Source organism: Plectropomus leopardus, chromosome 10, assembly GCF_008729295.1.
Source record: "Plectropomus leopardus isolate mb chromosome 10, YSFRI_Pleo_2.0, whole genome shotgun sequence".
Lineage (NCBI taxonomy): Eukaryota > Metazoa > Chordata > Actinopteri > Perciformes > Serranidae > Plectropomus > Plectropomus leopardus.
In genome coordinates this window covers 12,898,942-13,016,991 of record NC_056472.1, presented here as the reverse complement: position 1 = coordinate 13,016,991, position 118,050 = coordinate 12,898,942, and the positions used below count along the sequence as shown (strand labels likewise).

At 38.7% G+C, this 118,050-nt stretch overlaps 3 protein-coding genes across 3 annotated transcripts; 1 reads left to right on the top strand and 2 right to left on the bottom strand.

The window, feature by feature from the left end:
• Nucleotides 1-20,747: 20,747 nt before the first annotated feature.
• edar (ectodysplasin A receptor) lies at nt 20,748-46,220 on the top strand. The gene is given in 12 exon segments (XM_042495136.1): nt 20,748-20,799; nt 23,552-23,671; nt 27,401-27,582; nt 30,647-30,732; nt 36,067-36,105; nt 36,108-36,146; nt 36,761-36,886; nt 36,994-37,068; nt 40,428-40,500; nt 44,038-44,362; nt 44,471-44,534; nt 45,624-46,220. Coding segments are annotated over 12 exon segments (1,566 nt in total). The 5' UTR covers nt 20,748; the 3' UTR covers nt 46,010-46,220.
• An 11,616-nt stretch (nt 46,221-57,836) lies between these two features.
• LOC121949334 (coiled-coil domain-containing protein 138-like) lies at nt 57,837-78,418 on the bottom strand. Its single transcript, XM_042494996.1, has 15 exons — nt 78,300-78,418; nt 76,817-76,856; nt 76,469-76,583; nt 76,289-76,389; nt 75,413-75,576; nt 74,970-75,107; nt 74,028-74,147; nt 72,915-72,992; nt 72,595-72,714; nt 71,742-71,897; nt 71,469-71,585; nt 68,651-68,864; nt 65,363-65,536; nt 61,219-61,357; nt 57,837-59,117 (listed from the first exon to the last, which is right to left on the bottom strand). Exons 1-15 carry the CDS (start codon nt 78,381-78,383, stop codon nt 58,991-58,993), a joined length of 1,887 nt encoding a protein of 628 aa, XP_042350930.1. The 5' UTR covers nt 78,384-78,418; the 3' UTR covers nt 57,837-58,990.
• A 28,554-nt stretch (nt 78,419-106,972) lies between these two features.
• On the bottom strand, nt 106,973-110,409 carry vgll3 (vestigial-like family member 3). Its single transcript, XM_042495114.1, has 4 exons — nt 109,983-110,409; nt 108,323-108,677; nt 107,661-108,200; nt 106,973-107,561 (listed from the first exon to the last, which is right to left on the bottom strand). The coding sequence occupies exons 1-4, from the start codon at nt 110,085-110,087 to the stop codon at nt 107,521-107,523; spliced, it is 1,041 nt and encodes a 346-aa protein (XP_042351048.1). The 5' UTR covers nt 110,088-110,409; the 3' UTR covers nt 106,973-107,520.
• Between the last annotated feature and the right edge of the window lie 7,641 nt (nt 110,410-118,050).

Here is a 118,050-nt window from a genome sequence, read left to right as displayed (position 1 = left end):
TTTGCTATTACATTACATTTTTCCTTCTTCCTAAGATCAGAGGGTCAGAGAGCGGTGCCCAGTTTGCTTAAGGCTTGGTAAGGTATGTTAGTTAGGCCTCTTATGTGTTTCCAATGTGCTTTCGCTGCTTTCTGCTCTGCTATTTTATTCTGCTGCACACTGTACTGCAACATTTGCAATAAACAACGCAATTATTTTGTAATTGAATGTTGCCCCTTGGGAAATTCTTGTGATGATGAGCTAGGAAAACAAACCTGAGTCGACCTGACACTGCATACATATTCTATTTTTTTACGTCTATTTTCTCCTTCATCACTCAGCATTCGCCCAAGTTTCATATACTCCTATATTATTCTCATTTTTATCAATATTATCAATAATAATTCTCAGTCTTTGCATCATTCTCTGCAAACACAAGCTTTCTCTCATTGACTGCTCTGGAGAAAGATTAAATCTTGTTTGCCCAAAACGATCAAATATAATGAATATGTAGTGTGTGTGTGTGTGTGTGTGTGTGTGTGTGTGTGTGCATATTCTCCATGTACCTATATACCACGCACCTCTCCCTCCCATCGACCAATGTCCTTCGTTCATGCAAAAGTAGGTTAGCTGACACGGCAGTTACCATGGCAACGAGCTCTTTGCTTCCTTGTTGAGGAGTAGTTAGGGAATGTGAGTGTGTTCTCACAGACAATGTGCGGGGGGGGGGGGGGGGGGGGGGGGGGGGGGGGGGGGGTGCTAACAAGGTCAGAGAGTCTGTGGTAGGTCCATTTTGTACAACATGTGTGTGTTCTTCCAGACAAAAAAAAAGTACTACTAAGTTCAGGAGCGAGATATTTCAGCTTTGGTTACACCAAAAAATTTGCTTAACATGACATTATTTATGTTGTTTTGTCAGTACAGGTAATATGATGCATGACCTTTGGTTTTTTATAGGTGCTGTTTGTGTTTGTTCAGTGAGAATGTAACACTGAAGCAGAGTAAGTCCTATGTCCAGTAAGTTATGTACTGTGTTTGTATTCTCATCATAATCTTTAAGTTTTATTAGAATGTATTGAAACTTTTCTGCTAAAGGATACAAATCCTCCACACCAGACTTTCCAACCACACCTAACAATCTATACAACAAAAGATTACCACAATATATATGTTTAAGATAATAATAATTACACAAGTTATCACAACTAAACTTTAAAATTACAAAAATATTGTTTTTAAACAGAATTTAGCCAATCATATTTGTCAAGTGTAAAGAGCTGTAAAGAAGGTTGGGGTTTTTTTTTTCTCTCTTTGCAGAGAAACACCTTAGTGGGAATAATTTTAAGTTGTCCATCTTACATCGTTAACTATTTCAGATAACAGGCTCAACTGTTATATAATATTTTCTGTGAACAAGCTTGTGGATGTCAATCATGTCATTTTTCATTTTATGCTCTATGGTTTAAATTAACACTTTTCCGGGAAAGATAATTTGGTAAATATAAAATATTGCCAGCGAAAATATAAGCTATTGCATTTTTTTCTATAAAGCATTCATTTCATCCTTATAAATTCCGAAACAGTTAGCGTATATTTTCGATTTCTTCTCTCAGAGTTCGAGCCTCCTTGGGGCACATGAAAAAACTGTGAGGAAGTTTGCTTTTAATGATTTTGCTGCAAATTGAAGTTACCCAACTTCATTATACCAAGCACCAAATTAGGCCTCCCACTGACTGCTATCTTCTCTGAGCTACGCTACTTTGATGTGGTTGCTGGGGGGGGGGGGGGGGGGGGTTTTTAAAACAGGGTATCCAGTCTGTGACAGCTGCTACTGAATCTTTCAAACTCTGATCTTCAGCAAGAATGCAAGTTGACCTTAAGACTTTGTAGAGACCTAAAATACAGCCTGTTGATGATTTAATGTCTTCATGGACCAAGTACTCCTAACTTCAAACCTCCTTTTTTTAGCATAAAAGAAGAACCATAAATAAATGAGTAAAAAAAAAAAGAAGGCAGTACATGACATAAAAAAAGGAGGAATGTACATGTGGACAAGTGTGGTGCATGAGAATCAAAACAACATTTAAATAATCTTCAAATTACCATTTTTTTGTTGCATTTTTCTACCAAAAATGCTGTTTTTCATACTTTTTTCTTTTGTTTTTGTTATCAGATGTATTACACTGTAATTGAGCAAAAGGTTAAACTCGGCACTTTTGTTTTTGCTCCCTCTTTTTACAGGTATAAAGTAAAGAAAAAATACTTTTTTATGCACTCAAAAGATACATTTCTCTCAAATTCTGGTTGCAAATTTGTTAAAATCTGTGTCAGTGAGCACTTCTCCTTTTCCAAGAAAATCTATCCACCTGACAGGTGTGGCATAAAGAAAGACTACATTTAAGTCCCCCTCCCTCTCAGTTTCTATTAATTTGGCAGTTATTTGGCATTTGACCAAACTCAAAACCACACAAGTCAGTTACAATGACAAACTGCTGTCAGGTTAAGACCCTATTGAGGAAGACAAGCATGCATATGAGCTTTCCTGAGGTGTTTTTGTCGATTTGTACAGACATTCTTTGGTTTTGCAAACCAATTGTTGCATCATCTGTTCGAGTGGCTGCACTCAGGCAATCTTGCACGAGAAGAGACGCTGGATGTGGAGGTCCTGAGCCTGTGTGGCTACAAGTGGTCTATGGTTGTGAGGTTGGTTGGATGTACTGCCAAATTCACAGAAACAACATTAGAGACAGCTTAGCGAAATGAACATTCAGTTCACAGGCAGCAGCTCTGGTGGAGATTCCTGCAGTTAGCATGCCAATAAGTGGGTTTCCATTACAGATTTGTGCAAAATTTAAGCAACATTTTCTAAATGTCGATAAAACACAATTGCAAGATGACTGCATTTCAATTAATGTTTTGCAACTTCTATTGCAATGTTATGCACTTCCACACTCGTGATAACATTCTAAGATGCATGTCAACAGATGTTCAAAAACATTAGCAAGTTTGTTTATATTGCAGCCACCGCACTAGCCGCCATTATTTCCAATCGGTGGTGGCATAGGCATGTTATGCAAGTGATGATAGGGAAGCCAAGCCCCTTTTACGCAGGAGTGGCCATGTGTGAGGGATTTCTGGAAGGTGATAGTCCACAATTTCACAGAGGAATTGTGGATTCAAAATTGCTGAATGATCCATTCAACTTCTGAAGAGTTACGCCATGCAATAACACCTCTTGTAGCATCTGCTGCATCACGCCTGAAGGAGCCAGTTCCTACCGACAAGCACATAACCATAGCATCATGTGAGCTATAAAGTGAAAAAAAAGTGTCTCCACTGCAATTTTGCTAGACATGTTTTTTTGGAATTGCCTGACATACCACCTCATGCTGCAAGCAAAAAAAAAAAAAAATTAAAATTTTTTTTGTGATTAATGCAAGTTTTTTTTTCTGAAATTGACCTGTTGCCAAAAGTGTTGCCTTTAATCTCTTTTTTAGTATATATCATTTGTTTCTTTGCTGCATTTTACTATTTAATGCTACAAGAACATTTCCCCAAATGGATCATGCAATATGTAAAACATATGTAATACTTTACCAGTTTGTTATTTTGCCTTATCAAATAATTCCTCATCTCATCACATCTGATCTTGTCTAAACTTTTTTTGTCATATTATGCTTCATGTATCTCAGCTTATGTCATTGTATTGCCTCATATATTGTATATGTCCCATTATCTCAACATATCCTACCTTGTTATACCCCATTTCACCTTATGCAGAGTCAGTTGCATGTGTTTTTCTGTAACACTATCCATCATAGTAAATACAGGTTTTGCTTAATATGTGTTTTTTGTCCGGTCTGTGACAGAGCAGCCATCATTCTCTCAGCAGAACTCATCAGTCTTCTTGTTATCCTCTCTTCATCCTTTCCCTTATCCTCTCTTCTCATCTAATCTCGTCTCCTCTCATCCTCCTTTTCAGTCAGGAAGCCCTTGGATCGACATCAATGAGCCTCTCAAAGAAGGACGGGGACAGGAAGAAGAAAGACAAGAGAGCAGAGGATGGAGACAGAGAGATGGAAACAGACGGAGAGAGGGACAGAGAAAGAGAAAGTGGCAGAAACAAGAGCGGGTTTTCAAAGACGGAGAAAGTCGATGCACATACAGAGAAAAAGAAAAATAGGGACAGAATCGAAAGACGGAGACAGTGAGGGAGAGTGAGTAATTACAGGACTCCCAGTGTTTTCAAAGCCCCTCTTTTATCTCACCCTTCCTGTGGCTGAGAAAAGGAGAGGCGTCGGAACGGGGGAGGAGGAGGAGGAGAGGAAGACTAAAGTCCAAGCTTTAGTCCAACTCAGACAACAGGCACCAGTCATCCACATCACACGAACACAGACACACGCACTTAAACTAATTTATAGCTTCTGTTTCAAAGGCGTTTTATCATCTGAAACAAGGTTTTGTGTGTGTGCAGGAAGGACTTCAGTTAAAATACTCTAATAGTGAAAGTGACAATTTTTTAACTTTTCTCTGTCTATGTATGAATATTGTGGTTATTATCTATTTAAATGTCTGCCTATATGCTGACACTTTTTTACAGTGCTGTACCAACAACAAAAGGCAGCAAATCTGGTTGTGTGGCCAAGTGAACTGAAACATATTAACAGTTGTAGTTGAAATTGTAGTAATAATGGTAGTAGATAGTTGTAATGGCAACGTAAATAGCACTGATGTACTGTAATGGTGTTGCAACATACGGTATCTACGATAACAGGGACATTTAAAAATCAAATAATGATATCAACAAGACACAAGACACATAAGATAACATATTGTTTTAATTATACAGCACCTCTGAAATAATTTGTTTCTTTCCGTTCTGGGTTTGTCTCCCTCCCCCAATCTGATTGCCTTTTCACTATCCATTAAGTGTAATTGCTCTTTTTGTACGATTTTGTAGAGTTTATGTTACAGACTTTGTCTCTGCCACCCTACTTGTATTTTGAGTGTAATTCATTTACCAAAAAAGGAGACAATATACACAATAAACAAAATCAAAGATGAATTTGACTAAAAGCGTCATTAACTTTTTTTTTTTTTTAAATTTTCTGTTGATATCATAATCATATTGGTAAGGTGAAGTCTTGTTCATGATCATGAAGTGAAAATCTAACATCATGCTACAGCCCTATCCATCCATCCATCCATCCCATCCATCCATCCATCCATCCATCCATATGTATAACTGTTATATATGGAATGAAAAAAAGCATCAACAATCACACCAAAATTGACTACTACAACAGCATCCTCTATGGTACATCACCCACCCTGCTCACATGAACACATCACCCCTGCCCTCCACAATCTCCACTGGCTCCCTGTCCCACAACAAATACAATTCAAAGTTCTCCTCCTCACTTACAAAGTTCTCCATAACCAGCCACCCCACCTCCTATACCTCACCGACCCGCTGCACCAGCACACTCCTTCCCTCAGCCTCTGCTCCTCTGATGCCAACCTCCTGTCTCCACCACTCAAGACCAACTACCATACCTGGGGCAACAGAGTCTTCTCCATAGCCACCCCCTCCCTCTGGCACTGTCTCCCAAAACACACCCGGTACCAAACCAAATTCTCCCAGGACAAAACATTTATCAAAACCCACTTTCTTTGGAACTACTTATAATTTGTGAGTAACATTGTGTCTATTTTAATTATTATTAATTGAATTAATTAAGTATTATTATTGATTAAATTACATCAAATTAAATTATTATTATTATTATTATTATTATTATATTATTATTATTATTATTATTATTGTATTTATTATCACCATCATCATCAATTTGGACCTTTGCCATGAACATTTGTCACTATTGTCCAAATAATAGTTAGCTGCAGGCTTAATATTATGGCTGTATATATGTAAACACACATACTCAGAGAGAGGATGGGACAAGCTGCACACACAATATAAAAATAACGTTAGTTTTAGTGAATACGTGTATAAATAAGGAATCTCTTCATTGCTGGTGATATAGAGTAATGTCCATATGTTCAATGATGATACTTTGCTCATTATTCAGCAGTTAATCTTGTGTTTTCTTCATGATGATGATCAAATGGTTTGAGTTCAGTTTCGCATCTTATGTGGTGCTGCCACCACAGGCCTGTGAACACTAGATGGCGGAGTTGAGTCGTAGCCCGCAGCGCGTTAATTGTCCCCGCCGAGACTCTACCTGGGACACGTTAATCTGTCTCTCATTCAAGGGCGGAGAAAACTTCTCACTTTTTTCTCATCAAGGAGGAGCTTGCGGACACACCGACATGCACCAAAGTGGAGGCTGAGACACAACTTGGACTTAGTGGAGTTTAAACTCGCAGACAGCCGGTCCCTCGGCGATGCTGATCTTACACCAGGCTACAGATTGATCACCGATCAACAGGACTGATCGCCCCGCAGAGCAGCGGAGAAAGCAGAGCAGCGTGCCCCCTCTGTGAGCTCCAGGTAAGATGTCTGAGCAGCTCCGCTCTCAGGAATGCAAGGACGGATTGCTGCAAGACTTCGGGGAAATTCCTGAGCAACACTTATTATGCCAAACAAACATGTGCTTTATTGTAATGCTACCTAAAAAAATAAGTATGCATTGTTATTCTTTTTGCAAGAGGAAATGTAGGCAATAGAACAGAAACACTGCTGATGCATGCCAAAAGAGAAAACAATACAATTACTTGACTTGATAAGTTTTGTTTTGTGTCAAAATATGCAAAAGTGACCCCACATACTGATTTTCTACTTTAAGATTTGTTTGACAGGCTGATTGCAACCAGCCAATGTGTCTATCTGCGGTTTGTTGTCAAGTGCATGAGACTGGAGGGATATATTTTCAGTTTGATTATTTGCTTGAATGCATCTTCTGTATGTGAAATACATTTGTCTATTTGTAACAGCCGTATTTCAAATACACTGTGAAGTTTGTAAAAAGTAGGTCTGTGAGTGTTGCTGCAAAGGTTTTAGCCCAAGGTGGACGACAAATGAGATTTTCTCACATCACCAGCTTCATAGTTTGGGCCTAAATTGCTTTTTGACAAGACTGTGGGTTTTGAATCCCAAACATGCTGCAGACTTGAGCACTGACTCTGTGATGAATTGGCTCAGTGTAATGAGTGTAGAAGAAAGTGTTTGGGTTATGAGAAATCATCTCAATGCCGCTAAATAAGCCAGTGTGTGTGACCTTGCACACCTTTCTGCTCTGTCTGCATAATTGTTTTCTTGGTGCCGCCTGACTGTCCCGGGCCCCGGGGCCCCCGGGGGAAGTCCTGCCCGCAGACAGGCAGCTCGGCCCGGCTGGGGACATGCCGGGTCCTGCCGAGTCTCTGAAGTCTGCTGGCTGGCTTTGAACTATAGCTGCTGGAGGTGGAAATCAATCCGTCTCTACCCCCCTCCTCTCTCTCTCTTTCTATCTCTCTATCTGTGTCTCTCTCTCCCCCTGCAGCCCCCAGCACAGCGTCTCAGCTGCCATTGAATCTTTCATGTTCGCAGGTAGAAAGGCAAAGGAGACACAGAGAAGAAACAGGAGGGAGTGTAATTCATCTTCAAAAGAAGTTAATATGGTTTCTGAGGATTAAAGGGATGAAGGCAGGAGAAGTAAGAAAGCCGTCGCCTGTAGTCATGATCATTCTGAAGTGAATGGATAATTTGTTGACTTACTCGCTGCTCTGTCGCTTAATGCTGCTCGGCACTAGTGTTCACACAGTGACCCTATTGATTTTAGAATGATGTCATATAAAAAGGGAAGGGATTTCTTATGTTTTTCTTGTGAAAGTTATTGTTGAGATTTATGTCACAGCTGATTTCAATCCATGCAGCATAGGCCATTTCCCCCCGTCGAGAAATTTATAGAGCTCAGGAGGCCTGTTAGGGCAGAATGTTTCATAACGCCTCACACATCTAAAATGAACTTCTACTAAACACGTCAGAGAGTTTTTGTATAAAAGCTAAATTATTTCAGTTCATTATGTGACCTTAAATTTATGGCACAACTGTTTGGTGGAGGCTTTTATTCAAACTGCCTTCCCACCAGGACCATGTGAAAGAATCCTTCACATTGTGTATCATCTGGAGAATTGTAAAAATTATCAAAGTGAATGCAAGACTTACAGAGTAATGGGGATAATCTAGTGATCCATCCACTGGAAGAGAAATCTAAATAACATGAATTTTAGTGTTAATTGCACCATGTCAATTTAGTTTTAGAGGTGTTATGCCATCTAGAAAAAGTACAAAGACACTCAATCAAAGACATCTTCCTCAGTTTTAGTACTGAAGTCAGATTTAACAAAAAAATATATATATATATTATTAAACCACAGGCAGTATAGTGGGGGGAAAGTGGGACTGATTACCTAGAGCCCCAATTGTAGGGAGGCCGTCAAAAAGTCATGAATGAAACATTTGGTTTTTTAATTTAAAAAAAAAAAAAAGTAATCACTGGCAAAAAATAAAAGTGGCTCAATAATATTATATTATTGAATATTGGCTGAAAGACAGAAGTTATAAAAAAAAAAAAAAGTGGAAGGCCCATCTCAGAAAATATTAGTCCGCCCCTGCTGTCTTTAAACGCAGCTAAAACCAAGTTAGTGAGTGCTTGTGGAAATGGGGAAAATTACGGGAAATTAGGGTTCCAGAAAAGAAAATAAAGAATGAAAGGAAAGGGAAAGAAAGCAACCTGACTTTATAAAAAAGGAAAAAAAAAAGTTGAGTGAGAGACATGGATCCAGAGAGGAAGAACATGGGCCCCACAGAGACTGGGCTCAGAATTCGGTGCTACAACTCTGAGTAAAACTAAAAGACTTTAAAAATGTGCGTTATTATTTTCAATAGAGAAAATAAAAAGAAGTCTTGAAGTGTGAGGTATTCTGACATGAACAAAGAAATAATTCACTGAAGAAATACAGGCTATGAATTGAATTCAAGTCCAGTATCAGTATGCTGACGTGCTCAGTACTGATCTTGTGTACATCTAAAACTGATGCACACTAATCCTAGTTGAGCAAACAAAAAGCTTCATCTGACAACACACAACATTTACTGCTGCGTAACTCACAGTCACCAGGACAGAGTGTTACTCAGTATAAAGCAGAGGATCTTCAAGTCTCCCTCTGGGGGCTTCCAGGAGGTCTCCAGCTACATGTGGAGGTAGCTGCATTTCATTATATTTTAATTTACAAGTAATATTCCCAGCAAAGGAACATAAAAGCATTAGAGAAACTTTTCTAATCACGGGTTTTACTCTCACCGTTATTATATTCCCATGCAGGGTGCAGACAGTCCAACAAACCAATAATAAATCAACAGTTAAAACCTCTCTGTGCAGGCCCCAGGGAGCAAGTTTAATCACATTGGGGTTTGTGGTCTAATTTCTGTCTACTTAACAGTCCTCTGTATAGGGAACCTACTTGAGTTAGTCATCAATTTCTTCCATAGTCTGTGGTGGGATATCTGGCACTTTTTGTCTTTCATTGTGGAAAAGCAGAAATACTGAGCGGTCTTCAAAATGATATGATGCACAGAAATGTGTGCCTTGAGATGAAGCCAGAAAAGATTGTTGTGAGCTGGATGGTGCTTAAAGTTAAGTCCCGCACACCAAACTGTGTTTGTGGCGTGGTTGGTGAGAATTAATTGGCAGGTGGGAAGCTGGTTAGGGATCATGTTGTTGTTTTGGGCACCTGTACAGATGGCTGTAGGATCTGAGGGGTGATCCGTACTACACCCTCCTCATGGCAGGTTGAAAAGGCGTGGATTCTTGTGCTGTTCTGTAACTTTCATCCTTCTAAGTAACTGCTTATATTCTTAAGTCTTTACTTTTTCAATGGCTTGATGAGGATTTGCGCTTTGAAGATTCCTTCATCCATCATGGCCTGCTGATATTCAGACAACTAGAATTATCCACCCGCAAGAAACAGCTCCAGGAGCCCTCAGATTTGTTTTAAGAACCCTCCACAGGGGGTGAAAACACACACCTACGGTTTATTATTGCAATGCTGACAACTGGAAACAAACAGAAAAGAACTATTTGGATTCATGCTCATTTATTTTACTGAAAACCTGTGTTTCAACAGTAACTTTAGAGCTGAAATTACTCATTGTAGTTCCCAAAAGATTTGCTGATTTTGTAAATTTTTAAACGTCGAGAGATGTCAAGAGAATCATCCGACAGAGGAAACACCATAAGAACATCATTTCCTAGGAAACATTCATTCTAAAATGTAGAACTTTTTAGCCAAGTGGACTGCATTGTTTTTCCATCATTTTACTGTAAGTTAGTTTGAGGGCAGCATTAAGACATACAGACGGAGTCCTAGTTGCAGATTAGGCTTCCCACCTACAGCCGCTGCAAAATAAACAGAGACAGAGACAGAGATGTTCTGCCCCAGCAGAGCTAAAGAGGGGAACAAGGGATCAGGGAGAGGAGACGATGAAAGACGGATCACCGGCAGGCAGAGAATCAAAGAGCCTACTGACTGACTGGAGCGGGGATAGGTGTGTGTTATGAAAGTGTGTGTGTGCACGCGCGACTTCTTTTCATGTGCCTTAAGAGTTTGTTTTTCCTGCACACAGAGTGGGAAGCTGACAGTAAGTCTGTAATTAAAGCAATCAAAAGATGAAGAGAGATGAAGAAACATCACACACAGATGTGCACATACAGAGACACTCATTTCAGAAGTGCACTGGATATGTATCTAACTTTTTTTTATTGGAGGTTTTCTGCTGCTTGAAACAATCTGCACATTATGTATAAGTATTTCAATAAAGTCTTTCGACAAGTGTATCTACTGCAGGTGACATCTGAGCCATCAACTCTTTGTGTGCCCCGGTTGCAGAACTATTCCAGTCTGATTTGTTATTGGAAATTCAAGTTGCTACAAAGCATGTTTTGGCACTCCTGTGAAAATACAGTTCACACTGATAAACCTCGACGCCGCACTTGGACAGGGTCGTTGTAAATGGATATTTAGTTAGTAGACGAGGGCCAGCTGTTGCCTGAGGTTTGCGTCTGTCTCCAAAGTCGGAAATCACTTTAATCATGGGTTTATTTTCACATCAAACTTAGACAGTCATCATGTTGCAAATTAGACTTATCTATTTCTGGCTCATTTAGTTCCTGATAGCTGAGACTTGATGGCTACTTTGTTCAGTGAGTTTGACTCCCTTAGCGCTAATAAAGACATGCAAGGAGGAATGAGCATTTGTGAGCTAAAGTTGCAAAAATGTAATAATAATGATTAATGTAGATTTTAACAGTAGTGCTGTCTCTTTGTTTTAAGATCTTTTTCCATTTACAGAGTTGTGTTTAGAAGTTTGGAGAGACACTCTCAGTCTGATTCAGCGAAAGGTAAAAGCGGTTGGTCTAATTTGACTGACAGCACTGCCACCACCCCTCGATTTACTCCCCAGCTGCCTCCAAATCATAGAAAGAAGACAAAATGCCAGAAGCACATTCCTTCTTCATAATTCACCTCTGAAAAAAAACAGTAGGGGCACTACACTTTAGGGGCACTTATAATTACTTAAAAGTGGATTGGCTAAATTTTTGAACACACACTTGGAACGATAACTGAAAGTCAGAGCAGAACATTTATTGAACTGAGGTGCGTTTTCACGCTTTTCTGAAAGATTATTAGAAGCCACAAAGATAGAAGAAGGTAGATGATTATGGCCGCTGTACAGTTAATGACATGGTATTATACAGAATTAAATTGTTCAATTTTATTTCCTGATGATTATAGACCACTGTAAGAAAAGGTTCTCTTATTCCAGTATCCTCACAATTCACAATTGCATTTATGTTATGGTGGGTTTTTTTGTTTAAATCCTTTTTCCTGGACCTACTTCAGTGGAAAACCGGACATGAACGTAACAAAACAGATGAAAATCCAAGGCGCAATCATCGAGTATCAAGATAAAAATATATGTTTAATAAGTGTTGTTAGAGTGAGTTGTTTACCAAAGCTGGTGGAGGTTTGTACTAAATAACAGACTGCAGGCACTTGATAGAGGGAAAGTCCACCGTGTTAGTGGTTTTCTGCTCATGTTTTATCTACAAACCAGCATAGTTAACGTTTTATTACCTGAGAGATTTAAGATGATTAATCTCAGACATAATAATAATATTCCAGAATTTATTTCCTTATAATTGTGTATTGTGTCTAGATAGCGAGCTGGATTTATTTTTGCTTCTGTTAAAGCTTGCTTTTGTTTGATTTAGTTAGCGTAAAGTTGTACACTTAGTAGGACATGTGCAGGCCTGATGAAGTGGGAAGTTGTGAAAATGCACGGTGCTTAAGTTTACAGAGAATGATCTGGATTCTGTAAAGTTGGCGAATTGTCTTTAGACAGACATCTGCATCATGTAAAGTGGAGCTAATGATGACCATCTCCTCTCCTGTCAGAGGCTCAAAGATGGTGAGTGTCATACACTCACTGCTTGGTTGGCTGGAAAACAGCAGGATTTGGGATGCTATGCACATGCACACAAACAGGCAGGCGGTCAGAGTAAGTAACATGTGTTTGAGATCTTGCTTGGCTTTAGCAAATTGAGCCCTGGTCTGTAAAAGGATAAAATAATTGGATATTTTAGGGATAAAGCAGAGCATTGATTAACTTTAGAACTTGTTTATGGCATAAAAGCAGAGGGATTGTGTATGAGTGTATGTTTAAAGCAGGGTTAAAGCAATCGCTTGGTTAGCTGTTGTGTGGGGCCAATTTTATTTAGAGTAAGACATTGAGGCTGACAGTATGCATGGCCAAAGCTATCAAATATTGGCAAAAATCACAAGCTACCGGCAGCTCTAGTCAAACAATATCAGCATTAAAGGAATACTTCACCCCCCAAAATTGCATTTGTATATCAACTACTCGCCCCTTGTTACATTGTATTTGTGGAAAAAAAATATTGTTTTTCCTGCATGCCTCCACAGTGTGGAATCTAAAAAAAGAGAAGATTCTTGATGAGTTGAAGAAATAGGTGACTGCCTTCAACAACAGCAAAACTATATCTGAACATCTGTTAACAAACTTTCACACAATTTGTGCAGTATAGTTAAAGTCTCATTTATCCAGTTGTGTGCTCAATACTTCCTAAACAAAAAGTCATTTTCAACGGGGAATAGAACTGTAAGTGAAACTAAATAATGCTCTACTCAAAGCCAGTCTCCATTGACAAAAACAGTAACTTTACCTTGCTGAACACGGGAGTTGTCGGTCTTACTGCTTGAACTCGCTATATGTTTTTGTTACCGTTTGACTTTGGTGAACTAACCATATAAAATAGATATCAAAGTTACAACACAACTTACAACTAACACAAACAAACTACAGATCAAGGCAGTGGTAGACCAGCAACTCCGGAGTTTGGTAAGGTAAAATTACTGTTTCTGTTTAAGGAGTTTGGCATTAAAGAGAGCAAAGATAAGTTTCACTTTAAGTTCAGTTTGGCATTAGAAGGAGCTCTGTTTGAAAAGAATGATTGGATAAATTAGACTCGGATTATACCACACGAGTTATGCGAGAGTTTGTAAACATATGTTTTGAGTACATGGGATGAATAAATCATATACAAATGGTCATATGGGGGTGAAATATTCCTTAAACACTCCAGTCCTAACAATCTCATATGTAAAACAAGAATTCCAAGCATATTTTGTGATTTATCATTAGATTTAAAATATATCCGATAAAAAGCCAGGCAATGACGTAACTTAAAAGAAAAAATTAGTAAAAGAAGAAAAAGAAAGACTTCAATGGAAAACAGATTTCCTTTTAGAAATACCAAAACCAGATAGACAGAGACCCCTGAATCCACATGCTGTTGATTTAATTGTCATCAGACATTAAGTGCCATGGAAGAGCCCACAAACCACCCCCTAACCTTGTTCTTCATCTTCATCATTTGTTTGCTTCCTGGCCAAGTTCCCTTGCCACTGATTGGCTTATTACTAAATCCGGCAGGAAGTCATTGTCAACCGGCGTAATGAATATCCTTTACAGGGTTAAACACTGATGTTATAAAAGCTGTTTCCCACACGATCCACTGGGTACAGTACTGATTGACAGAAAGTTAGACAGATATAAACAATGCAGAGAAAGAGACTTTTTGGCACTATGTTGGTCAATAAAATTAATGAATGGAATTAAACTAATGACACGTGCAGTGTTTAACGCTGGTTAACGCCGAGGTATCCATTAAATAGTCCAGTAAAACTAAACCACAACAACAAAAGTTGGCACTGGTTGAGTATCTTTAGTGCACTAAACTGGTTTATTGTAGCCCCTGTTTGTTGCCTTGCATGTGTTACCAATGCTTTTGAGTCACAGAGCTGAGGATCTGATTTTCTAAAATACAAACAAAGATTTAGCAAGGTTTAGCGCACATGTACAGAAAAAATATCTGAAGTAGGCAAAAATCTATTTTGGGATTTGACACCTAAGTAGTGGTTCATTCACATGGTAAATAAAATCTCAATCCCCCTCTCTAGCCCTGTTATCCCCATCACTTGCAGTTGCCATCTTTCTCAGCTTAGCAGCTTTTTTCACCAGTAGAGACAGACCTCTGGTCGTGCATGCTGCTTCACTTCAATACAGCATATCTGTATCGATTTATAGAAAGAGGTGTGCCAATAGTTTTGATGGTATTAAAAAGCATACCTTCAGGATTTCTAATTATGGTGGTATATTGTAATACCATGATACAGCCCAGTCCTAGTTTTTAATCTTGGAGCTAACTGTGTATACAGTAACTGCATGAGTTGTTGGGTTTGTCTCCTAGTAGCTGTCCCCTTGGCTCGGTCTCTTAAACGTGTTGCTATTTTAGCGTGTCTTGGTCCTGGACTCTACATGGAGCTGAGTAGGATCCTCGAGATATTATGAATTTTCCAAATGTTACACCACAGCCCTCCTGAGGCCAACAACAGAGTTAGCAATGTGAAAGACTGCAGCGCGTAGGGAACTGGGAAAACCACTCTGAGTGGAAAAAGGGGGAAAACTGACCTACCACAGACTAATCATGCAATAAAAATCTAGTGCTTGTGAAAGACCAAAGTATATTTGTCAGTATGATTGTGCTGCCAGAGACATGACTACTATTTTCAAGTAATGACCAGTGAGTAATTTCCATTTCCCAAAAGAAACAACTAATCACCTGAAATGCTCTTGGTCGAGCAAGCCATTATCAGATTATTGGTGAACAGTCAGTCTCACTAGTTTTAATGCTCTGTTAACATACAATGATGGTCTAAGGCATTACCACAAAGCATACAAAGACAAGGATGAACATCAAGGGACTGATTGGCAGGTATGGGTGGATGCCTGCTGCGAGTGCCAAAACATGAGTAAAAGCGTAGAAAATTAAAATGAACTGTCTGCTCAATGTATGTGTGCTTGTATGAGTTGATTTATGGGAATTTCCATATGGCAAACCCTCTTTTCACCTACAGGGTCTAAATATCCCAATAATTACTTTTAACTAAGTCTATTACATTTGGCCATCATATTTAGCTACAGTCCATATCAATACAGACTTAATTCAGCTTTGAAGTTCACAATATGAAGGTATTATACTTGTCACTGTAGGCCAGGGAGCTCTGATGAAAGATGTCTTCTTTTAGTTCTCATTGGATTTCACTGTATGAATTTTTGAGGTCAATGGGTTTGTTATTGTGCATTTTTTTAATGAAGCAAAGCAAATTGTCTCCCCATAGTTATGCGGAATTTCATATTTGGTTTCCTCTGCTGACAAAAAGAGCAATCAAACGCAACCAAATGAGAAACAGAGATGAAGCTAATGACGGGAGGGGGAGAAGGGGGTTGCAAAAAATGTCGACAAATCAACGCAAATGTTGCAAAATAAGGCTTTTCAAAAATATTTGTCCAGAAAGAAAGTCAGATGCTTTTCATCAGTGCATGACATGCACATGCACACTGTGAGCTGCCCAGTGTCATCTGTGTTATGTCAGTGCCACAAAGAACTGCAAAGACTCTACCTGCTAATGACACAACGCTGAAGACAGAAGGGTCATTTATCAGAGATTATGTGGTCGTTAGAAGATTAATACCCTCAGGGGAGAGACAAGTTGAGCTGACTTTCATCTCAGACCTGCCCCAACAGAAAGAGCGAGTGTTAGCGAGACAGAAAGAGGGTAGAAAGAGGTAGAGCAGAGTGTCAGAAGACACAAAAAGTCTTCAAACACAGCGGTGTGTGTGTGTGCATCACTTTAACTCTATAATGAGTAGCCTTGAGGGGGTCCACAGTCATTTGGCAGTTCTTCATTTCCTGATTTAAAAAAAAAAAACTGCTGTCTACTCTTTTATCTCTACGGCAGCAACACACAACACCACACACACACACACACACACACACACACACACACACACACACAAACACACAGGCGCACGGGTGCACGCGCAAACACACACACACACACACACACACACAAGCATAAGCATAAACATACACATACAGTACAGTACCGGTTGTGGTCTTACCACAAGGACTTGTGCAATTAAGCCTATTTTGCCCTCAGAAGCCAACTCTCTGCGTATTTATAGGCAATATATCTGTGTTAATGTGTGTGTTTTGTGTGCATGTGTGTGTGTGTGTGTGAAGCTGTAATTAAGCAAGATCAAACCCTCAGGGTCGGGGAATTAGCCGTCATTGAAGATCAAAAGGTTTCTCACTCAAGTCTGCGACATGAAAGAGTGAAGACAGAGGTTTGGAGCCAGACAGACAGATTTTGACCTTAGATAGCTGATAATGGCAGCTTCTTCCTCTCTCACTCCGTCTCTCTCAAACACACACACACACAAACACACATGCTCTTAACGGCTTAAGTTGGATTTGAAGTTCAGCTGTTAATGTGTTGAATTGAACCGATCTGACCTTGGGGCACATCAGTCAGAACAATCACATGCTTTAATGACAAACCTACAGTCTCAGTGCATTTGTTTTCTTGTCTGCCGCCCCACATGGCAAGGTATTTAGATTAAGGCAGCTAAATCTAGACATAATGAAAGAAAACAGTGAAGTCTATTGTTACAAAGCCGCTTCTACACAAAGATTGTGCTATTGGGCTGCCACTAAGTCCCTGATTTCCTCCATCCTTGCATTTTTACACAAAACCAAACTATTTTAGATAGCATGCTGGCATCCCAGAGGCAAAGAGGCGGGACAGGTAACACAACAGGATCGGCTCCAGTGTGAATTAAAACATCCATGTCAGCAGCACTTTATGGCAATAACAATGGCATAACGTGCCAATAACTTCATTTTGAGTCCCTTTTTAAAGGTTAGGAGCTCTAAAATCTTGTTTTCCCAATTTGCAGACATTTATGCTCTGCTCTTCTTATTTGAGTTGGTAGCTAGCTGCCACTAGCTGCTATTTTAATCTCCTGCTGTGGGGACTGTGCCATTACTTCCTCTTGTGGCTGCTTAAACGCGAGACAACTCTGTCTCCACGGTATTCTCGCCTTGAACAGGCAGTGTAAAAAGAAATTAAAGTTGACAAATGCAAGGGCATCGATCCGCCACTCTGACATCCACAGCCATACTTTTTACTGTGCTGTCACACCACCCACCCCACAAAACATAAACAATTGATTACCAGCCTACTTGTGTGCTTCCCCGAAAGATTTATCTTAATTTCATTCAGATTTGTGAAAAAAAAAGACATCTACGGAAATCGAAAGTATAAATAAAAAAATCAGGTAACACCATGGTCCATGTGAGTTAAAAGCAATCCCAGTAAAATGATGTCAGTTGGAGCACAATGTGCTCCTGTGTTTCATTCAGCACTGTTTGTGTGAGCGGATGTGATGCGGGTGTGTTATCAGCACGGTTTAGGGTGTCACAGGGTCCCCTATGAAAGCAGGATATCAGACGAAAGCCTTAGATCCAAGAAAAGTATCTATATAAACATTTATACATCTACCTGGATCTTTCTTTCTGTCTTTCATATAATTAAAGAGACTCCATAACAAATGCACTTAATAACAGTAATTAAAGGTGCAAATATGTGTGTGTGTGTGTTAACTTCACTGCTGATGACTTTTTTTTTCAAAGCCAGTGCACATAAATATGATATGTGATAAGATATGATAAAATCTTATTTAGCTGTAAAAATAAATGTTACCTTGGAAAATGGAATGATTTGAAATGTAATGAATACTTTTCGAATAGCATATTCTCTTTTATGATTTTAGCTGTTAGTATCCAATTCTCATTTCCATGTGTTTTATGCATCATCAGAAAACTCTCTGGAACAGTGACTCACAGTTTTCCATTTCATCTTAATGGCCAGAAAATTAATTTACCCACTCGCTGAGTCGATCAAAGGATTGTGCATTTGATTCCCCATAGGCCTTATTGACACTGATATGGCACAGTTTGTTAGTTCAGAATATTGAATGTAACCTTGTAATTACTTGCAGATTAGAAGCAAATTATAATTGGAGAGAGTAATTTAACATCCAGCAGCTCCACAGTGTTTGTGGAAGCCACCGTGTTTCAGGAGGCTGATAAAAGCAGCGTTCAGTCAGCATGCTCTTATCTGCACTGCCACCCTGTCAGAGACCACACACACACACACACACACATACATACACTGTTTTCCATTCTGCAAGATAGAGAAAACATATAAAAAGATAAAAACCTAGGCATGCTTGGGAAAATGTTATGTTTAGTTTAAAATAAAAGTAGTTATAATGTGGCCCTTTAAATGAACATGCTGCTATTTAATCAAGCATGCAAGTTGCCCGTGCTGTGTTGATTTGTTATTTCTCACTATTAAACACTACAAATTAGTCAGTCTGTTCCATTTTTTTCCCTCCAAGGAAGTGATTTACTCCAGAGGATCCTCTGTTTTCTGATTACATTCTTCTTCTGTTTGCAAGTCTTTGTGACTTTCTTTGTACGAGTGATTTTGGGCTCATCATTTCTATTTAAATGCAGCTTAAGGGGTGATTCTTTACCAAAGCACCCCAGCCAACACATATCCTTTCAATTACAGTGACGACATTATTTAAACACTTACACACACACACACACACACACACACACACACAATGCGACCAAGGCAGGACCAACACACAGTAAATACAATCACAGGCACAATCTTGCAGATGTACAAAGAAATAAACAAGCAATTACACATTACCACACGCAGGCACATGGACTCACACGAACACACAAATATATGTTATTTTTTGCCTCATCGAAAGACATGCACAGACTTTATGAAGTGTTTTTAGCATTAAAACATCCAGTAAGAAAAACACACAATCTAATAATAACTGTTTACCCACCTCAGTATCACAGCCACATTGTGTTTGGAGGACCTGACACAGCATCTTTATGCATTATATTTTTGAGTTGTCCGTCCGTCCATCTGTCTGTCCCAATCTTGTGAAAGTGATATCTCAAGAAATCCTTGAGGGATTTTTTAATTTTTTCAAATTTTGGCACAAATGTCCACTTGGACTCAAGAATGATTTGATAAGATTTGGTGGTCAAAGGACAAAGGTCAAGGTCCCTCTGACCTTGCATCCGACTCATTCTCGTGAATTGGATATCTCAAGAACACGCTTCACAGAATTTGTTCATATTTGGGACAAATGTCCACTTGGAGTCAATGATGAACTATAAGAATTTGGTGTTCAAAGGTCAAGGTCACTGATACCTTGCCTCGGTCTTATTCTCATGAATTGGATATTTCAAAAAGGCCTTGAGGGAATTTCCTCAAATTTGATACAAACATCCACTTGGACCCAAGAATGGACTGATTAGAATTTGGTGGTCGAAGGTCAAAGGTCAAAGTCACTGCGATCTCAATCAGGAATTCATATGCTAATTACAGCAAGATTTCACAAAAAAATATCTAAAAAGGTAAATGATGAAGTGAACGCATTTTAAATCCAAAAGGTCAACTTTACACTGACATAATATTCTGCAAAAGACTTGTCTGGCCATTAGTCCTCATCATGTCTCAGGGACAGAAGTGGGGACATTTGGTCATATACTGAACTGCTCGGGTGCCCACTTTGAAGCTGTGCTGATTATATAGATCTTCTGTTCTGCTGGGGGCGCTTGTGTATGAAACATCCATGTTTTTACAGACATGGATGTAAACTGTAACTGCAGCTTGATGGGTTAGGAAGCATAGGGAAGCATAAAACTGCGAGGTGGTAATTCTAGTTTTACTTTAATTAACTTAATTTTTGTTGAGCTGTGTGCTGAAATAGAGTTGCTAGGTGGTGTGAAACCAGACTTCAAAGCTGTTTTTACTGGCGTTTCATCTACATTTAGGGTTTTGACAAAAAATTCAGCCTAGTGGGAGAGAGATATAAAGAAATAGGCAGATAATTAAATGGTATTAAGTGACACCATCCTTTACTGAAGGAGAGGTTAGCCAACGGTGATGTGTGCTTAGAGTTATGAGCCAGAGGAATGCCATGGGCTGTTCTGCTGCTAATACATGTTTATGGGCGATGACGTGATGGTAACGGGACAGTGAACTCATCTGGGCCACACACATATACACACACAACGTGCCTACTGACAGTACTACAGTTAGCAGAAATGCTTTGGTTCATGACTTTGCTGTTTTGTAAATGAAGTTTGGTGCAGAAGATTGATTGCAGAAAATATTTGCATTACAATAAATGAACATTTCTCTGTCTGTCTCTCTGGTATGCAGGAAGAAGACGCAAAGATGTCAGAGAGGAGAGGTCAGAAGAAGTCCATCTTTCTGTCCTCATTATTGGTAAGTTTTTTATTCTTTGCTTTTGTTTCTTGTCTCTTCCTCTTTAATTTCCCCAGTCCGCTTACTTTAATTATCTTCTTAATTCCTTAGCCAACATTTATTTTCTTTATTAAGTTCCAATCCCAGAGTAATTGTTTCTTTTGACTTTATTTCCATTAATTCCCCTCTGTGGTCCTCCCTTTTTTCTTCTCCACTTTCACCACACTCCTCTGTTTATTTATTTTTTCCTTGTTTTCCTCTGATTCACCTCCTTCCTTTTTTCTTCTCTTTGCCGTCTTTGACATACTGTGCAGCAGTAGCACAACTCCAGAATCATCACCATATTTCTAGTATTCTCAAAAACTCTTGTTAGTTGATCTGTATGGAATGCAGCTCAATTAACTCCACATTTGGCACTGCGTCATTCAAACTTTCACTGTCATGTGCCAGCAGTTTGCACAACTTTGCAGCACTTGTACCAATTAGTCAACCTTTGAGTTTTTCAGAGAGCAGATATCTTTATAATCTGATCAGGAATCTAGAGATTCTGTGCTTGTTTTGATGTTGAAACCCATTGGCACAGTTCCCGACAGGCTTCTCCACCTTACCTTCCCTCTCTCCTGTATTCTCCTCATCACTCTCCATGTGAACATGCAGGCTGACACTAGAGCACTTAGTCAAGAAGGAAGAGATATTTGGATTCAGTCAGTCATGTCAGTTTACTACACCACGAAATAGCAGCATTAGAAATGTCGTGCTACCAATTCTAAAAGCACTTTCAGACTACATCTCTGGGGAAAGCATAGGATAATGACAAATAACTGACAGAGAAGTGTGCTGTTAGTGTCATATTGTACAGTATTACACGTAGAGAAAACGCTGAAATGCAGGTATCGATGTGTGACAAGACATTTTTCTGACAACAGTGTGCTTCAGTCAGTGGGTGAAAGTCAGTACATATACTCAAGTACTGTGCTTACGTAAGCACAGCACAATATAAAATAGTTTAATATTAGCACCACCTCCAACCAATAGCAGCAGTACTTTATGATAGTATAACACTCACAGGGGCCTTTTTCTGCTTTTAGCATTTTTTACTTTTGATACTTACATTTTCCTGATTATACACATGTTTATTTTTTTTAAAAAAATGCAGGACAATAATTTTACTTGTAATGGAGCATGTTCACAGTAGTAGTAGTACTTTCACTTAAACGCTTCAGTGTTCTATAGAAGGGCAAAAGCTTTTTTTGTCTCTGCTTACTTATTGTCAGCCACCAAGTGTTTTATGTTGTCTTATCCTTCCAAAGCATTATGGGATAGCTTGTTGTGTAAAATTTCCCTGAGGATTGGTGTGACAGGAAGTTTATTTTTCCAGCTGTGGAAAATCTGGAGAAGAACATGATCATTGCAATCGTCTCAGTGCCAGACAAAGTGCTGCTCAGTGCATAGTTACACACATTGTCAGGAGTGCGTATGCACACAATGCTCGCTAATTATCTACAGTGACCCATAAGTGTGTGGCACACTAACAAAGAAGAGTGGCAGAGAATGTCAATTGTTTTTCTTCCAGCATGTCACTTTGCACTGACTGTACATCAGGTTTGTGAGGTAAAAGGCCAGTTCATTTTGAGTCTGGTATAAATTACAAACAGATTACTTGGCCTGAGATGGTTGGGCTCCATACACACAGGCAGTGTGCATTTGTATATTTACTCAAACAGTGTCTTGTGTCTGCTGTCATGAGCTGGTTACGGGGAAGAGAAAATAGAAGGAGATGTTATTAAAACAACAGAGAGAAGATGGAGAGAGTTAGTCATGCACTCTTTTTTTGCCTCCATCATTTTCTGGACTGCAGATGATTTTTTAAAGTCAGTTAGTTTGTTTGGAAAAGAACAAAGTGTGCTGGTAAACCTATAAATACCAGCTGCTACTTATTATAGTGAGCCACAATGCCATAATGCCACACACACACAAACACAAACACACATACAGTACATAGACACACAAGCAAATACTGATATTGTGCTAACTCTCTAACACGCTACATACACAGCCAACAATGATCTCTACTAATCCAAGTAACACAGATGAAGAGGTTGGGATTTGGTGTTTGTTTACTTTACTTTTTGATTTTTGGCAATTGAAATGATGATGCTGAGTGATTTTACTCAATAAATCAGTCATCATCCAATGCAGTCATTATCGCTGCAGCAGATGTTGAGTGTGAATCACTTTGATCCAACGTCTGACATGTAAGAATTAATGTGAAGTTCAAGGTTTAGTGTCCTATATACAGTATTTAAATAACTTTTAGAGGTAAGCCCAATTACAACTTGGAGGTACAAGTATTGTTCACGGAATATATATACAGAAAAGATTAATGTAAAATCTTTTAATACGAAAAACTTGCGTTCATTTTTTCTTCCCAGAGAAGTTATTAGCCCAAATGAATTGTCGATGTCAGCACTGTTGATCTGTTGGTCTGACAAAAAAGCATTATTGCAGCATCACTGAGAACTTGTGAATAAAATAATGCATTCATTTAATATTTATGAAGATTCAACACTTATTTATTATTCTGTTCATATTTTTCAGTATGTCCAGTACTGAAATGAGTCTCACCCTTCATCACTAAAGTTAAAGTGCCTTTTACCGGTCCATTCAACAATTCCATTATGCCATTGAGCTAGTGGCATGTTTGTTTGCACATACAAAATGTTTTTGATATGTTAAGCATATTTTACGCCTCTCCTTCTTTCCCTATCTCCAGGTGTGCTGTATGTTTGCTAGTGCAGAGTATTCCAATTGCGGAGAATACGAATTCTTCAATCAAACCAGTAACAGTTGCCAAGCCTGCCCTCAGTGCCAGCCAGGACAAGAGCCGCGTATGGTGAGACACAGACACAAACACACACACAAACACTAACACCCATATGAAAATTATGACTTTAGGTCATAATATTGTACATCTATACAATTAAGAAGCTTTTTCAATAATTATAATCTATAATATCTGCCGTTGCAATGAATTAGGTAAGAGGAGTGAATGAAGCTGCCAATCCAATGTCAAAACTTAATTATCTCCTATTGATAAATAACATGAAAGCTGACTTTATGAACCTGTGTGTCATTTTCGTTCAGACCACCCACAGCACACACACACACACACACACACTCACACACATACCCAGAAGTACAAATATAGCTGCACAGTGAAGAGTGCCTAAATTCAAATGAACAATTTCTTCTGGTTTATCACTCTCATTGACTTCGGTGTGAAGGCATGCATTACAGTGACTGACTTGCAGTAGTCATATCGTGCTTTACCCTCCGTCAGTCAGTCAGCCGACAGCCAAAAATAACAGCGAAGGTAAACGCTTCAGTTGGCAACCCTGGGTGCCACACCCTTTTAAAAGAGACAGCTGCATTCAGGGGTGAACGGGATGAATTAAAGGTGCTGCAATTTACTCGAATGCCACAGTATTCTCTAGATTTCAGTAGTTTTGCTTTTTTGCAGAGTGCAGATATTCCTCCCTACATTAGAGCAGGATCAACCGGTGCAAACTTGGAAAACTTATTACAGAAAATACCTCTGTACATCTCACAAGTTTTCTAGAGAAACGGTTCTTGAAAGTTTAAAATGATAAGTTAAATTAAGTTGAATGGTTCAAACAATGCTGGTTTTTAGCTAAATGCTAAATGGCTCACATTGACAACGTTAACATGTTGATGTTTGGAGGTATAATGATTACTATTGTCACCATCTTTAGCATGTTAGCATGCTAACATTTGCTAATTAGCACAAAACACACAGTACAGCTGAGCCTACTGGTAATGTCATGAGTTTCGCAGGTATTTGGTCAGCAAGCAAAGCAAAACATAAAACTGCTTAGGGCCATATCCACCAAACTGACATCGACAAACTAGCGGCACCTCCTGTCGCCCTTGTCTTGACCAGAAAGTTGCACATGAGCACATCCCAAAGACTGCTACATTCTGTGCCTCAGTGAGAGACAACAACTCTCCATACCATGTGATGGCAGTCGCCATTCAACCGAAAACCAGAGGGAAACCAGAAGACCGTCATGACTCTAGCTAGGCCATTAGCACATTAACAACACAATCCAATGTTGAAAGAACAATATTTATATTTGCCTTGTGCCAGAGAGCAAAAACACAAACTGTCAGGAAGTGTTTCTGGTGAAGAGCGCAATGGCAGAGGAAAAACAATCTTACCATATGTAACAGGCTTGTTTTGACCTCACTCCCTCCTTACTTTAGCGCTTTGTTTGCCTTCCTCATTTCCATTTCTCATCTTGTGCACCGAGTTGAATTGACGATCAGTCATTTCATATACCGTCGAGCTGAAACGTCTCAGGTGCATGATAATGAAAAAAAGCTGACAAAGGCCAAAGGCCAACAGTTTGGGACACACCACAGCGACTAGGGCGACAGACGCTCACCGATGGCCTGACACTGACCAACGGCCAACTGTTGGCTTGATGTGTCAGGACCTTTACTTGATGATGGCACTACAATGAACAGATCATCAAGGTAATTACTGTTTGTTCAGACAAGGACATGACCAGCAATCCTGATTTAGACATCTCACCCACAACAAATGCCAACCTTATTATGGCACTAGAGAAATAAGTTGCGGGATACCTAAAGTCATTATATCTTTCAGATAACATGAATATCTGTACAGAATTTCACTGCAATCCATGTGGTGGAATCTGAGGTATTTTAGTCTGGGCTGAAATGGTGGACCAACCAACCAACTGACCAACATTGTTATTCTAAGAGTCACGCTGCTAATATGGCTTAAAACAAAGCAACTAACATTAAATTGGGAATAATCACAACAATTTAAAGCCTTCCTTCCTTTCTTTAATTTTTTCCTTTATATTCTTTATTCTGTCATTAAACTGTGTTTATTTGTTTTTCCTTTCTTTTTCCTACTTCCTGCCCTGTGTTCACTAAGCTACCTTGTGCCTCTGGTAAGCATCCCCAATGATGTGTTGTGTTAGAATCGCTGTAAAATCGCTACCTAAGACAGAAGCAGCAATGAGAAGCTCAGTGTGATAAGCACAGAGCTTTGTCATAAGGAGTAATTTGGCCATTTGTGAGCAATAGAAACATGAGAGAAGGAAGAAGTTAAATCAACGAGATGAGAGCCCTCTTTGCACTTTCTCCTGCCCGTCTGATCCTCTGGGTGCCACAGTCTGTAATTCATGTGTTATTTTATTCCCCTCAGACTTCCCTGCATGTGTGTATGTGTGTGTGTGTGTGTTTCTTGACACTCTTTTAATCAATGGATAACCATAGGGTTCCTCCTCACAACAGAGACTTCAGAAAGTATGTGCTCACACATACACAGACATCACACAAGACATCCAAGGACGCTTTCAAAGTGCATCTTGTATCCAGATTGTGTGTGATGTAGTTGGGTTATATTTCCATGCTAATTTACATGAAAATAAACACTGAGGGGAGACTTATAGTTCAGATTTCTTGACTTTTAATGAGTGATGAAAGAGATGGTCGAGGTGAGGACACATTATAGAATAGGGGATTGAAGTTTCAAGTCAGATCGTATGATATGACAAAGCTGCTCAACATTGAGGCTATGCTCCCAGGGGAGACCTTGTGGTCTGGTGGTTTAAGATGTTTAACATGTACCACGTCTTCCCTGGCTGGATTTTGCCAGGGACTTCTATTGCATGTCATCACCCCCATTTCCTTTTCTTTCCCTTCACTGTCAACTTTCAAAATAAAGGCAACAAAAATGCCAGAAAATCCCCCTCTAGTCCTTTTCCAAGTCCCCACCTCCAAGATTTATGATATGCTAGATTCAAAGAGGCGACAACTTTGCTTTGAAAGGAAAGACGCTTTCAATCGGAGCAGCTTTTAGTGAACAAACAGAAGCAGAGCTATGGCCATCCTGAGTGCAAAAGATCCAAAGGGAGCTTTAACCCAAAGCGACAAGATCCTGCCGATAGCTCAGCAAAGTTTTATATCAAACAATCACACAGAGACTTACGGACGTCACCCAGAAGGGAAGGAATATTAGATTTCTGTAAGTCTACTGTAGCCCAAAGCTAAGAGGCATAGGCTTGTTTTAATAGATAGATGAAAGTAAGAGGGAAATGAAAGATGAAAAGAGAAATAGCAAAAAAGAAAGTTTGTTTTTGTATGTGTGTGTTTTTGTACGTGTGTGTGTGTGTATGTGTGTGGCCTGTTGCTCGGCCTCCTCACTGTGAGGAATTAAACACGCTGAGATGGGAGGAGATTGATGTTAGAAGACAGAATGATGAGTTGGTCATCTTAAACACTAACAGGCATGCTGCGCACACACACATAAACAAAAACACACATAGGGACCTCTGTGACCAATCAGATCTCTCCTTTGTCATCTCAAAACAGTAATGCCAGATTTGTTAAGGACATGGATAGAAACAGATGCGTGAGTATGGGGGGGTGCTTTTGTTGAATGTGCAGCACAGTGAATCATTCTATTAATCTGAAGGGCGTTGAGTTCATTTAAAATTGAATTATATCCCATGTACTGTAGGAGCGAAGTGTTAACCAAATATATGAATGCGTGTGTGTTCTGCAGACCTGTGGCTATGGTGTGAAGGATGAGGACTTTGCCTGTGTGCCGTGCCCACAAGGGAAATATTCCAAAGGGAAGTACGAGATCTGCAGACGGCATAAAGACTGTGACGCCCTCTACAAAGCCACTGTTCGTGTGGCAGGCACTCCGGACAGCGACGCTGAGTGTGGACCGTGTTTACCAGGGTAACTGACAATAACCCTCATACATCACTTGAAACCCCTTTGCTACGATGCAGCTTAAAACAAAAAGCTAACTGGCATTTCCTACACAATAATGAACTGAAAAAACACTGCCACTGAACCAGCTTGCAGGTTCAATGCCTAAACATTCAGTTAACATAAACATTAACATTCAGTGTCAAATTTACTGATTTACCAAATGGCATTAAATGCATGTCCTTCCTCACAAAACAACTGCAAAGCCATTCTTTTTTTTTGTATTTAAAACCAGCATTGTGTACATTTAGCTTGTTCTGACCAATAGGGTAGCTCCAAACTTGAGGCATCATAATGAAAGTCCACATGAAGGGGGCTATGTTCATTATTTTATACAAACTATGCAAAAAAAGCTCCTCTGCATTGCTAATAGTGGTCAAAAATTCCACAGGGTACCTTTAATGGCACCCTGATTTATCTCAGAAATTAATTAGATTGTTGATTTCTACAAAGATATTGTATGAACGTTACCTAAAATAACCAAAAGTGTCCTGATTACATATTTCACAGAAAGACACCAGCAAAATATGTTCTGACATGCACACAAACAAGACTGTACACCATGAGCAAATTCAGAAAAAGTTGGCACCAGACTTGATTCAAAATTTTTTGGAAACTTTCTTCCACAGAAACACGGGTAAAAAGTGGTAGAGGATGCTTCTAAATGACAAATAATGAAAGATATAATATTGTCTTTGACTTCAGAGCATGCAAAGAGAGTGATAATTTAGACAGATACTTTCAAATCCATTTAATTTTTCTACTATATCAGTGTTATTAACAAATTATGTCAAAAGATGCTACCTCTTGTTTTATCTGTAGTTTGTTTTGTAATATTTTTCATATAATAAAAGAAAGATTCAGTAACATTCACCTGTATGCATACATACACAGTGGACTTTATACTGAACATATATATATATATTGTACATGTAGAAACAGACATGTATTGTATAGCATAGTATACTTACGAGTTGACATGGATGGACCACCCTGTGTGCAAACATGCTCTAAATCCTAAAATTCTTAATTTGCACATGACAGCTGTGGATGCAACCCCCTGTCACTTAAAAATATTAAGTCAATCAGAAATGTTAAACTGTTACCAGACCCTTCTCTCATCCTTTTAGTTGCTTTTCTGTCCCATAATCCATCACTCCCCCTCTTGCCTCTCTGTTGGCACCAACTCGCTTTGTCAACACTGAACATCTTTCTTACAGCATTTAACATGCTAAATGGCAGTTTCAGATCTCCTGCTGCGTAATATATTTCACAAATAAATGTTTGCTCAATAAAATGATGATTGAATGTGAGCAGTATATAATTAAGTCTAGGAATTTGGCATAAAGATGAGATTCATGATTCTCCTCCTCCTGTCATCAGTCAGGATGCTGTCCTGCTGCGCTCTACTTTTCTTGGCTCTCAGTCTCCTTTTACAGGATGTTTTTGCTTTTGCTCAGGAGTTTGGTCATGTGTGTGTCTGTGTCTGCACTGTATACACTGTACTCTATGTATGGGTGTTGTTTGCTGCACTTAGCAGAGTCCATACCTGTTCAATGCAGAACAGAGCAGGCCTGAACAGCAGCGTTTAAGTTCAGTAAGAGTCTGTATCTGTAAAAGACCTGGAGGAAAATGAGAAGAGTCTATCGTGACAGACATGTTTTTCTGCTTTTTTCCCTGGAAGCACCTTCAGTAGCACTTTAAGATAATAAATGTTCATAAGCCATTATTAAGCAATGAGTTTCAATGAACGTATTTAATACTTTATTAGTATCTATGATATATGTATTATTAATACATTATTAATACATATATACAAAATACATAAGAAAATTTCTGTTATACAAAAATTGTTAAATATTTGCGACAGTATTGCTCATGTAATATTTTTAGGGGCTCATGAAGTTGAGAAAACATCATCTATATGATTTGTTATTGATTAATTTACCCTCTACAACCCGGTGGGCCGATGATACTCTTAGTTGACATTACTATTGTCAAGTAGCTGTAGCAGACCGAGTTTTAAAGCTACAGTGATAATGCTTGTTTCATAGGAAACAAGATGACCTTGAGAACTTTTGAGAAGACCATTTATTTATTTGTGGCGGCACACCATAATTAAAACATCTGCAGCCACATACTGATTTCATATTTTTGGAGCTTGACCGTTCATTAGAAGTAATATTGAAATATATAAATACCATTCATTTAAAAAAAATAAAAATACTCCGCCTGCTTCACAGACCTGAAATAAACGCCCAGATTCAACATGGGGATACAGAATGTCATCAGCTAGTGCCACAAATCTTGTGGGAACACTGAAATAATATATTCAACATAAATGATCAGATAGTTTGCTCATATTCATCAACAATTGAAATCTGTTAAACATTTGTAGTTGTGTAGCTATCAGTATTTTAAATGCAGTGACTAATGTCTAATGGTAGAAATCCAAAATCAATAACCAGCAAACAAATCAGGCGTTTTGTCAACTAATGAACTCTTATGTTCTTGTAAAACTGAATTGTCCATGAGCACAAGACTGAACCAGTTTCTCCGACCACATCAGATATATGAAGGCATCAGTTAATTACCTGCACGCTGCATACATTATGTACATACTCACATAAAAATTCTGCTCAAATGATTTAGTACCACCACCAGTCATTCACAGACTCTCTCTTGGCTTTACTCTAATAGGTGCTTCATGACTCAGGGCGATAATGCGTACCAAGCCATCTTTGGTGCCTTAAGGGCATCAATTATGCACATTTCTTCACGGAGGCAAACTTTTCACCTCCGCTGCTTGCCCATACTTATGCACCGTGTAGGTAGAATATGTCAAAAAGGTACAGGGAAGCCACATACCGTATACACACCTGCCAGGCTCGCTGATAGTGCTTGAAGACAGATTTTATTTAAAAATGGTCACCTCTCCTTTATCTCCACTAAGTCTAACCAGCTCTAACATAGCCGGATTATATAGACGAACAAGTTACTGGTTTATACTCATGTAATTTATGTCTCCTAGGTATTACATGCTGGAAACCAGACCCAGGAACCTCTATGGGATGGTCTGCCACTCCTGCCAGAACGCACCACGAAACACCAAAGAATGTGAGACCAACCCCTTCACTGTTAAATTTCTCCCTCCCCCTTCCTTCCGCTCCCTTCCAACCTCTGTCCCAAAAACCTTTCTTTCTCTTTTGAACTATGAATTCCCCCTCTATTTATTTTTTAAACATTTATCTTCACAGCTTTCTCTGTCCAAACACAGACATGGTTTCCACTGGATTCAAAGCTACCAAACACTAAAAGTTTTCTCTCTGAATGAAAGGAAATAAAAGGGGAAAGGCTGTGTAAAAGCAGATGTTGGAGCATAGACTTTATTTGAGAGAACAATTGAAGGTCAGAAGTTGTGATGAGTTCTTTCAGACCCTCTGGTCACTGTCCTCCCTGAACACAAAGGAGACACAAAGGAGTCCAACAACCCTCTCTTCACCTTCCCCTTCCTGCATCTCTGCTTTTCTGGCTCCTGAGGGGTGTTTGGCAGCTTATCCATAACCTCACTGCCTCACTGATTACTCTGCATACCTGACACTGTGTGTACATGCATTTGTGTGCACATGCATGGCGCCAACTGTTGCTGCGACCACATCTCTGGACGATAATATTTACCAGAGGTTGTCTCCATTTTTCCATTTTGCATTCACCATCAGCCTCCACAATTCACAAACATTTCCTTACACTTGCAACACAAAGCATGAATGTTGTCATGTGGCAGTCAAGCAAAAAAAAAAAGTTTCCGATATTTTGCATATTTTATGTAATTTGAAATTTAATTTTCATTAAATTAATTCATTTAAAATTGAAATCAGTATGTAAGCAAGTTTGATGCTGAACTTCATGAGGCTGCAGAGAGCAAAAAGGGTTACAACACAGTCTTTGTGAGTTGTCAGAATTTAAATAATGGGTCCCAATATAAGTTACAATACATTTTCAATCATCACAGTGTGTCCTTTGGCCTGTCTTGTTAGCTTGTGTAAAACTAATAACAAATAGTCAATTTTTTAAATGTAAATTGCATTAATAACGTTTATATCACATCCATTAGTTTTAAATGATCACCTCTTTCTCTTAGTACTTATCATGCAAAACAAAAATTTTATATAAATGCATCTCTCTTAGCATCTTTCTTAGCCTCCTGTCATCTACTTTTCAGGTATTTGCACTACAACTACATCTTTGTGCGTTAGTTTGACACTTCCTGTAAATTGTATAGCGAAAAGAGAGGAAAATACATTATAAAATTAAATTAACTGTCCTCTTGTGTCCTCTTTTCGAAATGAAAAAGCCTCATATAGGCTTAAAACAAACTAAAAAACAGCATGAATGTAAGATATTAGAGCTTAGTCCATTTGAATAGAATTCATACTGTAGATAAGGGATTTCATGGCCAAAAAATGTCCATTTTATCAAACCATTTAGTTTGAAAGTCAGGCTCTGAATTTAATCATTGTCAAAATAATTGAAAATTATCTTTCAGTGAGATTAACAGACTTCCAATGTCATTTCACATTTTAAGTAATTTTCAGTACTTGTCAAGATGAGTACTTATTGCAGAGCTGGGGGTGGATATTCTCAGCATCCTGCTGTGCCCTCAGTGTGTTTGTCCACATGAGACAAATAAATCACATTGATCAAAAAATGAAAAAAATACATACTGTTATGGGAATTATATTTATGGGCCCATAATTGCTCAAATCCCCCTTTGACGGTAATTGGAGAGGCCGGAAATAAATGGTACTGTTATTGTGTCATATTTAATGAGTGTGTTTTGAAAGACGAAAACCCCAAAAAGCAGCCTGGGCCTGCAAATGGGAGGGTGTGTAGTAGGAGCAAGATTTTATGTGTGTGTATGTGTAAGAACAAACAGTTGCTTTTCAACAGCGCCCTAATTGTTTCTCCCTTCCATGGAAATGAGTGATTGAACGATGCTGTAAAGAAGTGCAAATAAGAGATACAGAATGATGTAACACAACTAGTGTGGCGAGTAATTTCATCTTGTATTCAGACTTATTTGAAGACTTCAACTTTTCTTTGTGCATAAAGCAGTTGGATGTCTGGAGAAATGCACGTTTTCCCTACAGAGAGCTGGATGAGAGGACTGATACCACTTTCATATCTTTCTGTGCAATATAAGGTCAAAACAGCAGCTGAGTGAGCTTAGTTTACTATAAAGACCGAAAAGCATAGGACAGAGACTAACTGTGTCCTCCTGTTAACCTCCTGCTGACTTTAGTTTGATGTTCAGAGCGGCATCACTTATCTGATCTAATACTCCAGCCAGTTTAACTGTTGTAATAAGCATCATAGATATGGGTTTGAAGGGGCATACCAGACTTACGGTTAGGTTGAGAAGGACATTATCATGCCATTAAATGGCCGTTTACTTTTATCATTAGGCAGCAACCTCTTGGGGCTGTAACATTATGACAGGAGCAAAAGAGGAAGTCAGGTGAGGTATTATAAACAGCAAGAAAGTCTGCATTGGGTGGTAGGCAGGGATGCTGTATGAGTTAAACAAACACAGAACTTTCACCCAGGAAAGTGCGTTTTATGTTTGATGTGAAACCAAAAGTCAGCATTGATAAATTTAAACCACATAGTTGTTTTAACTAACATACCATGATATTTTTGACTAATCCTACCCACAGTTTAACGTAACCCAACAAAAACGAAACTGCAACAGTTTCACAATGTAGGATATGCAGACACCCATTAAATGGGCTGATAATGGCCGTTGAACCTAATAGTAGGTGTGGCGGGTCCTGCCTAACCATCCAAAAGGGGGAAAAAAACAAAAAACAAAAAAACACAGAAAACAGCCATTTAATTGCCTGATTACATCTAAATTAGATGCATTCTGGACAAGTAAAGAATTAGGCATATTTCTCAAGAGGTCCAACTATTCATTTTAAGACTTAACCATTTTTTGAGATCTTTGACTGTTAGTGCTTGCCTTTAAACCCATTTACGTAAAAAATGACAGACAGTAAAAGTGCACACCTTCTCGTGTTTAAAAAGAATTCTCATGAGAATAACCTGTCAATCTATAGTCTTTAAAAAACTGTAAAAAATGTGTAATTGCAGTTGTGTGTGTTATAACAATAAATAATGAGGAGATGCACAACAGACAATGAAAAATATGAAAGGATTTGTACTGTAAAATTCTTCAGCACAAGCTGTAAATGCAGTATAGTTTTCTAAAATAAGTTTTATTAGTCTGAATAAAAGATAAAATCAGTCTTCTCCACCCATCCCTGTGTGTTTTGTCAGGCTGTGGTACATTTTAATTAAGTCCTCTTTAGATGAGAACATAAAAATAATGCACCCCACCGACAGTAAATAAAGAAGGAGCTGAAAGCTGGGAGTTCTACTTGCTCAGGGTGAAGGCAGGCTGACACTCGCCATGTAATCTGTAAATTACCCTGGCTCCTGCCTAGCTCTGTGTGTGTGTGTGATAATTAAAACTTCAGTGGGTATGAGAAAGAGGGATGATTAGCATGTTAGTGCTTGTGCCGATGCTACTCTTTGGCAGGCAGACGTTTCGAGACTGTCGCTCAATCTCTACTGTCACCTTTTGATTTTTATTAACTTCTATTGCCATTGTTTTCAGTGGGCACCAACACCCATAAATGCTTAACTCACTATTAACAGAAATCATAAACTGTACCAAGTGTAAAAACACTTTTTGAGTCTTATTTTTCCTCCATGTGTGGCTTGATATCACATTTTCACACAGAAGTATTTATCATACGCTAACCTTTGCTTCATCCCGGCTCACAATTCTTACCTCAAACAAAAATGCTTTGATTGTTTTTTTATCTCTCCCATGCGCTGTAATTCTGCTCCTTTCAGTTTGTTTGGATGTCAGTTCCCAGATTGCCCTGCAGAATTATCATTTTGCAGTGTGAGTTCAGCCTGCGAGACATGATTAAGAGATGAAACCGCAAGACGCTAAACAGAATTCCAGTTCAGGCTCATATCCTTATCCAGAGTGTAAACACATACCCCAAGTTAATGTCTGCAGCCACAGGGCACTGATGTGTGTGTGTGTGTGTGTGTGTGTGTGTGTGTGTGTGTGTGTGTGTGAGAGTGTGTTTGTGTGTGTGTGAGATGACATTAGGCTCTGAGACCACGGGAAGCAGCAGGGCACATGCCAAAGAGGTCTACAGTGTATCAACTCTGTGAAATAAAAGACTGATTAAAAGAGGTGATTTATGAGCTGCCAGGAGTTTACAGCTCCATTAGGAGAGAGGAAACACAGTCGATGAATAATCCAGAGAAAGAGACAGATGGGAGGGGGGGGGGTGGGTGGGGGGGGGGGTTGGGGGGTGGGGGGGGGGGGGGGGGGGGGGGTGAGAGGTGATGGAAAGTGAACAGAGAGAGAAAAAGTGATGTGGACAGAGAGCGTTCCTCCCTGCATCCACACTTCTCAGTACAACAGTTTGTTTACTGTGGCGAGAGAAGGCCTGTCAGTGGTAAATTTTAGGATTCAAGATTATTTGCTTTTGTGAAAGCTTGCAAAATGATGTCATGGAACACTGTTGGGGGGGGGGTGGGGGGGGTGTCAATAAAACGCAAGGCCAATGCTAACATGCCATAACCAGTGACAGATGTCATGTTGCCTCTGCCAGTGACAAATATTTATGGCGGATGTTATTTCTGGTGCTTTTTCCCTCAACCAATCTGTAAAGCTGCATCATCTCTGAAGCAAATTGGTGCATCATTAATCCAACTATAAAGGGATAATTTTTTTTTGTCTTTCCTTTTTTTTTTTAAATATGCTGATTTACCTTAAAATTAGAAAGAAAAAATCAATAGAATTGTCGTGTGTACGATTATAAAGCCAGCAGCTGGTTTAGCAAAAGTAACAAAATCCACCACAAGCATCTCTTAAGCTCAGTAATTTACATCTAACATCTTTTCTGTCTATACTTCATAGAGTGGTGAAGAAATTAGTACTAAACCTGCAAAATTAGTTTGTAATTTTGCACATCTGGTTCCTTCATTTTGAAGTTAATTGGGGTTTTTTTGTTTTGTTTTTATTAAAATACTTTTTTGTGTGATGCCTTAAAGAAGGTCTGTGGTTAACACAAGCTTTAGAGATGTTCAAGTTTTGTTCTATAACATATTCTAGGTCAGTAAATACCCCACTCTTGAATGTTGAAGCCTTTAGGTGTCTTAAAAAGGGCAGGTGCTGACAAATGTTTAACTATTCCCTTCATCAAACTATGTGTGTTAGCCCTCTGATAGTAGCTAACGTCTTGCTTGTAATAGATATATTGGCAAACAATAGGTCAAAAAATATTTTCACTTATCTACAATCAATGAACTATGATTGAAAGTACATTTCTGTGTGTGTGTGTGTGTGTGTGTGTTTCACAGGTCAAATGTCAACCATCGGGCCAAGAGAAAAACCTATAATTGACCCGGTAGCACCACTGTGTTCCCTCATCCACATAAAGGTACACACAAATACACACACAGACAGACACCTACATACAAGCTTCATCTCACTAGGGATGCATCCATCTGACTTTTCCACTTCTGATACAATAACTGGGCTTAGGGTATTTGCCAATAACAAGTACCGATCTGATACCAGTGTTTAACTGATAAGCTCTATGCCTCACTGTGTGGAAGTGACGGGCATCATTCTTATGTGTGTAAGGCAATATCAGGCTTGACTAAAACACGCCTTTCCAAATGTGTAAAAGCAAAAACATTTAAAAAAATACATAAATGTAAATTTGAAATACCTTCAAACAGTCAACATTGTTTGTTGTTAGCATCCTCGGCTATGCGGTCTACCCGTGTGCTGCTGAAACATGACCTAGTATGCGCATGTGTAATCAGATGTAAACAATGAATTGATAAGACTGGCTGCACTGATATCCCCTCAAGCTATTATTGTCAGTATCTGCCCAGATATCTGATATCAGTATCAGACAGATTTATCCCTATCTAATACTATCGATTGCCTAAGCTATATTTTTCTCTTTAAAACACATATAAATATTAAAATAATAAAAACATACACAAAACATTGATATTACTTTACTTCACTGCAATGTTTCAGATTCCACTGGACAAGGTCACCTAGCAACGGCTCTTATTATCGCCATGTCAACCATTTTCATCATGGCCATCGCCATCGTCCTCATCATCATGTTTTATATCCTGAAGGCCAAACCGAGTGGCCAGGGTGAGACGGACAGACTAACATTGACACACACAATATCATCTTAAAGGCTGATATATTTGTGTTGCATGACGCTCCTTGTGTGTGTGTTTGTTTGTGTGTGTCTGCAGCCTGTTGTTCCGGACAAGTTGTGAAGGCAGTGGAAGCTCAGACCAGCAAACAGGAAGACAAGAAAGATGTCCCTGGTGAGACATGACACACACACACACACACACACACACACACACACACACACACACACACACACACACACACACACACACACACACACACACACACACACACTTAATAAAGAATGAGCTCAAGCACATAAGCTTCTTAATGACTTCCTGTTTAATGTCTCTCACGAACTGACTTATCTCCCATCTGTATTCTATAATTAGGAGTCTTGTTTACATGCACGCTAGTATCCTTATTTTAATTGTATACCTAATATGATGTTTACACGAAACATGATTAATTTTGTTACTTATATCCTTGTATGCATGATTCTAACATTATCCACATTTTTGGCCATATGCATGGCCACCGGAATAAGGACTTTGATCCAAGTTTATGCAAAAAAGTTATTATTAAAATGCACATAAATGTAATGCAACAAAAATCTATTTAATAACTAACATAGTTAGTAGGTGAGGGGCTCATTGAATACACATTAAAATTTACCATACAAATAATTTATTTTTTTGCATTCTCAAATCAAGGGTGGGCAGTAAAAGCCAACACGACTTGACAATAAAAGTAGCTGTTGTTACTGTGTAATTTACTCATTGAGAGCATATGGACTACAAACTGTCAGATATTTCCTTTGTTATTCAAAAAGTTAAAAGATAAAATGCAGAAACAAAGTAAAGCATGGACATACAATAATGATGTGACTGTTTATGAGCAGACCATCTGTCCTTTCCTCCCTAACATTCTCAGTGCCTTCATATCTGTAAAAAAAACAACAAACAACAACAGGCCAACGGTCACAAAATGATCATTTCCATGTTTCCACAAACGTCTCCTGCATGTTGCTCACAGTTCCAAAAGAGAGCCCTGAACTTCAACTACTTGAAAATACACTCCAAACTGTACAAAGACACACAAAGCACCATAATTATAGTAAGAAAACAAACTACATATACATATATAAATTACTCGAAAATGTTCACTCTGACACAGCACACGACTGACTTAAGATCTACTTTAAGATCAGATACCACCCAGCGGTGATTACAGTATTAGAGTATTTATTTATAATATTTATTCAGGTAACTGTATGTCTGGCTTATTCTATTAGCTTTAACACTATTATCTAAAGTACTGTTTCTCTTTAACTACCCCTGGGGGTACATGAGATTTTTTAAAAAATGTATTTTAAAAAACTGCAGACATGAATAACTTCTAAAAAAATAAATATATCATAAAAAGTTAAGTAAAAATATAAATCTAAGTTCACATACAGAATTTTATACTTAATATTCAATTTCAATATCCTTAAAAAACCCAGACTCTCCGCACACTAGGATCGTTTGACCCACCCTGTCAAATGCCATCACCCGTCAATCAATTACTTGCCGCCATCAAGACAGACCAATGTAGTCGTGGCTGATGCGTTGCAGAAATGCTGCTGAAAACACATAAACACAAGTGACAAAGAAGGCGAAACCATAATCGACGAAATATTGTCAGTATGCAGAAGATTAATTATGTTTTAATGGGATTTACATCCACGAGTTGCAGCCCACCCAGGGCATTGTGGTTTTTTTTTTTGTGGGGAGAAATTAGCTAACAGTAGCATGAAGCCAGCACATCTGCAGCAGCATCTCACCAGAAAACATGGATGTCATTTTGGAAAGCCACTGGAGCTTTTTTTTTTTTAAGAGGAAACTTTCTGACTTCAAACCATCACATGACACGATGCGAAAGGTCTCCACAACACCAGCCAAAGCCCTGGAGGCCTCTTATGCAGTGTCTTTGGTAGTAGCTAAAGCCAAAAAAACAATCACCATAGTTGAAGACCTGCTACTTCCAGCCGCTGTTGTATTGGCTGAGAATATGCTGGACAGGGGGTACTTGGCTGAAAAAATATTTCAGAGGGGGTACATCACAGAAAAAAGATTGAGACCCACTAATCTTAAGGACAATTTTATATTCACAAATGTATTCTCCTACACTTTCCTGTAGTGTTCTGGGTTCAGAAAATATATTGTTTTGAAGCTGTAAATTGCGACAATGTCAAACGGAAAAAAAGGGTTTCCTTTAGAATTGTACTTTGGGGAGAAGAGTCTCTGTAGTCGCATGTATGTATGTATTATGGGACGCTTCAAGTTAAGATATGTCCCACAACAACCAATGCGAGAATGATTAAGTCGAAATTAAATATGTAATCAAACAAACCAAATCCTATCTAAATGTTAATACTGTTGGTTCTGCATGGCAGTCCCATACGTATGAGCATATTTATGAAGCATGGAGGATAATATATGCAAATACAAGTGTGTACTTGTGTGTGTGTCTGTGTGTGTGCACTGTCAGACCTGCAGTATGATGAGTGCATCACGGTGGAATGTGACGCTTCCAAAGCTAAAGCCATACGTTGCTTTAGGCGCCATTTCTCCTGACAATGATGCTCTGTTCAATTTCACTCGCAGACTGACTGACTAACCACTTACATGTGGTGTGGATGCGAACTCACACACACACACACACACACACACACACACACTTGCTGTACCTGCGGCCACAAAAACATTATGTTGTACAACGAGGTAGTGGACTCAATAATGTAATCGCTAAAAAAAACATCATTAAGTAGTTAAAGTATGATTAAAAAATAAATGTCTGCTTTGTTACTCACTGTTTGGCTACAATGAGCGTGTGTGTGAGTGTGTGAGTGTGTGGTGTGTGTGTGTGTGTGTGTGTGTGTGTGTGTGTGTGTGTGGGAGAGAAGCCCATTGCTCGGAGCTCAACCGGAGCTAGCTGTCACTCATGTAGACACTGAGTTAATAAGGCTGTGAGATGAAAGACACAGACGCTAAAATTCACACACACACACTTTCTAACATACACACACGCAGCATTTGTTCCACTTAGGTATTCACTCATTACGCTGTCTATCCCCATCAGTATCCAAGATGTTAGTGCAATTTAACATAATAGTCACTGTAATCATTTTATACATCACTTCAGCTGCAGTTCCTGTTTGAGCTATACATCTTTTTCGCCCTCAGGATCCTTTTGTCTTTAGGGTACTTTAGCTCATGCCAACATCTGTTAACAAAAGTAGGTTTGATCTTTAGTTTGTATTAGTTTTAGAGCTTTAATTTTGCATTCATGCACAATATCCAAAAGGCAACCTCTGGGGTGGAAAAATAAACCAATGTGGAAGTGCCAAAAACTGCAGTTCCTTTAATGGCCACTTGAGGCTGGCCGAACTCCTTTAAGATTTATTCGTATTTGTACTGTTTTGACAACTGACTTCTCTCTACATTATCTGTATTTGTGAAAGGAACTTAAAGGGAAAAAAACCCTCTATATCCTCTTTTTTCTCTTTTAGACAATGTGGTGATCTACTCAGAGAAAGACGAGTTTGACAAACTAAAAGCTGCTCCTCAGAAGACGGTAAAAAGGTGAGAGACACATCCGATTCACAAACAACTTTACCTCATCGCTACTCTCTGGTTGAATGAACTAAGATCTGACAAACTGACATCAAGCATGTTATGAGATCAGCAATGCAGAGTTTACAAAACATGAAGGGCTGAGTTGTAGTAAAGGTTAACAAATCAAAAAAATGTCTCTTCTTTAGCTTGACCACTACTCATTTTTAATACATCCACTAAGGCCCCAAATTTTAGGCCCTATGCATAAGCAGTCTCTGTGGGCACTCTGCAGATTCTCTCTTGATCCATGCCTCTCTCCTGCACCATTCGAGATTTTCTTTGTTAAGTCAGTTTGCATTATTTCCCTTTAATTTCTTTCTTTCTTGGAACTGTGATTTTCCCTTTTTGTGGAAAGCTCTAGCTGCATTTCGTTCAGGGATGGACTAAACCAATTTGCATGATACAGGGGTGAGAGGGGCCTCAGGAAGGTTCCTTTTTTTTCCATCAGTTCAATAGTCCAACTGAATTTTTTTTCAGCCAATTTAATTTACTACTTAGTAATGGCACAAATTATTTCAAAATAAAACTGCAAACTTTTGATCCCAGGCTTTTCAAGGGCCCACCTCCCATTGGGGCCCTGCTTAATAAGTCACACTTTTCTCCCCACTACGACAGTGGTTGAGTTGTTTCTTATCACTAATACTCCAGATTGCTACATTATTTAGTGCTCTTAAAACCATCATAAGTGTATTTTTATTCACCAGCATTTTAATTTACAATAGAAAATGGTAAACTGGCTGTGTATGTATTTTTGTTATACTAACCTTAGGGTATGTGTGTCTATCCATAATAACTATATTTATGCTTATATATACTTACATAAACCAGTGTGTTCTTATCTGTGAGTGTGCATTGTGTGTGTGCGTGTGTGTGTGTGTGTGTGTGTGTGTGTGTGTGTTTGCATTTGAATGTGGCGTCACAGAGGCTTCGCACAACAGAGAGGAGCTTTTATCATTTTTTCAGCATCTGCCGATAATTAGGCCACCACAGAACAAGTCACTGCAGTAGTAGTATCATTGCTGCTGGCCTGCTTTTTGCTGTGTCTACGTAAATGTGTGTATGCATGTGTGTGTGTGTGTGTGTGTGTATAAGGCATGTAAAAAGCAAGTTGAGGTTTTTTTGTTTTATAATGAAGCAGAGTCATTATGTGGCTTTGGAGCAGGCAGAGAGGTGGGTTTGGGGGGCGGTGAGGTACTTTAGATGAGCCCTGAAGCCTAGCAAGCACTGAGAAGGGCAGAGGGGGTAGGTGTCAACACGGATAGGGGTATTTATTCGAGGCTTTGCCAAAAACCACCACCAGGTGAGAGCACGTTCTGGCAGACAACAAAAGAACATCAGTTTTCTCACCTTGGTCTTTCTGCATACATCTCACCATTCACGCGCAGACAAAGCTGCTTTATAGAAGCTAGGAGCAGAGGGAAATGTGTGAATACATGATAACAGACAGTATTGCACATGAACCTACAGTGAGCCATTGTGCTCCAATACTACTGTTGTTACTGCTATAGTGAACATGCTTAGATTAATACGCTGATCCAATAAATGGGAGGGGGTTACAAACACACACAGGCTCTCTCTCTCTCTCTCAAGCATCAATAGCAGTAAACAGTGTGGTATAGCAGCATGCCAGAGGATGTGCTAACTCACGGCTTTAGCTGCCAGAGTGGGTGTTAGATGTCCGGGAAACAATGCCATCTTGTGTGTGTGCGTTCAGGAGAAGAGCGTGGGACTGGGAAACAATGGCATTCTGTGAGCATCTCTGTCAACAAGGTGCTTTCGGGAGAAAATCCAGAGCAGACGTAGGGAGGAAGAGGACGGGTAATCAAATGATATTACATGGTATCATATTGTAAAATGCTGGGCTATTTCAGTCAATCACAGGAGCAGCTTAGAAACACCAGCAGCTATGGCAACAACAACAGCATTCTTCTACAAGTTCATTTTCAATTGTCCGTTCAGTTCCTTTCAGTTTGCAAAGACACAAAGTCATCCTGTGTGCATTAAATGTCACTCACACCTTTTAATCATGTGATGCGACATAAAAAGTGCGCATATTGCAGAATTATTCTGAGAGCGCATATGTGCATATGCATGGATATATCGAAGTGCAAAGCTGCAGAGTGTGAGTGGAGTGACAGTATAAGCGATTACTCTCAGATAGCTGAAACTAATGTAGTCTAATACAAAAAACCTGCAAGGAACCTCACCTTTATAAAGGTTTATTGCTTTATAGAGGTGTTTATCCAACTTTTATCGAGGTTGCTTACTGCTGAATTGTACTGTGTGAGACTCAAAGATGGTTCTAATTTGTAGCCTACTCTTGGTTATACAAATAGGGGGGACACAAAACAACTTTTTTAACCGTCGTAGGACTTCTTAAGACTTAATAGAGTTTTGTGATTGTGACATAGTTTTAAAATGCTCATTTAGTTTATTATTACATCTGTATGGCAAATATGAAGCTATAGCTAACACCCATGTTGGTTTAACATAAATTGTTGAAACAGGTGGAGAGCTTGGCTCTGTCGAAAGGTAATAAAATCTGACAACCAGCACCTCTAGAGTTCACCAAAGTCAAAGCGCGCGTTCAAAATAAAGTCCAGCACTCAAGAACCGTAAAACTACAATTTATTGTTTTAAGCCATTACGCTGACGATAGCCACAGCCAAAGGCATTGTTTTTTTGCTTTTTTGGGGTTTCCATATAGCCGTCCATTCCATTCTTATGAACATGATATCTAAAGAACGCTTTAAGGAACATTCTGTAAATCTGGCACAAATGTCCAATTGGACTCAACGATGAACCGATTTGAATTTGGTGGTCATAGGTAAAAGGTAAAGGTCATTGTGATTATTGTCTCATTCTCATAAATGCAGTATCTCAAGAAAGCCTTTGGGGAAATTTCCTTAAATTCGGCACAAACATTCCCTCAAACTCAAGAATGAGCTGGTTAGAATTGGGCGTTTGAAGATCAAAGGTCAAGGTCACTGTCACCTCACAATTCATATGTGAATTATGTAAAAATTCCACACAAATGTCTAATAGTATAAAATGATGGAGTGAGGACATTTTACATCCAAAAGGTCAAAGGTCAGTTTCACTGTGGCAACATAATGTTTTGCAAAAACACTTTTCTGGCCAAAACGTCAAAACTCAAGAACAAAAAGGGAACATTTAAATACTAAATTGGTGGCAATAATCTTGGGTGCCAACCTTGACACCTGTGCTGATTGTAAAAATCTTCTGTGCTGCCAGGGAAATGTGTATGAAGCATTCACGTTTTCACAGACAAGGATGTAAACTGCAGCTTGACAGAGGCATACAACTGTGAGGCGGTTATTCTAATTCAACCTAAATTTTTGTTCAGACTAAGCAAACAAGATGCTACGAGCTAATGTCTAGGAGCTCTACCTTATCCTGGGAGACCATAGTGTTTCATGGGAAACCGATGAGTATGTGCACATGTAAACATATTCATATTCGTGTGTGTGTTTGTCTATGCAGTGAAAATGATGCGTCATCAGAGAATGAGCAGCTGTTAAGCCGTAGCATGGACAGCGATGAGGAGGCTGGGTCTGATAAGCAAGGATCAGCCGAAACCAACAACCCCAACCCGTGCCTTGTCAACCTGGGGAACAAGCCTGACCTCTGCCTGCTCTCACTGGGCCTCTTAGAGCGCGAACGTGCCTGCAACGCATCCCCCACCACTGCAGCCGGACAGGCCAACAACTTCCAGAGTCCCAACCACATCGCCAATGTTAACCACTTCGCCAACTCTAACCACATCAGCAGTGTAAATGCAGTCAACAACAACAATAAGACCCCGGGGGTAGGAAGCCGAGGCTTTTAATACATTAGTAGAGTAAAAAAGATTTGATTGTGAACAGATCCACAGATCAGTTTCATCTGGAAATCACATTCTGTTTTTTTCACACAGATTCTACAAAGTCGAAGGAAAAAGATCCTGGATCTGTATGCTAGAGCCTGCAATGTAACAGAGGGTAAGTCTCTGTTATACACATGCACATATGCATCTCACCAAGCCTAGATAATGAAGCATTCATTTCTGCCAATACTATGGGTGCCTAATACTTCTTTCCGCTTAAAAAAAATGACTTATTTGTATAAACTGAGATGTGTCATTTTTAAGAAAATTGCTTTAGGAATTGAAACTGCTGCCAGAATAATCATAATAATCATAATCATTACCTCACTTTGCAGGTACATTGATCCACAAGTTAACAAAATGCAGAATTGTTCACCATCTTAGTTTAGCATATTAGCATGCTAAAATTTGAAATTCAGCACTAAACAAAAGTGGCAGCTGAGTTTTGCAAGTATTTAGTCATTAATTAAGTATTGGACAAAAACACAGGAGGAATCATTGTTGGGATATCCTCTGGAAACCCTGAATATTGGTGACAAATTTCACTGCAATCCATCCAATACTAATCATGATTTTTCAGTCTGGACCAAAGTGGTGAACCTAACAACCGACAGACACTACCATCCTCTAGCCGTGCCACTAGCATAGCTAAAAACGCAATTAATGTAATGGTGTATGTTTGTGTAAGGGCTTATTTGTGCTCAACGTTAGACATGTATATTGGCATAGATGGAGCATTCTGTATGTACTCTGTGTTCATTTGATTCATATCTGTGCACTTTTTCTGAAGCTTTTGGATAGGGACAAAACAGAGTACTACCACCAGAAATCGCAAGGAGCAGTGTAGTGTAGTTCAAGTACGATACGTCCATAAGAGACAACAAAGACATTTAAAAAGCAGCCGAATGGAATGAATTGACAATTTTGTGAAAAAGAATTCTCTTTCCAAATGTTGCAATGTGTTTAACAGCCTCACAGATCACCACCATCTACAATACTGGCTTCTTTAATAGGTACATTATGATAATCTCCTCCATCGTTGCCTCATTTGTCTGTATCTACGCTATCATAAAGGATGCATTGAAGTATGAGGGCAGTGACGATTACAATGTTCGAAACATATGAATGTATCTATTCTGGTATGTAGGGGAGTATAGAGGACCCTTAATACTCAGTCACTTCTAACACTCCTGTCACTCTCCAGGCCTGAGCCCCACAGAGCTTCCCTTCGACTGTCTGGAGAAGACCAGCCGCATGCTGAGCTCCTCCTACAGCAGCGAGGCGGCCGTGGTGAAGACGTGGAGGCACCTGGCTGAGAGCTTTGGGCTAAAGCGCGACGAGATCGGTGGCATGAGTGATGGCCTGCAGCTCTTTGAGAGAGTGAGCACGGCGGGCTACAGCATCCCTGACCTCCTGACAAGGCTGGTACAAATCGAGAGGCTGGACGCCGTTGAGTCGCTCTGCTCGGATGTGCTGGGCAGTGGTGAGATGGCGGCGGCTGCCGGTCGACAAGGCAACAGCAGTTTTCACAGCCAATTGGTCTGTTCATCCCCATGCCCATCTCCATCTCAGCGCTGTGCCAGCGTCTAAATATGTGGTGGAACAGAGACTTGAAAGACTTGGATGCCTTACAGTATACACGATGTAAGGACAGATACTGCCAAGGAGGACAGCCAATATATACAGTACACACCTTACCCCCATCACATGAAGAATGTCAGCTAGAGCTCCCCATGTACAATCCTTTCTTTACTATCATGGGTTTTCTCTGTCAGGAAGCTAGTAATTTAAAATACTTCATACGGCCTTAATGCTCTTTCTAAAGTGCTTTAGAATTTGAGGAAGACAAAACTCAAACACCAAAGATTATTCTCTGGTTTGTTACTTCAGATTTTGTTCTCCTCTGAAAGGATAAAATAATCAATATTAGTTATTTACATTAGATTTTTGTCTTCCTGAAATGCATTTTGCCTTTTTGGCAAAAAATGCTAGATTAATTTGCGCTGGACGCATTTTTGAGAAAAATGTTCAGTTCAAAAACATAATATGTGTTGTGTGCTGATCTGAATGGGCACTGAGCAGCTCCACTGCAGCAGTACTAGTTAAGTGCCTGTCTTGTAGGCACACCGGCACAACATTAAGTGAGATGAAGAAGGGTTCTTAGTTGTCCTCTCACTGATGCCTCTGATCAGGGCCAAATTCTTACGTTTAATCCCAGAGCTGATGCAACTGGATGTTTGTGTCCGTACTGAGAAAGCGACCTTATTTAACTGCAGTATCACTTAACATTCATAACTGTAACTGCGCCCTTTGGCTGTGCTGTCATCATGCAGGAAAGACAGCAGATATGAGCTCCCTACTTAAAATGCAATCATTATGCCCAGCTGGAAATACTAAAACATCAAACAGATCAGCTTTCATCTGGTAAACTTTGCTGAAGAACTTTGGGCTTTTGGGGACAATCTGTGTCTCTTACTGATTCGCCACCAGTCAGAAGCGTACACACAACATTACAGAACAGTATTTTCTAAAGACACTATGTCACTATTTTTAACTGAACGTTTTTTTAATGTCAATTTCAGCTTGATTCTGTGATGTTTCCTTGAAAACACCAACTCAGCTCTGTTGATTTGAATATTGTGTGTGTTTAAAGTATGGAAACACTGATCACAAGCAAATAACATTACAGGAAATTCAATCAAATATTTATATAAAAACACAGCAAATGGAAAAATTTACTTTTTAGAACTATTTTAGTGTTAATTCCATACAGTGCATGGATACAGCATTACTCTGCTGCTAATTTTCTGCCGAAATCCACATCCACGTTCTGCAACTTTAACACACAGACCTGCATACTCTCTTACTGCAACTACTTCCTCAGCGGTGACCCAGTCTGTGACCCCCCTCATAATTCCTCCCCCCCCCCTTATTACCCTTTTACCCCAATGCTGCGGTCTAGTGCTGCCGCCAGCCCTAATTATTTGGCGTGTGGCTCCCCGGGCCTCTAATAGGCTGAAGTGTTGTGGTTTACAGAGCGGGTGCAAAGTGCCTGTGATTTCCAGCACCCAATTAAGCATTTAGGGCCACTTAACGACTGAAAGCCCAGTGGAAATCTGTAAAAAACCCTGCATTAAAAAGAGGGATGCCACGGCAGAGGTATGACTAAATGCCCCCGAGGTTGCTGCACTGTGAACAGTGCAAGAATGCAGCCGGTCGTGGTGGAAGCAGCTCTACGGTCGTCCCTTAATGTCTGACCTTACTCAGCTTTTGTGGTCGGCTCAGTCATGCTCAGACAGGATTTAAGCTCCCCTCTCCCCTATGGGACCAATATGGCAAATGAGAACAATATGCAGCTGTGTGGGTCGTCCATCTCTGAAAAGCAGCTGAAGTCAGTTACGTGCTATATCTAGCAAGGCTTAGGGTGGCTCTGAGAAGCATCACCTTAAACTCTGTGATGGCGGGGCATTAATGCTTATTTTAGCTCAACTAAAAGTGATGATGTAAACAGGTGAGATGCTATAGGTCACCGTCCTGCTTTTCTCTAGCAGTTTAAGCTTGAAAACTCAGCAGTGAGCCCTAAATTTACCAATATTCTATGCCAAGACTTACTTTGATCTCACTTCTCAGGAATAGGACTGATCTTTATCTGAAGTCTGATGCTGTCAGCGTAATGCCCCATGACAGCTCTGCACAAAATCAAACACATCACCCACTGCCAAGTTCTTTCTCTATTGCTTTTTTGTTCATATTTTTCATTGCAAACTCTGGGGCTGGACTCCAGTACTTAAATTAATTAATGTGCATGTTTATCAAGCATGTATTTAGATCTTTTATGCTGAAATATCTCCTGTCAATGCAAACAAAAAAGCTCACATTTCAATATACTGCCTTCTAAGAGCAGGGCTGTCTTCGTGAAATCCAATTCAAAACAGGTTTGACTAGTTGTTTTTATGATGTTTTGTATTTCTGTAAATAATGTAATTGGTGGATTGAACTGAAATGAAATGGACCCAAGCCCTGATTTCAAAACAGGCAAAATCTTGTCTGATATGTATTATGCTGATGCCAAACATGGATTACTTACCTCAGTAGCACATACAGTATAGTAGAACATATAGAAACACACACAAATTCATCACAGAACCAAAGTATAACTGTATATATAACTTATTATTGTACATAATGTATACATCAATAAAAATGTATGGCAAAATGGCTTTGTATCTGGATTTTATTATGTAATAACTGATTTATAGTATAAAATTTTAGTATAGAATCTTTTTCATGACAGTTAATCGTGGTCGATATCTGATGAAATTAATTGTTTGAAACAAGCGACTTTGCTGCTTTACAGGCGTTTTGTACATTTTGTGCTAGTATGCAATATCCTAACAAGACCAAGTGTTTACATCCATGTGTCAGTGTTTCCAGGTCTTCCACATCTGTGCTCTTAGGGTCTCTACACTGTCACTGCAGTCAGGGAATGACTGTAACGGCAGTTCCTACCTTTATATAGTGTAGTTGTAATAGCACAACTTCATGGAAGTCCTGACTTCTCATTTAAAGGAACATTTTTTGAATATGGACTGTGTGCCTTTCTTTGTGCATTGAGCATTTTGATACCACTGTATTTATATATCAACTATACCTGTATTATAATTATAACAAAAAGTATGGAAATCTGGCTTTTTACAATATGGGACCTTTAAGTTTTTCACGTTCACCATCTTAGTTCATCCTGGTAACAAGCTAACCTTTACTATTTAGGACAAAACACAAAGGAGCATGTCATTAATTTTGCAGGTTTTTGGTCATAAACTACAGTTCTGGACAAATAAATTACTCTGTCTGTGTTTAACCTTTTTTTATTTATTTAATTTTTTTAAATATAATTTTAAGAACTTTTTGCTTTCATTGTAGTACAGCTGGAGAGAGACAGGAATGAGGGAAGAGAGAGCGGTAATGACATGTAGCAAAGAGCTGCAGGTAGGAATAGAAACCAGGCTGCTGCAAAGGCCACTGCTTATATGGGGCGCACTCTCTACCAAGTGAGCTAGAGGTCACCCTGCCTGTGCCAAACTTAATGGCACTCCAGCCAATAGTTGCTGATACATTTCAGTCAAAGCCACAGATGTCAACCTCATGTTGGCACTAGAGGAAAAATCAGGGAGTCGACGAAGTCTGTAAGATTCCCACTCTGGGGATGATTAATACGTATCTGTTAAAAGTTTCATGGCAATCCATCCAAAAGTTGTTTTCATATTTAAGTCTGGACCAAAGTATTGGACCAACCAAGTGTGTCATCCGCAGAGCCACAACTGGTGTACAAATATGTGTGAACTGATGAGTAAATGAGAGGCAAATGGTGAAACGCTTTGTCGGGTAAGCAGATTTGCATTTAGCAAAGCTATGACCTGCCCTTCTCTCCCTCTGATTGGCTAGTGCAAAATGTTAATTATGCCAGTACAAAAAATACATTTTCACATGATAACTCAAAAAATATTTTTGCAATGTATATGCAAAGTATAAAATGATATAACGGAACAAATAAAAAGGTAGACATGATTACATATTTCACATTTTGAAATGAGCCACATATGTCCGGTCAGAAGTGAATAACACTGACATACAGTGTAATAAATTATCCTACGTGGTCTATCCCAGATTGTTGTTTGGCGGCGATCACAGCAGATGCCACAGGGTCTGTTAATGGCTTCGAGACACCAAATGGAAAATCGCTAATCACAACATTTTCCAGTTCATTCAACACTCCCAACAGTTAATTACAGATCATTAAATCTGACATATTAACTAGATGGTTCATCAAACAAGAGATGATTTCATTGGAAAAAGACTGTGGGACAAGATTAGTATACTATAACTTCACTTGGGTATGAGTTCTCACCCTACCTTTATCTCTGCAAGTGGCTTTGCTACTGCGAAGCGACAAAGGGCTTGGGAAGCCAAACTACACCTCTCTTTTAAATTACAGACAATAATTTATTTATTTTATGGCATTTTTTTTTATTTGGTAGGTTCTACATGAGATTTCTTTATTCTGATTTACTGTTACCAAATTATGAAGACTAATACAAAACTTTGGCAAACTATTTTCTAGATACTTCTGGTTCAAATATCAGAGGGTTATTAAATGATGCAACCTGGCCTGCACCAAGACAAAACAGTTCTCTCAACCTGGTGGAATTTAGTTTTAGACAGCACTGAAGTAAAACCTTCTGCTGCAACCACTATCTTTTTAAAGACTTTTCCTCCACCAACAAGTAATAAGCTGCTCCAGCGGCAGCTGTCACCTCTGCACATTTCTCTGTCATGGGGCTCTCATTGTGTAGATGTGTATTTTTGCCAGGATTCCCATGGACTTAGCTAAACGTGTGTATGTGCTGGCTGTAGATCTTAAGTCTGGTTCATAGCAGGTCTGTCTGGCAGTGGAAATGCCAGCGATGCTGCTCTGGGGCATCAGGGCAGCACTGAGGTCTTTCTCTCATCGTGTTTCAAAATTGCCTACAAATAATCCATCTCCACTGAAGAGCCTTTTAGTCTGATAACAAAAACACATTGAGCGAGTACACATGTGTGCAGAAATGTGTGTTTTTGTGTCTCCAGGGTCTGTTTTTGTGTCTAAAGCACTTGGCTTGACTTTAAATGAAGAGGATGATCCACTTCAGGGCAGGGAGTGCCAACCATGAGATGAATTAAACCTCTGCCAGTCAGTAACACCTTCACCCTCAACACAACACAACTGCATGCCCACACTCATCCCCATCAGTCACCTGCACACACTTCAAACAGCAGGAGGACAAGTACTCTCCAGACCTCAGTCAGGTGTTTGGATCGGAACATGTGTCTGTCTGGAGTACAGGATGATCTGTCTTTGCACTCTTGATAATTAAATTGCTTTCAACAGCAGCACAGTTTGCAACCAATATTTTCTTCTTTATCTATAAAAAATAATGTCAACGTGTTTTAACATACAGCATCTGTCAGCACTACACCGTGCGTTTATATGAAATATGAAGACAACCAGTCAGCTGTGAGCGGTCATTTTTTTTCAACAACTAAAAAAAACCATCTGGGAAACATTCTGAGGACTGGCACAGACACTGACAGTGTGTTTAGCTGCATTTTGCTGTGAATAAAAGTTAAGTTAAATTTATTTGTATAGCGCCTTTAAAATCAACCCATGTTAAAGTGTTTGAAAGTTTTAAGCCCCCCCCCCCCAAAAACCGCCATATCAGAACGATTCAAATGCTATTCAAATGCGTAAAATTATGTTGTTAGCTTTAAGACTCAAAAGAAGCGACAGATTTAACAGGGTGGGGGGACTGGGGGTGCTGTTCCACAGTCTAGGTACTGCAACAGCAGAAGCGCGGTCACTCCTGAGCTGAAATTTAGATCCCCGGATAGCCAGGTGCCCAAAGTCAGCTGGGTGACCTGGAAGGTAGAATGAGGGGTTGGAAGGACAGCAATATAGGATGGGGGCGGCTCATTTAGGTCTATATAGACAAACAGGACAACCTTAAAATGAAATGACAGGCATACTGACAGACAGCAAACATTAACAATATAAAAGTAACGCACACCAAGGGTTATAGCGAGGTGCTGATCACTGTTTGTAAACTTGATTATAGAAAATCAGCGTTGCACACTGTGGCTCCAAATTTTATTTTGCAGTCCTCAGGACTTCTTTAAGATCAGCAATTAAATTTTCTATAATAAAGACAAAAAAAACAGACATAAGTGGTATCAATCCTCTACTCGAACCATCAGCAAGAAAGCAAAAAAGCGTATGTCCTAAAATGTCAACCTCTCTTGCAGAGGTTCAAACAGAAGGGAATTCTCCCAAAATGCTGAACAATTCCTTTAACAGTAATACTTGACGATGCAATTATCCAGAGAAAGGAATCACTTATTGTTTTAGTGCCAATTCAAGTCCCAGTCCTAAATAATGGGTAATAATGTATTACATTTGCAAAAATCATGAATGCTTTTCAGTTAGTTTTTTTTTTTTTTTTTTTTAATGAGTTTGTTGGAAGTTGTTGAGCCACTGTCTTTTTCGACCTGCACACTTTGTATACTGTAATTTGTTTTTGCTTTGACTAGCGCATAGGTTTAGTATGCTAATTAAATTATCTTTGGTATAATTTTGACTTGCTGGGAATCAATTGAGTAATTGTTAGTTGATTCAGGAAATTAAAAAGAATTCATTAATTTGTGGCACACCTTTGAAGCAGCATTATCTTTCTTATCTTTGGGCTTTGAGGAAGGTAACAAGTGTTCACAGCTATAGTCCAATTGAAGTCATGGGTCACTGGTGTTGAAGTCCAAGTCGATTCACAAGTCTTTTTGTCAAGTCCAGTTGAAAACTATTAAAACTGCGAATTGGGTTTTACGTGAGTCCCAGTCATGTGACTAGAGTCCACATCTCTGCAATTATTAAAAAGTCGGAAAAGGGTTGGCCTTCTGTTAAGTGAAAAAGTTGCATACATTGACTGTAAAAAAAATCTGTTAAACAAGCATTATGAAATATGGTTCAAGTTGTACGAGCAAGTCTTTTTATAGACCAACACATGTTATGTTGAATCAGTTAACACTATTCACTAAAACAATAGTATTTTTATGATAAAATAGGTGGTTAGAATGAAACAATTTATCAACTGCAGACATTAACAGCACACATTGAAAAAAGTTTAGGAAAAGTAGGAAAAACAAACAGAAATTTTGAGACACAGACACACTAAGTTTGGAAAAAAAATACTGCAGGCAGAAATTAAAGAGCAATATGCATGAAAATCCGGATTGACACTTCATTTTAACAGATAGAATCATTATCAGATGCAAGCCTCTCGGTCCATGTTAATGATAAGCAGAACAAAAGAAGTTAAAATAAACTGGAATCTGGAAACCAGTGTGATCTCAGCCTGTCTACCATAAATAACCCCTGACAGCTGCTTCCACTCATAACTCCTTCACACACTCGCTCATTTACAGTCAGGTATATTACCACAACTTCATGTGCTTATTGCATTACTCAAGCAGCATATTTATGCATATTGTGGCTGGTGGAAATAATATACATTTGGTGGTCCGCCATGTCAAATCGCTGATTGACTTGACTTTATGGTTGTGCTGAAGTGGAACCGCTAATGTTTCACCCTGCCAGCCTCCCCCCACCGACCAAATAACATTTTAATGAGGTTTACCAGCCAGACCAGAGCAGGGAGACTCTTTAGGGTAATTTTCCGAATTTTTGGTCCACTGAAAAAACCCAAACATAAATCAAGATCAGTGTTTAAAGTCGTGTGGGTGATGCTGTGCAGGGTAGACTGGCAAAGTTAAGCGTGTTAGGGAACACGGACCAGACACTGCTACACCGGCTGTGGCGCAGACCAGACGTAACTGTCATGAAAGTAAATAAATCAGCCGCTGACAGTTCCTGGAGTCGGCATATAGACAATAATTCCCTGTTAAAGTGATACTCCACCCAAAATCTATGTGTGTATCAAACACTCACAACCTTTAGGCTTGAAAAGCAGCTGGAAGAAGTTTGTAGATTCCTTCAGCTTGAATTCATGTCACTTACAATAAATGTGAAAAGTAAAAAGAAATTTCAAGTTGGACGTAAACTGAGGTGAAGAATTGTCCAGTATGAATGTTATTTGAAAAGGTACTTGGCTGGAGTCTCGACCTCGAGATTCCAAATGTATAATTAAATATCCAAGTTCCCTAACTAGCTCTTTACAGAGCTTTCAATGATATCCTACAGTCTTCTGCGAAAAACTGCATTTGATAAAGAAGGCCATGGGATACGTAAACCAGGGAAAATTGAGTTTTCAATATCTAATTACAAAAATATGTTTATTCAAGAGGTTTTTGTAATGTTTTGTCCATGACGCTACTGCAGAGAAGTTGTATCAGATTGCATTAGATTGTACACATGTACCTAATAAAGTGGCCACTGAATGGCTGAATAAACAAGAGCATATATTAATCATATGCATCAGATTGATAAAAGTGAAGTAGACTGTTTTGATTGGAAAAATTGTTGAAATCTTTCTAACTGACACACACACACTTAAACTGACGTCAGATTTCCCTCGATGATTAAAACTACAAACCTTTAACAACCATTCTAGGTCGTAAGGCAGAGTGTGACTTTAAGGTCTTCTTGACTGAGCGTATGACATGAATCAGTGAACAGTGGAACATTTGATTTATGAGGTAAGGAACAGACAAAAATCAAAGGGATGTGCCCCCTTGGATTCATTTAACTGTATTGCCGAGTGTGAAAACAGCCTTACACCTTCTTTATATCCTTACAACATGGCATGATTGGTAATCAGATATCATTATGTTTATTTGTTAAGCCAGTAAACACCACAACTCTAACCAGCTGTCATGTGTTACCACTCTGCTCAATAGCTCCAAATTGCAGATTCGCCAAAGCATAAGACAAGTTGATGGAGAAAGTGATGAGTGGCTTCAAAGTGAGCTCCAGTTTTCAATCAATTTGTGGTTAATCTAGAAAGCTGAGCAAGGGAGACGGATGCCGAAGAAACAATTGATAATAATATGATGATCTCGACAGAGTGTTTTAATTAACCACACTACATCTGCCTGTGACAGAAGAAAAACTGATTTGGGGATTTTTGAGGGTTCAGGTTAGGATCTAGGACAGTGTACACGGTGGCTCGGTGAAAAATGGTTTTCACAGTATGAGTGTTTACGTGGCTGCTGTGTACAGAATGTGATCCATTGTTGATCATAAAGCCTGATGTTTCCATTTAATATCATCCAGATGCAACCAAATTCACAGCAAACACAATGGGACAGCAATGTAAATATTCTCCTCATCTGCCAGCAAATTGTGACCTCCTGTTTTTTCCATAATATAATCTCCTCTGCTTACGGCTGTTGACAGTTGGTGAAGTCATAAAAATGTAAGCAAGAAAGGAATTTAAGGTAGGCTTAGAGTAACATCCGGGTGATTTGCTCAATGGGATGGGGGGTGGGGGGCCTTCTTGTTTCCACAACTATGTTCTGGCAATTTAGTTTCACCCCCAGTGGAGATTACAATTTACTACTTATTTACAACAGCGCAGTAATCTTTAAAAGGGTACTAAAAAGAAATCGTTTTCCAGTCATTTTGTATAAACCAAAGTTTTAACATTGTTCTTGCATGTGCTATAGTGCCTGCCACGCAATAACAGAAGTGGTTAGAAACCAAAGTAATTTGGGGCAACAACATTCCATATCATTAAATGGGCTAAACTATAAGCTACAGCTCGCTGCTGAACCTTTACCACAGCTGTATGTAGAGAGTATGCTCCAGAAGCTTCCCAACAGACTGGAAAAAAAAAAAAAAACTGTTTTATAAAAGTTTCAGAAGTAAATACAGTAAATATGCTCCGGTGGTTCAGTTTGTTTGGATTTTTTCAAACTGTTATTTTCCATTTGACGTTTGACTATGCATCATAGTATATATATTTTACATTTCATTACAAACCGCCCCTGTCTCCTTTCCAACCATGAAACTACTTAAACAGTAATGGCTTAGTGCAAATGCAGTTTACAAGTGTCTGCAGTCCCTCCAGGAATTACCTAAACTCAATTATATAAAGCAGGTCTCGTTTATTTAGCCAGAACATTTCATTTCAAACATTTCTTTAGTGTTTTCTTGAGCAGCTGGTTTAACGTTGGTTTACTGCCACACTGTTGGCTCAAGTAAAAAAAATAAAACATTTTGACTGGACTGATTTAATTTAATACCAGATACCACTGGTTTAGATTGACAACTTAAAAATATAACCGACATATGATGTGATCAAGAAAACTGTTGACTGCAGCCCTAAATCAAACATAGTTATGAAATCTAAATATAATAATAAAGCTGAATTCATACTTATGTGAAACCTGAGCAAAACATTACAAACTGGAATAATGATCTGGTGGTGCCTTTCCGGCAAAATGGATTGCACAGAGTATTTAGATTTTGGATTCACACACGATTATCATGGACAAAATTTGAAAGCTTTTCTTTGACTTATCAAGCACCCATGATATTCTATTTTTTTACCCCACTTGGCATTTTCAAACATCAGATTGACACTAATTTCAAACATAGTTTCGGCTAACTGTCATACATGAAGGGAGAGATGGAATGTGAGGAGAAATTGAAGAAACATACACGATGGTAAATAGAAAAAGCTAGATTACGTTGACAGTAACAGAAAAATTTGAGGTCTTGACTCTTCCAGGTTTTCCATTCTGTGGGAACTATGAGCCATGTTAAGTAACATCCCAAACTGCAGGGAGAAAAAACTTTAAAGGGTGCTGTAAACTGTGTAGGAGCAAACTGAACAACAGTTCAACTGTCTGAAGTTGACAAGTAAGATTACTAATCTGTCATTGGCCTAGCAAGTCAAACCAACACAAGTTTGGCTTGTAAGGGCAGCGATAGCATATTTCTCTTTAAATATGGTATTTGATTAACAGAAAATTTGAGTTTTGAGTTGAGTTGCTTTTTTTCAGTTAACACTTAGACATTTAAACTCTTTTGTACATCTTGTAAATTAATCAAATGACATTAACTGCAAGTTATATACATTAGAATAGAATAAGGTATCATTGTTTGTTTCTATATATATTCAATATTTTATTTAAGTAGTGTACAATTTCCACAGCAGCAGCAAGCGGCATCCAAAGTTCACTTAAAATCAAATTGTTCTTGCCTCTGACATTCACAGGTGATGCATTCTAAGAGGGTTAACCTGTTACCAGTAAACTTGTCCAAATCATGTTCAGACTCATCAGTTCAATTCAGGGGCCTTGACTCAACAACCAGTGCACAAGTATGATGTATCTGATAATCTACAATAAATATGTGATCCAAAGACACAACATCTGGCTAAACTTTCATCAAATTCTCTTTCTTGAAACTCTGATCTGAGCACAGTTTCACACAACTAAGTTAATCTAGGAATTCAGAGGCTGTAAGGGCCTTAAAAAAACTAGTTGCACAACTTTCAAATTCAGAACAGCACTTTCGACTACGTTTCGAATATTAGCTGTAATTGTTCCAATCCGTACAATCTCTTCCATCAACCAACACCACCAGTGTGTCCCATACTGAGACCATTACTCCCATCAACCCACCCATGCTCTGGAACAAACAAATAAGACAAGTTTATATAAAACATATGGATTTCAGCATTTCATATGCAGTCCAACCTTAACGTCCTTCAGTTCTTTTTGTTTATTGTCATTAAAAAGCTTCACAGTCACAGCCTCTCTTCCTCTGAGCACATCAGACACCCATTAAGGTCACTGGCAAGCATGATTCTCGTTTTCATCGCAGAGAGAACAGAAGACAAGACATCAGATTAGCATGGTGGAACACAAAAACAGATGGGTCACAAAGAGCAAAACATACACAACACTAAAAAAGTACTTCTGACAGATAAAAGAAATTCCAAAACACATTGCTACATAAATAAAGAATGTGCGTCTGCATATGTTAGTTTGAGGTAGAGCCGGATGGAGCCTTGAAGTACTGGACAGTTAGAAAAGTGGTTATTAAAGTTTAAACGCGCATGAAAGTCAAAGCAGCATGCTGAAGTACTGAAGCACACGTAGGGCTGGATATCGTTTAAAAACTTACAATACCAGTACCGATATAGTACCTTTAAAACAATACCAACATCAACAGAGTGGTAAATAAAGTGGTGTATATTCTGTAAAACTTCAATTAATTGCATAGACTTTAATTTTCTCTCATCACTAGAGAGAGAGAGAGAGAGAGAGAGAGAGAGAGAGAGAGAGAGAGAGAGAGAGAGATGGATAGAGAGAGAGAAGTGGAAAAAGAGAGTCACGACACTCGTTCTATAGAACGGGAGGATTATGGCACCCAGTATACTGACACAACACCTCTTTCATCCTCTTAAAACAACCCAGCTGGCCACCAAAGTTGTTAGACGCTGATATTTTGTTAAATTTGTTGTGACATCTGGTAAACAGAGAGTCTGAAGCTGCTGCTATGGCTGCTAAGTATGAGCTTCACAAAAGGGAAAGTTGTGAGAGTCCGGCCGCACAAACACAGTGGAAAGGCTAACTGTTAGTATCACAATGCTTTTCATCAACGGGTTTATCAACAGAGTCGAGCTGTTTCAGTGTCGCCGTGAGTTGTCGGGACTAATTGCAGCATTGTGTTGATGTTAGCCTGTGCTGCAGCTATGTAGCTCACTGGGAGGAAGCGACTCTGGAGATGGCTGTCACAGAAAGTCTGCTGTTTTTTTTTTTTTGGGGGGGGTAGTTCAGGATCAGACCTCTGGTGCAAAAACAATGAAATGCAGGTTTCGTTTTAATGGAGATGTTTTAATCTTACTTGATACCAACTTGATTTGGTCAATACCTCTAAAGTACAAAGTACCAATACCCAGCCCTAAACGCAAGGCAAGTCATCTTTATCCTAAGTGGGAAATTTTAAAGAGGCTGAGACAGCATAAAACAGCAAAACAAATGTGAGTGTGAGTGTGAGAGAGTGTGTGTGTGCTATCTGAGGTTGTGGAGGATAGACCTGAGGTTGAGGCAGAGGAAGGTGTGTGTGCGGTTGGCTTTGTGATAGAGTTCTTGTATTTGGTGGTGGAGGGAGAACAGTTCAAACAGACGGCGATTCTTCCTGGACAAAATCAAAGAAATACACAACAACCCGTCAGTCCAAAGACATTCAATAAACATGGTCCTGTGAGTCAGTCGCACTCCAGTATTACACCAGAGCACTACAGCTGTATAACTAGTTATGCTTAGCTCAGTTTACACTACTTGGCTGATCAGGCCAAGAATAAAGTCTAGAAGTTGGACAAGACAAATAAAATTCTGATGTATTTAAAAACACTTGGTGACCAGTTGACTAGGTTAGTAAACACACACTTGACCTGTTGAATCCAGGAAATACACACTACTAAACTTCTCCAGATGTAGAAGAAAAGTCAGGGATGTCAACAAGTTATTGGGATTCATTGTCTCGGAGCCACGAATGTCTGCACAAAATTCTGCGTTGACCCATTATATAATTGTTAAGATATTTAAGTCTGGATCAAAGAGGTCGTCTAGACAATATTTCCATTACTAGAGCCGCAGACGCTGCTAAAATGTGCAGTACCTATGAGGAGGTCTGCCTTTAGATAGTCAGCTTTCTTGGTGAGAGCAGCTCACACATGCAAGTTATTAGAGACTATGATACATAACATTCAATTAAAAATAACCCCAAATCATACTCTATTACTTGTTCAAAATCTGAAGTGAAGTACAGCATTAATAAGTTTTGTATTTATGTTTTATGTATTGTTGTCTGTGTTTTTACTTATTTGATGTGCTCTTATGAAATGTGCTCTGTTATATGTGGGCTATAATATTGCTGTTGGCTAAACTGGCACACTTACAGGAATGTTTGTTTATGCGCACTGTCCCTGTAATAATAAACTGTATATATAAAGAAATATTTTGCATTTAATATGACTTCATCACACACAAAGACCAACTGAATACATGACCATTGCAATCTAGAAATAACTTGATTTAGACTTTAAAATGATTTGCAACACAATCCTGTGGCTATAATTGACCTAATAATCCTGTGGTACCCCATGCTGGGGGTCGGGATGCTCTCTAGGGGCTATAAGATAAATCTGAAGGGTTACAAAATGATCGCAGGGCTTCTCACACACAATATATTTTTGGTGGCCCTCTATAATAACAACATCTACTGCCACATATTCATTTTCTATTTCTGGAGCTGCACTGTTCATCGGGAGCGCTGTTGGAATATATACCATTCAGTTATTCATTTCATCACACTCTCGGAGTGCAGAGAATACTCTGGGCACAGACGGAGCAGCAGTACACTTGGTGCAGTGGAAGTGAATCTTGACCAATTCATTGCTCTGGGTCTAAAAGTTTGCTTTCACTCACCTCTGCTCCCCTCATCCATCAATCTGACCTGATCAGCTCTGACTGGATCAACTAATCATTTATCCATCATGCGACAAAATCCAAAAGGTGATGCTCAGAAAAAAAAAAAAATACCTGGGGTGTGTTAATGTACCCATAAGTAAACTGATTTTGTTTTAATATATATTTTAGGGGTTACAATCCAAAAAGGTTGGGGACTTTTTCAACATGTGGTGCTGAACCCACAAGCCTTTAAGAAAATGATCAAACAAAGGCTGCTTTATACCATCGCCAAAGAAGGTCATGGTTGTTTTGTATATTGAAATTGGGTTGTGTTGTTTTTCTGGTGTTGTTTTGTGTGGGTGTGTTGTTGTGTTGGGGGCATGTGATGCATTGTGGTCATGTTTCTCTGAATGTTACATGGTTGTCTCCATGGTGTTGTGTCTGATGGAACATCAGTAACCACGATGTCAATATGTCCTGGTCTTTGTCGTGTTATCCCTGATAACATCTTATGGGCCTGTATTTTTACTACTTTTTTGTCAACTAAAGTAAGCTAAAATAAAGAAACTGTGAAACTCCAAATGCTATTACCTTTCCTTGGGAAAAGCAATACAAATAGTTTTAAGTGTATATTACTGAGTTCACATCTGGACCCAGGTTGAGCATTTGTCAGATAAAGATCAGTCTGTGCAGACACATAAAAGAAATTGTAAGAGTGCGTATGGTTGCATGTGTCCGAGCATGCAGATATTTACTACCTATGATCAGAGACATGTTAAACCTTGTTTAGTGTGTCATATTATCAGTGTGGAGATCAGTGTGTTTACCTCATGCTAGAGAGCTTCTGTAGAAGGATGGAAAGCTTCTCCAGCGATGGCAGCTCCAGACAAGGGTTTGTGAGAAGCTGGGAGGCCGTGCGAAAGAACTCCTCACAGCTACATGACTCCAGGAAGGGATTTAAGTAGCCTACAAACACACAAACACAAGAAAGAAGGATGTTATCAAAACAAGTTGTCCAATGAACCACACATGTTTATTCTATGTTAAAACTTCTGAGACAATGGAAATGATCAACTTCATATTTGCATAGAAATGAAAACTACATGGCCGCACAAACAAACCACGAAAACACTTTAACAATCAACCTGACAGGGACACAGATGCTGGTCAGGGAGACTCTGATGATTGTATTTGGAAGAGCTTCCACATTGTCACTGTTAACTCTGACCTTCCCTTCATCAAATCCTAACCTCTAACACACACAGGGAGATGAAACAGAGAAAGGACAGCAGAATCAAACCAAACAGATGGAAGCTGCACATTTTTTTAATTAATAAAAGCAAATGTGGACCTCATGAAGTCCTAAAATCAGTCAATTCCTAGTAAACAGACATTTGTTTCTCCTAAAGTCGCATTCCTGCTCCTTTCAAAACTAACTCTCCACTGTCTTCAACCACGAACAAGGGTGAGGGAACACAATCTGAGCCACAGAGAGACTTTTTTGGCTGGTACAGAGGTTCTGCTGGCATCAAATCACAGCAGAGGATTGGACGGGGAAGAATAGGATCAGTTTCAGATAAGAAAGGATAAGACGGGTAGAATACAGGATAATTTGAGAGGGATAAGGCAGGAAAGGGTAGTTTGGTCAGTCTTTTTCCAGCAACAGCATCGCCTCACTTCAAGGTTATAAAAATACATGGTACTGACATGACCTTCAACAATTATCATTTTTTTCCTTGCTCATTTTGTATCTTTCAAACCCCAGGGTTTTTAAAACTTAAACTTCCTGACTGATGGATATTTAGTGTAATGTCTGCCGATGGGAGCTGGAAAATATGGTTATGGTCTAAATTATCGGTCAGTGGCTTAACATATTGTGTGAGCTGGTAGGGGTGTAAAGCTGCAACTAATGTTTATTTTGCTTAAATTAACCCGTCTTTATTTTTTATTAATTATTAAATCATTTAGGCAATAAAATGCAAAAACACCACCATGATACTGCCTAGAGTGAAGTTTTTAATTTGCTTGTTTTATCTTACCAACAATAAAAAAAATATTTCTAATGATAAGAAACAAAAAAAAAAAAAAAAAGAGTCCACAGATTGTCATTTTAGAAGCTGAAACAAAACCAAAAAAACAAATCACTGAAATATGTTTTTCATAACTTTTTAAATATTTTTTTTAAAAAGAGGAAATACATCTGGGACTTTCAGAAACAGAATTTTCTTTTGTTTGTATTCGTTTTATATTTTATATTTTTATGAGGAGCTGTTTTTGTTTTATATGATGCTAAGAAGACACACCAGAAGCTGGGCACCCAGATATAGCTCCATCATTGTTCAAAGTAAAAGGAGACCATACTCCTATGATGTTAGCTTGGATATATTAATGAATTAAAATGTCATCAAATAAAACAAAAAATAATAATAATCATTTAAAAATCAAGGACATTTCTCAGGCATTGCTACCATTTTCCTGTATCTAAAACACATCGAACCTTGACACCACTATATCATATCAAATCGAACCATGAATTTTGTGACCAGTTACACCCATCATAAACACAGAGACTTCCCTTATGGCAGAACAAATCAAATAGTAAAAAAATTGTGGTTGTCTTGTATAAAAGTAGTTTAACCAGATCAAGGAGGGGGTTTTTTGTGCCAACACTATGAAAACATATAACAACAAACATTTCTCTACTGTGGTGAGCACAGAAATAACACAAACACACAAGTAGGTTCATATGTGACCATAGAAGTTAAATATACTGCATGAAGAAGTTTGGCAGCAAATTTACCCGCTGTTTACCAGACATCAGTCAAAGCCAGTTAAACGTCGTTATTTAATGTGTTTGTGTATCTGCATGTACCGAGTTGGTCAACTGCATTTTGTGATCCATAAATGTGATATTAACAAGTTGGGCTGTGTTAACAGGAATGTGACTGAGCTTTATTAAAGCAGTCAAAATGTAGCAGTATTACAGTGCTCTGTGTGTGTGTGTGTGTGTGTGTGTGTGTGTGTGTGTGTGTGTGTGTGTGTGTGTGTGTGTGTGTGTGCGTGCGTGCATGCGGTGACCTTTTTGTTTTGTTTTCTTTTATTGCCAACCTTCAGGTGCAAACCTTTCTCCCCCTTCCTCACCCCTGTCCCGTCTCTCCTCATTACTGCTTGTAAAACACAATAATTAGCAAGTCTAGCTAGACTTGCATGCCCCTTGAAACACAAAACTATACACACAAACACTCACACAGCTCTGGTTGCAGTCACCTCTAGCATATGGCTCGTCTGTGTATTACTGTAGCATACAAAAATCTTAAATGATATGGCTCATGACCCCAAACTTGCCCTCCACTGAAAACACACTGCAGCTGTTCTCTCCTCATCCTCCTGCACCTCCGTTAAGTCTTTTGTCTCTCTGTAAAAGATCCAGGAGGTGGTGGAGGTCCAAGGTTTTATGACAACTTCTAAATCTTTTGCCTGACCATGGTTCTGATTGATGTGAGCTCATTCAAAACGATACTTTACACATGTGTTTTTTAATGTGGGGATGACATGGAGTGATACTGCAGGAGGAGCTGGTATAAATAACATAGTGAAAGAAAAGACAGCCTATAAATCTGAAAAAGAGGAGTGATCACAGCAGCTTTCAAGGCCAGGTCAACCAGGGGCAATTTTTCAGGTAAAGTGAATCTCACTATTTTAAAAATGAGTCTTTAGGTCACAGGTGAGGTGCAGGGCAGGCTGGACATTTTACTATTTAAACATATATGATAAATAAGCAATAACTTGATTTTCCAGATAAGATGACAAATGTACCAAAATGTTACTAATTGCTACAGTAGTGTTGCTATAGTACCTAACTTCAAAAAAATGCTGCTTCTTGTGTTCTGAGTCATGTTTTGACTTAATTTTGACTTACAGGGTGCAGTAAAAACAATATTTCTTCTGCTTTCTGTAGCACCTTGTGTGGCAGCATGCTTGCCTACTTAACCTTTAGACATCTTACTAAAAGGTATCATGGTAAATTGGGGCAGTGCAATATATTGACATTATATTGACGTTGTGAATATTGTAATATTGTGTTATTTTTTCCTTGTTTATAAAGCTGTGATACAGTAAAGCTCTTTAAGAGCATACATTATTTGCCTTTAGCCATGTTGTCATTTTTTCCACATCACTGATGATTATTAATTTAAAAACTCATTGTTTCAAAATGCTGTGAAAGCACCAGTAGCTAACCCTACAATACCTTTGCAGTATTATTGGGGTATTCGATAAAAAAACGTATTGCAATATTTGATTCCCTCCACATTGCCCAGCCCTGTGGTAAATGCTGTTATTTCAGCAAATACCAAAACAGGATTAAAAACTTTAAACAACCATAGATATCAAACACTAGATTGAAACCACCCAGATTGTGGTGACAGCAGTGACAGAAAGATGTCTGCTGTGCTGTTTTCTTAGACAACCACAGCTGATCATGCTTGTGCCTGAACCCTCTCTGTCAATGGGGAAACAATGTGTTGTATCTTTTTCTTGTTGTTTCTTAAAGCAAAACTTTGCTTTCTACAACTTCCTCTCAGATAAATGTGCATTTACCAGCAAGCCTGGGTCCACAGTGTAGTGTCTGATAAGAAAACTACAGCAGAGCAATAATTATTGTTTATACATACAATACATACAATGATTCTTCCAGAAAACATTTTTCTGACATTTCACACATCAATTATGTGAGATGTCATATTATGATGAAAACAAACCGACAGACTGTCATTTTCAAAAAATACACTCAAAACACACATTTAGCTGAATACTGAAAATGAAGTTGAATATTAAAATGAATGCACATTATATGGATTCTCCATGTAAAGACTGTTTGGCTTGTCAAAAGCCATAACTCTTGGTGCAGTCTCATGATTATACAGGGGTGATGAGTTCTACGCTATCGTCATCTCAGACATGCATACTTACGGGACTGCTCAGTTAGCTGCATCAGGATGTCTACGGGTGTGTTCAGACCTCCGCGGCCAGCCCGAAGCATCCACAGCAGCACGCACACTCCTCCACAGTGGATGAATAGACCTCGGCTCTCCTCGCACATCAGCTCAGTATGAAGACTGTCCAGAGCCTGGGCCAGTATGTCAGCTGCAGACGGGACAGAAAGAGACAGATACACATACATACAGAGACACTGGATTTGGTTTAAGATCGAGCTTTTAAATAATTTCAGTCTTACACTGGAGTTTTACACTTTCAACTGAAGCCAAGTCATAAAGTCCTATGATAAGAATATAAGCTAAATATTATATGCAATTTTAATTTTAACAACTCTAGAGACTTATCTAGGGTTGAAACTAATGATTATTTTATTGTTGATCAATCTGCCAATCATTTTCTAGACTTATCGATCAACTGCCGGGTCTATAAAACAGTGAAATGATGCCCATCCAACTATCAAAGAGCACAAGGTGACATCAACAAATGCCTTGTTTTGTCAGACCACTGGCTCAAACACAATAACTTCGTCTTATGTCTAACCAAACAAAAGAAGACGTATAACTGTTAAGTACCTACAACCATCAAATGTTTGAAAACTGGAAAAATGACATAAATGATTAATGGATTATAAAAACAGTGGTTTATTCATTTAATTCAGACTGATTAATCACTGCAGCTCTAATTTCATCTTGGTTCTATTGTTATTATTGTCTGACTTGTTCAAAAACAGTAAACATGTCGGCCATCTACCCTTTTCCCACTGTATCCCCACAATCCAAACTTAATGCCTGCCATTCTTCCTCAGTCCCTTTTCAAGTCCAGAACCCATTTTGCAGACAAATTTAAACAAATGATTTGTGATCACATCAAATAGCTCTGAGAATTTCTTAAGTTCTACAAAAATGCTTTTCGAATGTCCAAAAGTGCTGGATTTATACAACCTGACATGGGATAAAAGCTTTCTTTTTTATTATGGACTGAGTTTGGTTAGCTCAGTCTCAAAATGGTACCTATTATGTGTAAGATCCCAGCAACTGTGCGGGGGAAGAAACATCTCCATTATACTCAATCTGGTTTCATGTCAATCCAGAGAAGAAGAGAAAGAAAACCTGGTGAGCAGATTGACAGAAAATAGCCGATACAGAGACATACAGATGGAGCCCTCGAGCATTACGAGCAGATGGAAGGTCAGTTCAGAGGAGAGAGTTTCATAAAATATGTCAGGATATGTACGCTGCACCCACTGAGTACCCTAGGATTTATAGTGTGGAAGGACAGGGAACAAAGATTTGGATGTAGATTAAAGCTCCTTGCCCTTCTCAAATATTTGCATCTTATTTGTATATTGTTTTCACTGGGGCAATTGGGCTCTGTAACGATAATGCTCTGTCTCAAAAAACAAACAAGCAAAAAACTTTAAGATAGACATGAGCAGTTATCCAAAGATTGTTTAAGACATATGGGAGTTGCAAATCAAAGCATTGAAGAAATAACCTGATGATGGAGCTTGATAAAACGTCAGGGGATAACTAAGGTCGCTCCAATGATCGTCTGGAGAACATAAATGTCTGCCATAGTTCCACAGACATTCATTACATTTTTCTTAAGATATTTCACTTAAAGCCAAAAAATGTCAATTTGCTGGTGGCAATAGATGAAAAAACAAGTACTGCCAAAGTTATCTGGATAAATTCTTCCAGATCGTCCACATCTGTTCAAACATTCATACTGAGCCATCCAATAGTAGTCAAGACAGTTCACTGCAAATCAAAAATGCCAACCTTTTGTTGGCACTAAAAGAAATGTCAGGTGATCACTTAAGTCATTAGGAATAATCATTTGTGTGCATGTACAAAATGTCATTGCAATACATTCAATAATTAAACAGGACAGAGCAAAACAATACTTTTGAGTTTTGTCTGTCTCTGTTTTGCACTCAAACTGAAATATATAGGCCTACTTCTATTAGCATCCATGTGGACATTTAAATTAAAATGTGCAAATGCATTTCCTAGTTATCTCCTTAAATGTTTTCAGAAACATATTTTAGTGTAGTGTTTAGATGTAAAATGAGAAAGTTTGAGACCCCTCCTCACGTTTTGGCTCGACTATTTGAAGCCGAGCCAAAACGAAGCACAATGCAATAGCCGGAGCAAACTTTTTCATTTTCAAGCTACACAGAACAATAAATTATGTTTCTGCAAACCTTCGAAGCAAGAAATTAGCAATGCAGCGACATAATCTTGATTCATATTTGATCGACGCTGCCTACTTTGACTTAAGTTTAAGAGCAGGTTCACAATGGACATGACTGACAGCTGAGTTAGAGTCTCCTCAGCTGTAATTTGTCATTTTCCTTCAGCTGCTGTAGATTCTTACAAATGTTCTTAGAAGCACTTTGAGGAGGAGGAACACGACTTTTTAAAGGACTATCTTTTGATATACTACTGTATATGTATTGACAGTTTCAGCAAATATGACAAGAAGTTATTTTCAGAGAAGTTACCCACTGAAGCTTTAATGTCTACTTTCTTATTTCAGCAGAAAACATTTCTCTGTCCGTCACTCTATTCAGTCTGTGATGCCAACAGTAGACGAATTGCAAATGTCAGAGTTCTGTGATTTCTCAACGCGGGAGATTTAACATCCCAGCTTGGAAATGTAGATCTTATTTTTTCAGCTCTCATGACAGTAAAATTCTCCATTGAAAGACAGTAAATAATACTGAGGTGTAATACATAGATGAAAAATAATAATCAGTTATATACTAGTGTGGAATCAACTCAGGTAAACTGCTTTCTATTGACAGCAGATTCTAAATGCTGAATCAATTTAGGCAATTTATCAACTAGTGATCAAAAGGAAATCAATTGGAACATTTTGATCATTAATAAACAATTTAAATTATTTAATAACCGAAAATTATTTGCTAATTCCCATTTCTTAAAGGCAAAAATGTGTTGATTTTCTGAGTTTTCATATTCTATCTTTGGGTTTTGGACACTAGGTCAGACAGAACAAGCAATTTAAGGATATCATTTTCAGCTCTAGGAAATTGTCATGGCCATTTTGCTCTTTTTTTCTTTATCACCAACGCTCTGTTGATAAATTAATAATAAATAATCAATATATTTATTGATCATTAAATAATTACAGTCATATCTGATCCATTATTCCTACCATTCTTTCCAAATTTTTAAGATCATTTTGCATTTTCTAAATATAATGCCTCAGAAGAGTATGTTAATGTGTGTTCAGTACCTTGTGTGACAGTGCGGAGGATGATGAGGGTGGAGAGGATCCGTGTGTGAGGACAGGGGCTACGATAAAGGGGCCAGCTCCTGTAGGGACCACCTGCAGCCCCACTGCAGGAATTGGGCAGGTCCGGATCTTCAGACTGAGGTACCATTAGCTGGGTTGGAGGCTTTGACACTTCCTCTCCTATCCGCCGCAGGGTGGCAGACAGCGTTACATGCTGTACAGATAAACACAAACACACACACACAAACACAAACACACACACAGTGGTCACAGCACAGAATTCATGTCTGTGTCTGCACTCAGTTACTTTTGTTATATAAAATAGGAATGATATGCCTACAATGATCTTCATCAAACACCAGCATAGAAAATACAAGCTCAGCCTGACAGGGAGCCAGCAGGCTCCTTCTCTGACTTCCCCAAATAACAAATGGAGCCAATAAATCAGCAAACTACAGCTACTATCCAAGATTTATGTATTTCCAAAGCATTGCGGAGCTGGTGGTTTTCAAACTCACTACATCCTTCACTCTCTTTCTCTCCCTAAAGTAACCGTCACCTCCTTAGGGACCCAAGATTTTGTGTTATCTCCCTTCTTCCATTTGTGTATTGTGGCCCAACAGTGGATGGTTTTGTCTTAAAAGTGAACACATATTGCAGCAATAAGGGAGCATGTGATTCCAGTTCAACATCAAGCATGTCACTGAGCAGATATGACATGGCCTGACAAACAAACACAAGCCCGCCCTGCAGCAGGACTGGAGAAGAGGACTGAAGCTGGGAAGTCAGAGGCTGTGAGTAGGGCAGGGGGGTGACAGCTGGAGAATAGCTCATAGTTGGGACTGGGAGGTTGGAGGTGGCCTTTACAATAAGATCTGCCTCCACAGTGGGATTGGACAATAGATCAAAATTTTCCTCTCATCCATTACCCATTCAACCAGAACAGCTGATGCACAGACAGTATTTGTCATGGGGGGCTCTCAAGGGATTCAGGGCCCTTATCAAAGCTGCAAAGACAGGGACAGCCTGTTTTAATGTCTAGACTCTGTTCAACACACAGAGACAGGCAGGGGACTTCAGATAACCACACTTCTCATCTGAACACAAGATGGAACTTGACAGGACCTCCAAACATTAAAGCCCACCATGCTGTGAGGGGAGATGTAGCGATAAAGTGGATATCCCCTGCTTGAAGTGGATGTGTACCTCTCTGATGTGTAGCTACAGTATGTCTTGGGGGAAAACTGTGTGTTGTGTTTGGTTTCTACTGCGATGATTTTGTGAAAGTGACCCAGCAGCTTTCTGTAGAACACTCATCTCTTGCAAGGCCAAACACCAATAACTGAGGAAGGTGCAAGCCACAGAATTAAGAGCCTTTTGTAATACAGTGTAATCTCACTACCCTGTGTTGCTGCTTTTAGACTGCTCACATAATCTATTATGAAAGAAGATGGATGCAGCTAAAAGAGATGGATTTCCAAAAACCTTTTTTTAGGGGAATAAATAGGCTTTCTTTTCATCTGATGCTCCCTTTGGCAGCAAATGTGTGGGATTATATATTTTCCACCAACAGCTGCCAGAAAACAGAAGATAGAAAATATCAAAAAAATTGCAGCATACCTCCCTGTTTAGTTAGTCCTTATTATCTGATTACCCTTCCGTCACTGTCTTTATTATATATATTTTTTGCACTGTGGTTGGATATTCACTGAAAGGTTTAATGAAACAGAAAAATGATGGACTGTGTGTGCTGTGATTTTGCTGCTGTGATCAGACAAAACTGCCAGTTATGTGACACCATCTGGCCAACAAATGACTTTTATGTTAAGTCAATTCAAAGGGAATGGCCGTCAAGCTAATAGGAACATTTCCTGAACATCACAAACATTGCTCTTTGAACTGTCACAGTCTCAACCATTGGCCTGGCTCCTTAAAATCAGAATATTTATTGGTGAAAATTTGTAAAACCTATAAACAATTAATAAACTACATACCCACGTTCCTGGGTTCTAACTTAACTCCCGAAATACAATTTAAACCCTTCTGAAGTAAAGCTTCCCAATCACAAAATGTGTTCTTGATTATAAAATGATAATTATAAGTGATGCATGGCATAAATAAAACACCATGGAAATGATTAAATTATAAATTAGCTCACACATTATAATAACATTTGTTGCTTATACATATTCATTAATTTATTCAAATCACACTCTTGCCTCCCCAGTACAGAATTGTTAAAGTCTTATCTTTTAAAATACATTCAATTCAGTTTAAACTTTTTGTTACCTTTAAAAAAATACAAAAAAATATAAATAATGTATTTGTGCTAGATCGTACATGCATCCTCCTATGAAACAGAGAGAGTGGTTGGAGTTAATCTTTGTCTGTTTCACAATATGTTCCGCTAGTTAGGCTGCTGTTACACCAGACAGCGTAAAATCCTACCACCGCTTTGGGCACCATTGTGACTGCCTGACAATTTCTCGCTGCATGTGCACCGGTGTGCATGAAGGAACGCTACTGTACTCGTGAACTGCGTACTCTCTTGCAATTCTACAATGCCAATTTTATCAGAGACTACTGTGATGGCGTAACTGAAATTATATTATTTCAGGCTAGGTCTACCTTCTGTTCTGTGACCATCCCAAAATAAAGTTTTTATCATCCCTTATACATTTTTTACATCCCTAAGATGCTGGAATACCCTTAAGTTAGAGCCCTGTGTTGTATTGATAATGTAGTCATATTGTACGTTCTATGATGCATTCTGTGAAAGTCCAGATTCCCCAAAGCAATAATCAAATCTTATCTTTACCTGTGTACTGCTGTCCATGTGTCTCAAAGCCCAGTGGATGAGGCGAAGAAGGTTGAGGAGGAGGTCAGGTTCTGATAAAGGACTACGATGAAGCTGATCTGCTAAAAGCGGCAGCACCTAAACAACCAAAGATAATTTATGACTTAAACTTAGTCGAAAATTTGTTCGTGTATTGATCGAAAGCTCTTTTGTGACCAGGATACCAAAATAGGTAATGAAATACAGTTCTAATAAAAGTCAGAGATCATGGTGAAGGTACAGAGAAAAGGCCACCTTAAGGCATCTCTCATTGAGCACGACCTCTGGCGGCAGACACTGGCTGGCACCTTTCCCTTCGTTTCCTGCTATGGAGGAGAGCGTCTGCCCGTCAAGTAGTACCCAGTCCAGTAGAAGTGCGAGAAGCTTTGTTGAGGTGGGACTGGAGCTGCCCTGAAAAAGGAAGGTAAAAATATAAAAGGTTAAATTTTATTTCTAAAGCAGCCATCTCCAAATTATATTGTCACTAACAGGTGACCTTACTTAAAGTTTTTATTTTAGTAAGACCATTATCATCTGTCAGACACACATCTTGATCTGGATTTTATAATATGTCCTGCATGAAGTCACAATGAGCTCCTTAGAAGTCTGGATTTAAAGAAACGTGACTAGAAGTTATAACTGCATATCTATCTGAAGTTCAGCCATGGGACATTCAGGTATATTCTTAAAAGTGTGAACATTACATCAAGACTGTGATTTCACCGGGAAGCCTAAATGTGTTAATTAAACTGAGGGAAAAAGTACAGTGATGGAATAAAAGTTTGGTTCAGTCAAAGTTTTCAGAATAGAGAAAGAAAAACACCATCTGCTACGTGGCAAATGCAGCTGTATCCACTGATAATTCATCTTAATCAACAACAGTGATGATTACAAAATCACAAACGATGATCAGCCGAGTGTGGTTTGTGGAGGACCGTTGTTCTGTTTCAGGCTTGGATATGTGTAAATTGGTGTGTTAGTGTGTTTCTAACCATGCTAAATGATGTGCACAGTATTTCTTCAATAAACACATGGACTTCAAATTAAGTAATGCAGCCTAAATTAGAGCAAATCCTATTGATAGGCAGTACATTAAACTGTAACCTACCTTGTTGCTAGGTTTTCCAGTGGCAGCAGCTTTCTCCTTTTTGGATGGTTTTATACACTCTGTGCCCTTAACGCTCACTTTCTGACAGCCTCTTGTTGCCATGCTGAGCTCATATTTCCTCTGTAAAAAAAAAAAAAAATGGTTTAATCAATCATTATAGACAAAATAGAAAAAAAAATATAATCAACAGTTTTCGATTTTGTGAAGGTGAACATTGAATATTGGAACTTTAAGTGCTTTTTGCAACAAACTGCCTTGACTTGAGTTTTAAAAACATGAATCAATGACTGAATGTGCATTAGTTATCAATATGTTCTTACCTGTAGGTTTTCAAGTCGAGCCTGCACCCTCTTGGATTGGTTCTCCAACTTTTTATTCTGCTCACTGATCTCATTCAGCTGTTGATTTAAAAAAAACAAAAAACAACAAAAAAACATTGTCAATCTGCTATGCAAGACCACTGTCTACAAAAATATTCCTTAATAAGATAAGAAAATCCTTCATTAGTCCAACAAGGAGGAAATTTTCATTGTTACAGCAGCAAAAGGATTTCAGATCAGGTATCTACAAGATAAATAGAACAAAAAGAACAAGAAGAATATAAATAGTAGAAAAACAAGATGCAAAACTATAAACAGAAATAGGAATTGAGCTAAAAAATAGTATTTATACTAGAACAGTATAAATAGTTAAAACAGGATGTAAAACTCTACTATAAAAAAACGTGAACATTTTGTTTCATTCCATGCATGCAAAATAGCCCATTTTTGAAACAAGGGGGGATTCATTTAATAGCAACAAAAGGACATAAAGCTCCCAATAGACACTAAATACCAAGAAAAGAATACAGATTGAATGATTTTATTCATACATCACTGATGTGTGATTCAGCCTACAGGAGGGTTATGTAATAGCGCCCTCCTGTGGTCCATGTAACTAACTGTTCAGTATGGGCCTTCTAACCTGTACCCTATAATTTAAGTAAAAGTTATATTAGTTTTGGTCACTTTATTTTGGGGAAAGAAGGTTCCAGTCAAACATTAGCTGGTTCTTGTCGTATGAATGGATATCAGAATATCAGGATTGGTTGCTGTCAACTTGACTTTTGATATTACTCTCAAAACGAAACATAAAGCACTTTATGTTCAGCTCTACAGATAATAAATCCTGCACAGTTAAATACAATGATAAAATTAAGACTTGTAATCATAACAAGCTTTAATCAGAAAGAACTTAAAATATCTGTAGACTCATTGGTCAAAATTTAAGTATCGGGATTTAGCTGACATTTCCTTGAAATGTTTGTCTATTTAAGACGCTGCAACCTTTCTGCCCTAGTTAATATAATTAAGAATGTTGTAAGAAACTCAAACCTTCAAGGTACCAACAAAATGCAACCAGAAAATCATGGTTTGTGTGCGCTCACTTCTAACCTGTTTCTTCATGTTGTCATTCAGCTCCTTGATGGTGTCAAAGTTGGACTTGAGCCTCTTGTTTTCCTTTGTCCTCTCTCGAAGAAGATCCTGCAGCTGGCTCACCTCTTGCTTGTGTTTCTGGTGACAAAAAAACATTTGCACATAATAAGCAGTGCAACCACACCAGCAATACTTTGCAACGCTTTAGTGATCCATAACACTCACTTGAGTTTGCTATCAAAATTCTATAATAGTCCATTGCATCGCCCCTCATGTGATGGGCAGTCCTTACTGACCGTGACACAAATGATATTGGCTTAATTTGATTTAATTAGTCTGACTATTTGATTTGGACAGCACCATGGGCTAAAAACAATAGGAACATAGATCGTCCAAATTATTACATTTCAAGACAGTGCATTTCCTGAAAACATGTCTGGTCTGGGCTTCATTGAAACTACCTGTGTGAATACTGGAATGTATGTACACAAATTAGTTTACACCTATTTTCCTACACAGAAATGCAGATTTACATTCAGTTTGGAAGACAGGTTTGGCAGAAACATACAGCACATCCCTTGTATTGAAAGTGGCTGGATGGAGTCAATAGGTATTTTTCACTATTCTAATGTGTCTTCTCGCTTACTACACTTGTGAGAGAGAGAGATTTGAGAATAGAGGAGTCAAATCTGCCAAATGAGTATTCCTTGGTTTCATAGCATAAGTCTTTAGTGTCATCAGTTACTGTGCCACTGTGGAGGTGTAGTATTTATATGTCATGCCACTTGAAAAGATATGTTTCCTCACTCTAAGCTCCTCCAGAGGCCTCCTCAAGGTGCATTCAAGGGATTAAAAGATTCTCCATGATGGCAGAAGGGGAACAATTTCTGGATCACAGGAGGAATGACAATGCAAAGACGTATAAGTTAACAAAATGAAAAGCATTAATGTGTGTCTGACCTCCTCTACAGATACTATGCGAGTGTGTAGCATCTCCTCCAGCCCGGCCAGCCTCCCAAAAGCTTCCTCCTGTTGCTTCAGCCTCCTCTCTCGCTCCTGTAGCTCCCTCTCCCACTGCTGCTGGCTTTGTCGCTCTGCCTGTATACACATATATAGGTACTTTACTGCACAATATTCCTTCTCCAAAATAAACTATTATTTGATTCTAAAACTCAAAATTATTCTTCACAATCAACACAAGCAAGTAAAGCCAACACAAATACACAGGCACCCTTGTATCATATTATCTGCATTTAGATTGGTGTAAAATGCTGTGCACACATTCGTAAGTATCCTCTAAAAACACACAAGGGAACTTACAACTAATTACTTCCTCTGTTTTGTATTTCTCTCAATTGGATTTAATGATAAACTGTTATTAAAATGTTTTTTTGCTTTTTCACCTTAAGTTGTTCATAGATGGTCATCATCTCCCGGTACACCTTTGCTAGTACTAAGGAGGAGGAATGGCACGAGTCAGGAAGTTGCCAAGCTCTCTGCGAATCCCTGTCGGTCTCGATTTCCTGGGACCCCGGGCTGCCATCCAGATAGGAGGGCAAGGTCACATCTGGAAAAAGAGAGGTACAATAGAGGGAAGCCTACAGGGTGTCAATAGGTGTCAGACACTTATATTTAATGCTTTTTAAGAGCATTTCAGGATATCTTTTATTCAAATTTAAATCCTCTTTCTCTTATCCAAGAATTGCTGGTAAGTATAGGGTATGTGGTCCTAAGCAGAGGTAAGTTTTATGTAGGAATATATTTATCAGAGAGAGTTAGGTTAATCTTCATGTTGCTAGAAAATAAGTGCAAGTATCAAGTAAAAACAAAGTATTATTTTAAGTGATAGGTTCAAAGCTTCGGAACATCAGAAATGTAGACTGCCAAAAATAAATATTACTGATGTATGTTTTGATGAAGGTCTAATGGACCAAAAGCTCAGAATTAAGTGGAAAAACTGCATAGATGTAAGTGTGTGGCAATCAAGGCCTAATTTTTATGAAATCCAATTTAAGATATTTTATGACTTTTTAAGGACCTGCAGGCATCCTGGCCTAAAAATAGCTCAATATCTACCTATAACAGAAGCTGTCAGAAAAAGTCACAAATTTGAGCAACAATAGGACACTAAGTAAACCCATTTCAAGAACTCAGACAAAATGCAATGGCCTATTTTATGATCTGGGTTTGATATAAAAGGTGGTCAGTTGTCAGAAAACATTAACAATGGTAACTGGTATCTTGCTTTGACACACACACACACACACACACACACATACCTGTCTCTGTAAACAGCACCTGAGAGTCCTGAAGTGGGGCAGCATTAGAGTCCTCACTCAGGTCCTCACTACTGCCATGGAGACCACGATCACTGCCAAACCTTAGAAAAGACAGCAACTTGTTTTGTGTAATACCCAAATGCGAAAAAATAGAATATGTAAAAGTAATTGTACGCTTACTGGTTGGGATGGTTGGTAACTGCTTTGAACAGCTCATGTAAAGCTTTGCTGTAGCATTTCAACTCTTTGGTTGGCTGTTTGGATCTGCTGGCTAATAAGAGCCTTTGTGCTGCCTCTGAAATATTAAACATAAAGGTGTTTAATTTTTTTCATGTTGAGGATCGTCAGCTAGATGTGGGGTTAGACCATTGAGTGTGACCTGATAGATGTAAGACAAACACATGCACATTGCCTCATGCCTTTTAAATAATATAAAAAAGTGTGCAGAATGTTGGGAGATTTTCTAAAACCCAATCGAGAACCTGTGACTATCTAAGCATGTGGAGGCCCCGTGTAACATGCACTCACCATCAGTGGTTCCGGAGGTAATGTCCTCTGCTGGTGATGACTATGAAACAGAATGACATGTTTTAGGGCAAAGTACCAGCAACTTGACATTGCTATTATGCTCTGAGGGGCGTCCCTAAATTTTGGCAATTAAAAATCACAGATAAAATAATAACAAAATACTGTAAAACTTAAAATAAAATCCTTGTCCCAATTAGACACCAAGTCTCTTTAACTAGCCAGGTGTGGCAACATATTTTGGCAAATAAAGGTCTGTCTCAATTAGAGGCCTGTCTGGTTACCATAGAGTTCATTTTTACAGAGGTTCTTTGGATGTATAAAACTGGGTTTTTGGCTACCTACTGGACTTAATATTAGTTAGCTGCTTAGATCACATATACGAATATGTATATATGTTTAAACTTTTGTCAATATGGACATGCTACACACATGGTTAGCTTGGTAAGATTATCTATAATAATAATAATAATAATTTCACTTCATTTAAAAGAAACTGTGAGCATCAAAGACAGCATTATTGACGTAGTAGACAAGTAAAATGCAAAAAAGAGATTAGTACATGTAGAGGACTATTTTTTAAAAAGCTAGGGAAAAATGTCCAGTGAACTGTATTTTTGGCCATATATTTAAATGTATTTAACAGAATTAATATCATTTTTAAGCATTTTTAGTCAGGTCATTTCTTGCGTTGTATTTTTTTTTCACTTTCGCATTTTTGTTTGTTTGTTTGGAATTTTTTGGCAAATTTTCAGGCAATTTTCTTTAACTTTTCACAGATTTTTTTCTAACCTCTGGGTCATTACTTACTTTGCTGCTCATTAATGTCTTCCCATGTTTTTTTTTAATAAAATGAAGCCAATTTTCTCAGGTCTCAAAAGGTAAATAAATAATTTAACTGTATTTCCATCTTTGCTGAGCAAGTTTTGTGTAAAAAGAATTAAAAGCCTGTCACATGTAGATGCCTGTCCCTAATATAAGCCTGCTGGGTTCAATAATTTAAGCAAACAATAGCCCGGGCAATTAATTGAAGTTTTACGGCAGAATAATTTAAATGTGTTCGCCCCTCCCTTCAGCTAAAATAAAATAAAATAAAATAAATAAATCAATAAACCAAAACATTAATTTCCCCAAAATAACGAACAGTCCCTTGTGACAATAAGCGACTAGTGCAAAAAGTTTGTTCATTTAGCTAACGCTTACTTTACACAAATTGATTATGAGCAAAAAGGCAGAACTGACTCTTTATAAAGTGAAGTTACAATCTACTTTAGCTTCACTAAAGTTTGATGTGAAGTAACTTTAAGCTAGGTTAGCATTACGTGATATTAAAGGCTCAATCACACAATTTGACCACTGACAGAAGACTGGACATGCTAGCTAACCTGAATAGCATCAACAGGAAAGCAGTGTTGTTGTAACATGACGTTACCAAACAAGCTGACTAAATGTGTGACAATACTTCAAGTTTACGCTAAACTCAAACCTGTTTCCTCTTCTCCAAATATTTCTGCTTGAGCTTCTCGACGGTATCAGCGACGTCGTCTCTATCTTTAAGCTGCAGGTTCATAGCTGTTACCGTAACTACACTGTTGACAAACTGCATTTATCTCTGCTCGTTTAGTGTCAAGAATCACAGCACACAGTCCCTTTCCGGTTTGAACTTTCCAAATTAAAAGCACTGTCATGAATACATGTAGTTTTAGAGCACTATGATATACATTATTTTGAAAGTCAAATCATAAAATTTCCGGTATTTCTCTACTTTACTGTGAAAATTGACTTTTGCTGGTCGGTTGGGAAAAAAGTGGAAACAACAAAACTCAATCCGAATTTGGCGGCTGAGGGATCATGTGATATGAAGCTTTTTGTTTTCCTTGAGTATCGCCCTCTAGCGGAGGAAGATAGCACCAAATAGTTGATGACTGCACTGACCACACATTCAAATTCCACCTCGAGACCCACCTTTTTAAATCTGCTATTAATGTTTGGTTTGTCGACATTTCATGTCTGTCTGTCATGCTTTATTAATCTTGTTTATATTTGCTGTATGTTTAACTGATTTTAATTTACTTAATTTGTTTGTTTTTTTTCACTGTAAAGCGTCTTTGGGTTGTGAGAAAGCTATTGTTATATTATTACTATTATTATTATTATTATTATTATTATTATTATTACAACAGATGATATCTAAAGACTAAGCATTCGAAGGGACATGATTCTCAAACCTGTTTTGATAATCTTAAAAAGTTTAAATATATCTTATAAAGAAAGACGATTATTTGTGCTATTAATTAGTACTTATCAAGGCATCAAGGTTATAATTTGGTTTTACACCTGCACTAGGTATAGCTTTAGAAATGAAAAAAATGAACTAATTTTATTTTTGTTTGTCCTGAGCCTTTTTCAAAGGCTGATGGATTGAATGCTTTTCCCCATCTTGACACATTGTAGTTACACCACGAAGCCAGAGAGTGTCAGTGCCTCATCAGACAACGGCATCAAGCATCTGCTTCACTGGCTTGTTTCTGTGCAGCCATTCTGAAATTTGCCAACTGCTGTCAGTTCACAACATATTGGACTTTTACCAGCAAGATTTAGCCACATGTCTTTGTTTTCTCCTTTTGTTTTGATTTCTTAAAAATATTATTTACATGCATATGCATATCACAACAAAACTGCAATAAAATAATTGGGTTGTACCATAAAATTTTTAAAAAATGTAACCAGAAACACACTTGTACACAGTATATTTTTGGTAAAAACTGTACATTCCAATAATCATGATAATAATAATTATTGTTGTTATTATAATTATTATAATGATTATGATTATTATTATCATTATTATTATTATTATTGTTCATAAAATTGAGATGATTTAATAAACTATCATAGCCTACATTTTAAAATACAGCATGGGAAACTGACTGCCAGCTCATTTATCAGTAACACAGTCACATCCTGAGGAGCTACAGGGATAAAATAAGGATATTAAAGTAAGTCTTTGTTGGGGATCCACAGATTAACCTTCATGTTCCCTGAGTCCCTCTTTTGCCCACAGCGAAGCATTTAGCCATTATGTTTGGCAAGCGGTGCCAAGTTTGCTCTAGACTTGAATAGTCTACAACTAGGCTTCAAGATTAATGCCCTCTCTCTCAGTTTGGCTAATTAGCCACTTCCATTAATACACATTCTCATAATTCAATCACTTTGTCCCTGCAGGCCCTCGTGGAGAGAAATTAGCCGACGAGCACACTAACACTGATCTTCATTAGAGAGCTATTTACTTTGTCCACTTTATATGGAAATTACTGTTCTGTTATGTTAATTGGTCATATAGGTTCCTCATTCAGGACCTTGTTGTCCACTTGTGCCAAGAGGAGATGGTGATGGACAGTCAGCGGTGCATTTAGTTTGTGTGCGTGTATCAGTTCAGAGGTTAGGTTAAGGATTAAATTTATGGTCAAGATTAAGGTTAAAGTCCATATAGTAGTAAGTATCTGTAGATGTGCTTGCAACTGTATTAGATGTCTGTCCTGTTGCTCTGCTGCCACAGACTGTAATTAAAACACTAAGGGACAGAGACAGCATGCAGAGATATAAAGAGCAGACATGGCATTCTTTGAATCTTTGTGTCTGTGTTTTACCACTTTGTAATTTGACAAAAGCAATCCACAGATAATGATGAGATAATTGGGGTTGATTGTCACTGAACAGTGGGGCATTCATATCAAGTGCAATTCTCCTCTTTATTGTAGCAGACTTTACAGACCCTCTTTTTAGCATGCAGTTCAAATTAATTGTTATGTGTGTCTGTGTACTCTGTGTACTCTGTGTGTGTGTGTGTGTGTGTGTGTGTGTGTGTGTGTGTGTGTGTGCGTGTGTGTGCGTGTGGAGCGTGGTACACATACAGCAGAGGCAGTCTGAAGGGATGTGGCCAGCAGTTATCGTCTGCACCTTCTGTTTTCTGACAAACATCACAAATTCGCGGGCCAGCCCAGGGGATACAAACTAGACAAAAGCAATCAAGTTGTATCATTGAATTAACAACATATTGCTGTGTTGTATTGCAAAAGCAATTATCCCCTGTCTCATGATACAAAGCCGTGCACACACACAAGCAAGTGCTCTCACACTCAATTAAAGTGGCGATGGCAGCGCTCCGCTGTGAAAATGATTGCATTTCAATTGGCATGACTCTTTGAGTCCACAGAGCAGTATTATGTATGCTAATGCAAGCTGTAAAGACGGATCTGGGGTTCAGGGGGGGCCCCTGGAGCAATTACACTACACTGAGACCGGACAAGACACTGTGTCCCTGGGCATGCCAGGCACTTTTACGGGCTTTTCCATATTAAAAATATATTTTTGGAACATCGCAGGGATAAGCCCATAAAAATGTGAAGCCTAATAAGACACCTTAGGGTTAGATTGATGCAAGGGGGCAATTTTGGCCTTTGATGAAAAAAGTTATGAATGAGGAATAAGGCTCTTGTTTCATCTTTGAGGCAGTTATCCATGTTCATATGTTCCACATTTTCCTCAAATGTCATGGGTCAGTCAGGAGCGGTAATCCTGGAGGCTGGAGGCAGGACCGCAGTGCATTGCTCAGAAGCACTTTGGCTGAAACAAAGGTCCAGTGTGGAGGATTTAGGGGGATATATTGGCACAGATGGAGTATAATATAATACGTATGTTTTCTTTAGTGTATAATAACCTGAAAATAAGAATCGTTGTTTTTCTGTAACCTTAGAATGATCTGTTAATATCCAAATAGAGAGTGGGTCTATGGAGATCACTATGTTGCACCACCATGGTATGACAGTAGCCCGGAATGGACAAACCAAACGCTAGCTGTAGACAGGGTTGTTTGCATTTTCATTTTCAGCATTGTAGTCAGCAGCCTGTCCACAGTTTTGCAAAAATACTGATTTTTAAAAAAGATTTTAACTGCTTTACTCAATCGCAGTGATTTAACCGGTAAAAATGTTGTTTGCCTTTGGGAGAAAGAGACCTCAGTGGATATTTCAGCTCCTGGTAAAAACCTCCTGAAGATCTGGATCTTAAGTTATTTAAAAAAAAAAAAAAAAAAAAAGATAGCACACATTAGCAGGTGCTGGGTTAGTGGACTGTCTGCAACATGCCAAACAAAGTTGAAAAAACACTGATTTGTAACATGAAACCGTTTAATTCAGTGTTTTACCAGTTTGAAATCACTGGGTTTGTTTGTTACGGAAAGAAAGAGACCTCTGTTGATCATTCGGCTCTTGAACAATGAAGAGTGAAGCAATTCTAACCAGGAGAAGTTTCAACTGGTTGCAGTCTGTAACCCTTGCTGCTCACTTAATTCCTTTAAATCTGGTACACCGAACCTTCAAAACAAGTCACAGTTAGACACTAGCTGAGAGGATACAGTTACATTATTAGAATGGAACAATCAATATTACATGCCTGCATAAAATTTTTAAAAACACCATCCATGATCGAAAATTAAAAATGTGCAGCTCTAAAGTTATGCAGTTTGCCCAAATCAGAAAAATATAATTCCTAAACTTCTCATATGGCATCTATCCATGCAGAGACTTTTAGTATTATGTGGTCATGATTGACTCCAGTTGTAAAAATTTTGCCTGCAACTCTAAAAGAAAAATGCAGGGGAAGAAAAGCTAAAAAATATTTTCTGGTAAGCAATGTCCTGATTAGCAACCTCATGTAAACAGCGTGGTAGTAAGTAGCTCCAAATAAAATAATGAAGCAGGTGTACAAGGTGTAAAAAGAAAGTACTTGAACTTTTAGTTGCTCTCAAGTTTGTCCTAATAATAAGAATAATACAAGACAACAACTTAAAAAATAAAGTTTGTAATTTATACAGTGTATACATTGATGTTCTGTATTCTTTTACACTACAAGGGTTAAAACATTTGATCTGACATTTTGATTTAATCTAATAATGGCATAATTGACTTTTTGGAGGCTTTTCCAGTGTTGCTCTCTATGAATTGAGATATCATCAGGTTCATTAAAAGAGCAATTAGAGATAATTATTGCAAGCAAAACATGGGATGCTAGACAGAATAAGTGCATGTAAAATGCTTAATGGTCACACTGTATAAACTACAGTAGTAAATGATGCAACAACATATTTAGTTCTTCATAGTTAAATCGCTTATGTTGTTTCTAATTTAGCTTCTGATCTTCTGATACTAAAATTCATCAAAAAACACACACACATTTAAGGACTTTCTGATTCCAGTTATCCAGCCCAGCACTATAGATTTGTATTAGTCAGAACTAATCATGCAATTATCATTAACGGTAAAGCCCTGCAGGATTTATCCTCATAATAACTTTTGGTGTTTTAAGAGCCTATAATGGCTTTGTCCGGTTATATTTATTAGATTAATTTCTACAGATTTAATTGATGCATGAATATTTTAATGTTTACCCCTATACTGTACAAGGCCTTTGGGAAGGAAACCGCAAGAAGGAAGAATGAAGTAAATCCTGTTCCTGGGGAAACCCTTGAAACCCACTTTTTTTGTAATAGAAAAATGTGAAAATCTTTTAATTATTCAACAGATTCATAGTTTAATCAGACCTTTAGATTAGGCTGATTATTCTGGTGCTGAAATATGATTTACTGATTATAGTTAAGTAGGTGAGAATAAGGTTAAGTTTTGCAGAGCCCTGAGAAAGTGTTGCAGAATGATTGCTTTGTGTTATCCTCTGGCTAATATGCTGCTAAAAGTTACATACTGTTAAACCTGCATCAGGTTTCTACTTTGTTGGCTTTATGTAAAAGGTATGTTAGTTTCTCTCCCTCTCTTTCACTCTCCTCCTTGTGATCTTTATCTTTCTGTCACTCTCTTTTACTTGTCTTTCTTTGTTCACAAATACAGTACAATCAAAGAAAACATTGCATATTGATGAACTTGTTTGGACTGTCCAAGCTGTCAATATGAAAGACAAAAGAGAATGATCACAGGGTAAAACTGAAATAAAAGATTATGTACTTAATCTAAGAGGAGTTGACAAGTAAAATTGTAATAGGAGCAGTTTGTTTGAACAAAAGCTATTGTTCAAGGCAACTAGATGGTACATCTTGTAAGTAATTTCCCTGAATAACAATTCCATCAGTATGATTAAATCAGACACATTTTTTGTTCCTACGAGTCCAAAATTATTTAATTTCCTCTCTCTTATTGTTTATTTTGCTGCTTGAAAGTTTAATGCAGACATTGGCAGAAGTCTGTGTCTCATTTTCATTTGCCTAAATTTCTAGTTCTCATTTTTTTCCTGCTCCTAACTTTTCTCCGATGTGGTAAAATATGCAGTAAATTAAATTTTTATTGTGTTTTAAACATATTAAGACGTGTGGATGTACATTAAATGACATTTTTAAAAGATGTACAGTTCATGTGCCAAATATATGCAGTTCTTCTCTTTCTCATATAGTACAACGATGGGGCCACTCTTGGTTTTGGGATAAAAAACATAAGGTTTTGAGGTAGCATGGCAGCCTTTATTTTGTCATATCATTAGTGCCTTTTCATGAGCCAAGAATATTTACCGCCTATGATATAACCAAAATGTGCTGTACGACTATGACCAGGCTTCTGCCTCTATTATAACGATATCTTTTTCTCATCATGATACTTTTAATGAACCCAGCCTTGAAGTGATCCATACGCAACCTCTCAAGAAAACACCGGACATGACTGGAAGTTGATAAACCCTTTTAACACTTTGAAATGGTCACATCGGTTGCGTCAAAGCCCCCTTTTTTATGCTAGTTGTCCCCTTTGCTGGCAGGATGAATTGACCCACTGTTAAACAGATAGCTACCCGCTCAGCCCCTTTAGCAGTTGAATACATTAACACAGTCCCTGATAGTGAAGTTTGACCCCAACGCCCACTCACAATACACACAGCATTCCTTCCAGTGTGTGTGTGTGTGTGTGTGTGTGTGTGTGTGTGTGTGTGTGTGTGCCAGTGTGCACAAGGGTTTTTGAAAGCCGATACGGACATCAATATTTTTTCATATTATGCTGATGTTAAATATGTATATAATGGACCATATACATGCCAAATGGTTTGAAGTTATTGAAATGGTTTATTATATATAATTTTAGGGAGCATGTATTTCGTCACGAGACATAAAAATACTATACAATTTTATTCTCACATCAGATTCCCTTACAGAAATTAGTGCATAATGCATTTTATTTGATTTGTGTCATTTTGCTTTTGGCCCATTACACTGTATTGTAGCCTTTTCCACCCTAGACATTACATGCATAAAATATGCATGAAAAGTATCTGTAATTAATTCATTTTATTGTCAAGCAAATTGTCTTGTACTTTGTCCTACTTGCAATTTGAAGATACAAAATGTTAGACCTTAAAAACTACCCAGAAAACTAACTAACTAACTAACTAAATAAATAGATAAAGAAAGAATAAATAAAAGGATTTTAGCGCACCCCCACTTTGGCTTCACTGTGCATAATGACTAGAATCTTTCAAAATTCTAACATTTTGTAACAGTGTTTGGTTTCCAATTTAGACATAGAATAGATTTTTCTTATTGGAAATCCATTTTGTCAGACAAAAAAATGATTTTATTTGTGTCCCCCTAACTCAGTCTGGTTGCCCTGATACATCCCACTCTAAAAATGTGGGATGTTACATACGTCACATGATCAATAGAAAGTAGTATCATTTGAGTCTCCTGAGGGCCATGTGAAGACGAATAGTGAGATTTCTCACTTTACTTTCTGTATTCCGTTTTAAGTGTAACTTGAGAAAATCAGCATCAGCGTACATCCTGTTAGCCTGTTTAAATTATTTCTTAGATGATATAATCTTTATTTTTGCTTTTTAAGAAGATAGTTTAGATAAACCAAGGTGAACTTGGTGCTAAGTGTTCTTATGCTTTAAAAATAAGACATAGGCACATGTGTTTCCAGTCCCCTCTCTGTCAGCTCCACTAAATGTATGCCACATTTAGGCTTTTATGTCTATTTTGCATGTCTTTGATGGTGCTTTTTATAGTTGGCTTTGGACAGTGGTAGCTGCTAGCCAGGTCGAGCTAGCCAAGTCAAGGTTGTCAGTATACACTGAGAAAAGATGGAGAAGAAATGAACTAGCAACCTGCCAGTAATCATAAAGTTGTAAGCACTGAAACTGGATGACCTCTGTACCCCATCTGTTTCCAAGTGATTATCAGGATCTGTAAAATCCATTGATTTACTGAAGCTTTGCTGATAAAATGCCCTAAGATTGACCATTGCACATTTTAAATACTTACAATTTTGTGCTATTAGATACAGTGCAGATAAAAAATGAAGGTTCATTTAGAAAAGTTACAATATGTAAATGGTTCAGTGGAATGGCCCTTTTAAAGATGTGTGGTCACGTGTGTCTTTGCATGTTTATACTGTATACATAGTTTACATACTTGGGGCAGCAGTCACAATAAGGTTATGCCACCATTAAAAAATAATCTATGTCAGGAGGTAAAGGACCAACATTTGATCCTCCCTCATTATCACTGTTGAGCTGCCCTTGAGCAAGGCCTCAAACCTTCACTGCATAAGAAAAAAACACCTTTAACACATTTAAGTGAGGATGATCTAATATGTAAAAGAGTGTGATGATGGAGAGGCAGATGGACAGAAATAGAGCAAGGAGGGGAGTGTAATAGAGAGACTATATCTATGCGAGGACCTTCATCAGCGACCCTGGCGATGCTGTCATTCCTGCAGTGTTGAGTCATGTGGGATGTTTCTGTGTAGTCTCGAGGCCCAGCAGCCCTTTTTTGGGAATGTCATGTTTTAACAACTCTGATGCCTTTTAATTCCCGCTTCTGAAAGTCTGTCTGGAAGTATTGGAATGTGTGTGAGGCTGCAGGCCAGACGCTTGTGTTTGGAAATAAACTGTCTGTCCAATCTGATCGGCCTCATTCTCAGGGACGTGGGAGCAGCAAGTCTTGTGAACACACAAAACACTCACACATGCATGCACAAACATGGACAGGCATGCTTCCACACACACCTTACAAGAATTGCTCTCTATTTTAACTGCATTCGTAATTGCTTTTAGACTCCTAAATATGCACATGAATACAGATGAAATGTCATTATGCTAAAAAACACATACTGTACAAAGACAGATCTGCACATATCCAAAAATTCTGTAAGTGTGTGTTTGTGCTAAAAGAGAGAAAAAGAGGCCAATAGAAAGGCTAATTCTTTTTTTAAGATTATTCCCATAGCAGTGCTGATGAGTCTGATGGAATGGCTGCCATTCAACTGCAGGAGGCTCCTGGGAGACTGGTCGAGTTAATGGACCATGTGTGTTCATATTATCATCTGTGTGTGTGTGTGTGTGTGTGTGTGTGTGTGTGTGTGTCAGTCTTAAAAGGAGTTCCAGTGGAGGAGTGTGATGAAATATGCTACAACAACATAAAAGGGACCTAATTGTTCCCTAAAGGCAGAGTGTTAGGAGAAGAGTGACAAGAATAACTCAAGCCTCCCACAACCAGCAACAACCCTGGCAACAACTAAGACTGGCTCTTGACTGAAGATAGTCATGTTTTTTTTATGTTTAATTTTTTTTGTTTATGTTTGATACAACAGAAAAACCTAAACGGAAATTTATGAGACAGAGCTTGTAGAGCAATGTATGATTACACACCTTGACTTGCTCCTGGTGATGTATTTTACTGACAGTGGTTTCAATACCCATTTTTCACAGGTTTAAGTTAAAGATCCAAGGCTTTTTTCATGCACTCAATAGATATATTTTTCTTGAATTCTTCTCAAATTTGTTCAAATCTGTTTTCATGAGCACTTGCCCTTCTCCAAGATAATCCATCGATGGGTAGGTGTGGCATATTAAGAATGAATAAACAACATCATAAGGTGTGCCTCAGGATGGTTGCAATAAAAAGGCTATTGTATGTGGCTTTTTATTGTGTTTTGTAAGTGATGTGCATTTTGTGCAGTTTTATGCTGCTTTGTCTGTCTTTTTTGTATCACTTGATATTATGTGCTGTTGTATGTATTATTTGTCTTGTGTGTCTTTTCTTCTTCTCTTCTTCTTGTACAACTTTATGTTATCATGTCATTATACTGTATATTTGCTCTGACCTGCTGAGAGACTGCAGATGTGAATTAGCTCTAAGCTATAATCTGGTACCGTGCATCAAATGGTAACATTAATGTTTTAAACTGTACATGATCCCTTCTCAATTAAATAAATAAATAAATATATATATATTTAAAGGAGAAAGGAAGTGCGTTAACAACCGGGCAACATAAACAGGAAGAGGATGACACATTTGTTTCTGGCAGCTATCCCCAGTTACCGAAGATTAATTGTTAAGATGTAGAATAAAATAATTGTAGCCATGGTTCTCATGTCGAATGTTTTCCTGCATTTTTCTGGGGTCCCTTAATAAATTCCTGCCATTCCCCTACATCAGTTCTTGTTTCAGAGTCCAAACATCATCTATCAAAAGCAATGAGTTTTGTAAAATCTGTTGTCATTAATCTGTTGCATAGTTTTTTTGTGTCCGATAAATCTTCAAACTCAGTTGTCTATGCCACTTTCTGGAAATCCTAGATTATATTGTACACTTACAAGTGACACACACAGACCAACGCAGCATTCTTTGACACTGTACTATTCTCGGTCAGAACCTGCTAACTTGGAGTCTCCCAACAATCTTCCATCCTCTTTGTCATGAAGCACAACATTTGAATTTATGAGTTCCTTAAAGTGTTCTATCCACCTTCTGACAATATTACTACACAAGGCCAGTCTTTTCTGTCCAGAACAACTTGGGTGACTTCCTACCATTCTCTTATGACCCACCGATTGGGTCTTTAACGTAATCTCCTCAAATTCTTGCATTCATTTTTATGCTTCTGAGACAACCACAAACTGTAACCTCTCTGTCCTGATGGTACCTCTCTGTTGAAAGACTTGCCTTAGTTACTGCTGTCCACTACTGGAGGGTTAATTTCTTCATTTTGACACCCGCCACCATCCACCACCTTTTGACTCCCCAACCTCTGTGAAGTATTTCCAGAGTCCCCTGCAGCTGTTCCCAGCTAAGCCCCAACATATGTTTTGGGTATACCAAGCCTGCCTGACAGCCTCCCCTTCAATCTGATCCATCTCACCACCAGATGGAGATAAGATGACATCCAGGCCTTATACTCCTTAGTTGTGTGTCCACTAGAAATAGCCCCTGGTTTGATGAAACAACTACAAATTGCCTGAGGGTGCACTTGTACCTATAGATGCCTCCTTGTGGTTGAATGTGGTGTTTTTATAGCACAATTTGGAATAACACACCACTTACAAGGAGACCATTTCCCCCACTTCCAGATATTTCACTTATTGCCAGTATCAGCAAGATGCCCCCAAGCAGGTAAAGATAAGGTTCTATATATTTAATATTCATTTAAAGGCTAAGATTTCAACACAGTGTTGTTTAAAATAAATACAGACCATGCCTGTAAAAAACAACAAACCAATATATATTGGTCTAATCCTACTTTAAAGTGCAGATGGGTTGTTACTGCCAAGCCTCTGTAAGGCCCATCAAAGCTCATATAAACACATCAAACACCCTGGCATTGAAAGCACAGAGAAACAGCTGTGTATAGTGTGTGTCCATTTTAATGTGTGTTGAATTCCTAATTTGCTCACATATGGGTGCCATACCTACTTTATGTTGAGTATCAGGTCTCTTGGCAAACATTTTGTTAGCTGGAAGGACCTGTATGATTACTCAGACCAGTGAGAAGAATGGGCCAACATACTAGTTCACAGTGTTACTATGAGATAAACAGAATGATGAGAGAGGAGGATTAGAGGATGGAAAATTAACTCTGGAACATCCTGCCCGAGGAGTTTAGGCTTGCACACTCAGTACCGTTTCTCCAATTGCTGTTTGAAATGAAGTTTCATAAACTTGCTTTCATGTGTTTTACTCAATTATTGGCTTGGCCAAAACTCAGCAGCAGCCACAGCTGCCCACCAGCCTTGGAGGTCAGTGCGTCCCTGAAGTTTAAAAAAAAAAAAAAAAAAGAACTGTTACTGTATGGTAGGCATGCTAAATGGAAAGTTACTTGGGTATTGCTCTTTGGGTGAACAGAGCTGGTCCGTGACATTCCTATTAAGTTTAACTAGAGAACACTGCATCCTAAGATCCCAGTGTTATACTCAGATTATTATTCTGAGTACAGTGTGTTTGACAACTAGTGGAAAGGAGGGTGTGAAAGAATAAGATCTTTTAAAACCAGAAATAGCCCAAAAATCACATTTGCCAAAGCAACCAGACTCCACTAAGAAAAAAAAAACGTAATTTTATCACTGTAAAGCACAGTTCATTCAGAGTCAACGGAGACAAAATACAACATATACAGAAGTCTGGTTAGTTTAGCAAAAGCATTTTCAGGGCTGTGTCTGGTAAAACAAAAATGATTTTACTCCTTAACAAAGGGTCTATCTTCATAGGAATCCTTTCCATAACTTGTCAGACACTTGGAATAACAATATGAGCCTGTCAGTGGTAAAAACAAGCATGTTTAGTGGTTAGAAATTGACAGTGCACAAATGCCCTCGGTGGTTACCCTGCAGGCTGTTTCCCAGTGCAGCCCTCTCCCTCAGTATTTTAAGAATTCTTTTAAAAAAAGTTTCCATCAGTCACTTAGACACAAAAACATGGAAAAATAGGGGCCAGACTGAAAAAATACGTGACCCTTTAAGTGTAAACACAGGAATTTGTGTGTTTCTGATGTAGCAGTGCTGAAAGTAGACGTCTTAGTCGTGGATGTATATGAGCAAGTCAGACTTTAATGCAGGTGATCAGTGTTTGTATCCCATCATAATCCTAGAAATGTATTAATTCTCTATTACTTTCAAGTTGATAAAGATGATAAACAGTTAAGCAGATTATATGCTTAACAGTAATTGGATAAAAAAGAGAAATATGTGTGAAGGTATTGTGCAAAGCAGAGTAACAGTATATATATGCCTACACTGAATATAGAAATAGCAGGATAAAATCTATTTGGACCCTCTCTAAAGTCTCCTTTCATGGGATTTGAGATTTACTGTGTTTATGTACTTGTGTGGCCTGATTTAAAAAACGGGATCCTATACCTTTGCCATTATTATTGTCATCATGACAACCAACCTTTTATCATGTTTTATATTGTTACATGTCAAGTTATTTTATTAAAGGGCCCAAATTTCAAATTTCAAATCAAATCATATTAAATAGCCAGCTACTTGAGCTTGTTTAAAAATGTGGCAGCCAAAGTGGTCCACTTGGGGAGAAATATGTAACCAAACAGAGGGTCTATTCTCCTCCAGAGCTCATTTGCATTTTCCTTGGTGTTTGCAACTCTGCTTCACAAACTCTTTCCCTCCCTTACACATACAGACGCACACTCATAGTGAGGGGTGTGCGTGGGCAGATAGAAAGGAGAGGAATCCCTGATAAGCCAGTAGCCTGGCGGAGGGCATAGAGAGAGGAATGGCAGCTATGTCGGGCATTCACAACACTGTGTGGTGTCACCAAACAAAGCCTTCCCTTCTCCCGCCTGTCAAAGACACCATTGTGGCGTGAGGAGAGAGCCTTTATATCACACACACATTCCGCGCATGCTCCCCCCCACCACACACACACACACACACTTATAAACACACACACAAAAAACCTACCATGTAACCGACATACACAGATAAATATACAAACACAAAAGCATTTATATGCTCCATATTTTTACATACAATGTTAACAATACATATGCACTACATGCATGTGCAAATACACAGAGGAAAAGTTACAAACAAACAAAAAAGAATGTACATGCGAACACGCACACAGAAAAAGGCACGTGTTGACAGGATGGAGACCTCCAGCAGTGAGGCTGGCATCCCCTGCACGGAGCCCCCAGTGAGAGTCACCTGTGAGGGGGTGGGAGCAAGGGGAAGCTCCCCTGCTCACTGGAAGTCTGGGAAAGTTAATGACAGCTGACACACTCACTGGGGGGTTGACAGCGAGAGTGTATGAGGCTTGTTCCTGTATGAGAGAGGGAAGCTGTCTGTGTGTGTGAGGGAGGGAAAGTGAGTGTGTTAGCCTCTTCCTGTTGCTCTGACAAGCTCCTGACTGCTCCTGCCACCTCCACCTCAGCCACAAAGGACTCATGGGAAGGCCGACACGACAGGAGGGCGGGACTCCCATATGTCCCATGTCTGACTGTGCAGGGTTACTCTGCAAACACCTGTCAATCACTGTCGAGAGGTACAGTACAGTTGGAATGTGTCTGTTTGTATGACAGAAATTTAAGAGTACCATGGGACCAAGCCTTAAATCTTGAAGATTTGGGGTTTGGTTGCATTATAGTGTGTAATGCAGCAGTGAAAACAAACAAACAAAAAAACAACATCAAAACAAAAGTTTTTGAGTATTTGTATTGATGTTGCAGGAGATTTTGCTTTAGTTGCTTACCCTTTGAAACCTGTAAGCTGGGGTAATTTCTTTCAAAAACACGGGGAGAATGAGCAACTTAGCAGGTCATGGCCTTAAAGTTAGAAAAAGAAGATAAAACATTTTTTTACAAGAAAATTACTTACAAAAATGCACAAAAAAACAGTAAAAAGCAAAAACAAACATATGATGGTCTGAACATATAAATCTATTTTTTATCTTTTATTTTTCCTGTAATATGAGTATATAGTTTTCCCTATTTTTTGATCATTTTCTGATAACCCTCCCCTTTTTTATAAATCTTTTTTTTTTTTTTTTAATACATTTTCCTAATTTCTTGCAATTTGTGGGACATTTCTTGCCAGGATGGTCATTACCTTTTCTTCCCCATGTTTTCAAACGAGATCAAACCAGTTTGTTCAGCTTTCAAAGGGTTAAACAGCTTGTGAAAGGTGTCTGAACTCAGCACAAGAAAACTGACATGGATCCAGGTTTGTAGATAGTAATTCTGATACCCACATTGCTTTATGTAATTTGAGTGTGTGTGGACAGGGGTGGGTGGGTCGAGGGATTGAGATTATTTTGGGCCGGCTCTCCTGTCAGCCTCGTAGAGAGCATCACAGCATGGGGGTCACCGTCCCAGAGGAAGCTCCTAACTTCACTTCCCCATGTTACAGTGACAGCGCCTACCAGGACTCTGGGCATGGACAAGAAGTCCTGCTGAGGGGCTTAGACTGGTGGATAAAGACCTAAGCAGTAGGAGCTGAGTACAAGGAGAATAGAGGGGTAGTTGAGGGACAAGAGAGACAGTAGAGGGACAGTAGGGGAGACAGGAATTACCTGACAATTAGGCAAAGTTAATGTGAAGAATGATGGATGTCAACCTGTCAGGACCCGGGAGGTGGGGGGATCAGCTGGATAAGTACCATGTTATCCCTCAGATTACACTGTCTACTGCCATGATCACACACACACACACACACACACACACACACACACACACACACAGCACAAGCTGCTGCTCCCATTTTTTACAAGTTTAAATTAAAAATCTGAGATTTTTTTTATGCACTCAATTGACATATTTCTCTCAAATTTTGGTCACAAAATGTTTTAAAATCTAACTTTCCAAGATAATCAACCAACTGACAGTTGTGAAATATCAAGTTGCTGATTAAACAGCATCATTACCACACAGGTATGCCTTGGGCTGTACATAAAACACAGTTCCACAGATGTCACAAGTTTTGAGGGAGCATGCCATTGATATGCTGGTTAAAGGATGTCTAACTGAGCTGTTGCCTGTGAAGTGCATGTTTATTTATCTACTGCCACTCCAAGACGTTTCTGATGTCATTTCCCTGAATTTGGCAGTATATCCAACCACCCTCACAACCTAACAAATTAGTTATGATGACAAAGATCCAGGTGAGGATGAACATACATGAGCTTCCCTTAAATGCTCTCTGAATAGATTGGACAGAAATTATTCAGTTCCACAAGTCAGTTATTGCATCAGCTGTTCAGGTGGCTGCTCTCAGACAGTCTTGCAGGTGAAAACGCTGGATGTGGAGGTTCTGAGTTGGTGTGGCTACATGTGGTCAGCTGTTTTGAGGCTGATTGGATATACTGACAAATTAATGGAAATGACACTAGAGATGTCTTTTGGTAGTGAAATGAACATTCAGTTCACAGGCAACCGCTCTGGTGGACATTCAAGAGAAATATATATATTGAGTAAATGAGAAAGATCTTAGATATTTAACTTGGGGGCAAAAACAAGTGTTGTGTTTAAATTTGTATTCAGTGTAAACTGGATAACACATGAAATTGTTGTTTAAGTTAATGTTATTGATCCTCAGTCATCCAAAATAGATGTACAGTATATACGCTGTATTCAGAGCTGAACAGTAATAGTTGGCAGGATAGCTTCACTGTTTTCTGTTTTTTAAAAAAATGTTTTTATGTTGTTGTTGTTTTGCCCTTTCACACTAATCTTTGATATTGATACTATCACCTGTTTTAAAGTTGATATTTTCCATTCAGAAAATCATGGCGACAATGCACAAAATGTAATTCTCTCTTTGCAGGTGTAACAGCAGATGGAAAATGAAGACCATCATCAAAGAAGACGAGATACTGAATGAATCACCTTCAGTCCAAGTTGATCTTTTTGAATAGTGCCAAAAAAACCCACCAGAATGTAAATGTTTGCCTTCAAACACTATATCATACCAGCTGTTGTTTATACACAAACACCCCGCTCTCAATTATCTGTAAACATCTTAACTGCATTTTGTAATGCTGCACAGCTTGCGATTCCAAATCCCCCTCAGGAAACCATCTTTAAGTTGTTTCAATTCTTAGTGGAAATCTGGTCTCAGTGACAGCTTTAGTAGTAAAAAGAAAAACAAAAAACGATTGGGCTGAATGGTCCAGGAATGCCCCTCCGTGGCTCTGGTATGTGTGGTATGGTCATTATGGGCAGCTTGGGACAGTAGCAGCAGGTAGGGTCTTGTGACACAGGCCAGGATGATTGACAAGCAGGTGGCAGTGGAAGTCCCCACTGCTGAGGAACTGTGTTTTCAGCTTATTTAGGGGAATTCTTGCCATTTTGCAAATTCCAGTAGAAATTGTATTGTATAACTGTACGCGTCATCTACACGGAAATTAACTGATCTCTTTTCCTTCGGTTTCCAGTGTATATACAATCGCCATGAATCTAAACAGACTTTGACAAGATTTTATTGTAATTTTTTTTATCTTAAATTCAGTTCACTGTAAAAGCATCATAATAGTGCAGGTGGTCTAATACAATGATTCCCAATTGGTAGGTTGCGGTCCGAAGGTGAGTTTTAGGTCCATTTTACATGGACTGCAAGTGAGTTGTGAATGTGTCATATCAAAAAACAAAAAAACAAACAGAAAACCCCTTTTTTTTTTAAGAAACAGTGAATTTGTGGCACAGAGCTTTTATTATGATGTTCAGTTTCTGTTTATTCTTACAATATTTTTTTGTTCCATTGTGTTCTAAACCAACATGTTCTTTTCATTTTGTGAAAGCAAATTCAATATTTTGTAATTTATCTAATATGTGGACCTTGAAGTAATGACTAAGGAGAAATCTGGACCCTGTGGCTGGGCTAGTTGGGAACCACTGGTCTATTAACATCCCTGCTGATAAAATTACTAAAAAAATAGCAACAAGACAAGAAAGGACGGTAATAGATTATTTTCCCTATAAATAGTTGGGAAAGAAAATAAAACAACTATAGAGAGAGACTGGCATACAGTGACCCAGGCATCAGTAACCCATGACTTTTGATATTGAAAATAAGTGACAGGATGAGGAGCTAAAGTCACACTGTATTGATAGAAAAGATAACGCAGGGATATTTAAATCCCCATACTGGTTGATGCCCTGCTATACCGTCATTGAGAAATCCCATCATCTGCAGCGCCACAGTTGACCCTGACCTTTGACCTTCCTGTGGGTTGAAGAGAAAGAGGTTTAAAAAAAGCACCACACACCTAATGTAACTTAGCCACCTGTCAATGACTTGATTTTGAGGGTCAGCAGAAACTCTGGTATGGACGACAAGACCAGGTCAAAAGAATTAAAGACTCTGGGGATGAAAAGCTACTCTATACCATAATATCCTAATTATTAGTGAAAAAGACTGATACAAGCCTTATCAAAAATTAGATGTCGAACAGTCAGTCTACCTCTCAAATGTGCAAATTCCTCCCTGGGTGTAACTGACTGTGTTTTATGGGGTCAATATGAGTCTTTCCCAGCAGACGACATCAGATAACATCAATAACACACTGTGTGTTATGGAGGAAATTTTAAAACCTGTGTTGAAAACTGACTCATCCTGCTTTAAAGGGATTGTTTGGGTTTTTTGTCGGTCTTGCAGGAAGTAGACTGTGCACATAAGGCTACCATAGGCCACCTATTTCAGACCAAATTTTCTTCCCCTAACGCTATATGTGTGTTACTATTACTCTTTAAAATCCGCAATGCTGAAAGGGTGGTACTGCATAGTCAGACCTATCTCCAGATCTATCTTCATTTAAGCGGTCTCGAAAACAAGATGGTTCATCTCAAAGGGTTTATCCTATTGTACTTGTACAACAACAACCTCTGGCAACCTTTACACTAAAATGTCCTTAAATGTTTTAATGTTTTTAATGTTTTAATGTTTTATGTGGCATTTTCTTTTGCATGAATTTAGCTATTAATAAATACCAGGGCATACATGTGGTGAGGCATGCAAAATCACCAAAACATGTTCCCTTCTAACTCTATTTTGCAAGGGTACCATTACTACATCCTGCATGGCCGAAGATGATTGTAATCAGTTTGGAACAATACAAACAATCTAGTGTGTTTTTTTTTTTTCCTTAGTGCTGAATTATGATTGGTTCAGCCAAATCTTTCCCTCGTGCTGGCACAGCATTGAAATGAAATATAGGCTTGGCTGAGTGAGACGACCATGTCAGTTTAAACTGTACTGTTTTCCTGCAATCCTTACTTACCGGCGGAGAGCGGTTCAGGTGGCGGCTTCAAGGAGACTGCTGTGATGCTACGTAGGCAACTGGAAGAAAAGGGCTTTTCTACTATGAGAGAGTGTGTGTGAACCCAGTTTGTCTGCACACATGGGACCGTTTTTAGTTATTTATTCCGTTTTTGTGACTGGTTCGGTTACACAGATGCGGCGTTTTTTGGGATACCGCGAGCTGGTGAAGTTTGAATAACTGCTTCTGCTGTTGAAAACACATTTCATTTTATAATACAATTTGAAATTTAACCCATAGGAGATTCTATGGAGCATTCCCCCTGCTTTTGAATTGAGATGCTATTGATCCACGAGATGTAACTTAACTAAAATTTTCCTCTGTATTAAACCTTTAGCCTCCCCACCAAGAATAATTAAATGTGATCAGTCACCAAATATTCTCTTAAAGGCTCAAGCCACTAGTCCATCTCATACAATGGCTTCCAGAGAAAAGCTAAAACATCCTGTATGGGTTTAAATGTTATGGAATTTTGATTGTCATGGCTTGGAGTGAGTTAACTATTTCTGTATAAAAATAGTCCATTAGCCACATTCCAGAAATAGCGGAATGGCGTAGAAAAATTCAGAGGAGTTGAATCATTGCTCCGCTAGATGCAGAGCTGTGGCGGAGCAGCCTACAGTGGAGAATGAGCAGGGGAAACAGGTGTTGGTTGCTAAATGTGCTTTCAGTGAGCAGAGGAATGACAGCTATGTACTGGGCTCTGTGGTTACTGGCACATTACCCAGAGTGGAGCTGACAGAAACAACCTACTGCTGCTGCTGCAGCTACTCCGGCCTTTATGAATGGAGTGCCTTTCCCTCTGATGGAAGAAGGGTTTTGGTTTTGTAAATGGACTTGGCAACAAAAAGAAGGAAAAAGTATGAAGTTATTATATGCTGTGCACATAAATCTTCTCAGACTAAAACTTGGCTCCATGCTTGTTTCTGGCAGTTTCACTTAATAATTTTATCTCACTCTGTGGTGATATTTGGAGTCAGACCTTAATAAGTGAAAATTAAAAAATCTATCCTCTAAAATTTGGCACAGGAAGGCATTGTGGCCTCTCTGTGTGTGGGCAGGCTGAGGAATGTGGCTGGCCTGTGTTATGGGTGGATGTTCTTGCTGTACGTTGTAAACAGGCGTAAATGTTGATCTTTTCCTGTAGTATGAGTGTGTATTGAATTTTGATTTAACAGCCTGCCCTTGGCTGTTGGAGCTCCAACAGACCTCATGTTTGCCACGCTCAGGATCATGGACCTGCGCAAATATTCCCTGCCTCATGCCATATGGGACTGAACATATAAACACCAGCTCTGCTTTAACTGTTTCAAATGCCTTTTTTTTGCCCCCAGTTCTTATTTAACATCTTGGAGTGATGATAGCTCAAGGAAGTGTTCAATGTGTTCCTTTTCATGTAGAGAGCAACAAAAGGTAGCAGTGCTGATGTCTCTGCAAGCTGGTTAGCTGTCTCATCCAAACTAATACATTCTAGTAGTTTTTTCTTTTAATTCAGTTACATTACACTGCAACAGCTGTATAAAGAAAAATCTAAATGCAAATGAGAAATGAATGCAAGATAGATTATAACAAAGAAAACAAACTGACAAAGAACAAAAAACCCACCGATTTAAAAAAAAAAAAATAAAATCAGTGAATGTGATTTAAAGCTGCTCTAAATCAGAATCTTTATATGGAAAGTGGAAATGAAGTGTCATGTGAATGGGGTAACTTGTAGCTTCAAACCCAACTTTGTTGCCTGAAACTTTGTTGTTTTTGTTCACTTTCATGGCTCTCATCAACCTTCTATCAAGCAGCAACAGGGAGCTTTTTTTCAGGGAATAACACTGAGAAGATGCTTGGTTTGCCATAACTTGGTGCTTGTAATTAGTGAAAGGGTCCAACCATGGTGAATGCCCTAATCGTGAGGGCGAAAAGATCATGATTTTGAAAGAAATTGTCACATAAATTTTAGGATGAGGACCCAAATTTAGAACAAAGGCAGACAGAGGTTCAAACCAAATGGGAGCTTTAATGGTGATGAAAAACCTTCAAAAACAAGCTGGTGATAAAACGTCACAGAGAAGAACACTGAGACAACTACAGTGAGGAACGTGGTGATGACTACAACAGCAAACACAGACAAAGTGACAAAGGACAAGGGGAAAGACACAGGTTTATATACACAGGGAAGTAATCAGGAGACCCAGGTGGAAGAGGCGGGGACTTCCAGGGAAACACAAGGGTGGAGCAAATGCCTCACACAAGGCTCACACAGTGTCCACCACAGTGCCATCCCAAACCAACTAGCAGGGAGTAGAAGTAGGCTATAAAACCCTCCAACAGGAAGCCTGCACCAATGCCAGCTTATTGCAATGCTGTATAGCATTTGTCACGAAGATGCTCCATACAAATAAATTTCAAATGTAAACTGCTCAAACTAAGACAGACTTTTTTTTATTATTGGGACACAGATGTTGTGAAATGTTACACTATATTTGGGATCAAACACACCCATCTCCAGTCTATGAAATGGTAGCTGTGTGTATCTTATTGTGATGTGTTATATTATTATATTTACAGTAACTGTTACAAATCACAAGAAACTTATAAACATTGCAGTGAAAAATGAGAAGATGTTTACAAAAGAAAAAAAGAAGAAATTTCATCAATGAATCTAATAACTTTTATTTCAGTTTGTGTATTATCTATTTATTTATTTATTTTAATGGAAAAAGGATAATATAGGCTACCAAGATTCCAGTAGACAGCAACACAGATCAAATAAAATGAGGGGGTATTTTGTCCCAAAGCTGCCACTGTTGTTACACCCTGATGGAGTGTGCTACTTTCAGATGTGAAGGTTACAACAAACACAGTTACGTTTCCAGACGCAATGGGAGTGGGCAGGGCCTGGCTTTTGAAAGGCTCAGGGAAACCACAAGGGCAAGTAAGAGAAGGTGAGTGGACTGTAGTAGTGAAACACAGATGAAACTAATTGGGGTGGAGCAGACTGAAAGACAGAAAGTAAACGCAGACATGTCACGAGTAGTGAATCTACAAAATAAAACAGGAAACAGAAACACGGATGAATAAATAAACAAGGAGGACACAAACAGAAAACCCTAAAACAAAGTCCACACTGTAACAGATTATCAACAAAAATCCAGTATCATGGGTTAAAAATATATTTACAAAAACATGTATTTAGTAGGCCATACATATCATATACACACATGTTACATTACAATCATCATTAAGTATAAACAGCATTCAACATTTTGCATTTCCAAGTATTTTTTGTTTACATTGGGGCTTTCATTGTCTTCTGTTTGGTTGTAGGTTGTACAGACTGGTTCAAAAGGGAACACCACATAATTTAAGAAATTCAGATATGCTAACTCCGCGGCCGAGGAAAGTTCAATCTTCTCAATGTCTAGGATGCTTCCTTGGACGGGTCTTTCCAAGTCGGGTCCAAGAGTCGATGCAAGACTCCCTCCTAGCATTCGGTGAACACACATTGGAACAGGCTAGCGTGTGCCCAGTTGTGCGTCATTGAAGATTCTGCAGCAATGTGCAGAAAGAATTGTGGGTACTTAATGGCTGCAAAGAATACACAGACGCATTCTTAAAAACATTATCTGAAGGAAGGACTATGTGTTCAGCAGAATTTGAAGGACCCTTGACATTGGAACAGTTTGGTAGGATTTGATGATGTAGCCTTCTTGATATGTAACTGTTTAAGGACTCCGCCTTGATTTAAAGAAGCACATAATATGTGTGAGCATGAGCTACGCTGTCTCACAGACAGAAAACAAGAGAAGTCTTAAATTTGTCATGTCATCAAAGAGTTTATTTTCCATAGAAAATGAATGAGAGGCTGATTATGTGTATCCGCAGAATGCTAATTTATTTATTTTTTTATACTCAAATTAGCTTTTGTCTTTTGTGTGTGTGTTCTCAGTCGTGAAACAGAAAATGTACCTTTATATTCAGAACATTCCCCTAAGTACTTTTACATCATGTCTTCATCTTGTTTGACTTCATGATCTATGCATTGCTGCTTGTTTTTAATCATGTCTTGTAAGGTTTCCTTCAGTGGTTTGAAAGACAATGATAGATTTATTATTATTATTATTAAACATATTTCACCATTCATTGTCTCTGGAGCAGCTCCAGACTTTATACCCTATGACAAAACAGATTTTATATTGGCACTTTAGTTTTTGTATTTGGGAGCGCATTGATCATGTTAGGTAATATTTTTTGGACTATCTTGGACCATAGGAATGACATGTATGGATTTTTAAAAAATGGAAATAGTTCCTATTTAAATTCATCAACAAATTTACCACCCATTTACTCATTTGTTTCCATGTTTTGCTATCCAGCGTTTTTTTTTTTTGCCTGCTCTCTTGTGCTGTGGCCCCTTTCCTCCAAGGTATCATTATAGCGTCATCCAATCTAAAAGACAATAAGATGAAGCTTTTACGATCAAATCAAATTGAAATTTCATTATAAACCTTATAGTGACTTAATGTCAGTCTTAATTGAAAGTTAAGATAGAAAAGAGAAAAAAAAGGGAATGTAAAAATACAGCCATTACAATCTAATCCCAATGCTAATTCTAATAATACTGCTGTTCGACTGGCTTCTCTTCTCCTTGGGTGTTCCTAGTTGTTTTGTAACCAGCAGCCAGGTATCATTTAACAAAGACGACTTTGCAAATCAAGCGTAATCAGCAGGACAAGTGTTCTCTGACACTCCCAGCATGCTTCATTAGGCTGCCCTGTTGACACAAACAGAGCGGTGAAAGCTGAACCTTTCACTAATACCCCTAATACCCCTAATACTCGCACGAGGAGGGCAAATTAGCTTTAATTACCCCAGTGATTTGTAGGCGTGGAGCTGGCTCGTGGAAGTGAGAAAAAGATGTTTGAAGGGAAAAATGAAGAGAAGGAAGTGAAAGGAGACTTTATGATTTCCATATGCCTCTTTTACTTGCTTTTAGTGTTTTTTTTCTCCACTCGTCACCTCTCCTCTCCTCTCCTCTCCCCTCCGTCCTGATCTCTGTATTTATAGAGTTTTGTGTTCAGACAGCTGGTGTTGTGTTGCTGATTGTGAGACTAATCATCCGCTCAATTACTCTGGAATGTGTAGCCGGGCCGTGTTATGACTGATCAGCTTTCCCTCTCTCTCCCGCTCTTTCTTTTCATCTCTTTTTGTGGACACTGACTCTCTCCAATTTGCTACTCTTTTCTCAGCATCTGTTTTCTGTCTCGTGTCGTTTCTTCGACTATCAGTTCAGTTCATTTCAGTTCAGTTCAGATCAATACAATGGCTGGTCACCGATACACAGACAGAATCAGCTATCTGCTGTGCCATTCCTCAGTCACTCCATCATGTGTGACAATTGGAATACTTGGCTTCTTTTGGTAGATAACATCATGGCAGAGTTTGTTTGATTGTTTTGCTGAAAAGACATTTGAAGACAGCCTTGAAAAAAACAACAACCCTGATTTACTTTTAAAAAAATGAAAAATTAACTTTTAGCAGGCTTTATGTCATTACACGGAAAAAGTAGTGTCATCCAGCTATGATGGAATGAGTCTGTGTCTGTTTGTCCCTACATTTTTTAGATAACTGGTCATCTGATCGACTCCACGCTTGCCGGATGTATTGCTGTGGACTGAGGGAAGACCAGTATTGACTGCAAGCTCTTGAGAGTTAAGCGACATGTTTAGTAGTAATGTGAATTGTGTTGTGTAATGTGTGTATTGCGTACAAACTGTGTAGTGTATTGAAAGAGGACCCATGTCCCTTGTCATACCATTGATCGGAATTCAGGGTACAGATTGCCTTCCGTCGCTCATGACAGTGCATTCAAGAACAGATGAAGAAAGAGACCGGCGATGTTACGTTACAGTAAACTCAAACACTCAGAGACTTCTGGAATGAATGCCTTTGTTCTGAGAAATATCCTGCAGTCCCATATAGCTGACTGTAAGCTGTTAGTAATATTAGGGGAAGCAACTGTGTCATGGCATGTGTCGCTGTGGACCCAAGAAAGTGTAATGTTTGGTGTGAAGTTTTTTGGATGAGCAGTTCTTGAGAAAGCAACAAGCAGCAACACTGGAGGTCAAGAAATCGGTCATTCAGGTATGTTTTGAAAAAACACTACATTAGTTTTAACAACAACAAAAAAAGTTTATTAGTAAATCACATTATATGTAAGCCGTAATAATGTACACAAAATGGTATCCCGATGCATAAAATTAACAAATGAGCCAAAGGCAAAGAACGACAGACAATCAGAAAGTATTTATCATTGTCATGGTATAAATAAATGCAACTCTACAGGAAAGCACAACTCTAAAATTATTCATTATTTTTTCATCATCCAATGCATACACATATGTATGTAAGGTTCTACATATATGCTGTATCAGTTTATCGGAGGCACTAACATGGAGGGCGCAGGGTGAATGTGATGGCTTTACTCAGATATTTCACTTTGCTTCAGTGTTCAGTAAATGAAAGCCTGGAAAACACTTGTCTTTCCTCCTGTCCAGCTTTTCTCTGCACTACTTCTGAATAAAGAAATCTCCTATTTTGACAAAAAAAAGTAAATTAAAAGAATGAGAACCAGGCTTGGGTTTAGAGAGCAGCAATAAGACGAACAGAATTAGGTTCAGTCTTAGCTTGATCTTGAAAAATTTAAACAGTGCTCTCCAGGTCACAAGAGAATGTGATTCCCAAAAAAAATAAAAGAGAAAATACAACTATGTCCTAACATTTCTTACATTTAATGCAATTCTCTGCTACAGAAAGGAAATAGATATTGGTTACAAAAGAGGCAATCATGGCAATAAGGAGATGAGGATCTAAAGCCCCAGATTGGTTCTGGTTTCATCCTTTTCTCATTTAGTGTCCTTTGTGTTTTAATGGATACATGCTTGCGTGTTTGTACTTGCGCGTGCATGTGTATGTGTGTGTCTGGGCTTGTAACTACCTTTGTCTGACATATAAGTTTGGGATTTAAAAACATAAAATGTATCCATTTGAAAAAAATATACCAGACTGTGTTTATAACAACACATTTAAATGCCATCATGAAATGAACATTGCTTTCATAGCCATGTATTTAGAGTTGCTAAATATACATGTATACTGCATGACAATGTCATTAATAATTACTCTGAAGATATTCAATATCAGCAAAAACACTGGCTATTTAAATTTTAATTAAAAGCTAATGCTACACAAAACATTTCCTAAATCTCTGACTGCACCATTTTCATCCAATTTCTTATAAATGACATATGAATTCACTGTTATCTAGCTTCCAGCTCTGTATTGCTGTATCTTAATGTTCTTCCTGCAGTGGAAGTGCCTGTGGTGACTCTCAAAGGCTGCTGGTGGGAAGCCTGTTAGCATATAAGTACACTACATGCTGATGCAGAAGCTACATGCTAATGCTTATTAGGAGCTCTGGAGGAGAGGAGAGGAGTCTTCTGTAATCTTTCTATCATTTTCCCCCCTTCTCATCTGGTCTTTTTCATTCTTTCGGGCTTCCTCTAAGAACCTAAGAGTCCTGATGTATTAAATACCCTAATAGATGATTTCATACAGCAAATTAATCACTTTAACAAACTATAAAGATGAGTATTTGGTGACAAATTTTCTTAACAAATAAATTCATTTTATGTGCAAATTGCAGCCTATTATTTTACTTCTGAAATGGAGCCAAGCGAGGCAAACATGGCAGTATTCACACATCAGCAATATCAAAGGTACACTCACTGGTTTATTTTTAGGATGGTGCAGGGCTTCTGTAGCGTTATTGCATTCTGTGTGGCTTCAGCCTGAGGCATTCCCTGGGAACATTAATAAGTGTTAATAAAGTGTTAACCAAATAAAGTGGATCAAAACTATTATAAAACATGGTCCTGATAAAAAAACCCATTACTGCTAACGTTTAATGGCATCACAAACATTTTTTCACAGTTGTTATTTCCTGAGTTAGAAAATGCTTTTCATACTGAGTGGTATCCATCAGTTCTTACAAATATCAATAGACACCAACTTACATACTGGCAGTGAAACAGTTGGTAAACAACTGATTGCCTTAAAGAAACCATTTGGGTGCTTATCTGACATTTGTGGGAGATTGTATTGAACAGAAGCTTAACTTTTAGAATCTGGGAATATCAAAATCCACTTCTCACTTGTCATAGCTTTTGAAAATAAGACTCAACCAAGCATTAACCAAGCATACATAGGCTGATGATGACTATCATCAAACAAAACACTTCCCAGCCTGTCTGAGTGGATTGGATTCCACTTTAATTGTAGATTTCAATAAAATCTTATAATCGAGTGCAATGTACCCGATCAAATGAGTGGATGAAGAATGTTTTGCTCATAATGAACAAATATCATCAAATCTGAGTATTAAATTAGCTTTTTACGCTCAGGTGTTTCTTTCAGTGCATTATTATTTTGTTTATACTTTGGATGGAAATGCAGCTGCTGATGTCCAGATGCGGAGTCCTGCTGTTTAGCGGAGAATGGTGATGTGGGAGAAGGGCCTGGAATTTTAGTGAGCTGCTGCTACTGATTATACCACCTGGTCAGACTACTCACCTCGCGCATGCGCACGCGCACGCGCACGCACACACACACACACACACACACACACAGAGGTTTTCTGAGGTTACTTTGGAGGAAATTGCACAGACTAAAATGCACGTCCTTGAGACTAACCCCTAACCCTAATCACTACTTACCTAACCAATACCATACCATAACCACTGACCCAAAGATCAGGTTTTTCCAAAATTTGGGACATGTCTTTGGTCCCCAATTGTACAAGCCACCCCTAATTAGCTGCACTTTAGTCTGAAATGTGTCTCCGAAGGTAGCCTTAGTTATAACCAAACACACACACACACACACACACACACAGCCATGCTTCCACAAGCTCAACCAGCTGTTGATTATGTCAGAATAAATAATGCTGGTCCTGGCAGTGGACCAGCCGAGCCAAGAAAATGTATTTAAAGCAGCAACATTTTTTTTCAGAGTTCAAACCAATGAACATTGTGATCACTTCTTAAATTCTGAAGAATGTAGAGGCAAACACTGATATTTGATTTGATGTAACAGATTTAAAATTGAATTTTACAACAAAGTAAAACCAAACCCCCTTTAACCTGGGTAGTCCTACCTGAAATCTGTTTTTTTGCTTGTGTCTTTGAATGTCTGAGTAGTCTGCCACTCGCTGACAAACTTCCTGTCCAGACAGGAAATGCATTCTTTGGTGTGTGTTTCTCAGTCTGGGAGTGTGTGTGTATTTTCACCTGTGTTTGTTTGGAGGCGGACAACAGACATTCATGGAATCTTACAATAACTGTCTCAGGAATGTAACCCACTTCCCTTAGTACCACAACTCAGCTCCTGTTTGTTTTAGCTGTGATTGTACCCGAAACATAAAAGTCATTTAGCTTTAAGATACAGTGTTGAAAATTCTATTTTAAAAAAAGTAATCAGTTGTTGCAGGTTGTCTGTGATGTAAAGAAACAATGAATGAAACAAATCTACACAGCTGGTGATGACAATAACCTCCTAACAGTTTAACAAACTGCTGTTTTAATTACAGTTTTAGGGATAATATTCTGATATGTTCATCAACCTCTCTTAATAGCAGGGGGTTTAATGCCACATCACATGAACTCTTTTGCTCTTTCTGTAAATCTACTCTCACTATGTGTAAACTTGGATGAGAAAAAGTAGAATATGTGACTCTGACTGAAAACATTCCACCATTGATTTAGTTATTAATTTAGTATATCTATTATCATCATTTAATGAGATGTAAAGGAAAAGTTTTGCATGATGAGCTGCACAACACATGAATTTGAATGCATTAGTCACAATCTCACTCAAATGTTGTGTAATGTGCTCAACATCCTCTCGAAAATAAAAGATTTACTTGGAGGTGAATATTTTTGCAAGAATTTAACATCATTCCAACTAGTAAATTTATTCCTCTGAAAAAAAAAAACACCTTAACTTCCAAATACAGTTCAACAATTTATTACTTAAACATACAGTACCAATATTTACACTACACAATCCTTTAAGGCAGAAATAGTAAAGTAGCATTCAGGCAAGAATTTTAGCATCCAGCAAACAACAACTTAGAATGGCAAAACTGTACACACAAAATACATTTACAGTCTTCAACAAACATTAATTGTACAAAAAAATGTGGATCAAAATCAAGCTCTTGAAACAGAACCACTTGGTCTCACATTGCATGAAAAAGGAAATGGTGTTTTGTGCCCACAGAGAAGTGGCCTCCCATTTGTAAAGCTAGTAGTCTGTTTTCATCGTTCTCTGAGGGCTTTGACCTGCAGTCAAAGCAGTTGATCATTGTCATTTAAGTCCAAAGCCTGAGTTCACCTCCATAAGAAGTTGTGTGGCCAGTGCAGGACTCATAAGCTACAGTTAGCCTTCTATCTACATTGTACATACAGTGCTGGTGTTGCAGCCATACACTGATAAAGCCACAGAGTAGGTCCTTTTTGGTGTGAATTGATTTTCCTTCGCATTGTCAGTACATCAGTTAGAACCAAACTGATGTCTTTGCTTTGGTCTGATCAAGAGCTGCAGAGGAGACAGAAAGAACGTTAAATTGTGCTTGGTGACAATTGCAGCACAAGTAAGAATACAAGTGATGTTTAAGAAATGCTTGCATGTATGTACCTGAGTCATACACCTCCAAGGATCCATGGAGGGCTGGAGGGGTCCAGGTGACAGAGGTGGCTGTGACGGGGCTGTTGTTGCTCGGGTCCATCTCCGTCTTCACCCCCTCGCTGTGAGGGGAGCTCCCTGCGCTGGCGGTCGGCTGGTTCTGGTTCCTGACACCGGGCAGCAGCAGAGGATTAAACCTGGGATCTAACGCTGGGCTGTGGGTTGGGTATGAATGGAGCATGGGGTGGTGATGCCGGGTGTGGATGTGGGGGTGGGGGTGGTAGACATTGTGGACATTGGGGTAGCCGCTTGCACTCTGGGGGCTCAGGCTGTAGGTCCAGCTATCAGGGAGGGCAGCCGGAGGCGGGAGGCTTGCCTGGGAGAGCACATGGTCAGCCCAAAGAGCTCCATCTGGGTGGCTGAAGGGAACGGGGCTGGAGGAGAAGTCTGGGTGGACCGAGACAGAAACAGGTGGAAGGCACGGACTGGCCTGGGTTGGATAGGTGCTGTTCCACACTGAGCTGCTCTGACCCTCTGAGAGAGATCCACCATCTGAAACAGACACAAAGACTGTAAACAAACTGCCACAAAAAGCAATTCTAGTGTTTAAATCACTTCAATCATCTATGTATTTGGCTTTTTGAGGTCTATTTCAAATGTCTTTCCCAACTCACCTTTCCATAAGCCTGCAGTGGCTGATGCGGGCGTCTGAGTCACTCTGATTGGTTTGGCCTCGCTGTTAAAGGTGCTGGACTGACTGAGAGCCCGTGAGAAGTGCTCATCCACCACGTCGCCAATGTTGCCTTGGAAGTAGGTGAACAAAACACACCTGGAGCTCAAGTACTCTGCCTCTGCTGGTTGAGTACCATCCTTCAGCTCTGAATCAGATGTGGATCTACGGCCTGATTCGGCTCCTGGTGCTGCAGGACCTTGCCGGGGGCCCTGATCCCTGGAAAGCATCCCTCTTCCTCCTCCTTGCTGCTGCTGCTCCATACACTCCTGCATCTTACTGTAAACACTCAGCCTCCTCTGGAAAAAAAGAGAGAGATTAACTTACAGATCCAACTGCGAGACAGCTAGAATTGAAAAAACAAGAAAGAAAGAAAACCTAAGAAATTACATTTTAGTAGAGCTCAAATAGAATAAAGCATCAAATATGTTTTATTTTTTTATGATACCAGTAATGATTTAACCTGGCAGCAGCGTGGGAGCTGTGTGTGAAAATGAGTTTCTTTTTTCCCATACTGCATTCCAACTATTTGTAAAGCTCAGTGTGCCTCATCCACATTCCTGAATGACTGACCGGCTGTCATTACATCACCATTTGACCGCAGGATTAATAGTTCCGTGTCATTACGCCTGACCTGAGGTGAATGCCCAGCCTTAGGCTGGAATTTAATCATTCAAAACTGATATTTGAAGTTAAGAGGTATGTGTATGAAGTGTAAAGAAAGTTTAAGGTGGTGTCGTGGTTATATAGAAATACCTTGCTGGGTAAAACTGAAAGGAAATTGATTATTTTTATGAAAATCTACAAAAAATCCCAAATATTTAAGGTGCAGGTGACATTATTCCAACTTTATGGTACACAGCATCTTATCCACAAAGTTAACTTAATTGTTCTGTGCCACTTATTTTCTTTAAATCTAAATAACTATTGCTACTACAGAAAGCTATGCTGTTTAAGTTTTGGACACATACGCTGTAAAATCTGACAATCTTAAAAAAGGAAAGTAAATGTAACTATTAATGGTAATGTACATATACTTTATATCTAAGTATTAAGTTTACTTAAAATTGAGCTGTATTTACTTAATTGTGTGAAGTTGTTGCAAATGCCAAGTGGAATTATCTTGTTCTGTCTAAGTCTTACCAACTTTTGTTGGACAAGTCAGTCTGACTCCATTTGATCATGACAGTGGGTTTTGCCAAAGACTAAGTTAGGAGATCTGTTTTGTTTAAGAAAATACAAATATGACTGACAAGTTTGCAACCAGCAGATATAAAGCACAGTACACTTGATTAAATGAAGTAGCTAAAACTTAGAAAGATTGATTTAATTAACCTTGTCATTTTTAAGTTGAAACAACTTCACAAAATCAAGTAAATATAACTTTTTTTTTTAAAGTAAACAACAATTAGATATAAAGTGACAATAAAGTGAGATTAACTGTTGTATTTACTTACATTTTTCAAGGCAATCGGTTTCCAAAATACTTTTAAAAATAAAAGTAAAATCAACTTGTCAGTTTTTACAGAGCAGAATTCAAAATGTCCCAAATTAAAAAGAAAATCCCTGTTAGGATGTGTAGCTACAAAAGTTGCATAACTCACCTGTTGTTGTTGGTGATGGTGGTTGTAGTAGGTCGCCTTATACGCCGCTGCAGGGAGGTAGTGCGCCCCATAGCTTTGGTGGTACATTACATCCAGGCAACTCATAGCGACGGAGCAGAGCGGTGAATGAGAAGAGAGAGACGGAGGAGAGAAACGCGCACAACACAGCCGAGGGCGTCTCTCCACTCCTGAGACTTCAGACGGGCTGTATCCTCCGAGCCATCGGTGCCTCCATATATGCCCAAACACATACAATAGCCATGCCGTCCAGTTTGCATACAGACAATACGCCTCCCGCTGCGCGCTCCACCAGCACCACCCGGGGCCACAAAATGGATCAAAACGGTATGAGACGCACACAGTGTATCCTAAAAAAGAAAAAAAAAACTCTTCTCTGACAAGTTTTCAGAACGCTTCTGATTGGGTGAGTAATCCTTCCCTCCTTCTCTCTCTTTCTGTTTTGGAGGGGAGTTATATTTAGAGAGGGATGGGGCCATTTACTCACGCCCACCGGGGAAGGGCCTGCACGGAGCAGTGGAGTTTAGCAAGGCACTAACACAGCCATGAGTCTAATGGTTCAATTCCCTCTGTTGGCACTCATTCATAAAAGTATAAAGTATAGTTTATTCATGGTGGGCATATTGACCCCTGACCTCAGTACTGTGCTTTTTGGACTTCTGAAATATGTAAGGAGTTCCTCTGCACAGAAAATTTAAACCAGACACTTTAAAAGAAATTGTGGTTTAAAAAAACAAACAAACAACAACAAAAAAAAACATTATATTTATTCAGTCAACCCTTTGAAACCTGCACATCACTTTTCTTGACACCACCTCACAACCATTTAAACCTTTGAACCATTAGCAAATGTGTTTGTTTATCTCAAAGATATAGGGAAAAGGCAGTGAGCAACTTGACAAGGCATTGGCAGATTTCAAATAATATTTTTAAAAAGCTAGGGAATACATGTCCAGAAAAAATATATTTATTATTATATAAGCCATTTTTCCCCCACAATCAATTTCCTTGTTATTTTTGTTCTGTTTTTTTTTTTTTGTCTTTTAGTATTGTTATTGTTGCTGTTATTTTATTTTATTTTTTGGCTAACACTCTCGCAACAAATGCTTTTTTTCCTTGAGTCTCCAGAAAATGCATGACCTTCCCTCCACCATAAATAACCATATTTCACAGTTTCTGGCAATGATAAATGGTGTGATTGTGGAGATGTTTAAAGAAGACATGCCTTTGGGGTTCTGAGGATATCTAAAATAATATAAAACATGACCATTTAAAGTTGAATGTCTCTCCCCTATGCCAAATCAAAAAACACAAATTCCCTCCCCAGTGCCTGAAACATTATTTGATTTATTATCTTCTTATCTTAGGTATGTAGAGTATTGGTAATTTGGTGTCACTGCAACCCATAAGTTTTGTCATGATTGTTTCCTTTAGTGTGATTTCAGTTTATTCCTGTTATGGTCTCTCTTTGGGGTAAGATTGAAGGGAGGAAACATGGAAAAAATGGAAAAAAGCTTGGGTGCTCTGTGATTTATATGCCTTGCGATTAAATTAGATTAGATTAGATTAGATTAGATGAGATCTATGGGGAAACTCACTTGCTACAGTGAACAACTCATACAGACAATGTGCACAGTACATTCACAGTACTTTCACCAAAACAAATACAAATAAATGCAATAAATAAATAACATCATAAAAAGCCATTTTCGACATATATGTCAACTGAGGCCACGAAAGTGTTCATCAAAAAACCTGACAGCTGCTGGACCAAAAACTAATAGTTTCTCAAAAGTGCCAGGTCTTAGCAGCAGGTTAAACAGTTGGTAGCCCACTTCATGTAAAGTGCTGCTTCAGAGGCTTTTTCACCCTTACAAGAATACAGTTCTATGAAAAAAAAACAAAACATTGAATACTATGTCATATTTAAATATATTGAATATTGTGCAGAAAAAAAAAGTTTGGTGTGATAATGCCAGCATCACTACAAAGTAGTGGATTTATGGGGAAAAAACATATTTACAGTGAGTAGTAGACAGACTGAATGAGGAAAAAATTAGTAATATTGTTGAAATTGCAATATTTTTCTAAAGACATCTTGGTCTGTTTATTATTTGTTCTATCATCACAATCCCATGAGCAATACAACAAATATTTTATTAATTTGTGTATTTGTTGTCCCAAAAACAATCAATGAATTTGAATTACTGATTTTAAATGCTGAAATCATGCATTAAAATATCCACCAAGCTTTTATTTATAGAATGCAAACTCCCTCTTGGTTGCTACATTTGCTTACAGCACTAAAAGTGGCTATTGCAATTTTCCATGAAGGAGCCAACTGTATCAAACCCTGCATGAACAAAGTCATCTGCAGGTTATCTCTGAGCAACAGATGTTATCCAAAGCTGGGTGCATTTTATTCTGTCACCATTAAAAGAAGACTTTTGTTTCGTTTTCACCCTTGAGATAGAGATTAAAGATAGCTACAGTAAAAAGCAACAGAAAAACATGGATTGAAAGGTATTTCTCCTCTGTGTATGTGTGTGTGTGTGTGTGTGTTTGTGAATGTGTACCATCCCACCAAGAGAGAAAGGGCTGTGACATGCAACAAAGGTCTCCAGTTACCATGTACTGTACATGCTGTGTCTGTCCCTGCTTTCCTCTTTGAACGAAGCTCCCTGATTGACTGAGTTGAACAGTTTGCTGCCACCTGTTGGTGAGGCCACTGACATGACATGGCTGTCAGTTTGACTGAGAAGGAAAATGTAAACCACACAATCACACCATCAGTAATAAAAACAAATAGCCCCAAGTGGAGATGTTGATCTTTAGAAAAGTGGAAGTAAGATTACACATTGAACTGAACACAAAATAATAAAGGGCCATTTGCTGTAGTTGCAATTGCACAAAATTAATGCAAATCTCGGGCAGGCAAATTTAATTTATTACTAACTTGTCCAAATTATCTCAAAAAGAGCCCATTAAATACTTGCTTTAGATTATATGATGCAAATTCAATATTAATTGATATTATGGTGGCTTTAGGTACTTTCTTTTTCATTATTTCAAATCATGTTTTCCATCAGTCCATTCACTGGCTGATTTTAAATTTCACTGTACATTAATGACTCAAAGTCCATTTGAGTCATCAATGTAAAGTGAATCTAATGTATTAATCTATTGCCATCAAAGTTAGGCAGGCTATTTCTATAGTCTATATGAGAAGTGACTTCCAGGCTTCTTTAAAAACGTATTGTTCAGTAATGAGATGAATACTTAATTGACTATAATGATGTCTGTGCTTCTACTTAAAGTACACTTTACAGTATTCCACCCTCATCCTTAAAACTGGGGCACCTCAGGGCTGCGTTTTGAGCTTCCTGCTGTACTCCCTGTACACACCCCTGCTTGGCTATGTTACAGCCCAACAAGTTGGATGAAGTGTATTTATAACGTTGTCTCTCAGCTGACAGTCTGTATTGTTCATTTACTGACACTGATTATATAGTGATGTATTCAAAGAAGCTTTGAAAGATGCTTTTTGGCTGATCTCAAGCCAAAACTTGGAACATAACCTGCCAACCATAGAGGGGAAGCTGTGGATTTAGACTCAACGTATCTCGCAAACACATTGACCTCGCTTTGTGGTACAGCCCTCAGGAGAATCATTAAAAGATCCCAACCACTCAGCTAAAAGCCCCTTCTCCCTGTTTTGGTCGGTAAGAAGGTTCCAGTTTCACCAGCACAGCATAAATGTAAGGACCTGATGAAATTAAATTTTACTGGAAATTTACTCTTAATGATTTTCTGATTGATTGACTGATAATGTTTCAGTTTTTGATGGAGTCTTGTTTCCCATGGCTGCCGTTGAGACATATCCAGGTTATGAACAGGTACATATAAAACAAACATGGCAATATCAAAGTTGCTTCCCATATTTGCCTTCCTGTTCATGGACATATTTACCAAAGTACCACAGATTAACCAGTGACACTTAACATTCGACTCACCTCAGTGTTTACTATGCAATAATGACTTGTGTTCTTTGAAATTAAATACTTTATATTGCGTGTGTAAGAGCTCTCCATTGACAATCACAATTCTTGAGACCTTTATCATCCAGCACCATGATCCTCTTGAAGGATGGCATGGATGTTGGCATCAATCCTCCACTCTAATCATCACCCCGGTTTGTTAAGCTCAACATCTGTCAACAAGATGTGCTGAGGAGCAAAACGCAGTTTCTTGTTAAAAACTCTAGTTTTCATTTTAAGTTGAGACAGTAGGGTGCCAGAGAGACAGGCAGTAATTAGTTTGATGAGACCTGGCGTCTTTGTTGCTCACTGCTATCTTGTTCTCCAAAATTTGGCTGTCTATGCGTAGAAACTGACTTTCAATCCCACATTCAGTAAACTGTAGTAAATACTGCAGGTGGAGACTTTTGTCTCTGCTGTCAGATGAATTTGTCGCAGATATGTAAAATGTGTTTGTTTTTAAACAATAATAAGATCTTATATGAACCACACACACACACACACACACACACACACACACACACATGCACACACGCACACACACACTTACTGTATACTGAAAATACAGCCTTCTCATTTCCACACCCACACACCAACACAATCCATCATGCAGTCACGCTAATAGGCCTTTTGGCTTGTCTCAGAAGGAAAAGCACAGGTGTTACTAATAACATTAAAAGTGGCTCAGTTCTATTCAAGTGTCCCAGTAAACAAATGACAATGTGACAGCAAGCTAGCATGCGCAATACCAGGAGACTGAAACTGAAACAGATAAATGGAATTCAGCTGTGATAAAGTATGCAGGATGTTCCTAAAAAACAACGTATAGATTCATACACAAGTCATCATCACTTATGACCCCCTAGAAGTGTGCGGAGGTGTACTTTTCTGCAGAGACTTTGCTCTCTGACTGTATTTTCTTATTTTGTTCTTATTTTCTGTGTGATTTGGGACATTTATGGGTGTTAACCCCCACAGTGCTAAGGTGAGGTCTGAACTTTATTGTCCAGGTGCCAGACTGTATGCATCTGGCATCCAAGAAAAAAAAAATATCACAAGACAGAACACAATATCTGATCTGGGTTTAATTTTTACCGTAGCTGGCAAGCATATGAGCAAAACTACAGGTATTCAAGGAATAGTATGTGAGATTTAGAAGGATTTAGTGTCATAGTGTTGAGGATTGCAGATTGCAACTAGCTGAATCTTCTTTTCGTTAGTTCTGTCCTTCAGTGTTCAGGGGTTTTTCAGTGGGAGTCAAATTATCTGCCAAGGTCACTTCCTCACCAAAACACACTAATCAGGGGTCATTGAAACCAGTAAAAACACTGTATAAAGCAGTTAAAGTTACAGATTAGTTTGTTTTCAATGCTACCCATTGCACATGGGCTTCTAACAACAGTGGCCATTACAAAAACATAAATGGCACTGTTTAGAGCCAGTGCTTGGTTTGTCCTCTCTGGGCTACTGTAGAAACATGGCAGCATACCACGATGATCTCTGTGGACAAGGACCTGCTTCCTTTGTAGATATAAACAGCTCATTCTAAGGTAACAAAAATTAAACAGTCCTTATTTTCAGATGATCATCCACAAAATAAAACACTTATTTGTCACAGTTCACAGATAAAAACCCAAGAGCATGACTTTGCAGGTTGACAGAGCAGAGTCTTTACTGAACAAAAAAAGTCACAATGCAGATATGAAATGCTGGAAATCTAAGGCATGGGGCACAGAGACAATCTGAGTGAAAGCTAGTGAAAGTGGACAGTATACAAGTATATATATATATATATATACACTGGGAGCTAATGGGGGAATGAGGAACAGATGAGTGATGATCAGCAGGTGGAGAGAATCTACGGATGAGGGCAGGCAGAGGGAGTGACAGGGTCTGAATTGAATGCAGAGTAAGACCACAATTTGCAAATAAATGAATTATAAATCAGCAAAAGTGTAATTCAAAACCATGACATTTATTATATTAAATACTATTTTTGCCAACAAATCCCCCTAAATCTTATAGATTGTCTCTTTAATTCCATGTTTTACACTTCCATCTGTTATATATCTTATTGCTTCACTGTCTGCATCAGAGATATATTTCTCTCTCCATTTGCTATCCTTAAAATATCCTAAAATTATTTCTTACCTTTCATCAGTGTGCCAGTGTTCCCCTGCTAATGCTAATGAAAGGTAAATGTTTAGAAAAGACAACAGGAAGATGTATTATTTATTTCCTGTCCCAGCCTGCCCGCGTTGCATAGTTGCCAGGTGCCGGATCTGATGAGACCTTGGAGACAAGGTGCAAGTGACTAACAGTCTCACCATTTTCACTCATGTTTCATTCACTTTGATTTCACACAGGGAGTGTGAATTATTCAGTTGTTCAGTGGTTGTTCAGCTGATGGTGCGATTAGACATAAGTGGGGCAGCAGCATTTTGAAAGAAAAGTACTTTTGTACAGGAATTACAAAAACATTTGGAGTTTTGCTTACTTCACAAGCTCAGCTGAGCCTGTCAACGTCCTCGATAAGAAAATGTTTTTATGAATATTGTTAAAATCTTTATATGACACGGGTGGAAAGCTGAATCAGTTGGAAGAGTGTATTTTGTGCTCTTTTTAAAAATGTCTATTGTCAAAAATGCAAGTGCTCATTCTGTCCTCCAGAGTTGGCACTGTATTTAAAGCTGTAATAATAACAGCTGATGTGTTGTCAAATCACTGATCAATTGTACAACAAATAAGCGCTTAAAAATATATCACAACAAAGTTGGAAAACAGTGATTGGGCCATAATAATCCATCAGTATCAGCCCGATAAATCATTCATATTCTACTGTCACCTGCATGTCTTGACTGACAGATCGCTCTTTTTGACAACAGCAGCAGACAAAGAGACTGATTATAAAATAGTGCAGAGATGGCAGAGTTAGTCCGCATCTCCATCTAGTGTTTTCACAGAGGAAATCTTCGCCCGCTGTGGAAGTGGGGCAGTGGAGCACTCAGAGTGATGCCTAGAGACGGCACAGGAAGTATCAAACGCACAGACTTCTAGCGGTGCGGCATACACACACATGCACACACTCATGCACACTTGATAGTGCATATTACAACAGACAGACACACACGAGCTCTCTGACACAGACGCTGGACCTCGGGGGTTTTCCAACATCTGGAGCAGCCTGTGCCTCCACTCCTCTGCTTCTTAATGAGGCGCAAAGATGATTATTAGTGGATGTTTTAGAGGGGGAAACAGAGGGAGGAGATAGGAAGGGACAGAAATTAAAGTGGAGTTGGAGAAATTGTTTGCTTTTCCTTCAAAGAGTAAGGGGCACCTCCAGTGCTTTAGATCTAAAGAAATTTCTCATGCCTTATAAACTTCAAGTGCTTCAGATCACAGACACTTTTCAGAGAAAATGTCTTTTCTGGGAGGGAGGTTTTGGGGAGACATCCCAAGAAACCAAAAAAAAAAAAAAAAACAGGTCATGAGTGTGGTGTCCCAGATTTGAGTCTCAGAGGTAAAAGAAAGTTCGAGTTCAAGTTTCACCAATATTTTAGAACAATTTTACCAAACATAAAGAACAATGCTTTTTTTAATCAAACTCCTTTTCAGCAAAAAATGCAGCATCTTGCCAAATTATCATTCAACCTTACACTGCACTCCTGATGAGGCAGGTGTGAGATAACGCTGAGTGCTGTTGATGATGGTATCTCACATTAAGCAGACTGCAACATCATGAGTTTTGCAGTGCGGTTGCTATCATTCTTTAGCTCCGGGGAGAGTCAGTAGAAACGCACACCTGCCTGAGCTGACTCTCTAGACGACCTGAAGATGATGATGATGATTATAACAATGATGATGATGATGATGATGATGATGATAAGACTCCTGTGTAGGCAAACAAATGAATAGCATATACGACTGCAGGTTCTCTCATCGCCCATTTTGATACTCGTAGGCTACTACCAATGTTGTAGGTCAACACAAATTGATCATATTTATTCTTGCAG

Bases quoted from the DNA above. Each gene is read 5' to 3' on its own strand.
- LOC121949334 (XM_042494996.1), bottom strand. From the start codon at position 78,383: ATGAACCTGCAGCTTAAAGATAGAGACGACGTCGCTGATACCGTCGAG. The intron at 75,577-76,288 runs GTATGTGTGTGT...CTCTTTTTCCAG, and splicing joins GGTGCTGTTTACAGAGACAG to ATGTGACCTTGCCCTCCTAT. The intron at 71,898-72,594 runs GTAGGTTACAGT...TTCCTTTTTCAG, and splicing joins CTGGAAAACCTAGCAACAAG to GGCAGCTCCAGTCCCACCTC.
- vgll3 (XM_042495114.1), bottom strand. From the start codon at position 110,087: ATGAGTTGCCTGGATGTAATGTACCACCAAAGCTATGGGGCGCACTAC. The intron at 108,678-109,982 runs GTGAGTTATGCA...CTTTTTTTCCAG, and splicing joins ACCATCACCAACAACAACAG to AGGAGGCTGAGTGTTTACAG. The intron at 108,201-108,322 runs GTGAGTTGGGAA...TGTCTGTTTCAG, and splicing joins CACTGCAGGCTTATGGAAAG to ATGGTGGATCTCTCTCAGAG.